The sequence below is a fragment of the Pyxicephalus adspersus genome, chromosome 4 (genome assembly GCF_032062135.1).
Source record: "Pyxicephalus adspersus chromosome 4, UCB_Pads_2.0, whole genome shotgun sequence".
NCBI lineage: Eukaryota > Metazoa > Chordata > Amphibia > Anura > Pyxicephalidae > Pyxicephalus > Pyxicephalus adspersus.
The window spans coordinates 13062871-13201597 of NC_092861.1; the positions used below are offsets into that span (position 1 = coordinate 13062871).

Here is a 138727-nt window from a genome sequence, read left to right on the forward strand (position 1 = left end):
GCTGATATCGGACGAGAATCATTTGACATGTGTATGTAGCCTTAGAAGAACCAATAATGGTAATTTTGGACAAGCCAGATCTTTCACTATAAAATTGGGACACAGAGCAGCAATGGCTGGAAAACTGCATAGTGTCATGTCGGAAGCTGCTTGTTTTATGGGTAATAAACCCCTTTGCTGCCCCTTTGTTGTTCCTGTTATTGGAGCCTTTTTAGCTTTATTTCATGTTGTGGCTGTACATCTATTTATGAAATGATCTCAGTTATATTTTTAATAGATTAGCCATCTGATTAAAAAAAACAGCTGTCCAGTCCATGGTTTTTTTATTGATTTGATGTATCCTTTTTTTAAGTTCATGTTGCTCATTTTCATTTGTTACTGACTATCTGCTCTTGGAGCTGCCTTTTGTTAACAGCTTTCTTCTTCTTCTGTAAAAGTAACACAAACTAACAGGCAAATTTATATCAGAGATTGGTAAACTGCATGTCACTGGAGGGTTCTCCCTTACTCAACTGCTTGTATTATTTATTTTACACATTAAGCTAGGTGGAAACACCTAAAACTCTCAGGTAGACAGGAACAGGATATACGTTGAATCCTACAAATAGCCAAAAAAGTTTCCTATCATTGCCACATCCCAAAAATATGATGACAAAGTCACCTGGAAAAAAGGGACCATTATTTCCTTGGTCGTGCTCCGGCAGTGAGCTTTTTTCTCCCTGATAACATCGAGTGGAAGGAAGAGTAAAAAAGTATTTTTTGGTTCAAAATACATTTGAAAGAGAATGTGTAAGTGAGCTGTTACTATTAGTATGTAAACCATTTTACAATTGCAAATGTTTATAATGTTACCAGTGGTATTCTGTTCATTAGATTTCAAACCTTCTCCTGAAGAAGCAACTTAATTGTTTGTGAAACGTGTCGATTCTTAAATGGTTTTTGAGAAAACTCTGCTGTTTTTTCAATTATTTTTCATTGTGGACAATAAATAATGTTGGCTGTATGGATGTTTTTATAATTGTTAATTTTTATTACCTGAAAAGTTCACTACAAATTGTTCTGGTTTTTCCAGGTGACTTCTTGAATTTTTACCTGTATAAGACAGGTTTACTGAATATTCTATGGTCCAAGGTGTATAGCAATCGAAAGGGATGGTGTATTATCAATTATATTATACTGTATATATAACATTTTATGCACCACTTTCAGAAGAAGGAGAAGACCCTGACCAAAAAAGCTTAAAATCTAAAAAGTGGGGGAGAGTAGTACACAACAGGGGATATGGAATGGTGGCTAAGTAGTGGAGGTTTAGGAGCCAGAAAAAGACGGGTAGGCAAGTTTGAAAAGATGGTTGTGGCTCTTTAAAATGTGGAGAATGTGGGAGCTAGCTCCGTGCTTACAACCCCCTCCCTTCAAAACATAGCTATTTTCTTTAGAAGTCTATGGGGCATGTAACATGACATACAAGGTCGTCTTTGGATCTTTGATGCACAGTGCTCCAAAGGTGATGACAAGCCCATACTAGAAAGTGTACTAGCACTGGATGGCAGAGAAGTTGAGTATTCATGGAGCAGAGGAATTGAATATTATAGCGATCATATTTTATTTTTACAATTGCTAGGCAATGTTTGTTTTTTAATATACAAGTGGATTTGGGGTTTAATATTAATCCCTCTGTCAATGTTCTATAAATAAGAAAAAACAAACTATCCAGATATTATTAGTTATAGTTCCACAAAATACAAATACTTACCCTGAGAAGTATTTGCTGAACTGGTGTACACATTCCAAGCAATGGGACATTCTAATAAACCAGCATCATTTGTAAACACGCCAAATGTGAATCAGATTATGGTTCTTCAGACTTTGGAGACAATATTCTCAGATTCACTATGAGAACATTCCACTTATAGAATATGATGATTTCTTGTCCCCAGGGGAATTGTTTTCAAAGTCCTGGGAAAAGCGCAGGCTTTGATTGCTCACATTAACCCCTTTTATCTTTTACTAGAAGAAAAATTGTGCGGCATGCTACAGTAAGCGGCCATTGAGCTGATCTCATGGGAGTTGGAACTGGTGTGAAGGACAGCGACACATCCTGTCTATGGAGCAAGATAGAAATTTCTAGGGACCTGAAGAATTAAAGGGTCACCTCATATTGAAATATTTCCAAGCAAAATAATTCTGAGACACAAAAGAAAGAACAGCCAGATAACAAGCATTAAGTGTTGAAGCAGGAATCTGAACAAACAGCTGCCAATATCCTTGAAATACATTTACTATATGGCCACTGTTTGTGCATACCCAGCTTTACCACCTTCAACGTGTTGGATATTTCCAAACCTAAAGGTGCTAAAGGAGTTGGGTAAAACAAGGCAAGGTGTTGTCCGTCTGTGGAAATGTATACCCATTCAGCAAAAAGACCATGGGGTCAGGTATTGATGTTGGACAAGAAGACTCAGTTTGCTTTTGTTATCCCGATTCCTTTCATGGTAGGGTTGAGGTCATGGCTCAGGCTACTCTAGTACCTCTACACCAAACTCATGAAAAACATTTATTTTTGTAGCTGGCTTTGTACACAGGACAGTCATGCTGGAACAGAAAAGGGACTTTCCAAACTTTTTTCATAAGATTAGAAAAGCAAAATTGTCTTAAATGTCATTGTATGCTGCAACATTACCAATATCCTTTACTGGAAACCACAACATTGAATTTGGAGTGGTATCCAGATACATTTGGCTTTTAACTGCAATATATTTACCTGCCAAAATAATTGTGATCCTGTTGAGCCACTTTAACAATCCCCACACCCCTAAATGTTTATACATAATTTGACAAAAGCACATCCGATGTATGCAGTTCATTTCCTAATTTTCCAGTAAATGTGGAAAAAAAATTTCTTGATTAGTGAACTTCAGCTTATCCCCAGGAGGATGTTATTAGTAGTTGTAAGTTATTATCCACAGACTTTATTTATGAATCTAAACTGCTATAAAACAGAAGTAAACCTAGAGGGACAAAAACATTTAAGGTTTATTATGACCAGTACAGTGTTAAGATGCCCTATTGGTCTACCGGGCTCTTCCTGGTAACAAGCAATACCAGGAAATATATTTACCAGCTTGGAACAAGTAGCCATGGCTATCATACCATGGTTCCCTGTTATAATCTGCATGTAAGGGGAGGAAATATTATAAAAAGGGTCGAGTGTTGGACGTATCTACCAAACTACTCAAAATAAACCTTGCAAGTGAACATCCTGGGATAACAAGACCCCTGCATGGATAATAATAAAAAGTCAGATGACATGCATTTTCAAAAGCAGCAATGCAATATCTACATATCTAGTTTGACAAATTAATTTTACAGCGTATGAATTCCTTTAAAAGAAACTCCCACCATGCAAACTTTCTTTTACATCTTGCAAATGTGCTTGTTTAGATCCAAATTAAAGTATAAATTAAGCTGTAATTTCAGGCTGCTCGGATGTAAGCACTGCAGATATCATAGACCCCATCATCCCGGTCATGTCTTCCCCCCCCTCTACTTCTTGCCATTCACAAAATGAAACCTGGAGCTGTGTGTTTTTAAAATGGTCAGGAAAACAGGAAGGCAGGGACCCAGCAGAGCTGCTGGCGTCTATATCAGTGTTTAGAAATAAATGTTATAAAATTGAAAAGATAATAAATACCTAAATATTATATTATATAAGTACATAAAATAATAATTTAAAGAAGAAAAAGCACCTGTGTGCATACACATACATACAAACTTAAAGGCATGTATATAACAAAGTTTATATAAATGTTAAATGTGCAAAATATAAGGGGTATCACTGCACTCAACCGAACTGAAAAAAAATATTTGAGGGTAACTAATGAGCTGTAGATGTTTTTATGGAGAATTGTTGTTTTTGTCGCACTGATCCATTCAATTTTAATTCTAGACCTATGTGCCACTGCCATACTTTTATGCTACCGGTTCCTCTTTTTGGTATATACTGTATGTGGGAGTATAAGGTATAAAATACATGTTATGAATAAAGAAATGTAAAAAATTCTATATATGAGGATAGGTTAAGAGTAATCCAAAATAATACATTTGTCAACAGAAAAAAATGTAAATCCCAAAATAGGAATGTGTTCAGGTGACAACTGCCGACTAGTTCCTCTAACAGAAGTTTCTGTTGCATATATAGCATACAAAGTGAAATGATGGAGTTTCAACTGTTTCAATTCCCAATTTTTGTCTTTCAATACACTTTAAGATAACCTCTATAACAGTAATAATATTATTTTACTAAAGTGCCTGAAGACCCCAAACCTCTGCCAGGGTTTTTCTGTATTGAATAACTTTGTTGGCACATCTAATGATCCCAATACATGAGCAGATATTTCAAAGAGTTTGATGAAGATTTGCTGACAATGTTATGGTACGCCAGCAAACAAATATATGATGATCTCTCTCTGTTTCTGTCTACAGATTTTTTTTTCAGTCTGCAGCTGCCCTTTAAGCATTTTCATCACATTGCTCGAAAGCCGCCGTCTGCGGAATATAATTTTTCTAACTTCTAAAGGTTAAAAAATTCTTTGAGGGCTCGTCATCCATTTTTTTTTTCTAGAATGATGCATTTGTCAAAAAAAAAGAACAGCCTGCAGTTTTTATTTATCATAGACAGATAAAAGAAAATATTAGTTTTTAAGGGCAACTCAAACAGCAATTGCTTTCTGTATATTATCCAGGTGACATCTTTGTTTCTACAAAAAGCTGAATGTCAGTGTATATTATCAGGATGTGTTCTATACATTAAACCTGTCTCCAATTTTAAACATTGCAGATTAAATCAACTATATAAATGCTTACTTTAACATATTTCCTTTTCATTACCAAAGTGTGTCTTTGCTATTGCAAATGCCATGCTATGGCATTTGACTACTGCCGGAAAATCTAATTCTCCTGCACAACCCCCTACTTCTTGCACTTACCTCCTCTAGTGACTAATTTTGCTGACTCCTCTTCCCTATCTTCTAGCTCTCTACATAACCTTTAATATAGCTGCAGAAAGAGGAGCAATATTAAATACTATTGAGTGTCACTCAACTGATTATTTTGAGTCTGATAGAGCCTAGATGGCGGATCCAAGTAATGGTCTCTGGGCTTTTGGATGTCTCCACTATCAAGGTTTTTACAGGCAAATACCATGCATGCAATATGTTAAGTCTGCATGTATTTATGTGAATATTACTCAAATAAATGGTCTGGTACCAGGGACTTTGTAGCAATCCATGCCATTGTGTGTTGCTTACAAATAATTGAATTTCCCTAGCATTACATTTTGTGTTATATTCCCAAAATAATAGGTAGTAGATATAGAAAGAACAGGAAGACAGCACAGCACTGGCGTCATCAGTGATCTTTCTTATCATTATCAGTCACTTCCGCTTGCTCGTCATTTTTATTGCTTTGTCATGCCATATACAAACAAGACTCTGTATTACAGTGGAGTTATTATCATAGTTTGTAAAAAATAATTATGGGAGTTTAACTGCATATATTAATCTCTAAGAATTGAATAATGCATGTTATACAGTTTCCTATCATGAACAAAATGTAACAGAGAAATCTAGAATGACGGATGGAATTAGGATGAGGGAAAGGAAGAATAAAAATTGTAGGCAATAGAAAAAAGGGAGAAGGTTTCAAACCTGAGCATTTGAAATCCAAAATGCATTTATGTGCATCCTACCTCTAAACTAAGCTCACCCGTTCTGCCCCTCCACAGACTTACAGTCATCAAGATCCAGTGGCTGTGGTCTTACTGTTCACATCTAGTGTTTTCCTGGGCATGCCTGTACATTAAAGCCCTATTGACTTCTATAGCACAGGAACATCACCAGCCTTATAGAAAGTTTGTAGGGCGGGCATTGCCAAGATGGCATTGCACATAAACAGAAGAACAACCATTTGTTGCAACTCATAAGAAAACATACCACAAAAAAAATACCTTTTGATCCAACTGGAAATCCCATGAGCTTTGTGATCTACATCATTTTTATTAAACTGTACATAGCGCCAACATATTACACAGTGCTGTACATTAAACAGGGGTTGCAAAACAGACAGTTGACAGACAGATACAAGCAATGACACAGGACCCTTCCCAGAAGATCTTACAATCTAAGGCTACATATACACGTCCAATGGTTCTCCGATATCGGACGAGAATCTGGCGTGTTTACAGCTCCCGTCGTCCATCGTCCGAACAACCATCCTGGCGGATCCACGGACGATGGACACCGAACGATTTTAATGGAAGCAAAGGGGGAGAGTGTGCAGCGGGGTCCCGCTCCGTCGTTCTCCTCCCCCTCTTCATTGAGCAGAACGGTGCTGTATGTACAGCACTTGTTCATGCATTGTGCAGTCGTTATTCACTGGAAAGGATCGTAAAAGATCCTTTAAATCGACAATTATTGCACATGTGTACATAGCCTAAGAGATGGAGAGGCAGCACACACTAGGAGGGGAGATATGGAATGATGGGAAGAGACAGAAGACAAGTAAGTTTAGTAAGTTTGAAAAGATGGGTTTTGAGTGCTCTTTAAAATCATCAGGAAGTAGGAGCAAGCTGAATAGGATGAGGAAGACCATTCCAGAGAGTCGGGGCAGCTCTAGAAAAGTCTTGAAATCGTTCATGTAATGAGGTTATGAGTGAGGAAGTCATTAGTAAGTCATTGGAGGAGCAAAGAGAGTGGCTAGGGGAGTATTTTTCCATCAGGTAAGAAAGGTAAGTGGGACAAAAACTGTGATTTGAAGGCAAAGCACAGGAGCTTGAATTTGAATGATTGCATCACACTTGCAGATTTCCTTTGATGTGTTGGTATTATGTCTTTTTTTGGGCTGCATAGCATGTAGAGATGAATGGGCAGAAGTTTGGGTTGTGAGAACCACCAGGATGACCTAAAGTCTGACCCTGATGACTCAGAGCTAATAATAAACCTAAACAGGAAGTGTCAATATGCACGCTACACATAACAAGCAAACAAAGACATTATCACCAGAAATGATTGAGCTCTCCTGTTAATAATTTCCTGCTGAACAAGGAGAAGGACAACCAGCCATCCGAGGCATACAGAATGTGGGATTTAAGCCTCCTGTTAGGAAGTGGAAATCATTCAGAGGTATAAAACAAATAGTGCACAGCCCTCTTCTTTATGATCTAGGTTCAGTTTCATTGACTTTATAGCTAAGACCTACAATCTATCATTTCACTGACCAATAAGAAGGTTTCATTTAGACATGTAGCTTACAAGTCCAACCCCCGCAGTTCCATGGGAATGGACAGGACCCAGCCCATAATGCCGCTTCCCTCGACACCACTACCCTATGTACACTGGGAACTGAAATAGTAACCCATCAATATTCCCCTGACAAAGATTTCCCAGATCTTTCACAGCCTTTGCAACACTCCAGGTAAAGGGTGATACTGATCCAGTGATTGTTGATATGGTTCCAGTTCGATAATTTCACTGCTCATTGAAATAGTAATATTGTGATTTAACCCCAGTAATAGAAGTGCTAAAAGCCATTTTTAGAGATACAAAATACAGTTTCAGAGCATTGACCAATACACGTGTGTTTTATGATAATGGTATGGATTTACTAAATCAATATAGGCTGTTCACTTAGCTTAGTAAATGAGATCTGCTGCCTTCAACCATCCTATAATTGTGCAGGATTTTTTTTTTGCATGTGATTGGTTAGTTTTTGCAAAGCAAACTATCATGCATTCAACAAACTAAGTGAATTATCCCTTACAAGGGGATTCCCATTATTTTTCTGCTTCCTATAATAAAGCAACCAAATGTTTATTGAGCAATGAAATCACACAGCAATAGATTGTGTAAGTTGGCAATTAAGCACTGAGGCATGCAAATAATTAAAACCTACCGTTTGAATAGTTATAGCATTTTTTTTCATGAAAAAGGTCTAAACCATATGAATGCAACTGCAACTGACCGCATGCACGTCCAGAAGTTTGTGCCAACCCCTGTAACTTTTACTGTACTGTTTGACTTGGTAAAGGGAGCAGAACAATAACCTATTGCTGCCAGGATCAGCAGGAAATAATGCTTAGAAAACAAAACATACTGTAATAATGTTATTGACAGGCTGCATCATATACAATATTTTATCTTTGGTTTTGCCAATTTAATTATGATGTTGACCAGATAAACTGTATTTTAATGGACAAATCTTTGAAATGACAACTGTCATGACAGGAACAATGGGCGATTATGCTAAATTTTTTTGTCTACTAGCACCATGTCACTTGTTGTATACAGAAAGTGTTAATGGCGGATACCTCCCAACTGATCGCGTCAAATATTCAGAGGAGCAAACGGATGGCGGGACAATGGCAGGAAATAGCTCCCAACTGTCCGGCAATCAATTAAAACAAAGACAAAATCCACAGGGATGACACGATTCTGTGATTTAAAAGGACCAAAAATATTCATAGAATGTAAAGGAATTTAGATTGTTCATACAGCTGGCTAGAAACAAACAGCAAAAAGTGGGAAGGCTACAGGAAAGATTTCACTTGCTAGCAAAAATTATAAAATAACTTTAAAGCTGAACCCCAGGCACAAAAGCTTTTTCATTTAAATATATTGCTGAAATCTGCAAAGGATAAAAAATCCACACTGAGCCTGATTTACAAAAGCTTTCCAAGACTGGAGAAGATAGACTATCATGAATGAGCCTGGGTGATCCAGCAAACCTGGAATGAATTACAGGTAGTCTCCGAGTTACATACAAGATAGGGACTGTAGGTTTATTCCTAAATTGAATTTGTATGTAAGTCGGAACAGGTACAGTTATTTTAATAAATGCAATTAGGACATAATATATTAGGCAGCATGGTGTCAGTTCCTGTATAAAATCCTCACTGTGAGCTATTTACAAACAAACCAAAAGAAATAGAAATTCATTATCTTCTGGCTCAAGCTGTGCTTTATTATGCAAAATGAAACAACTGCAGAGTTTTTCCTGGTCATTAAAGAGTTACAAGAGGTTTCAGATCAGCTCAGCTCTTAAGATCACCCACAATGTCAGCTGTGTTTAGCAAAAGATTTCTTCTGCAAATCATACAAACCGCCCCCCTCCGCTCATCAAGCCTCCATCCTGCACAGGAGCGAGCAGGAACCCACAGATAATGCCCCGCTGGTGCCTAGGAGTTGTCCATATTTCGGATTCCCTTAACTCAGGGACCACGTATACTCAAAATCATTTGCTATTAAATAATAAGGGTTATACTAATCATCAAAACAGTACACTATGATGTTGATAGTGAACCTTCTTTTGTTTTAGTTTACTTTTTTTTACTATACCTTTTCTGTATATGTTATGTTTGTATTTGTTTTTCTATTTGAATTACTTTCTTGTATTGTTAAAAAAAACATAATAAAAATTGGTATTTCGAAAAATCATTTGCTATTAGTTGGCAAAGATTTTCAATCGTGGACCTGATGAATTCCAGGTTTGTTAGATCTTCAACGTTCTTCCATGATAGTTTATCTTCACCAGGGCTTTAATAAATCAGACCAATTGTATATACCAAATGCTTTAACAAACACAATTATTACCTAATTATCCTGCTGTAAGTAGAAGGGACCGCTCTGCTTTACTATAGATACCAGTGCAGAGAGCAGAAATGCAGGAGGGACCCAGCAGGTCCACTAACTACAGGCAGCTTGCATAAAACTACAGGGGGTGGATACAAGACCCGTCACCCTGCACAAGCAGAAAGCAGCAGGGACTGGTCGTTATTTCAGGAAGCTCTTGGATACTTTCTTGGATACTTGGATAAATATTGCTTTATGTAAAAAATTACATAAAGCAATATTTACCAACAAATAGACTTCATATAGATCTTGTATTTGGACAAAATAAGGGATCACCAACTCTATAGTTTATATTGTCTGATTATGATCACAAACCTTACACGTCTCATTTATTTGTAAGATCTTCTGGGCAGAATCCTCTCCTCCTCCTGCGTCATTGTTTGTATCTGTTCTGTCATTTGCAACCTCTATTTAATGTACAGTGCTGTGCAATATGTTGGCGCTTTATAAATACAGTTTATTAGTTAATTAATAAAAATAAAAACAGAAAAAAAACTACCAGATTTCTACAGAACGTTTTCATTTTCCCAGCACCTTTTCCCACCGCTGGAGATGTCCTGTCATTGGAACTCCTTCCACTTCCGATTCTGAAGATGAAATTTCCTAAAATAAGAAGGCAATGTTTGTCAGTGAACAAATAGTTTAGGAAAAGCCACTTCAGATCAGTAAAAATAGTTTGAAGCTATTTACCAGTTTTTTTTTTTTTTTTTAGAATAGTGAATCAGTAAATATAGAGCTCAAGAGAGGTCTTGCCAACAGTGGTAATTACTCCATGAAAATGTACAAATCATACATCTATACATCATACAAAACAAATCCAATCAGAGATATAATGTAATCTATCCTTGTAAACTAATAAACTGTCCGATTTTCTTACATTTTACTATATATTCAAAAATATCTTCAAATGCATGTTATTTATTTATTTACTTTTTATTTTTAGTTGTAACTGTGTTGAACGCCCTCTCAGCCCACACCCCTGCGCATAGTCTTTTCAGCACGCTTAGCAATAGTGCACGCAGGCTGAAGAGGGGCCGTCACAGGACAAGGATAACCACTCTGGTAACCCATGCTGCACACACCATCACACATGCTTAGACGGAAGCATGCACCGTTACCCTTGACAACCGCAGTTATGCTTCTGCTTCCTTAGTGTCACCCGCTGCCACTCCAGACAGGGATGTCACAGAAATCACAATGTTATAGTAGCGTTTCGGGTTAGCAGCTTACACTATTTCTACTTCCAGCATTCAGAGATTCAGCTTACACTTTTTATAGTGTTTAATAAGTACAACATACAAAAACAGTGCATAAACAAAATATGAAAAATGAACACTAATCTAAGAACAATAATAGAACCATAGCAACAGCATAAAATAAAAGAGAAAACTGAGAAATAATACTTAGGTAGAGTTGGTTTTCCTGGTCCAGGTTGCGTTGTAAAGACCACGTTACTAGTCAGAGTCACTGGGCTCCCTGCAGTGCTCAATGTGTCAGTACCGTTGTCCTTAGCAACAACATGATGTCAGTGAGAGCTGTCTCTACTAGACTTACATAGCTTTTTCAATGCCAACCACAGAGGTGGGCCTAATACAACAATCCATTCACAGCAGGTTGGGCGCTGTATGAAGACCTGTCTCCACATGGGTTATAATGCTCTGTGGACACTCCCAATAAGCCCTTGTTCTAGCCATTATTATTAATTTCACAAGTACAGGTTTTATGAACTGCCAACCCCCAGAATAATAATCACCACAAAATAAGGAGTTCACAGAGACCAAACTAGCCATGTCTGGGACTTATGGCTCACCAGGACAGGCTAAACATGGTTTCCAGGCTTTCCTGAGGCCTAGGAGACTAGTTCTTGGTCTCAAAATGCTCACCTTATATAACGATCCAACTACAAATCAGTCAACTACTACTTTATACAGAATGGTATATTGGTTTCAGAATACATCTCTGAGTTCAGTCAGGGCCACTCTGCTAGCCTTATCTGAGTTTTATGACCCCTGGAGACACAAAACTCCAACTTTTACAAATGGGTGTGTAAAAACTACAGGGTCTGGAGGATGCTGGTTGTCAGATCAAAAACTATCTGATAGGGGGAAATTCATGACCCTGGTCTGTTAGAGAGACAATTTCCAACAAATGCATTTTATAGGAAGACCATTTGTTATATTTAAAGGGAAAATCAGGACTTAATATTTTCCACAATATCACAGTAACTTTTTGCAATAATAGTTTTTTCACAATATTTTTGTTTATTGATATATGTCCTGCCTGGTTTTGCACCACATGGCTTTACGCCATCCATCCTATTATATTGTACGTGCATTTCATTGGTTCTCCTAATAATAAATCTATCCTCTAAATCTAAACTATGGGGTTGTAAATTTCCATGTGATGAAAAACTTGCTTTTATGATTTGCAACTTCACAAAAGCCCGGATTTGGGTAGCTCACTATATACAGCATTGGAGTCTCAAGTTTGACATCCGAAATTACTAATGGTCTGCAAACATATTGTGCACACAATAGAATACTGTATTCCAGGAGACTGCAATGGCAGGACAGGACAGGATAGAAGAGATTGTGAGAACTGTAGACATTGGTATAGGAAATAGTCAGAGACTATGGACTGTGGATGGAGGTGGTCGGGGACTGTGAGAATGATCTTGGAATAGTTAGAGAATACAAACTGTGTTCAGGAAGCAATTGTGGTAGAGGGCTGTCAGCTTCTATCATCGACCTCAGGCACCAGAAGGGGCCATGTCAGCAAATTCAGGAAAGTATTTATGCCTACCAAATACATGCATGAAAAGGGTGGAAACTGCTTTTCTATTTCCCTTGGATAGAATTGCAGACATTAGAGTTTATTTTATTCAATACCCTGTTACTTTTTAAATTAACAGAAATGCAACAATACAGTTTCTTAAACAATAGTCAGTTGCTTGGCTGTCATATTGACTTTCTTGATTTATTACTTAAAGCAAAACCTTTCCAAAAAAATGCAAACTGGAATTTCTTGTTTGCAGAAGAGACGGTATGCAAAAACAAACTTACTTTCCTGTTTGTATTCTTCTTTAGAAACTTTTGGCAGTTTTCCATGCTGGATAAACGGTTATGTACTGGCAATACATATTTCAGGCCTAGTCAATCAAGATAATTAAAGATCCTCGACCCAAATTAAGACTGAGTGAAGATGTGGACACCCCTGCAGAAAAAGGATGAGTTTAGTTCCCCGGACTCAGAGTAAGTATACATAAAATATCATATTACTTCTGTACTACCCAGCATCATAATACCCAATGCCGAATACAGTTTTTTGTGCTTCTTTCTACTGGACCTCATGCTAACCTTAACCAGGGACAGTAAGAGTGAAGATGAAGGTGCAGAGACATCCACTTAGAAGAATTCAGTGAATGATAAGTTCCAGAGCAAATAATAATTTTTTGCTAAAATGCCATGTGTCACAAAACACCTTATATTGCATACAATACATGAGAAGTTTGAAGCCTCCAAAGATTTCTTGGGGTTCCTTGAGAAATGAGCAATTTGTGATTGGCTGTTTGCCAGGGTGACATTCTTCCTTTTGTCTAGCAATTAGGATTATTAGACAGTATTTATATAGCACCATCATATTACGCAGCACTGTACAAAGTCCATAGTCATGTCACTAACTGTCCTCAAGGGCGGTCACAACCTAATGTCCCTGCTATAGGCATATGTAGTCTAACATAAATTTAGGGGGAAGCCAATTAACCTAACTGCACGTTTTTGGAATGTGGGAGGAAACACACGCAGACATGGGAGAACCTTAATTATTGGAATTGGAATATATAAAAATAATGGCTTGGTTTGCATTATAAACAGCTGCAAGTTCTTTTTTAACTGTCAGCAGCAGCCACTACCCACTGTGTATATTAACTATAGGTAAGTTGTTGTTAGTTGCCAAGGTTAATAACAGTCCCTCTTCCTATTTTGTGTTTGGTACTGGAAAAAATCAAAATGAAGTTAACTTGACCATCAGGTTTGCTGAGTTGTAATAGAAGGATCAGGCTGACGTGCAAACAGCCTATATCTGAGCAGCAACATTAGTCATAACCCAGACATCATCGCTTGCCGAGTAATATTCTGCTTTGATATGATGATGTGACTCATTTCGTTGCATAAGCCAAAACTAAAACTGACCTATAGTATTAACTAAACTATTTTTATCTGTCCCACCTTTTGTGTTTCCAATATTTCCAGTGATAATGTTGAATTTATTTTTCTTCCTAGGTTTACTAAAAAAAAGTTGTGCCACATTATAAACTGACAAGGCTGAAAGTAGAATTGGGCAGAAGAATCAAAGAGCAGACTGAAGGATTGAATATACAGAACTGAGTGTAATTTACACAATGTGCTTACCTCCCCCTGATCCTCAGATATATAGAAAAATGATAGATTGTCAGGAAGTGGTTTTCTAACGAAAGGCCAAAGGATTAACTAGAAAATGGCTGTCTTCATGTCAAGAAGATGTCAAGTATGCTTTAAAATATAATGCGTTCTTCATTTGTCCCCACTGATCTTTACAAATTAGAATCGCAGCATTTATCATCTCCAAAGACATTTTGATTCTCTGAGTCTTTCTGAAGAACAATAATATTCATTGTCACAAAAGATGACAAATTAAAGGACAATTCTTTAAAAACCATGACAGTGAGCAGACCCAGCCCTCGTGGTGGGGACCAAAATAATGTGTACAGTGAATAACTGGTGTACTAGGAAAGGGTGGAGAGCCCTTCTGATAAGTCTGCATTTGGACAGATAATGTCACCATTGTTTTGAATGTTCAAGCAAATCGTTCTGGGTTCATATGTCAAAGAGCTCCCCAAAAAATTAATCTTTATATGGATTTTCATGGTCAGCTGAAAGATATAAAACAGGAAAATATGGCCAAATTATGACTTATGTGTTTCCAGTTATTAAGACATTTTAGACACTTATGTGCTTCCAAGTTTGGGAAAATACCTCTTTTTTTTCCAGTATGATTATGTGCAAAAAAAACAGCTCATCCAATATAAGGATATTACCCAGATCCACATATATTCTTTTACCTAATTGGACACACTGTACATTTTCAAAGATTTCAAAATCTTGTAGAGACCTTCCCAGAAAAGTGCTATACAGCCAGAGGGGGTTGGGGGGCATCTTCATAGTTATGCTAATGGTTTCGGAACTGAATGTCCAACAAGCATATATGTGTAATGGTTATGTGTCCACAAACCATTGCTCATGTAGTGTAAGGAATTGAATGAGATGGCACGAAATTTATTGGGACACAGGCAGCAAAAGTGAATCTAAATCTATCCAAAGCTTACCAGTAATACATCTGACAATGTGTATTATAACATTTCAGAGAAATAAACTGAACCTGTGGCCAAGATTTGGATATTTAAATATATGCATATTCCTAATTAGTGAATGGGTTAACAAAAAAGCTCCCACTTACCTCTGCAGCTGTAGCCACTTTGCAGTAATTCATCCTTAAACTCTTGCCAGCTTTCCCGTACTAGCAGTGCTAGCATTTTATGAAATTTATTACAAAATACATGTTGTTATGACCTAAGTAGTGTCAATACAACAGCCAAGTGCAAATGCCATCAGAACACCACTAAATGTTCCAGGAACATTAAGTTAATTTACAAAGGGGCAAATTTTCTTGTGCTGCTGTTAACTATGGACCACGTTATCTTCTGCAGAAAAAGGTAAACTATATATACACCTATTTAGAGTACTCTAAGCTTTGTGCAATCTATGGTATAAGAATTTCCTCTATTGTCTTGTTACTGAAAATACTTTACCTGATTTATGGCATTTCAATGTGCCAAATCTGAACACCCTTGGCAATGAAATTCTTGTAATTTGTAATGGAGAATCACATTATTAGCCAAAGATCCTGCAAGGGCATAGTAAGACCACCACATTGCTCAGAAACATTGTGTAAGGAAAACATAAAAAAAATCACCCAAATGTGGACTAAAATTTCCCATACACAATGAAAATCTGAATTGTTAATATATTGTTATTATTTTTATTATTGTTAATAAACTTTTTTATTAGAGCCAACATATTACGCAGCACTTTAAATAGGGGTTGTAAATTACAAACAGATAAGACAATGACACAGGAGGAGAGGACACTGTCCCAAAGAGCTTACAATCCAGGAAGTGGGGGAAGTATCAGACAATAGGAGGGGAGATATGGAATGGTGAGTGAGTAGTAAGAGTTTATGAGACAGAAAAAGATGGGTAGGCAAGTTTCAAAAGATGGGTTTTGAGTTCTCTTTTAAATGAGCAGAAAGTAGGAGCAAGCCAAATAGGACGAGGAAGACCATTCCAGGGAGTTGGGGCAGCTCTTGAAAAGTCTTGGAGCCATGCGTTTGATGAGGTTATGAGTGAGGAAGTCATTAGTAGGTCATTGGAGACGTGAAGAGAGCGGCTGGTGGAGTTTTTTTCTACCAGGTCAGAAAGGTAAATGGGACAAGAACTGTGGAGGGATTTGAAGGCAAAGCACAGGAGCTTGAATTTGTATCTAAGGTGAAATGGAAAGTGCATGATTCTTGCTTCCTGTGCCCATATCGTCTTCCTCTTTAGGTATTTTTCCCTTCCTGCCCTTGAACCTGACTTTAACTTTGAGGATGATTTGATTGATGGTTACATGTAATTTCAAGGGTTGGTAAGAAAAATTAAAATATTAATAAAATAAAAATAATAAATAGTATGTACTTTTTTAAATACTTGTATTCTCGCCATAGTTCTTCATATATATATATATATATATATATATATATATATATACATATAATTTCACATATGTACATATCTCTATATCTTACATAATACAGTTATAGTTGTGGAAGAAAGAGGAACAGTATTGTGTTGGCTTTAAAAGCATGGCATTTTGGGCCACAGTGATACTTATTTACTAATAATAGTGGATAATCTTACCATAATGCAATCTCTAGGTTACCGGTATTACTGTTTTTCCACCACAGTGCTGACAAATCAGAAAAAAAATCTGTTATACTCATGGAAGAACCATTATTGCCTTGTAAATAAATCATTTTGCATGAGAATCCTAAATTGGCTTTGACACATTGTATATAAACACTTATAATTGCTTCCTTCCAGCAGAATACCAGAACATTTTGCTTCTCATCTTTTCTGTCTTCTAGTCTGAATTTTTATTTAGTGAAGTGCCACCATCTGCTGGTCAGATTACTTCAACTGCAGATCTGTTTGTAAGAATTCAGTAACAATTACTCAGTATCACAAAAGAATTATCAATACAAGGCTTTAGTAATTCATTTTATCATTCAAAGATGTATCTGTATAGAGTGTGATTGAACATTATAAATATGTTAGTTGTTTCATGGTTTCGGAATGTAAAGGAATATATAGATATATATATATATATATGTATTATACATTTTACATGCCCAATCAATTTATAATATGCCAATAACAATAGGATTTTTTTCATGGGAATGGATTAATCATTTTCCTTTTATTTCTTATGGGAAAAAATTGTCATAACCCCTGTTTGGTATAAATCCAAGGATCTGGAACAGATTAAGGATTTATACCAAGGTACCACTGTATATATATATATATATATATATATATATATATATATATCAGAACAATATAATGACTGTATTCTTTATATTATTATGTTTTATTTATTGAGGTATAATTATTTATATTCCTCCTTGGATGTATTTATTGCCATAAAACATTTTCTTTTGTTTTTTTTGTTTTGTAACACAGATCAACAAAAAGAATCTTTCATGTCAAAGTAAATACAGATCTTTGAAGTGATTCAAAATAAACACAATGAAAAAACAAAATGCATGAGAATACCGCTGACACAAATATAAGTAGTTTTAAATATATCTATAGAAAGTTCTGGGGTGAAAGAGCACCAATTGATAATGGGACTTTAAAGGCCACTCACTGTACATATAATAAAACCCACTTTATTATAAACAGTTAAAATAGTACAAAAATCATAAAATCTAGTAAAACACAGGACATAACTGCGGATCTTCTATTGGGGTTTCCTACAAAAGGTTGCACCCCCTCAAATGTCTACGCATTTCGCAGATATATCTGCTTCTTCAGGAGGGTGGAGATCTAGTTTGATATGTAGAAACCTTGAACAAAAGCTAAAAAAAATTGAGGTAGTTATCTGATAAAAAGCTGGTATCCTTACATACTATATCACAAGGGTGTCACAAACTGGGTAAAGATGATCAAAGTTTAAGGATTTCAACAAAATTCCTATTAATGTAACTACTTGACCACACACGGATGACCATAGACCTCTCCAGTGACTCCATGTACCTTATGTGATTATGTGCATCTCCAGCAACATTATGTACCATCTAGGACCCCGGTGTCTCCAGTGTCCCTGTGACCTCCAGAGCTTCCCTGTTCCTTCCATGATTATCGTTCACTAAGCTTTGCCTTCCTGCTGCCTGTCCTGATCTCTTGCTCTGGTGTATCTGAGGGCTGCAACCTGGGAATCAGTTGTACTGAACCCCATCACACCCTGCAGGTGCTATGGCAAAAAAGGCAACTCCCTAAACTCTGTGCCTTAGCCACTTTATCAGTGCCCTTATAGCGACTAATCTACAGCCCAATGTTCTTGCATAGAGTCATTTTCTCAACAACTGAAGGTGCTGAGGTCACATCCAAGATGAAGGCACCTAGCAGCAGTTCCAGGACTTTGAGATTTCTACGCAAGGGATTGAAAACACATTAAGTACAAATATACCCTCATGGAAAGGCTTTATTTCTATAACTAGTTTGGGGACAGGATCTCTTTTTAAAAAATAAAAAAAGGGCCCAAATTATGGATTTATATAATTGACTGTATTGTCAGAATTGTCTTATGCTTTACAATCTAAATCTAAATATTCATCCATGCATCTATGACTTGTCTCAGCAGACTTTCAAAGCAGCATAGAAAATGGATAAATGCTGCCATGATGGCCTGCGTTATGGCTGCAGCCTCAAAATTCCATATTGCTTTTTTTATACCACAGTGGATTCCCAGTTAACCCAAAATATATGTTTATGCAAGCATTGTGTCCAATGCTACATACTTAGAACAGGTGGACTGATGATAAGGACATCTGCAGTATGAGCTTTGTAATAAGCATACAATACAGTTACTGGATATGATGGGAAGTATTTTTGGTGTCTCCCAATACCTGACACTAAGAAGAAAACCTTTCAATGTCTGGGAAATGATGTGGCTGAGCTGAATCACTCCTGAATCACAGACATTCCTTCATCAATTGTTTTGTACTGGAGATCGCTGTGCTAGAGACGATGGAGGGAGTCTGGGAAAAAGCTGAGGTGTCCTCGTATGAACCTGGCTGCTAAAGGAAGACAAGAAATGTTGCATATGCATATTTTAGATGGGCTGGGACCCAACCTAAGGACCAAGGAAAGATTGAGGGAGATCCTGGGTAGTATATTTTTGCTACCTGGCAGCATTCGGGCCCCTAGATCTTTTTACCCACTATTCTATGGATAAAAATTGTTTTTAATTGTAAAATAATAATACATGTATGGTGCTTGGTAAATGTACATGGTATGGTCTGATCCTACTCACGTACTGGCAACAGTGCCGCTCTTATCCTGCATTAGCTATATCAGTCTGTAACCTAAGGGTAAAGTGGGAGAGGCACCACTAAAAGATGGGGTAATAATGAACTCTGTAACTGGAAGTATTTTGTACAGGTACAGGTATTCTGCAAATAGGGGTTGAAAGAGGGATTAGATATTCTTTCAATATACAGTATATGGTTAAGTGCTTTATATTTTTCAGGGGTAAAAATGCCTCTAATGTTGGGGTATAGCATTTTTTTAACTGAGCACTAATGTACGGTTCATTAGTTCTCCACTGACCCAATGTAAGGGGCATTAGCCCTCCCACTCACCACCAATATAAGGGGAATTTAACCTCTAACTAACTACCAATGTAAACGGCATTAATCCTCCAAATTACCACCAATGTATAGGATTTCCGACTTCCATTGACCACCAATGTAAAAAGGCATTAATCCCGAGTCAGCCACCAATGCACACAACATTGTTCCTCCCACTGATCACCAACATAAGGGTCGTTATTCTGCCAACTAACTGCCATTTAAAAGGGCATTAATCAGCCAACTATCTACCAATGTAAAAGGGACTATTCCTCCAAATTAACACCAACGTATGGGCTTTCTTACTTCCATTAACCACCAATGTAAAAGGCATTAATCCCCAGTTGACCACCAATGCACACAACATTCTTCCTCCTACTGATCACCAACATAGAAGGCATTAATCTGCCAACTAACTGCCACTATAAGGGGCATTAATCAGCCAGTTATCTACCAATGTAAAAGGGATCATTCCTCCAAATTTACACCAGTATATGAACATTCTTACTCCAATTTACTACTAATGTTAGGGGCAATAATCCCCAGCTGACCACCAATGTATTCCTCCCACTGATCACAAACACAAGGGGCATTCTTCCCTCCAAAGACACCCATGAACATTTATAATAAGGAACACTTACAAAACAACTCGTCACCTCCCTCTCCGTGGACCAGCCATTACTCTTCTTGGCTGTTACCCACCAAACCCAAAACCTCCCTCTAAATGATGCATACCCATGTTTTAGGGGCTTGCATTTTTAAATTTTTTTGTAGCCAATATATGGAATGAATCTAAGCCCTTAAACGTTCTGCTGTTATCGGTAACACATGATTCAAATGCCTGCAACTCTCCAATAGGGTATTATTTTATTTTCCTGCAACATATTCACACATTTTATTCCTTTACCTTGAGCATATGTCTTGTGCGTGTAACAATATATAAGTGACCATTAGATGGTGCCAGGAGGATCTCCTATTTTACAAGAATTAAATCCTGAGATTGCATCACATGGAATGCAGCGTCTTTGTGTCTCTCCTACTATGATATCGTCATTCCACAAGGGTGACTGGGTACAATTTAATTATTCACAGCTTTTAAACCTGCTATTAAAGCAATAACCTATGACAGGACCTGCTGATGATGATTTTTGTCCCCAGAATAGTATTTATGCTGTGAAGAATGCAGGGATTACAGTTGGGCAATTGCAACATGGTGGTGGGGTGACTCATGAAAGTCATATAGCTGGCCAATGTGAAAAACAGTTTTACCGTACTGTCCCTGTGTCATTCCCGATACTGCTGTGATGAGAATTTATTTAGTAATTTGTTTTTTTCTCCTGTGTTGCATTGGTCATGATCTTTTCTAAAGAGGAAAATCATTTACATAGAATTGTTAAACAGTAAATTTTGCAACAGACCTTTACAGATATTAAAATAGAGTCAATGGGAAACATGGTAAGAATATTTTATGATTAATATATCTTGAATAAACAAATTATCTCTTGCTAACCACTAATAAAAAGAAAATTTGCTGTGAGTACCATCATTCAGCTTTGGCAGACGTAGCATGATAGCTGACTATGAGTAGCATTGTGGAAGTTTGACATTATTGGAGAATTCTAAAAAGAAGACTTTGTTTTTGGTGAGACAGATGTTTTCTGTGAGATAAGAGTATCAATAGGAAGCAGAGCCTCATTCTTCCTCATGAATACCATGTTCTAATATACACGTGAAAGAACCATTGGCTGGATGATGTTTTTTCTATGCTTTTTGCCTTTGTTATTTATGCTAAGTGAATAAATAAAGAAGGCATGGGTGCTTCTAGATATTTATCTTATAACAGTTTGTTCTACATCTGTAAATCTTAGGTACCAGTTTTTTTTCACTTTCTTACAGACCTTCAATGCTATAAGCAAATATAGCTGCTCCTATGTTATAACTTCCTATAAAAATAAGGCACAGGCTAATAAAAAATATTTTTTTAATATTAATTATTATTTTATTATATTATTTTTGTAATTAACTGCATTAAAAACAAAAATTGAGACATTATTTTAGGTTTTTTGTATGTAAAATGTGGTTAAGCAATTAAACCCAGGGTGCTTTCACACCCGTGATGGAGAACCATGATGGAGTTGGCTGGAGCAAATTACACCTCCGATAATTTATCTGCATGCAGTTCAAATCTTCCAACAGCAACCATGCATCTAAAAGTGACTTTTTTTTTTTTTTCAAACTGTTTTTATTAATTTTATGCACATTCAAATACAACTTTATAACCTTAACCAAAATGAAACAAACATAACGAAGAAAAAATATGGGAAAAAAAAAACAGGGGGAACAAAAAGGGAACACTCACAATTCCAATGCTATCAATATCATCACAAGAACAGTGCACGACCACACTGTCACCCTGATATATTGGTCACATACCAGGTAGAGTATTTAAACAATTCAAGTATCGAGGCACTGTCCGAATCCGTAAAGGCGTAGATCAAAAACTTGTACCAATGTGTCCAAAACCGGGTAATAGAGTCATCGCCCTGCAATTTAGCATCCAGCATTTCCGTGTGAAATAGATTTTTCAAGGAGGAGATGACTTGTTCCAAACCAGGGGGTTGTGTTTGTATCCAATTTTGCATGATTGTGCGCCTGGCTGCTAAAAGACATACATTTGTCCAAGTGCGCACTGAGCAAGGTATATCTTCTACCTCTGAGCCATCCCAGGAACCAAACACTAACAAAATTGGATTAGATGGTATAGTATGTCCTGTTACAGAGTGTATAAACCTGAGGATCTGAGACCAAAACAGGGTGATCTCAGGACAGAACCACAACCGGTGAGACAGAGAGGCATTCAAACAGTTACATTTGGGGCATTGAAAATGCCATGTCCTCGGCTGTGAGGCCGCAGCGGAGGGTCTGAAAACTTTATAAGCCCTGTGTAAAAGCATAAGCTGCGATTCCCTCCAAACCTCGTTGATTATGCTCTGTCTTACCGTTTGATAGCCCCGTACAACATGGTCCACTATATCAGCGTCTGGAAAATCCCTTTGCCACATTTTTACATTCGAGGATGACAGAGGCTTAGTAAAAATAGGTCTATGGCACACATATATATTAGATATATTGGGTGGAGACAACTGCAGAAGTTTGTCAAAACTATTGGGTCGAAATGTCTCTGCAAAGTTAAGAGCCAGAGTTTTGAGGAATGACATAATTTGGTTATAGTATAGTGGATGAAGGGCCCAATTAGAAATATCATACATTTCCTTTAGATTGAGCTCTCCGATTGGTAGAGTTCTCTAGAACGCCCCAGACCCTTTTGTTTCCAAACTTCAAATGCTGCGTGCTCCTGTGCCTGAGGGAACATTGGGTTACCACATATTGGCAACTACCTTGATATGCGAGCTGGTAGTTTGAACCGTTGTCTAAGTACCTTCCATGTAACCACTGTGTCCCTAATGAGAACATTATTACAAAGAGGCAGGAATGGAAGAGAATTTACAATGCAACAGTGCACAAAGATTCCAGGGATAGGACATTGCACTCTCCAAATGTAGATTAGAATAACAGGATGTATGTCTTAGCCAATCAATAACATGCCTAGCCAGCGTAGCCAAATTGTCTGAGTCTGAGATTTGGGAAACCCACTCCCCCCTCCTCTTTGGGCAAATATAACTTCACCAGAGAAATTCTCGGGCGTTTACTAGACCACAAAAAGTTTACAAAAGCTCTATTAAGAGTGTTAATATCAACATGGGTCAACAAAAGAGGCAAAGTTTGCATCGGATAGAGTAATTTTGAAAATGACATCATCTTTACTAGATGACAGTGGCCCAGAAACGATAGGGTTAAATGTTCCCACATCTTCAATTCTTTTTGTATTTTTGTGATTAGCGGTGGATAGTTTAGGGTATAAAGAGATGAAGGTAAGCGTCCTATACGGATTCCCAAATAGGTAATAGAACGTGTGGCCACTTTAAAAGGCACACTTCCTCCAACTATTCGCCACAACTGCGTTTCCTGCCAAAGATAAAATCTCACTTTTATCAAAATTTATTTTAAGTCCCGCAAAAGTCTCAAAAGTCCGGAACAATGATTGAATATTGTTACTGTCAAGGTGGGGTTTAGACGTAAAGAGTAAAATATCGTCCGCAAAAAAGGCAGTACGTAGCTCACCGGTATGAACCGGAATCCCATGGAACAAAGGGGAAGAATCCAAGAGTCTGACTAGTGGTTCTAATGCAAGATTAAACAGTAGAGGAGACAATGGACATCCCTGTCTAGTCCCTCTGTGAAGAGCAATGGGGTTGGACAAGAATCCCGGGGTATGTATACGTGCAACTGGAGCAGCATACATAGCCTCGAGTAATTTGAGGAATGGACCCGGGATGCCCACCTTTTACAGCACTGTGAACAGCCATGGTATATTTACCGTATCAAAGGCTTTGTGGGCATCTATAGCGACAATAGCCAAGTCCAGATCTGGCTGGCGCTTAGCTATTTCCAGTGCTATCAATACTTTCCTAATATTAGTCACTGCTGCCCTACCTTGAACAAAACCCACCTGGGAAGGAAATAATGGACGGCAATAATCTGGCCAGCCTATCTGCTAAAATTTTAGATAAGATCTTTGCATCAATATTTACCAATGATATGGGACGATATGAATCCGGGTCACAGGGGTCCTTATCTTTTTTCAAAAGGAGCCGTATATAAGCTTCCTGGCCAGAGCGGAAATATGTACCTTGCACCCAAAGCTTAGAGTAGAGTGCATAGAGATCTTCCACCACTTCCTCCTTGAGCATTTTAAAAAATTCCGAGGAAAACCCATCGGGGCCTTCCCATTTTTTAGGGAAGCAATGGTGGGCGATATTTGCTCCGTAGTGACAGGGGCATTAGGAGCCTCAATATCACTTAGTTGTAAAGCCGGCAAGGTCACTCGGGATAAGAATGCCTCTCCAGCCTGTAAGTCTGCTGGTGGGGAGGCGTACAACTTTTGATAAAACTGAGCTAAATGATGATTCACCTCCTTAGGGGAGGAAACCACTGTTCCTACCATTGTATTTAATTTGGGGATATATGTCAGTTTGTAGCCTGAACGGACCAGATTGGCCAACAGTTTACCAGATTTATTGCCATATTTATGATATGCTGGGGACTTATATTTAAACTTCAACTGCTCATATTGGGAGAGCCATGAATCAAATTCACTTTTAGAAGAGTACCATTGTTTTTTGGTAACTTGGGTAGGGTTGTCTGTCAAAGCCTGTTGTGCTAGCCTAAGTTCATGTTGCGCCTTCAGAAAGTGGGACAGCGTAGTCTTTTTCCGTTTCACCATAAAGGAAATGACCCTCCCTCTTAAATAAGCTTTACCTGTCTCCCAGAACAACAGAGGGTCGTCTCTATGGGCGGCATTATGTTGCACATATTCAAGCCATGCCGACCTCAACTCACCCTGAAATTCTGGGTCTTTGGCGAAGTAAGAGGGGAACCTCCAGGGAATATAATCCCCTTTGGGGTACTGGTCTCGTATTGTAAGAGAGATGGGAGAGTGATCCGAGATCACCATGGTATGAATCTCCGGAGATTCAACTCTATACATGATAGAATCAGTACAAAACAGGTAATCCAAGCGTGCTTGAGATACATGAGCTTGGGAAACAAAGGTATATTGTTTTTCTAAGGGATGAAACTGTCGCCACACGTCATTTAAAGACATAGCAGAAATAAAATCTGACAATGTGGAGCGAGATGAAACCCGCTCAGCACCGGCAGTGTGGCCAAAGCATCTATCTTCCGAGACTACCATGACTGAATTAAAATCTCCTCCGACAATCTTGCAAGGCGTGGGATCCTGGGTCAGCCAACAGGCCAACTCTTGAAAAAAAGTGGTGGGTGGAGAATTTGGGGCATATATATTGTATATTGAGAGATCCTGGTCATGTAACTGTAAAAGGACTTTAATAATACGGCCTGCAGAGTCGCTTTGCACTGTCTTTACCTTACCCTGAAAAGATCTATGAAGCAAAATCAGTGCACCGGCCTTCCGGTCATGTGAAGGTGTGCCATAAACCTCACCCACCCAAAGTTTTTTCATTCTATGGAAATCAGAACTACCCAAATGAGTTTCCTGTAACAGAACGATGTCCGGACTCAGTCTTTTTAAATGGCGCAGTACGGACATGCGTTTGTTAGGGGAACGCAAACCCTTGACATTCCAAGAAATTACGCGCATATAATATGAACACAGTGCTTAAGCATAGGTGAGTAACAGCAATCATATTGAGATAAGAATACAATCATAACAGGTGGTGCAGGTAGCAATGACACTGGTTCAGAGCTTTGCAGGTGACTATGAAGAAACCCAGATAACAAATACATCTCCTGATCATCAGAAGATTTCGGAATTGCAGCAAGATAGCAGCTGTGTGACCATAAATGGTGAGTGTTTCCAGTAACAGAAATCACACAGAAAAAAATACAAAACATAGGGAGAACAGAAGGGAGACATGGAACAATGGACAAACAACAAGAAAAAGTGACTTTCCTTTTTTCCTCGCAGAGCGACAAAATATTAATCAAATCAATAGCATGTGCAACCATATTACCATGCCGTCAGAGCAGGCTCACACCTCATATAACGGGCATTTTGAAAGTGACAATTCAAAAAGAAATGTAATAAGGCACTGTAACCGAAACTGAAAATTTTCCTTATCATCTCGCCTCAAACTGCAGTTAGGAGCGCAGTCTCTCACGGTTCTTCTTAGCCGAAGATGCACCCAATTTCCTGGGTTGTTTAGGAGAATACACCGGAATGGAAGATCTTGCAGCAGAGCGTGGAGGTGAGATAGGGGATCTGTTGGATCTATCTGAATGGTCAGACGCTGAATCCGACAGTAAGGTGTGCACCATCCGCTCTGCCTCATCAGCCGATGTAAAGGAGAACTTGCGCCCCTGGTCATCGGTGAAGTGGAGGATCGCCGGGTACGCTAGCGTAAATCGCACTTTATGTTGATATAAAGTAGAGCATACTTGTTGAAAGCTGCGTCTTTTACGGGAGACCTCCGCAGAGTAGTCCGCAAATATCATCAGGGACGCCCCTTCCACATGTAGATTACGTTGAGTACGATAGGTTTGGAGAATGCGGGTTCTATCTGTGTAATGAGAATAAGCCACTAGCACTGGACGCGGATTTGACATTTCTTTACGGATAGGGCCCAACCTGTGTGCTCGTTCCACTCTACATGCATGTGGAAGATTTAATAACTGTGGTATTACAGTGGAACATATGTCCATCAATCTCGACGGTTTAATACTTTCTGGTAGACCAACAATACGTAGGTTATTGCGTCTTGATCTATTTTCCAGGTCCTCTAATTTGTCCTGCAGGGCTTGTGTTTTAGTCTCCAACAAGGATATAATAGCCCTAGAGGATGTAACATCATCCTCTACCATTGTAATGCGATGCTCAGCAGCATCCAATCTCTGGGTATGTTCCTTTAAATCATTTCTCAAAGACAAAATGCCCTTTTGCACTGCAGTGTCAATTGCTTCTTGCAATGTAGGTTTAAGAATGGCTACTACAGCATCTGCAATCTGATTGGGGTGAGAATCCAATTCAGCTGTGGTTACCTGAGAGGACGCTGAGCTGGAGACACGTGCAGCAGCAGTTGGAGCGGCGGCCATCTTGGAGGGGGTAGGCTTCTGTTTGTCTTTCTTCCCCATTCGATTGCAATCATGTACAGCGGAGGAGCGTTCTAAGAAACGTTCCATCCAGGCACCCGGCACCGGAGGAACTGCAAGAGGCGGGTGAGTGGGCGTAGTGCCGGCTTATTAACAGAAAATCCCTGAGGCGAGCGGGAGCCGCTAGTTCATGCTGGTGACTCGCGGGGCGCCGGAAAAGTGACTTTTATAATAGTGCCTACATATTACGCGGCTCCTCATAGTCATGTCTCTAACTGTCCTTCAAAGGAGCTCACAATCTAATGTCCTTAATGTCCTAATGTCTAATGTCCTTACCATAGTCATATGTCATTACCACAGTCTAGGGGCAATTTGCGGGGAAGCCAGGAAAGTTATGATCTGCTGATTGCAGCCGCTTGCAACTGCTCCCTTTAACTAAATTGGGAAAGGTTGGGGGTCTGGTTGAGCCCATCGCAGAACCCTCTGGCTCACCATGGGTTTAAAATTGCCCTTACCCTCAACTTTATGGTTATGGAGTGAGCAGTGAGCACCACCCTCGTTGGGATTACATAGCCCAATGCCAACTAACGAAAATGTGTGTGTGCTGTTATTTTTTATTTCCCATATCTCCTTTGTCCCTTTGATTTAAAATTCCTAATAAAAACAAAAACCTGCATGCCAGCGTCTGACTACCAGTCATGTAAAGTGTTGGCATGCCATTAGTTTCTTCTGTAGAGCCAATTCAGTGTGGGCAGGCTCCATGGAACCATACAATGTGGTGAAGCCACACTGAAACTGTTAAAAAGGGTTTCACAGATTAATTGCAGACCAAACATAGTAAGTGCTGAGGTATGCTTTTTATGAGTGCTTAATAACAATTTAATCATTCCATATTTTCAAAAAATATGGCTGCATTGTAAACAGTATGTAATGCTTAGCAATTAACTATTTTATTAAGGTGTGACCCATCAGTGTAATGTCACAAGAACAGCAGTGGAGGTGTCATCTAATTTTACATCTTTCATGTTTATTTAATATTAATATAATCTCTGCATTCAGTTGTAATGGGCAGGTAGGTAATGTAAGTTTAGGCGAAATGGAAAAGACTTCTTCACCGATTTATGGAAGATATCTCCATAGTATGTTTGCACAATTCACAGATCACAGTGGGAACTTTGATCTTTTTAGTTACCCTTATCAATTATAGGGAGAGAAAATGCTCCTTTTGCTGTTTAGGAAACCTTTCTAAAACATTTGTGGGACAAGTTACTATATAAAAAGCTGAAAATTGATCAACTTTTTTCAAATAGATAAGAGGATTATTATTATACAGTATTTATATAGCGCCATCATAACTGTCCCTCAAAGGAGCTCACAATCTATTGTCCCTATCATAGTCATATGTCATTAAGTCTAAGGGAGTTAGTCAATTGTTAGGGAGAAGCCAATTAACCTCACTGCATGTTTTTGGGAGGAAACCCACGCAGACACGGGGAGAACCTGCAAACTCCATGCAGATAATGTCCTGACTGGGGATCGAACCTGGGACCTAGCGCTGCAAAGGCTGGAGTGCTAACCCCTGAGCACCGTGCTGCCCATAGCTAAAACCTTCCTGGGTTTTTGGGTAGTTTTTGTTGTGGAAGATTCCACTGTGCTTGAGAAACAACAGAAAAATGGTGAAATTCTCTCCAAAGTGAGGAGTTTTATTTAAATTAAGGTTTTCCCCTCATTTGCTGTTCTGGTGACAACTATAAAACTGAATTTCCAAAAATTCAGCTGTGACAATGGTCACCCAGACAAACATAAACAGGATATATAACCAGGGGAACACAGAAAGCAATAATAACCTTATACCCAGTGGAGGCAGGGACAGTAGAGTTTATACCCTATCCATACTTTAAAATTTGACCATGGATAAATATTAACATTGTGTTTAAAAAATACACACTATTAGGTGTTAACATTTAGCTGATATCTAGATTTATCTGATGTTCATCATATGCACAATACATCTAAAAATGTTAAAAAAAGATCATAAATCTTCTTGTACAGCTTTTTCAGCTTCTTCAGAATTCCCTCAGTATCTAGGAGCATGGCAAACACCACAATGAGCTTTGATTGATGCAGAGAGGTTTTTTAATATTGCCTGGTCAGGGTGGAGAAGGTGGGTGTTATGTCATTGTAGGGGTATGGTTTTATCTGTAAGTAGACAACTCCTTTAAATGTGACTGTAGCATAATTATCCAGAGATTCACTCAGCAGCTGAAGGCAGTAGGTAAATTATTAAAATCTGAACCATCATGCAAGGCAATGTGCCACCGTCCTTATTTTGCAATGTAAAGGAGACCATTCAGCTGATTGTAGAAATAAGGTAAATGAAATAATTATACTGAAAGCAATTTATATTAAAATTTCATAATTGGAAAATCATCTGTGCATCTCATAAATATATTTAGGATTACATTAGTTTTTCCTAATTATTATTTGTAAATTCAATAGAGTCCTAAAATCATCTCCTGAGTGTTGACTGTAGTCAGTATGAAAAGCTTTATTGCTGTAACAATAGTTGAAAAGAAGTGAAAGAAAGACTGGGGAATAATGGAAGAGATTGAGGGGTGAGAGATAACCAGGTGAGTTATAGGAGGAAAACTAGGGGTGGACGGGAGAAAAGTTTGGTGGATGACATGGAAGAATCTGGGTCATGAGAGACAGATGATAGGATAAAAGCTTGGGAGAAGATGGTAGAAAAGTCCAGCAGATGACAGCAGGAAATTAGGAAGAGCTTGTTAGGTGATGGGAGAAGAGTTTAGTCATTTTGAGAGACAACCCTCGGGGATGATAAGAAAAAATGGTGTTTAATGGGTGAATACAGTGGGAGATGACAGTAGAAGAGCAATGCAGATGGTAGGAGGAAATCCTGGGGCATAGGAAGAAAAGGCAGACAATGAAAGAATAGTCTGGGGATGATGAAAGAAAAGTCTGGAGGGTGACAGGAGAAAAGCCTGGGGGTTATGGTAGACTCAGAGGTATAACAGAACATTTAGGGGCAAAGGGGAAAAGGAAAATAAAACGAAAAGACATCAAAAGTCAGCACAAGTCAATCTCCTGTGTTCAAGACAGCATTTAGTGATGTCCCCTACTGCCGTTCACCTACTTACTGGGTATAGCTGGACACTGGGGGTGCTAAAGGTTTTGGTGCTTGCCAAGTAAATGCTGGTGAGTTGGGTCTATACCAGTGCTTTCAACGGTGAAGACCCAAAGGGGAACCTGTTTTTTTATCCCAATCCTCCCAATAATGAAGGGACGGGACACAGTAAAAGAAAAACCTCAATTATTATTATTATTGTTATTATTATTATTATTATTATTATTAATAAACAGGATTTATATAGCGCCAACATATTACGCAGCACTGTACATTAAATAGGGGTTGCAAATAACAGACTAATACAGACAGTGATACAGGAGGAGAGGACCCTGCCCCCAAGAGCTTATAATCTAGTAGGTTGGGGAATTTTCATACAATAGGATGGGAGATATGTAGTGGTGGGAAGTAATGATGGTTTCAAAAGACAGAAGAAGATGGGTAGGCAATTTTGAAAAATTGGGTTTTGAGTGCTCTTTTAAATGAGCAGAAAGTAGGAGCAAGCCGAATAGGACGAGGAAGACCATTCCAGAGAGTTGGGTCTGCTCTAGAGTCTTGTATCTGTGCATGAGATGAGGTTATGAGGGAGGAAGTCATTAGTAGGTCATTGGAGGAGCAGAGAGAGTGGCTGGGGGAGTACTTTTTTTACCATGTCAGAAATGTAAGTGGGACAAGATATGTGTAAGGATTTGAAGGCAAGGCACAGGAGCTTGAATTTGATTCTCAGGTGAAATGGAAGCCAGTGTAGAGATCTGCAAAGAGATGCAGTGGAGGAGGAGCGGTGGGAAGAATGGGTGAGTCCGGCTGCAGCATTCATAATAGATTGTAGAGAGTCGGATTAGTGGTATACCAGAGAGGAGGATGTTACAGTAGTCCAAACGAGAGATGATAAGAGCATGTACAAGGAGTTTGGTGGTCTCAGGGGACAGGTAGGGGCGGATTTTGGAGATGTTGTGTAGGTGAAAGTGACAGGACCTGGAAATGTTCTGAATATGGGGGGTAAATGAGAGGGCCGAGTCAAAAGTGACACCAAGACAACGTGCCTGAGGGGAGGGCCAAATAACAGTGTTGTTAACAGTTAGATATATGTCAGGGGGAGATTTGGAATTTGAGGGGGGGATGATGATGAGTTCTGTTTTATCCAGGTTGAGTTTCAGGAATCTGTCTGACATCAATGATGAGGTGGCCGACAGGCAGCATGAGACCTTATCCAGGATTGAGGGAGACAGGTCAGGGGGGGACAGATAGATTTGAGTGTCATCAGCATACAGATGGTACTGTAAGCCAAAGGAGGATATGAGACTACCGAGAGAGGAGGTGTACAGAGAAAAGAGGACCGTCCAAGGACTGACCCTTGGGAAACACCAACTGGTAGGAGAGTGGGCGAGGAGGAGTTACCATTGAAAGAAACTTGGAAGGAGCAGTCAGTCAGATAGGAAGCAAACCAAGAGAGAGCAGTGTAACTGATACCAATGGAGTGCATGATTTGTATTAGAAGGGGGTGATCATTAGTGTCAAAAGCAGAGGACAAAAGATCAAGGAGAAGGAGCAGGGAAAAGTTGCCTTGGGACTTAGCTCTGATAAGGTCATTGGTGCTAAAACTATGCTTACACAAGTTTTGTACATATATATACCTATTGCTCAAATCTCTAACTTAAAATATGATAATATACATAAACTGACTAACCTGAATTAGCAAAATTAATTACCCTGAGAATAGTTGGGTAAGTAGGAGCAAAATCTTGTCATATGTTATGACACTAGGGATGAGCGAGCGAAATTTTAAAATTCGATCTTGCGGCGAATCGGGCCGTTCACGCTCTCGTTCTCGGGCCTGTGTAAATTCGTCCATCAAGATGAAATTTTTTGGGACCTGTAAGAGCAATCAGGGGAGCCCCTGATTGCTCTTGCAGCCCTGTAGTATGTGTTCTTGGATAGAGATTCTCTATCCAAGAACTCAAAGTCCCGCAGCTGTGCTCTTCATGAATGAATGCAGCCGTGGGAATCATCCTGTGATCATCACACTAGCAGCAGGAGTAACGCGGCTGCATTGATGAATGCAGCCGTGAGAATCCTCCTGTGCGCGATCCCCGGGCACTAGAGGTTAAATAAAGGTTTGCCTCATTGAGGTTTATGAGGGCAAGCCCTCATTTAACTTCTAGTGTCTGGGGATTGCAGTGTCTAGTGTCTGCATTGCAGCCGCGGTACTCCTCCTGTAATTGTTTCCTTGATCTTCCGATAAGTCCACGAAAACGGTTCGTCAAAGCATTCTCGCTCATCCCTATATGACACCACCATGGGGTTTACAAGGGGACATCCCAGGAGGTGAGGGCCCATCTTGGGTGTGGAACATCAGAGCTCTGATAAAGCTACTCACATACTCAGTTTAAAGTGTTTCTAAACCCAGTAAAGCTTGACAATCGAAAATCCGACCATTGATAATCCAGATCTTTGAAATTCTTTCCAGTAATTTAGGATTGACAGCTGATTTTCTAAACTTCACCCAATGGACCTTGACACATGGGGTTTACAATGTCAGGAGCAATGGTGATCCTTCTATTAGCATTCCCCAACTACAAGATTACAGAAGTACTGCAAACAAGGACACAACTCTTAAGGGTTTATTTATAAAGCTGTGGACATTCACTAAAACGTTTGCTGAGAAACTTCCTCGTTCATGTGTTTCAAAACCAGTAATTGATTCTCCACTAGTGAATTTTTCAGTAAATGCCAGAGTCACTGCATTATAAATTAATGCCTTAAATGTAATAAAATACCTCTAGAAGCAGTTTTAATTTAAAAAAAGTTTAATCTAAAAAAAAAAGTTTAATTTAAAAAAAGTGTATCTAAGAGGAAATGTATCTTTGTTATAGAAGGTTTTATCCTACTCTAGGTAAAAAAAAAAAAAAAAAAAAAAAAAAAAAAGGAAATTTTGAAAAGATGGATGAGGGTAAAATAAAAAATATGTGTAAATCTGGAGAGTGCTGCAGATAAAGGTATATAAAAAAATTGGTGTAGTCATTATTTGACCAACACTATTGGAGTGATCATATTCTATCGCCCTCCTTTAACACAATTTCTTACGACTCGCTAATGTTACCATAATTAGAATAATTAATATTGCCTATAGAAGGTAACAAATTAATTTTAAAAGCGGGACAGTACACACTTACCTGTCTGTTCCCTACCCTTTTAATACCCTGATCCCCAAACCTGTTACCCAAAAAAACCTTTGCACCTTGTGTCTTTCTGGGAGAGGCAAAACATTCAGAGGGGTATGCGCACTCCCCCTGCCCCAACAGTTCTCACATACTGTCATTGACTACTTAGGTACCAAGCACCCAATTGTGGGAAACCAGGGAAGGAAAACATGTTCTCCTATACCCTACAGTACCAGGAATTTTGTCAGAGCTTCATTGTCAGATCCTGGTGGTGGAAAGTCAATGATAAGTACAGCATGCTTACCATGCCTGCTATAAAGGAATCCTTTTTAGGCCAAGTACAGAATTACTTTAACAAATATCATTTTAAAAGAATTAGCCTAAAACCAAGGAACTGTTAGAGAAGATAGTAAATGTAGTGACATAATATTAGCTGTGTTTGGAATATGCCCTAGGAGATTATCTCCCTGCTGTCAGCTTTACTTACAGATATTGGATATCTGCAAAGACATCAGGGAAATGCTGAAGCTGAACAAGTGATATGGGTAAGACAAAGAAGAGTTTATTCATGGGCCGCTCATATGGACATATCTACAGAACACACAGAATTATGAGAATCCTGCAACCTGTTCCATGGCTGGGGGGAAAATGTTTTCAAAAGTAAAAGGATATGTGGGATAATGTGCATGATAAAGATATCAACATTCACTAAGGAGCTAAAGTGGAAAGCTGAAGCTTTCTTTTGTATAATTTTGGATAAGGAATTGTAACAAATTAGGATTTTTTATGTTATTTTGTTCTATTTTTGTTCTGTTGTTCACATCTGCCTCTTTCATTATTTTGTGCGGCTCTCTGCGGCACCTTGCCAACCACTTGAAGACTTGCATGGTATCAATGGTTCAAAAGAGCTAGCGTCTATACATTTGAAAGCTAGTGGCAGTGAGCGGTACTAATACCACTCCCTTCATTTATTCCCTATGGGGGCAGACTTGGCAGCATTGTCTGGCATGTAGAAGCAGTAATTAGGTGCCTATTCCTTTTCTGGAAATCACACATACATTTTTCTATTTTATTTATTTTCTGTCTAGAACTCTAAACCTTACCTACTTTATTCAAAACCATGACAAGAAACTTTTGACTTTTGTATAGATACCTACAAACAGTCTAAAAAGGTTAAACTTACTTAAAGAAAATTCCAGATCAAACTCTCCAGTTATAACTTTTATTGATTGCTATTTTCTTAATTTTTAGATTATTCATCCTTAAGATTCTTCAATCACCGGTATTTTCTCTGTACAGCAAAGGTCAGCTGCGCAGACGACAGAAGATGAGTATTGGTTGTGTTCTCTTCAGTACACACTTTATTACACTTCTTTATTCTAATAGCAGAGTCATTTAAATGCAGAAGAAGCCTAGTCTAAATTGTAGGGAACAGACTCTATTGGAATAGTCAGATTTTAAAAGCATAATGAAAGTTCAAAAAAAAAAGGGAAAACTCTGTAAGTGGGCATTTGAAATACTTAATTTCACTGTACTTTTAGCTGTAATTTATTAGGTTGGTGACAAGATATTATTATTAATATTACACAGTATTTATATAGCACCCACATATTGCACAGTACTTTACAAAGTCCATAATCATGTCCCTAACTGTCCCTTAAAGGAGACTAAAATTTAATATCCCTACCTCAGTCATATTTCTTTATTATAGTCTAAGATCATTTTTAGGATAAAGCCAATAAACCGAACTGCTTGTTTTTGGAAGCTAACAACCAAAAAACAGGTATAAAGTGGAAGCTTGCTTGCCCACTTCTTCTTCCCACACATTCCTCGTCTATTAAATTTGGATTAGGAATATTTGAATATAAACCATGTGGTTAGCAAGCTAAACAGCATTTGTGAGTCTGAGGATATTGGGCAGCCAGCTAGCACACCACAGCTCTAAAACCTTGTAAACAATAGCTATTGTTCAAGGTATATGGTGCTGGGGAATATCATGGCTGGTGGTCCTCAGGTGCAGAACTCTTGCTGATACCATCGGCCATTGAAAACACTTACTGCCACTTGTATATACAGTGTCAGCATTCTTAGTCATTGTCAGTAGTGGTCCCATCCCCTGATGACCACCAGCCAATATCCACCACTGTATTTATCTTGACAATTGATTACATTTGGTTACTAAAGAAAGGCCCATAGCAGAATATGAGCAGGGACAGGAGTGTAAGGGGCTGCCCAGCGAGAAAAGAAAGGGGGGGGGAGTGGTGGTTAAGGAGTAGGTGGAGAAAGAGTTAAAGATTTAAAAGATGCACAGGGAGGAGCGAAAGTGGATTGGAAAGTGGGAAAGGTAGGGTGGAGTAAGGGGACAGATATAAGGGGGTCTGTGTCAGAAGTCGTCACAGTTTTACAAGAAGAAAATTCCCGCCCACCCTCCCTGAATTTTGGCGAATTAAGTTTGGCGGTTGGGGTCTGGGGGGAAGGTAAGTGCCTGGTGGTAAGTCGGGGGTGAAGGGGCATCCCGGGTGGTGGGGTGCCCTTTTAAATTGGTTGAGGTGGGGCCCCTGAGGCAGGGTGGGCCCAGGGGCCATAGCGTGGTTCATGGTGGGTTGCAACTATTGCAACTGGAGGCGGGCTTTACCTTCCAAGACCTGCAGCCTGGATATATATAATTTAATAAAAGTAGACTAAGAGGAGAGTCTAAAGTTGAAAGAGGGGGGTTAATTTAGTAAATGTTGGGGGTTATGAAAAATGTTAATAATTGGAGTTTTTTATGGTTATATATATAGTTATTTATAAATGTTTACAGGTGTTACGTTTCTATTATGTTTATATATGTTATTTATGGTATTTATGGTTATGTAATTAATGGTATTAAAGGTTAATTGTTTATGGTTATTTAATGTTATATAAAGTTATGTTATTTAATTTTGTATTAATAAACGGCTGCTTGCCAGCCAATTTTAAGTCCAAAAAAGGTGTTCTGTGTTGATATAAAGGAAGGGGGAGGTATGGTAGGTTGGCAAGCAAGGAGGAGATAAATAGGGGTGGGGGTGTAGTAGTTGAGAAATAAGGTTTTAGGAAGGGGGGAAAGGGGGGGAACAAAGAAAGGAGCAGGGGCAAGGCATCCGCCCTAGTCAAGTGGATAGACCAGTGTTTCTTAACCAGGGTTCTGTGGGGTTTCTCCAGAGGTTGCTTGGGCAATGAAAAAATTGAAATTCTCAGGTCAGTTTAATTGGCACCAAAAATTTATTTGGGTATCTGTAAGGCTGACATTCTTCCTACTGACCATCATCCTAATATTCTGTGAGCTGTGGATATAGTAATTATAGCAGAAGATTCCTGGAGGCCTGGAAGTTATTTCAAGGGTTCCTTTATGTTAACAAAATTCAAAAAACACTGATCTAGAAAACTGATTAAAGTTTGTTATTTGATTATTATTTTTTTTTTGGCTGATTGCTACAGTGGTTAGGAGCAGCAGTGAATATTCTCAATGGCTGGTGGTGTCGGGGGCAGTCACCCTTGATGACTACGATGATGATAAGATGGCTTGTCACCATGTACTTTGACATGGGTTTTAGGCCGAATGTTTATAAAGTATAGAAAACACATTGAATCTGTTGCTCATAGTACATAGAAGGCAGCAGCCCCTCTCTGTATACTAAGTTCAAGTTCAACAACATTTTTAGGATTCAACTGCAAAATCCAAACAGCAGCAATACCTATTCCGGTGACAGGGTCACTTTAAAACACTATACACTAATAATAAGATAATTTATATAAAGTTTACAGTAAAATTCAATCTACAAATAAGTCAATAGACTATTGCTTGTCTTCAATTTATAAGACACATGTCACATTAAAAAAACTTTCTATGTATAAAATGCTTTATCTAATTGTATCAGATTATGCAACTTGTTCTGCTAAACGCCCACGATCAGCCGTATGTATATTTGTAAGCTGTTTTGTGTCTCAGTAAATTATCTGTGCCTATAATTCCGCCTCTTTGATGTAGAACAACGTATCCCGCTGTGCTCGCAATCAGACTTAGAATATTTCTTTAAAGGGCCGTTTGTTTCTGGGAAGACCATTGTTGTGTGTTAATGAATGTGGGACTCTGTGCTGGTGAATGTGGCTCCCATCGCCACATACGTGACTCAGGGCAATGGCGTGAGCGTAGGTGACTCCATACATACATAATGTACAGAATGACAGCATGTGCAGAGCGTGTAGGGTGAGATATAAAATATTCTATAACATCATTGTACAGATCTGTAGTGGGTACATGGCATTTGAAGGTCAACTATAGCAAACAGCTAAATATATTTACAGATTTGGGAACTGTTTTATCTGCCAAGGAATTTGCAATTCAGTCCAGCAGCTGACTGATACATCTCAACCAGACTACACAGCCAGGAGGGTGACAACATTCTATGTAAAATCTAAAGAGTAACTTAATCCAAGAACCACAATTTTTGTGCCTGCGTTAGTTTTCCTTTGTTATTTTCACCTGGTAATTATTCCAGTAACATACTCCTTGCGGTAAGGCAGGGGTCGGCAAACTCTGGCCTTTAGGCCAGATACGGCCTAGCCGGTAGTTTGTTTCGGCCTAACGCCCTCTGGACACCGATCCGGCCTAATGCCAGGCGGCAACTTGCATACAGCTCTTAAGCCTCCATGTGGTGGCTCCCTTCCCTATTTACCATGGCCGGCCGGCGTTAACACTTTCGCCGCTGGGGAAAATTCCCTCTCCTCTGTATGCATTGCGGAGGAGAGGGATTTCCCTTCAGGGGGCGTTCCTGGTGGGGGGCAAAGCCATTAGGACGGGACTTGAGAGAGAGTCCAGCCTAGTGTGCTCCTGCCTACCCTGAAATGGCCTAGTGGCCAAAAAAGCACTGACCTCTGCTCTAAGGTGACAACACTCACCATACTGTATGTATGAAATGTGTTAGGAGTACAGAACACCCCCATCCTTTCCTCATCCTTATTGGAAAAGGGGTGATTACTGATGGAGTGGACAAGTGCAGAATAGGCATAGAACATTGGATTGCAAGACCAGAATATTTCTGTTTTGGTTTTGTATATGTAAGGTAGATATAAAAAAAAAACTTGGTTATTTATTTAACACATAAAAGGTACCAAATAGAAAAAGTTTGTTTATATCATGTTATTCTTAATTGAAAACTGCATTAAACTGTTTTTTCTGACCATTTCTCGCTTTCATTTAGAAGAAGGGTTTTAACAGAAACATTTATTTTGGGTCGAGGTATAAAATGCATATTTGTACACTCCTATTTTGATGGGGAAGGGGTATTGTCAACTTATTAGCATGCTGCCTCAGATGTAGGATTCAAGGTAGGAGATTCAACATGACGACCAAAGGATCTTACATAAGTGCAGGTTGATTTCAAAAGACCCTGTCATTAACCTAATGCAGGTAAAACAAAGAAAAGCAAGTTTTTAAAAGCTTCTTTGTAGTGTTTTTGTGGGCTCCTCAAAAATTGAACAATAGGGATGAGCAAACGAGAATATTAAGTTCGATCTTGCGGCGAATCGGGCTTTTCTCGCTTACAGCCTTGGAAATCCTCCTGTTCGGTGAGAGCTCGACCTCTTGGTGAATCTGAAGGCTGTTCTCGCATACATTTTCGGTAAGCGAGAAAGGCCCAATTTGCTGCAAGATCAAAGTTAAAATTCTCGCTCGCTTATCCCTATCGTTCACTAATACTTATTGTCCTTTCGTAATACCAAATTTTGAGGAGTCCCGAAAAACCCCGGGCACTAGAGGGTAATTAGCCTCTAGTGCCCTGGGGATTGCACACTCTTCCCAATAATTGCAGCCACAGCTGCACTCATTAGAAGATGCCCAGCACTGGAGAACCTCCTGACATTGTAATATAAGTATCTATTTCTGTATCATTTGTAAGAGATACTTATATTACAATGTCAGGAGGTTCTCCAGTGCTGAGCATCTTCTCAATGGTTGCAGCTGTGGCTGCATACATTGGGAAGAGTGTGCAATCCCCGGCTCGCCACCACGCGAACAGGAGAATTTCCAGGGTTGCATCATGCAGCCCTGAAAATCCTCTGCGATCCCCGGGCACTAGAGGTTAATTAACTTCTAGTGCCCTGGGCATTGCAAACAGGGGGATTTCCAGGGCTGAATGCAGCTCTGGGAATCCTCCTATTTTAATTTCCTCTTCCGATGATTTTGCAAAATCTGTTCGCCGAAATTTTGGGGAACCATTGGAAGTTCGAGGAAATTTTTGCGAGAATGCCATCCTTAGTGAACAACATTTCCGTTTGTTCCTCCTCACAACTTCACCTTCAAAGTATAAACCCTTTGAAAACTTTTTTTTTATTCCTATAATCATTACAGCTCAGTCATCACCTCTCTTAATATTGTCTAATAGCAGTAATGATTATACAAACTCTCAATGGCATTGTGTGTAGAATTATGGACCTAGGCAGGAAAAAATCTTTTTTCTATCTCAGCCAATTCCCAGGCACTTAAAAATCTTTATACCCATAATGCATTCTGTGATTGCTTAAAAGACCCAGGTGTGCTTTTATTTGCCATTAATTTTTAGATTTGTTTTCATTTCTCAAATTCTTTATATTTCATTTTAATACCAACTGCAGCCTTTTAACATTTTGCTGAAATTATTATTTTTCATAGCTCGTCAATAATTTAGCACTTTAATTTAGGATGAAATTAGTTTTTGGATAAGTTGTTACTCCAGTTGAGAAAATGATGATTATCTGAGTCTTTAAAGTCAAATTTGATTATTTCAAAATTTCTTTTGCTTCTTTAAAGTAGAAAAACGGACCATATATAATGCAGAGAAGTGTAACTCTGGGCAAATATTTGATTGATTGACACGTATGTTCTGCAGTAAAATTACACAGCAGCATTGTCACCATATGAATAAAGAGTCTTTTCTTAAAAAAGTGACACACACATCAGTGTTATATGGTTTGGTTCAAACTTTATACCAACTGATGTTCCGCAAGAAAATTTTGGTGGTTCATGGATCTGGCTGTGCGCCCCCCAGTGGGGTCAGGAGAAGGACTACTTTGGGGGGGAGTACCGGCCAGAGCCACGGACCATGTTCCCTGTACGGATTGTGGGCTCAGGGCAGTGAGCGGGTTGTGTCTCTGGACTGAGCCTGCAATGGGAGAGTGGGCAGGTTCTGGCATCATGACGTCACTCTGGGGAAAGTGACAAACGACTTCCCACGCATGTCCAGAGTTCGTGCATTTAGTGGTCCGTAGGTCCAAAACAGTTGGCGACCACTGCTATTTACTATATTAACCCCACAGAGTTGCCAAAATGAAAATATTTTTATTAAAAGACCCTTAAAATTATTTGTGTTGGAAAGTTGAAGCAACATGTTTACTTAGGGCACTTCAAGTGGTAGAAATTCCATGTATGGTACTAATCAAAGTCTAACTGAAGCAGAGTGGTCCTTCCAAACCCTAGGTAATGGTGTTGGTACCTAAACAGCAAATCATTAGGTACCAGGAATGCAAATTGTAACTTAGGTAATTACATGAGCTGAGCTTTCTGCACCATTGTATGTGAGTGCAGGGGTGTCCTGCTGACCTCACCTCAGGAGTGGGTCATGATGTCCTCAGGGGTGGGTCGTCCACGACGCCCTGCAAATACAGGATGTCCTCCAAGATAAATTATGCTGGGCATCATTTGACCCAGAAAACTAAAGACATCTTACCATGGAAAATGAACAATGCAAATCTGCACTTTTTGAGTTTTATCTGTTTTAGACATTTGTTGCATCTATTAATTTATTTTCTTCATGTTATGAGATGAAAAGCAGAAACCACAATGGAAACCTTCCTTTTGGGTTCCCATAGTGAAGACCTATAGGCAACAAGCAACTCATGTGGGTAATACTGATAAAATTACATTACAAAGACATTAGTACAATGAGTTAGTGTTCTGGTCTTTGTCAGACATGCTCAGGACAAGAATATTTTGTATCTCCTGCCAATAAAATAACTAGATTAGCTTTTATAGGAGCTTCTAATCATTACTCTTTGCCTGAAAACTTGCACTTTACATTATTACGGGTTGTAGATGTTCTTATCTACGTCCAAGATGGATATGAAGCTTTGCTTTTCCTCATCCAACCTCCTGGCTCTGATATTTACCATTATTCTTTCAATTTCATTACAGGTCATGCTTCATAATTATTGGGCACACAGAGAATTTTCAATCTGTGTGTCAGAATTAGGAATGAGAGGAAGTTTTTTTTTTTAAACTGTTGCAAACGCAGAAACAAAAAGATTTGGGAATTGAACTGCTCAGGCATTTGCCTAGACATAAAGGCAAATCTTTTCTTGAGAGGGCATTGTTTTTATGGAGTGTTTAATGGGTAATTTAGTTTATTTTACTTATTGTTTGTTGTATTTGTGTTTTCTTTTCTTTTTTTTTATAATTTTGATTTATTTAGAGAATGTGGGTTTTTGTAGATATAGTAGAAGAAGGAAAAATGGGATGGCAAATTCAGAGGGTATTTGGCATCATATACCTCAATTTCTCCTAATATTAGGAATTTAAGGGCATGGATAGGGCCATGTGTAATTGTGTCACTGCAGAGGGGTATTTCTGGCTTCAGTTCAATTTTGACAAAATATCAACTTAAGCAATCTTCAAAGGTTTTTCACGCACAGGGGATCAGAAAAGCACATATTTAGGCTCCTGGCTCTCTCTCTGACACCCTTCAGAGTTGTTGGTTCTAAAAGCCTAACTTTGGGAGACCTCCTGGGACCTTCCAGCATACAGGCTGCACCTAGCCTGTCCACCTGAGCCACCTGACCTCTGCAATTCTCCCCATTTCAAAGGCAGGTGTCTTTTTATCAATTGCCAGGGGCTCCAGAGCCATTCCCAAGTTTGGTCCTAAAAATGGGATGGAGTGCCTGGCCTACCCATTCCTTTCAGGACCATCCGGGCCTGGATCCCAAATATAGAGGCACAAATCTGCAGCAACACAATTACGCCTGGCCCTATCCAGCCCCTATGGCCAGGCAGTATGTAGAGTACTACATATTACCCTTAATGAGTTCAATAGCCCTGTCACTAGCACCTGATTCCTGCACAAAATGGCTGACACAGCAGGCAATGTAGATATATAAATCACAAGGAACAACGTGAGGGGATCGGTGGTCTCATGCAGGCAGAACGTTTCATTAGCTGCCTGTATATTCATGTTCAATGAGGGGGCAGCAAAGCTTCACATCTCTTGTCTGTCACAGCAAGCTTTCCGCAGTTCCTGGCTGCAGTTCAGAATTAGAATTACAGCACTGAAAGCCATTTGGAAAGTTTAGTTACTCAATTTAATAACGAAATATCAAATTTGAAACACGTTGCCAGATAATGGAAAGCGTGATATTCTGCTGACTGAAAATACTGGATGGTTTCCTGATTAGCAGGATTTCTATATTGTCTTTTAGACAACGGTTATTTAAAGTGGACCTGTCACCAACAGGCATATGTATGCAATAACCTCTATTCTTCGTATCTACTCTCTCTTTGCTGAGGAATATATATTGAGGCTAGGTAAAAACCCTTTTCTATATTGGCTTCAATTTAAGACAAACCAGACTATAAATTTGTTTTGGAAATGTTCTCAATCTATGGCAAGAACTAAGCACAAAGGGGGATAGAGAGCAATTAATATCCTTTACAAGAGTTACCCATGAGTGTTCTAGCCCACTGACTGCATTACACCCTTCTTCTAGGAAACCTTCCAAAAAGAACACTGAATGATTTCTTGGATGTTGGTTTGCATAAATCACATTATACTTTAAAGCTGGCCAACCAATATCAATGTGGCCAATCCTTACTCTAATGTGCAAAATGCCAAATACTTACCTGTCCATAGAATATTTTAATAGACACATGGTCAGTCTGCCGAGGGTTCATTCACAAATGGGTGTTACATCTCATCATACACGTATACATAAGAGAAACGACAGAAAAAGCTGGGGTTTGTTGTCAAAACATGTATTTAAATGCCATACAAAGTTGTAAATGATCCACCGTTGCAGATAAAAAGGCAATAATCACTTAAACACGTTACAAAATAATGTGGAGAGGCGACTCCCAGGTAAATTCTAATGCCTATACACTATACAGAGGCAGCTAGGTGTTTTTTTAAACAATTGCGCAAAACATCTCAACCCCAACACGTTTCGCCGTTAGGCTTCCTTAGGGGACATGGTGAGAAAGCTATATTGTTATTCAGGGTTTGGAAGGTTTCTATGAAAAGAATCTTTGACTTCCATAGGATTACCGTCCTGATAAGAATAACCCCTTAGCAGACAGAGGTCATGGGCTGCTGCCTAATATTCAGTACAAAGTGCCAAATAGTTAGCTGTCCATAGTATACTTTAATAGACACATGGTCAGTCTGCTGAGGGTTCATTCAAAATGTGGGGTGTTGCATTTCATATTACACCTATATATGTAAGCTAGGAAGGCAGGCATTCCTTCAGTCAATCAAATGTGCTAATTTTTTAATGTACAGGAAATATTCTAGCTGGTTTTCCAGGGCAGCTTGAGATCAGCATGTGCTTTGCTTTTATTGCAAATTTATATATGCCAGTATACACCATACAACTATACACCAGCTCTAAGTATAGTGATTTCAGTATTTTCTAGATCAGCCACATAAAATGAGCTGCCATGCCAAGGCTTCCATTGAATGGCTTCCCTGGTGTGACGCTGCCTTGACCTTGGAAATCCATTTGAAATCCAACGTGTTTCTAAGGCTGGGCTGCATTCTCATTAAAAGTGAAAACTTTTATGTGAAATAATTGTTTTGTATTTAACTGGTTTCCATTGCAGTTATGAAATACCAATGTAGAACAGTGTTTTTTTAACCAGGGTTCCATGAAACCCTGGGGTTTCTCCAAAGGTTGCATGGGGTTTCTTGAGCAATGAGCAATTTGTGACTCCCAGGTTCCCCATTTTATGGGTTGAGAAAGGCTGCTGTAGGTTGATTCAAAAAGTATCTCATTTAAATATTTGAATATCCTGAGTTCAAGAAGGAATTCTGTTTCTATTTTTTAATTGGCCACACATTTCACAGTCTGATAGTACAGGCTTGTCTGATCTTTAATACTACAGTATATATGGTCAGCTTCTGAGTATCCAACAACACAGACAGATATATAATGCGTTTCTCCAGAAGAACATGGGAATGCTATATATATATATATATATATATATATATATATATATTTATATATATATATATATATATATATATATATATTTATTTTTTTTTTATTCTTTGTGCACAGGAAACATGGTTAAGAACTATGGTACAATTGCATATATATATGATATTAAATACCAGAAGAATAAAAATTGTTAATATTCCATATACAATAAATAAAAAAATAGGTTGAACTCTGCTCAAAACATCCAAAAAAACTGATAGCTCATATTGCCCATGCAAACAGCCTGAAAGTCTTCTACCATGGTCCTATCAGTGCTGAAGTCGAAGCTTAAATGAATTATGGTTAATAAAACTTACCTGTATACTGTTATTGTTTCTTATCTCATTTCGAACCCTTGGTTGGACATTTGCCATTCTAGGCTACCACTTTCTCAGCATGAAGGCCTATACCCCCACCCTTACCCCAACCCTGCTGTTACTGTTTGACTATACGTTTTTGTAAATTTAAGAATGTATCAGTTTTGTTTATTGCTTTACTCCTTTTACTGTTTTTTTCTCAAATAAAATTGAAAGATAAAATGATCAGCAATGCCCTGTGACAATGAAAAGATCTCATTTTAAATGATGGTTGTTGGAAAGTCTGGACCAAATCCAATATTATTCCAACTGAATGTGGTAAGTGTAAATCACTGTAATCATTGTATACATTTCTTAATAATGCATTAATACAGCAGCACATAAACTATTCAGATACATCCAACAAATTCAACTAAGTGGAATGGGTAGACGTCTGGTTCATGGGGCTGACAACAATCTGAAGCGTTTAAATATGATGACCCAGCATTGATCACAATAAAACTATCAGTATGCAAATCCATATTGTTGACTTTTATTGCCTTAAAAACAGTTAAAATACAATTTCTCATAGCAGAATGATTAGATTGTGAATAACTCAGGCTTCACATATAGTTTGCAACAGGGCTGCCACTGGGGGTGGGGGGAAAGAGTACTTCTGTACCTGGCCCCAAATAAAGAGCATGACTTTTCTGATGCTGGATCTTTCAGACATTGGGAAGGGGGGAAGTTTAAAAGAAGTTTACTAGTATAGGGTCCAGAAATGTCTGATGACCTTGTGCAACATCAGGTATGGTATAATGTGAATGAGTCAAAAGGGGATGATTTACAAAGGCTGTTCACTTCCTAAGGTGCATTATCTCCTGGCAAGGGATAATTCATCTAGCTTAGCAAATGCGATGATATAGATCACTGTTCAAAGAATACCCAATCATGGACAAGGAAATCTAAAAACAAGTTTTTCCCTGCACAAGACTGGATGGTTGAAGTCAGCAGAGATTTATCCATTTACTAAGCTAAGTGATATATCCTCCACAAGGTGGTAATTCATTCTTTTGTGAAACTTTTGGTCTTCCTTTCCTGGGTTTGTCCTTGTGAAAGGACCTAATTTATTAAAGCTAAGTCTGGAGAAGTTAGGCTATCATGGGAGAACCTAGGTGATCAAGCAAACCTGGAATGTATCTGGTCTAGGACTGAAAACATTTGCCAATATCCATTTCAGGTTTGTTGGGTCACCTTCTCCCAACTCATTTAAACACATTTAAAGTTTGTGAATTTTTCTGGATTTACTGGCCTTTATGTCTTAAAATAATACTTTAAATATTTACTTTGATGAGTGGTACTTGCCAGACTATAAGAACAGTAGTGGGATAGGGCAATTCACTGTACAGAACCGTACCAACTCTGTCTCAGTATGTCACAATGGTTATTCTCATACACATTAGGAAGGCTTGAAATTCCAGGCATTAAATCTTGACAATACACAACTGTTAAGAGAAATCTGGGACAATGGGCCTAATTTTTAAAGCGCTCCAAGGCTGGAGAGGATACACTTTCATCAGTAAAGCTTGGTGATCCAGCAAACCTGGAATGGATTTTCAATAATGCTATTTGTTACAAAATGTTTTCAATTATGGACCAGATCCATTCCAAATTTGCTCAATCACCCAGCTCCACTGATATGAATATCCTCTTCTCCCTTGGTGAGCTTTAATAAATCAGGGCCAATGCCAGAGGTGTGCAAAGTGGTCATCTTTTCTTTTGCTTGAACATAATTCCATATGTGTTACATTATAGTTTGGATGTCCTATATTGTTCTACAAGGTATAAACCAATAAAATAATGAAAAACACAAAGTAAGAAGGTGTTTCCAAACTTTTGACTGGTTCCGTACACACACATATCAGTGCTCAGTAACTTTTAGCTGGGCGCACCACCTGGCACTTTTCAGTAACCACCCGGCTGTTTTTGGGTTGAAACGTTGGGGCACAATACTGGGGTAGCCACCCACCTACAGTTTCTTTCCAGCTAAAAATATTTCTGGGAAGAACATATATATAGTTTTGGAGTCTGCTTGGAGAAATGCATTACACAACACCAAGTTGCCTCCCGTAGCTCAAGTAATTTGCTGTGGGCAGGGTATAATGATCCATAAAGTTAGACACAACACATTAGTCATAGCACAAACACACAACTCCAATGTGACATCATACAAAGTGCCAGCCGCCTTCCATCAATGTAAAGAAAACACTTAATCCACTTCTGAAATATAAATAATATTTTAATCTTTTTCTTAAAAAAACAAGAGGAAAAAAAAGAACGCACTTGCTTAATGCTTGCAATATCTGATTGCTTACTAGTCAGGTTAAATAAGTACACAGAAACATTTTTCTTCTTATGAACTGAATGTACAGAAGCAATTTCAATAACAAACATCTAGGATTTAGTAATAAATTAGTACACTTGAAGGCAATTTCGTTCTTGTCAGTCTTTTTCATTTTTTGTTTTTTTGTTAACTTGAGCATGTGTAAAAGCACCAAAACATGGTAAATATTTTATTAAAGTAAGAATAAAAAAATTAAATAAATGGAGATCCCTTGTTGAGAACAAGTAACACACACTCCGCCATTTTCACATGCATAACCAGGACATTAAGAAAATCGACAGCCCCAATTTGTGAAGCTTAACAAAAGTCAGCATGGTTTCACTATATATATTCATATAATCAGACTTCAGTGGAGCTTACTCTGAGATTTTAAAGTGTACCTGTATTCACTTATAAAGCCCTGTAAAAAAATAGCTTTTACAGCTTTGCCAGGAGGCAGAGGCATCATCATTGCCTCCTGGAATCTTCAGAAGCCAGGGCAGAGGTATTTCTAACATTTTCTATTTTACAAAATGGGTATTTGGGGGTGGGGGCTCTCCATAAAGGAGGGCCTTTTATTTTCATACTAGGTCCGTTAAAAATATTATAGTGGCTGCCAAGGCTCTGCTGAAATGGATTGGGTGATCTTTCCTTTCAGCAGCCCTTATGTAACCAAAGCCTAGGTTTTTTAGTTATGTAAGCAGCACTCAAAGCAACTTGAAGCAGCATGTTATCCAAGAGGTATTTTGCTATGCTATTATTCTATTATTTTGTTCCAAGGCTATTAGTCAGTATTTGAGTATATACACATTTACTGTATCAGTTTATAATTGGTTGCAAACAATACTTTCTGTTGAGAAATTGACTCTGATACTAAAAGAAAAAGAATAGAAAATGTGACCCGTGCAAAAATGTTTAATAATCAAATCTCTTGTTGCTTGCATCAGAGACACTTGTGTGAGTGTTGGATTTCTGGTTCTATATGTGCTGTAGTTTCTCTTCTACATCGCTACAGCATACAGTGGTGACATTGGGGCTGGCAGGAGAAGCCAAAGCTCGCAGTGTGGTACAATAAATCTGGCACCCGTAAAAGTGTATATTTCTTTGGATTTTTCCAGTGGTGGCTTATCCATAATACAGGAATGATCATCTGCCTGGGCAACAGGGGAGGTAAATACCTTCTTTGCAGAGGTCATGTTTTTAAACTTTTTATTGTAGTCAGCATCACTTTAAAGGCTCAGATCTGGTAACTCAAACTTAACTTGTTACGGCAAATTTGCTTTTAGAAAGCAGAATTACTGTCTAACTTTTATACCTCCACTATTGGATAGGGGACTGGGCAGATAGGACATTCCAACGGCTTGTGTTAACAGGATTTTGCTTGCTTTAGGCAAGTTTTGCAATTCCAAATAATTCTGTGGGTAAGCCTTGGGCACAATAAATATGCAGAATAATTAAATATTCTGAAACAAAAATATCCCCCAAAAATCTGATGTTTTCAACAGTTATTTCAAAAACAAACACATACAATGTATGAATATAGTTTTAAGTGTAGGATGAACAGAATATTAGGTATGAGCAGTACATCCTAGTAGTATCCATGGTACTATTTCTAGAAGACTAACTGAAATCCTCTGCTGTCCACATCTCCTTGGCGCTTCTGCCAATGTCAAGGCGTCATAAGATTCTACATTATTGGTAATGAATAACGTACCCTAGAGAGAAGATTTGCAGAGGAACTTCATACAGACGGGTATGGAGAGCAGGCTCTATAATGAATACCCCCATCCAAACAAACATTAATATTCTGAATATTGAAGTTTTTTTTAATTGCATTTACTGCCTACACATGGGAACTACCAATCTGCTATTGTAAACATTTCAAAATATACACTGCCCGGCCACAAAAAGTCCTAAAGCCTATGGGGGCAGTGTGATGATCTGGGGTTGCTTCAGTTAGTCAGGTCTAGGTTAAGCAACCTTATGTGCCCAAATATTGGGGTCAGCTAACTACCTAAATTTACTGAATGACCAGGTTATTCCATCAATCGATTTTTTCTTCCTTGATGGCATAATTTTATTCCAAGATGACAATTCCAGGATTCATTGGAAAGAGTGATTCAGGAAGACTTAATGTTTACATATGGATTAGACACCACACTCCTAAGACTATTGAGAATCATTGGAATGAACTGGAGAAGACTTTACGCAGTGGTCCAACTCTTCATCATCAAAACAAGATCTTGGAGAAAAATTAATGCAACACTGGATGTAAATAAATGTTTTGATATTGCATAAGGTTATCGAAATGATACCATGGCAAATGCATGCCATAAATAAAGCTGAAACGAACATAACTAAATAATTGAGTGTATTGTTTTTTGGCCAAGCAGTGTATATTCACTATGTTTTTGTGCAACCATTTGGACATTGCTGGGTTAATTCAACAAGATAGCACAAAACGATAGGGGCCTCATTAACTAATGAATAGGAAAAATAATGATTTTATTTTTACAGCCCATAGTAATAAATATAATGTTGCCTTCCACTTCCCATAATGACAGAGGAGTACTAGGTGAAATGCCATAGGCAATTCACAATACATGAAAGAAATACATTAAGATTCCAGTTCACTGAAATTAGAATTGTGAAAGGTGATTACTTAGTAGTTTTCACTGCAGCTTGTACATTGCTTTAGTGGGTAAACATGTAGGTGTATGCTCATCAAAATCAAACTACCCCAAACAATGGTTGCCTGTGTCCTGATGCATTTTAAATTCCACTCTGAGTTAAAAAATGGCAGGTGCACTCATCCTGAGAAATGATGGCCCATATGACTAAATGCTTTTATTCTTCTTTAAGACTGAAAAGGCAAACTCCCTCCCCACCCCCAAAGATATTTTTATATCAGAAAAATTCAGAATGTATTGTAACAAAATCAAGCAAAAACTTAAAGAACAATTTAAATTACAAAAACCCAACATACCCTTCCTAGTCTCCTAATCCTAATCAGAACCTTTCACTTGGTTGCTTACCAGACAGCAGAAACCTTCTCCAGTGTTTATAGGTTTGAGCCCAGTATTGCATCTACGACTGGCTGCAGCTATACAAAAATTCCATATTGATGAGTATTTGAGACCATTCTACTTGCCTCTCTCCTGCAGAAGCCCATTGGGGTAATTACTGTAGGACACAGCCAGCAAAAGAGAAGAATTTTGGGTCTGAAGATGTAAATGTGCTGTCTGGACGAGCTACTAAGCATCCAAGTTCTAGGTAAACTAAGGTTAGAGAGATAGGAAGAGAGAACTGTACCAGTCATAAGAGAATCATGCCATTGCTGATCTTTACTAATGAAAATGCTAGTTGATCGACTGAGATGCTAATGTATTGGCTCCAACAAGTCACTGACCTGAAAAGTACCAAGATAAGGAATTCTGAAACGTATTTAGAGCATACTAGTTCCAGGTAGTGACCTAAAGTTTTAATGCCAGAAAACAGTCAAGCAACAATAATTGTTTTCAGAAGTAGGCCAGCAATGGCAGTCCTAGTGCTTTCTAATGACATGGTTACATTAAGGGCCTAGCATCCCTGAAATATTATTTCCATTTTTTTATGTCTTGGACTCCAATGGTGTAAGTTCTTTACCAATTGCATTGGTCCACATTCCACCATGGAGTTTTGCTCCTGTAGGTGCACTGGGCAAAAAAGGGAACACATTGAGAGACTTCACCAGCCTTATGCCCAAAATTAATACAAGAATATAGAGGGTCATTCAAACCAAGAGATCCCAGTTTTGGGAGGACCAACCCTTATTTGTATCTATATTCAAAAACAAAAAATGTAATAAATTGCAGCTTAGATATTGTACCTGCATTATTTTTATTTGTTAAGGTCAACAACATTTACTTGCTGATCTTGCCAGAAATACAAAGTGTTTATCACTTCCTATGAGATGACCTGAAAGCCCAAACATCCTTATCATTCTTGTGTAAAGACCTAGTGCCATCAATCCACCATGTAATGGATATGAACAGGCAGACATGTTTGAAATCCAACCTGGGAGACAACCATGAATGCCTTCATAGATGCAATGAAAAAATGAGTGCAGCAATAAAGAGAAGAATGATTAGGGAAGAACAAAGGGAAAAGCATATAATAGTAATAAAAAAAAACAGCCACCAGATCTAAGGACTGGAAAACTGTGCTGTATCAAAATTTTGAATTTAGATACGCTTTAAACATTAAAGAAAAGCTACTCTAGAAGCATGAAGAAGAGTGTGGTTATTAGGAGGAGTGCAGCATTTAAGAACGTAATCAGTCAATCCTGGAAACAGTCACCAGTGTTGTAAAAGAATCTTCATTTAGGGATCCTAAACCATCTTTAGCGTACCCGCTGCAGTATAAGTATGTACCATGCATTATATGTCTGTTTAGCAGCCCTGAAAGGCGGGTATCATCTCCAGCCCGTTCACTTTAATCCAAAAAACAGATCAGCAGCTCAAAGTTCAACAATAAGTACTGTCAATCAAGCAGCTGTTGGCGTTGGAAAAAAGGCCGTACTATGTAGAGTACGAGATCTCATTCGATCTGGCTGTAAAATGGATCCTGATTATTATACGCTGTCAAGTGTGCTCGGAATGCCTTCTGAATGCAACAAAATGTTTTTCCCATACTGGACAAGACGTCCCAAGCACATGTCCATCTCATGAAAAAAAATGTGCTCTGCCAATGAAAAGATGAGAGTTACCTTAAACTGAAATAAACATGATATGTACAAAGCTGCAAATTACGATATTTGCAGTTTTATTTTAAGCACACAAAATGCCAGTGTGTTGGCCTTAGGTGGTTTTATTAAGTGGTGATGATGGTCATGGAAGGTGGGAAGAAAGCAGTAAAATCACTTGTACAAGGCAAGCTGAACTCTCAATGGTCTTTTTTAAGGCTACAGCAGGTCAGGGAGGTGGCTGTAGACAGAATCCAGGAGTTTTTGGCTGGCCTCCTGGCTCTTCACACCAGCAATTTCGAAGAGACGGTCCAGTTTGTCTTCTGCCTGATGTATATCATCGATGACCCGGAGCTCCTCTGGACTCAAGATGGGAAGCATGTCATCAAAGATAGGCTGAAGATCACAGGGGTCCAAACGGACCTGGCGCAGAACGGTGTCTTTCTTTTCTGTGATAGGCAAAGAATAGAGATGTTAGTAATTCAATAGGCCAGGATGACATTTAAGTGTGTTCTAAATAAATATTTAATGTCAGCAAAAACAACTTCAGCCAACCTTGCAATGCATCAGTGAACCTTCGCAGACACTTAGAAATCACAAAGTGTTCCTTAGAACACATCTTACTGTGTCTACTGAAGTATTCATTTCAGGAGTTAGGATTACAGAGTGGCATCTTTTTAATTTCCTGGGGAACATAAGCATCACCCATCAGCTATATGAACCTGAAGCTAAAATTGTACACAAGCTGCCCCAAAGGTCAGTGGAAGTGTTTCTGTGTCCAGGGAGGGAGCACCTGGTGGATAGGGGGATTACAGGTAGGTGAAGCTTAAAGTGGATAGTAATAAAGGGCAAGAGATTCATCACAAAGCTACTGCATGAGCACAATAAACATTTTCAGATATTCTCTATAATACAGCAAATGTTATATTTGATCTACAGTAATTTAACTTCCAAAAAAATAGGACTTTGGGAAGAAGCTGGAAAAATCTGAACAATAACCAAACCCGTTCTTCTCCCGCAAAGGTAATATTAGTCCATTGCTGTGTTTTATTTTTAGAAGGACATTTTCATTTAAATTTAGGATCTTTTTACATTGGTTTTTATTTTGTAGTGAACTCACAGACTTGCTTAATTATAGGGAACATCTAGAATTGATGATTCTGCCCAAATCCGAAAAGCTGTACCTGAATGATAAAAAAAAGGATTTCCCTGTTTCTGCTTTATTGGTTCTGTGAATCTCTGGTTTTTGCTGCACTCCTGTTTTTGAATATTCACCCGCAAGTCAGAAGATAGGTAACACAGAGACAATGTGTATAATAAAGCATGGTAAGTCTGGGAGATATATTAGTTTCATGAAGACTACGGGGAATACTGCTGACTGGTCCTTTTACCCTCAGCTTGCTTTTTTCCTTTGCTTCTGCAGTTCCACTTATGCTTGATAATATTCAGAACAAACCTATTCTGAAATCTTCTGCTCTTTCAACCAAATTGTGTATATATAGTGACCTAGCATACTCCTAATCTCTCCAAGCTTCATTCTACAAATCAGTGGCTTATGAACCTATAGAGAGGAGCATGAAGTACACATTAGGATGTGGAGGTGTCCCACAACTCCAGTTACATCACCATTGAAAGCAAACAGCACAATATTTACCATTCCTCTCTTCCTCCATCACAGCATTATGGTAAATCATATTTGGAGAGCAGTAAACCTATATCATTACCTTTGGTTATAAATGAGCCTGTTCTGCTAAGGGCAGAAGAACCGCTTGAGGTGGAGTCACAGCGAAGAAGAGGTTCAGACTCGTCAGCGAAGAAGCCTTTGCTCTTGTCTAGAGGGGAGGGTTCTGTAGGTGGTGCAGCCGGGTCGGGAGCCTTGAGACACGAATCAGGAGCTTGCACTGTTTGGTTGGAGCTCACCTGGAGAGCAAGCTTCTCATCTTCTATCTAAGAGCAGAAAAAAAGGATATTTTGAGTCTGGAGTTTATTTTAATTTTTTTTGAAGTAACGCATTGCAATTTTACATACAAATAATTCACATGCAGTTCTTTATTTATGCCGTACTGATAATTTGTTGTAAGGAATATTAGAATGATATCTAACAATATGATAAAAATGTGACTTTAACTTCATACATAGCCTGTATAATACAAATGCACAAACAAGTAGCTTGGTCTGCGGTGTGCCTCTTGTGAGTGTGCAAGTTCCATCAGCTGGTGTGGCAACTTGTTAGAGAGGAACTAAAATCTTTAATAAAGTTTAGCTATTTCCTTTCTATTAACCAGTGAACAATATGGAGTAGGAAGTTCTTGTGAGCAAATGCTTGAACGCAAATCTTGATGTTTGACAGACCTATGATCAATGCCTTAACTTAGCTTTGGTAAAGGCTTGGGACCTGTTATATAGGAGTTACAAAGTCCTGTTAGCATGCTAAAATGAAGAATATTGTGTGCAATGGGAGTGTTAGTGCTAAGAAAACAGGTAAGGTTTGCATAGATTTTGAGTTGACTTTAAAGAAAGCATCTGTACTAAACCTTTAATGATCAACAACCACCAATATAGTATTTTGTACAATTTTATTGGTAGAGCTGTTTACATCTTTTAATATACGGTTCATGGCTTTTTCTGTAAACTTTCAAAGCATGACACCCAGAAATCTTGTTTCCTTTGCATACCTCCCTGTCTATCTGTAGGAGATTTGTTTTGTTTGTTCCCCTCCTTAATTTTGAATAGCCTTAGTTACAATAAAAAGTTGTAAGTTGTGTAATTATTGCATCTCTTCATATCAGACTGTTTGGATGCTGATATTTTTGGAGCCTATTGTAAATATTGAAGGTTCACTTTATGGGTTAGGTTAAGGTCAAGAGTAGAAATAGAAGTGTTGAGTATTTTTATGGGTTGCCTTTTAAAGGAATATTTTCATGGTGCTATGGTTGGGGGGGGGGGTAGGGTATGTATTCGTTTATAGAGGCAATAATTGCGTCCAGCTCCGAATTGTTTCAGCTTCTGTTGGCCTATGCTTTTTTAGATTTCCTGATGGGCCCAAGCCATTAAATTAAATAGCTTAGAGTGGCCTGAAAGTTGCATGCAATGTTCAATCAAGAAGCAATGCCCAATAAAAAAAATTGCAATTGTGTAACTACATACACCTTTTTAAATCATGTAGTCATGCCGTGTGGTACAACCTCTCCCTTCCAACCCCTTCTGGGAAAATGTCACACTTAAGGTTCTTCAAAGTTTCCTAAGTATACCATTATCTATCTCTGCTTAAGCTTAATATGCCCTTAAGATATGAGATGGGCAATTTCATTGCATTACAGAGCTCCTTGACTCAGAGGAGGGCAAAGCAATCAAAACCAAGAGGGCTGGAGGATAGTGGTGTGGTTTAAAAAAATATTTGGGTAATTTAGCTTATACATAAAATGGGCTGGCCAGACAGTGGAGAATGAACAACTTGGCACTGTGGGGAGGATCACACCTTGTTAGTATGGTCAAGGTGTTTCAGACAATTTATATGGCATATTTTATCATATTTGACCCCCACCCTAAGACCTGTGGACTTTCACCACTCCCTAGACTTTCACTGTGCAAAACGGTGTAAAGAGGAGAATTTATTTTTTTGGGTGATCAGTGAATGCTGTTGGCTAAAAAATTACAAAAAAAACTACCAAACAAGGAAAATATGTACTGGAAAAAACTAAACAAAATTTTTATATAACATGCACACACAACCAGCCTTTTTAATCTCGTAAGCCAAACACATGATGAAGCTGGAACCGAGCAAAGTTTTTTAATAAGTTCAGCATATGACTTTTAATGACAACAGACATCTGCAGAAGATTTAGATGCTGTTGGTTTGCAATTTCAATAGAATACCACTTTTATATTTCCTAATTGTGTGCATATTAGATCAACATATATTAATAATGCCAATTACAAGAAGTATGAGTTATGTGACCAGGGGCAGTTAGCTCATCTCCTGATAGCCATTTAAATAATATCATAACAGACTGTGCTATAATATGATAAAAGGCTTTATTGGGCTTCACCATCTCCCTTCAGCATTATATAGTTATATATTCCCTAGTCTCCCAGTCTCCCATCAGAGCACCTTAAACAGTGGCCTAAAAGACTCCCTAAGGCTATGTTCATATTGACTTGCCGAGCAGTTACTGCTTCCTCGTGCCAGAGAACTGCTGACTCTGAGTGGACACATAGCTTTGCCCCACAACAGCCCCAAAGGGAATGAATGGGCGAAGCTGTTGAATGTTCTATAGGAACCAGTGACCCAGTGGCTGGCATGGTGGCAGCCAACAAAAGCAGCAGGGGATGACTTGATCCCGAAGCAGATCTGAACCTGCCCCAATTCTTGGGCTGGGGGTTGCTCAGCACAAAATCACCTAAACACAAATGTACGCCAAACAGATATAGATAACTAATAATATATTGAAATCCAGACAAACAGGTAAATACACAGCTTAAATTCCACTGGTACTTCCACTGCTAACCTTTAAAAATACATTTATTAATATTTAAAAAGTTGCTTTATTTGTTTGTTTTATATGTATGTGTATTTTAGCTTAATAATCCTTGCAATATCAATTCTGCCTGAACAGGATTGTCTTTTTTTCCCATTTTTACAAACCTTAGATGCATTTATGAAGCTTTGTAATGATATACGGTATGAAAGGGAATTGGGCATTGACTGGAGGTCAAAACTGTTTTTTCTGCACAGGGGTCTATTATATGCCAGCCATAAAACTGCTGGGGTTCTCATTACTATTAAAAGCCTGTGTTACAAAAACAAAAACTAATTACACCAAAATGACTACAATTAAGTGTGCACTTATGTGTTTTTTTTTCTCCTGGCATGAATGAATAAAAAATGTAGAAATTTGCTAGGTAGATTTCCATCGAGTCCCAGCTACACAAAGTACTGCTTGTCTGCTTAAAAAAAAAATAAAAACACGGCTGCAACTTTTTTATATTTTGCAGGCTGCCAGAGGAAATGTCATTATTGACTCAATTATATACTGACTGAGAGAGCACCTGGTTTAATACAGGAGGCTTGAAGCCCATGTGCCAAGCAGACACAATTCATTATGAATGTGCCCAGCAAATTGCAGCCGTATGCCTGCTTGAGAAGTACAGAATGACTTATTGTTAGATTTTCCTATGCTTGTTTATCTCTACATCCAAAAGAAAGGGTCAAACCGTAGCACACAAGTCTGCTGAGACTACACGCTGCTAAACACATGCCAGCTGTGCCGGTGTAATGCCCCACACACCACACTGCTTTATTGCAGGGCAATGGCTACAATACATTACTGTTTCTTAGTTATTGTACAACAGGGGTGTGACCCAGAGCAATTGATTGGCATTAAATCTTTTCTGTAGATTGAGCTTTACCCATTAAATCAGAACTGTAGATAAAATAATAATATAATAAAATAATAATATAATTAATAATTAATAATATTAATAATAACTATTATTATTAAAAGATGAAAAAAAAACAGCTTTTGCTGCAATACTTGCCGTCAATTAAAAACTTTCCCTTGTAATATTTTGTTTTGCCACTAGATGTCCTAGGGGTTGTAGGTTGAAGGAAGATCAGTATTTAAAACCAACTTCCACTAAAGCTCAAGTTGTTCTGGCCTTGACCTATCTGTAACGCTATATTGAAGTAGAAGTAGCACAACAATGAGCTCATCTCTCTTTTCTCCTAATATCAGAATGTTCGTGGTCAGCAAATGAACATTTTGGATCTTTGTGCTGCTCCTCTTTAGCCAATGAGGTTTGCTGTGCAGGGACCAAAAGAAGTTGATGCCAGATATTTAAATCCATGGAACCAGTTTAGTTCCAGCTACTTGAATGCCGATTTTTAGTTGTACTTATTAATGTCTGCCATCGTGGAGGTAGGGGTGGGCATAAACATATACCTAAACCTGGTCCAACAGTGTTATTTTTGAGTTTGCAAATTCTATTCTATAAGGGAAATACTGCGCCAGGATATATGCAACAGATAATCTCTTAGGATAGTTCTCCTTATTCATTTGTAGTCATTACGCTATAGCGACGTTCCATTTCAGTCTTGAATATTAAGTCCATTTGAGTGTTTCCCATTTTAGGCAGCAGTCTTCTTATGTCTACACAGAAGTTCCAATAGAAAAATACTTCCCACTGAAAATTTAAGTCGTCAGACATAAGAAAACTGCTGCCTATGATGCTAAACTTTTACAACATTATCTATATGGAGTTATGTATTATATGTGAGGTATGATAAGGCTGGGAAGTATTGTCTTGAGAATGCTTAGAACAAATCTCTGCGATATGGCTGGTCAGAGACTTTTCTCCCACGTGCCCTGCTACTGGGGCATGCTAATCATTAACTCAGTTACAACCCAGTAGCAGGAAAACTATTTCTACAGAAGGCACCAGACGGTAACAAAACACGCCTTGATGATGAGGCTGGGTAATAACCGTAACATTTAGCAATACAGGCAACGGCTGAAAAATTCCTACAGGTGTGCTGTGCAAATACTCACCTAAGGTAAAGGTCAAGAGCAATTTAAAAAATAACAATGTCACCGGGGACAGAACTGTTTTTTAGTTTCTACTAATCACATGGAAATCATTATTGAATAATTGTTGTAGATTGATGAGTATTGACTACATTTTTGGTGAAGGCCAAAAAGAACCAAAAGGTCCTTCATTCGAGAAGTCTTCAAAGTGTATTAGTGAAAAAAACACATCAAAATGCCACACTCATGGTTGTTCTGGATTAAATCCAAGCATCTGATAACCCTGCAAACTGTGGTGTTCTGACACATCAACAACCACCAACTCCCATGGATGCCAGAACTGCAAGCACATTGGAGGCAATACCAGAGGCCCATTCCAGTAATAGTCAGGTTTAGGCTCAATTCACAATGGTGGTAAGGTTGCAGTTTATCGCTTCCTCACGTCAGGAACCACAGCCTCTCGTGAGACTCTACATAGCATCTCCCTGTGGCAGCCCCATAGTGAATGAATAGGGGTGGCAGTGAGTGGTACTAGTACAGCTCACTGACAGCAGCTGTCACATATGCAGACACTGGTTCTTTAAAAACCGGAGCTGCCACGCCAGTGTTCAAGTGGCTGGCACGGTGCCACGGGAAGCCATGTATGAACCTGCCTTTAATCTTCCAAAAGGGACACATGCTCCAGTGATAGTTGTTCCTTTTTTGTAGAGAACAACATAACAAAAACAGAAATAACATGAAAATTAATGCAACCGGTTTCCAAAACTATACAAAAAAAAGTTTCAGCTTTTCACTTTGACTCCTTGTTGAATGTTGATATCTTTATCATGCTCATGGTGCAAGTGTTCAAGCGGCTGGCAAGATGCCAACTGCAGGGAGCCACGAAAAAACACACAATGTAGATGCAGGTGTGAACCTTCCCTTAGTAACCAAAAATATATTTTTAAGTTAGGCAAGGCTGACAATCAAAAAGTTTCTCAGATTGCCCCCATTTTGTAAGTCTAACAGGACGTGCACTTATTGTGATGTAATCAACACGAGTTGGTTTGGTATGAAGAACTAAATGTATGTATATAATCATGCCCCCCCTCCCCAATATTTCCCAAAGACTCAGAAGACAAGATCCCTAACAGTATTCTCCCCAGAAATTGTTTTAAGCTGGGTGGGAAGAAGCTGCAGGCAGGTGGTGGCCCTGGAATTGTGACCCAACCTTTCAGGACCCACCCAAAAACAGCCAGGTGGTTACTGAAAAGTGCTGGGTGGGGCACCTGGCCTAAAGGGGTCGGGGAAAACACTGCCTAAATTCCTGGTTCTGCTGCTATCTTCCTTTGTATGCTAGCTGTTCCAGTCAACATAAATGTTCAAAGTTCTTTTTTCAAATTCTGTTAAATAAAATACAAAACAGGACACCTAGCCCCCACTGTAATGGTTATAGAAGAAGTGCAAACCTGGAAGCTGATGACCAGAGATATCCCCAAAAGGTATTGTATGAGAACCTTTCAGGTGGTTTAAGTCCCTACTGTTTTAAAAACACCAAATTTAAAGTTTTTGGTGGACTGTAATCAATTGTTGATTACGAATTCTTATGTGATTATTAAGCAGCCACCAAATACTTTGCCCGAGAGTATTGGGACAGCTCCAACATCAAATCAGTTGAATCTCCTGGTGAAGGAGCTGCCTAAACCACTAAAAGTACTGAATGTTCTTCTATGTCTCTCAGCAACACTTGTCCTTTAAAATCACACAAAGGCAGTTTGACCACATATAAATATAAATATATATATATATATATAACCCTCATAGCCATAATATATAATCCATAATATGCATCAAGCTAAGAGGTGATGGAGGACCATAGTGTCTGGTGTGGTTTATCAATTGTTCTGTCTTCCTTATCATGTTCCAGACAAGTGGAAAGATATGAATAAGTCATGATTGACAGTCTCCAATCTGCTGACAAGGCGTTTAGCTCTCTGCCGTACACAGCCAATGCATACCGAGAGTCTTTCACATTCTGCTCAGGTACATTTGTCTAGAGGGAACGTCTGTCTGTGTCTGCACAAACCTGAATATCAACACAGAGACAAGTAAAGATGTATGAAGCTTGATAAGACCAGAGGATAGTCCACTGGACCTTTATAATACATTTAAGCCCAACAAAAATTCAAAACTTTGGACCACTGCTGGAGAAGCAGAATATATTGCTAATTGTGCCTTGAAGATAATCCAAAACTTCCACTTTGCTGCTCGGCAGTACTGACAGGTCTCACGACATGCCTCTTTTTTTGTTAGTTTACCAGATGCCCCTTTTTCAGATAATATGGAATATGGTGTAATATATTCTGCATCACCTAGGGTTGGGGAGAGTTGTTCAACTTATTGTGCACTGTCTGGATTAAATAGTCACTTGGGTATAGGGAAAAGAAAGAATACAAATAAATAATAAAAACTACAAATACAAAACTGTTCTCTTTGCTGCCTGTACAACACAGGATTGATGTTCCTGCGCTGTATATGACAACATCAGGCAGCAATGACCGGTTTAAAAAGTGAAGCGAAGGACCTTCAGGAAGAGACCACATGGAGATGAGTAAAAGGGTATTTGTACTTATTCCTTTTGCCCCTAGCAAAATAAGCATTAAACCCACGCAGTGTGTATGTGTGGGGGGCACTGTATGGGTAAATTTACCAACAGCCAAGAGTGGGGCTTTAGGCATATTTATCCTTTAAAAGGGCTAAAAATTAGGGCCCATTCACAATGTTTCAGAGCATTGTGGTGTGTGACTTTGCATGTTCATGTGCCTTGCTTTAAGATGCAATGCACCACCATACAAATGCATGATTTTGATTTAACATTTTTAATGTAGCACACCACAACGAACAAAAAAGTGCACTGGGCCACCTTGCCTACGTGTGGGGGTTGGTTTTTAAAAGTAGTAGCCCTGTAATGAACTACAATGTGTTTAACATGTGCAGTAACATGATAAAATGCCCTTGAAATGTAGTGTAAATGGGCCAACAGATAATCAGTTACAACATGTATATGAGAACTGTTTTACCATGGCAAACTATCCATAATCCAAAATCTATACTACATGGATCCAGGGCTGTGTTGATCATATGTGGTCCAGTGTCTATGGGAGAAGAGTAATGGAGTAGGACCAAGTCCCAACATTTACAAACTGATAAAATCTAAAAATACCCTTTTCTAGCTAGCCCTGGATATTTGTGGCCAAATTCAGCTATAGGAGGTGCAGAGGATGATGACAAGAGACAGAAAAATCACTATGTTCAAGAATCTTGAGCCATCTCCCTGCCTTCTGGTTTGAAGAGACATTGGGGCTATACCCCTGCATGGGTATAGCCCCAATGTCTCTTTAAATGCCACAATTCTGCCCCCAGTATGTCCAGGGCGCCAGCAGCAACAACAAAACTAAAACATAGCAAACCCCATCCTGGGTTGCGTCCAGGGACCAGTCTAGTTTCCTCTGCAATGCAGCTGTCCGTGGCTGACAAGTACATTCAAATAAAAAAAAGAACCCTGTACTTATGAAATCTCCCCATTATTTTGTTATAGACAGAAAAACAAAACACTCGACAATACAAATCCATTAAGACCCAAAGCTCCAAATGTAATGGGCAATCTAGGTGGTAGCAGCTGGAAGGAATAAAATACAAGAATGCTTCGTGCATTCACAAATATTCAATGTGTGGGTCAGGTTCACCTCCCACTCTTTTCATATTTTATCACTGTTTCCCTGATGCTTAAATTTGAACTAAAGGTAGATATAAAATGAACAGAATAACAACATTCAGCTTTAATATATTCTGAAATGTTTTTTTCTTACAGAAGATACATGGAGACTATCATCAAAGTTTAGAATGGGAATGGAAGACGCCGAACAAGGAGCCAATCTGTTTGTGTTCTAACAAAAATCGTGCTGATAGGAGGAGAAACAAAGAGAGGAGCTAATCGCTGTGCTAATTTGTCTTCTCTGCTGCCCATTTACAGGCAGGGGGTGGGTACAGCCTGGGCTCATATAAGGTGAGATGCATCATGATGGTCGTCATTTAACCCACTGGATGGGAAATACTCTAACCTTTGGTTTACTAAAGCTTTGTGCTTCAAAAACAAATGTCATTTATTTTTCTTCTTTTTGGCATTGTTTTGCATGTGCCTGCATGTCACTGCTCAGAGGTGGCTTCCTGATGGTGAAGAATGGCAGAAGATGCCCACTCAGTGAATGTTGGTGTATACATGCAACAGGGTGACAATGCAGAATATTTTAGGAGACAGGGACAGGACGTGGGTGAACATTTATGGCAGGATTATGAGGAAATATTATATTGCACTGTGGGTTTCCACAAAATGACTTTTGAAATTCTATTTACATAGTAAGGGTATTATGAGATTTTATTGATTGGGTTTAAATCCAAGGTTAGGCTGTTCCCATCTGGCCACTTTGCCTGCAGAACACACAGCTGCATTGCACCAGTTCTAGACTTGCTGCTTCTATTTTGCATGCATGACAGGTTCCATTCCATGCACATCATTTGTCCACTGATAAAACCTTTTATGTCATAGCTACATGGAGAAAGAGCGGCTGCCTTTTGCATTAAAGTACATTTTATAGGCAAGTGCTGAGCTGTGGCTGTTTGAACTGCATACCTGTTTTTCCCTGAGGAAATCTTTTTATAGATCCATGAATTTCAGGAGGCAACACAGAAAGTTACAGAGATCCGAAAGTTGTACAGAGCAGCCAGGAATATATCTGTTAAAAAAACAGTTTACCTAGACCTACATTTACACCAAGAGAGAGATTAAGCTATAATGTGATCTGGATGGCACAAATGAAATGACCGATGGGTTAGGTCATCACATGACCATTTTATTTGAAGTTGCCAATACTACTTAAAGTGGACCTATCACCAAAATTTGAACTTTATAAAAAATAGGTGAAAAATTTTCTTGTTCTTTTAACCCCCCACCCATTGTTTTCTTTTTTTTAAAAAAGGGGGAAAACCCCTCCACTGCGAAATACACGTCACTTATCTCAGGAGGCTTTGGGCTGCTCCTTCATGCCACGCATGTGCAGTGAGATTGTTTTATTTTTTTGAGTTACAGCAGGCTACATTACCCAAATTCACGTTTGTGCAGTGCGAGATCAGCTGCCGTAGCCAAAAGAAGGAAGAAGAAGATGGCAGCAGCCAATGCTTCCTTTGCATTGAGACAAAGGAGAATTCCAGGCACAGGACCCAATCGAGTCCAATTATAGAAGACGTGGCAGCTCTGGGGAAGTAAAGGTAAGTTATTTTTTTTTATTTTTAGTACAGTTCCTATTTAAATGTTTAACCCTGGAACCCAGTGTTCTCCCCGGCCCCTTATAGCTGGGTGCACCACTCTGCACTTTTCAGCAACCTCCCAGCTGTTTTTGGGTGGTTACTGAAGAGTTGGGTCACAATACAGGTTAAGCCACCCACCTACAATTTCTTCCCGCCTGGCCTAAATAAAGTTCTGCTGAAATCCATATACATACTTTCTCCACTAGCCTGCACATTGTAATGAATTATAATTAAATGCATTTCCATCAAAGATAGTATAAGTACCTATTAGTGGGGGCTAGTAGTGAGGACTTGACTGAGTAAGTCTATAGTAAGTCTAACAGTGGGAGATTGCTGACATGAGGACAGGATGTGTATATATATGGCAGATCCTTTAGCAAGCTGTTTTGCTAAACTGCTAAACTTCTCATGAATCAACATCAACCTTGTATGTATTTGCTTGGATTTTCTTTTAAAAAGTTGGATAATTTTCATTTTGATTGTTTTGAAGTCATAACATTATTAACAGACCAAGCATACCCTGCAATAACCTCGTAGTTTACAGGTTAAATCAGGAGTAATAAGAGTCAGAGGTACCTGTCAGTGCTCCAAGACATTTTCTCAGCAGAAAATTGAAATAACCTTTAAGAGGACCTGGCTTGCTCTAGTTAAAGGTAATTACCTGCTCTGAACAGCTTTCTCATAACTTTACCCCTTCAAGTAATAAGTAAAAGTAATAATTACTGCACCCCTCCCTTTAGTTAGCTATTTTATGATTGCTCTCTTGGTAAATAGAATTTGGTGATAGAATAATGGGAAGGTAACTTTAGTCAAAGTGGGTAAAGGGCACTGCTTGTAATGTCCAATGTCTCTGGAATGTTGTGCACGCATGGATTTAAGTTATGTACACAAACCAGGTGATTGTTGCCAAAGATGAACAGCCGTGCTTGCCTCGAAGACTGGGCAAGACTGGAAAGTGATCAGAGAGCAGTGCTCTACCCATCCCTTTTTAGTTGGGTGCACCACCCAGCACTTTTCAGTAACCACCTGGCTGTTTTTGGGTGGTTACTGAAAAGTTGGATCACAATACGGAGCCAGCTTAAAACAATCCTGGAGAGCATAGGTCCACGTTATGGCAGGTTCAGATCTGCCTTGGGAACAAGAAACTTCACATTACTCTTGGCAGCTGACAACGCCTGGCCACTTGCACTGCAGCCCCGGTTCCTAAAGCTGGTTTCCAGCGTCTGCACATATGACAGAGAAACTACATGTAATGTTCCCCCCAAAGCAGTGATTCACTGGAATGAGAAAGCCATAACTACACTGCAACATCACTGCCAGTTTTTGGTGGCCATTCTGGTCTAGATCCTGGACTGAGCCAGGGATAAGATAGCAATGGGTCCTGGCAATGCACAATGCACAAAATGACAAGTGGATTGCTGTGATCTGCATGTCTATGAAATGATTTCAAATGTGCAATCATTTTTCTGACCTGAGGCTGCAAGCTTGCACATTTTCCCTGCAGTCTCCATGATTGACATTCTTTAAAATAAGAATTGTAAGAACATAAAAAAGCTTCCTTCTACCAGCAGACTCATGACACCAGTAGTATGATCAGTAACAATGTGTGCCTGGCATCCGAGGTGCTGCTGGGTCACAAGTCCGGCTGAGCATAGTCATTGTTAAATCAGCGTGAACCCTGAATACACACAATAAGTTCAACAATAACAATGTTCACCATCACTAGACCTAACAGGTTATGTTCAGCTTATATTGTATGTCTAAAGAGCTGGAAAATCAACCAAGGGACACAGTCTATACAAAGCTGGCATTGCGTGTTTGATTGTCCAATTTGATTGAGCCGTTTAATCGATCATTTCCCTAAATTGTCCAGAAAACAATTCTTTATTTTGAAATTCGATATCCCAAAAATAATCAAAGAACCTTGTCCACATACATTCTAAACTTTCCATTGATTGTACAAACTTCTAAAGGGATTTTAACACCTCTGACATTGATTTTTGTTTGATCTAATATGCTTATTATTATAAATAATAATAAAGTATATTTATATAGCCGAGTCACTCAAATCTCTCCAATTATATTGCATTATGCAGACAGAAGTTCTTTGTTCTATTAAGGGGAGAAAGGGAGGACCAGTCGGAGTTAGTCCACTATGTCCTTCCCACCACAAAACAATATGAATCGTTAAATGATCCGCCATAGAAAAACGAAGTCAGGGGACAGTTGCACTAATGTTATATTTTCATCCAAGATGATCACGAATGATCCTCATCCACAAGGCAGCAGGTACTTACTTCTCTGCACTTGGAAATACTTACTAGCAATACCAAGCTGCAGGGGAGCAAAGCAAAGCAAGGAAATGCATGTGATGTAAGTATATTGAGGTTGGGGATGCCTTTTTCTTGAGATAAAAAAATAATTATAATACTTTTTCTAATTACATGTCATGTTCCTATATATTACAGGTTTGCTTGCTAGAATGAATTGTACTAGAAATTGTTCTAAGAACAAATTGTTGTTCTTCAGGCACTTAGAATGTCTTGTTCTTGACCATGAGGATAGTTTGGTCTTGTTGGTGAGGCATTGTGGGGCTCTGAAGGACAGTCAAATGATAAGTTGTTCCAAGATAACTGTAACTTGTGTCTCTTATGTTGTGATGTCTAATGTGCAGTGACTGTAACTTTTTAAGTGAATCACTCAACATGTCTGATGTTTGTATTTGCGAGTTTCTAGATGGCACCAGAATTTTAGCTTAAACAAGCTTTCAATATGGCTGTCCAAGTTAAATCCTCTAGACCTTGCAACGAGAGTCTACACGCATTTTAATCGTTTGCTTTTCTATTTCTACTCTTTTACTTTGTAACTTTCTCCTCCAAGTAAACTTTCAAAACTTTCACCATGAGCAGAGGATTTTGTTTTCCTTATCAGTTGGTGGAGAATGGTAGATCGTCAAGAACCAGGCACTGTAAGCAATTGGACCTGGAGGATCGAGATTGACAAGTAGTCACTAGTCTCTCCTTTCCTCCTGGGCTATAGAACTTTTCGTAGGAAGGTATGCTGACAGCGACATTATGGTCCCCCTCATGGTGAAATGTTTCCTCTTATCTTTCCTTTTTCTTTCTAGTGTGATCCCTTCTTTCCTTACATTTACAGACGGTGGATCTGGGTCACAATCTCAGTCCATTTCTCTTGCTATGCTTCTCTTGGCACAGTTAGATAAAGTGTGGACGTTACGGGGTTTCAGTTCAAAGTATCACCAGGCATGTAAACACTACTTTCTGTGAAAATATTCTTATATAAACTTGAAATACGCATGGCGAGGAGAGGTGTTGGTGGCGGGCTGTGCTGACTTTGGTAACAGAGGCAATATGCCCTTTATAGGCAGAGCTGAACTTGCCGGTTGTAATAATGTCTGTGCTCTGGAGAACTGAAGTGATTTCTCTACAGCAGTAATGTATTTTCAGGGCAGTTGTATGTGATTGGTGGCATTACTAGTTTCAGTTTTCAAGGTTAATGGTTACATTAGGCTCAGTGTAAATACACAGGGTATTATTAACAAGGTGGGTCGCGACTTATGTGTCGCTCTCCCACCCACGTCCCCTGCCTGGTAATATAATGCTGATGAGATGTTCCTATGACCCTGACACATCAATAAATCTGTATCCCTATGCTTCTACAGTGACATGGAATCTCAATTTACGGGAAAGCATAGGGTGGATTCTATATCAGAATTTTGTGACCTTTTAACATGGGGGAACCCTTGAAATAACCATCTGGTATTTAGAGAACCCCTCTTATAATTATTATATCCACATCTCACATTATATTAGTGTGGAGGTTGGAGGGAAGAATGCCTTGGCAAAAAGATTATTGGCCCTAGTTGAGAAACACTGTTCTATACCATGGTGAATAATGATGCTGTGCACTATTCTGCAGGCCAGGGTAGGGACTGAAGGCATTTGTATATAGAGAAAGAATAGACACATTGCATTTGAAAATGTGCACCCTTGTTAAATTGACCATAAAAGAAACTTTGTCGCCTTGTCCATTTAGGGAAAAGTGACAGGGTCTCTTTAGAGCCTATGCCTGTTGCAGCCAACAGATGGAGACCACTGAAGGACAACTATCATAGGAGGGTAGAACTGGGCCCATAAGTTGGCTTTAATGAGATTCTGTTACTTTTCTCTGCACTAAGACTGTGATTTTTAAAGCTCTCCGAGACTGATAAAGATAAACCAGGCATTGGCAAGGCAAACTATGGCCCTTTGGGCTTTTTAATCCAGCCCATCAAATATTGGTATAAAATTGTCCATTGGCTAAAAAGGGTGACCAAGAACATTGTTGTCACATTGTTTGTTTTCTTTTACTTTTAGTTAACAGCTTTTACACGTAGTATATATAAGTTCATACAAACACTCTCCATTCATCTGGTACTGGCCTGGCCCATCTGTCAAATTTGTGGCCCCTGAGCCAACACGTTTGCCCACCCCTGAGATAGACTATTATGGATTATTGGTGATCCAACAAACTTGCAACAGATCTGGTCCAGGATTAAAAATATCCGCCAACTAATAGCAAATGATTTTTTAAAAATCCATTCCAAATTTGCTGGATTCCAAAGCTCTCCAAATACTGGAGAGGATAGACCATCGTGGAGGAACCTGGGTGATCCAGCAAACCTGCAATGGATTTATTAAAAGCATTTTGCTGTTAAATGGCAAATGTTTTAAATCATGGATCCATGATAGTTTATTCTCTCCAGTCTTGTAGAGCTTTGATAAATCATGTCATGTCTCCATGACAATTGTCCCCAATACAAATACAGGGGTGAATTTTCCCAGTGGATGACACAGGCAGCAACAAAAACTTTAATGAGATTCTGGCCCTTCAATGCTCATCCAAAAATAATTAAAAAAAAAACCTGTAGGGTAAGCACCCGTGTAACACCGGCCTATAAAACACATTATCCTCTATCATACCATATCAGCCCTTACGGCCTGCTCACAAACGTTGTGTTTCCTATGATGTGTAATGGAAGTAGATATTTATAGATCTCAGGTCAGTCAATGGCCCTGCTTTGTAAACATCACACCCCGTGCACAGACCTCTCCGCTCAACTTCTTAAGACAGCGGAAAATATTCTATTTCTGTGTCCCAAACACGCAGGCTACCATAAGAGCGAAATTAAATATTATTCTAACCGTAATAGCTCCATCCTAGTCCACACAGTATATATATATAGTATGAATAGTTCCTGAATAATCCAGTCTATAAAGTAGGAAATTGCTTCAATATTTAGAACAATAAGGTGTGTGCAGCAGTTCCGGGGCTTTTTTTCCCAGGCTGCCTCTGTGTTGCGGAAGTTAATACCTTTAAACAGTAAATCTTTATAATGGCACCAACAGCAGCAAAAATATTTAAGAAAGGTTGTGGAGGTTATTTCCAATCCATAAGGGTATCAGTGACATTCAATCTGCACCAAAAGCTGTGAGCCCTCAAAAAAAAGCATTTGAATTTTTGACAGCCACCACTTTGCGTAGCAGTCTGGCGATTAGCCATAATTCCCTACTGTGTTGATTACAAGTGAGAAGTGGAGGAGCCCACAATGGCTGTGGCAATCTGCAGGAGGTAGCAGGTAATGATGGGGCCTGTCGAATCTTGTATATTGCGTAGGAAGCATTGGTAAGATGCAGTTTCTCAATTTAAGTTCAATTTAAAGCAATGCTATGCTTTGCCTTCACTACAAAAAATGTGTTGCTTTACCCTGCATAGGCAAAAGGATAGGAATAATTTGGTTAAACACATTAAGGTTGACCTGTTCGCATCTGATAAAGGCTCATAGTTTGCCCCACGGGATTACAAACTTTAAAAAGGAGACGGTATAAATGTCAAGACAAATAGGTCTGGGCATTTGTGGGTCCAATGGCTTGGGGGGTGGTCTCACTGGAACATGATGCCACCACTCCTTGGAAGAGAAGATGCTGTAGAGCCACAGAGTGCACATGGCATCCCTCAATCACAACATTTATTGCAAAAAAGTAATCAGCAAATGGGTGGAGAGCCCTCTGAAGTAAGGGGCCCAGTGGTGATTGCAACCTCTGCGACCCGTGTACCTTTGGACTTGTAATTATTACATTACTACTGCAGAGAAGAAGTTTGTTTGTGGGGCCCAAAATTTATCTAAAGTTCACTAGAACATGTTTGATTTAAATGCTTTATTTTCATTGTTTTATACAAAATAAAACATTTTAACTACTATAGGTTTTATTGAGCCTTCTTAACCTTTTTTCACCTGAGGAACCCTTGAAATAATTTTTAGGTTTGGAGGAACCCCTGCTAAAACCCAAGGAGGTTGGTGGAAAAAATACAACTTACATGGTGGTTGGTGTATAAAGTGTCTACTGTACAGAAATGGTCAGAATGCACCTCTAACAGATAGCTAAAAGGAGCTTTGGTGCAATCTTACTGACTCTGCCAAGTGTAGAACTTAAGGATTCCTTCAGAGATTGCAATGGGTTCCTAGAGTTTTGGCTGATTGACCTCCCAGGTAATGGTGAGTTTTGTGGTTCTTTCAGGTCACCATTACATGGGAGGTCAATCTGTCAAAATTCTAGGAACCCCTAACAACCTCTGGAGGAACTCTTGGGTTCTATGAAACCCGGGTTGAGAATGACTGGTTTATAGCTTGTACAATGGTATTAATTTATGAGGCCAAATCACAACAAAATTATCATGAATGTTTTTACTAGATTGCTATCTAGTAGCTGACATTATTTGTGAGTTTTTTTGGAAAAAGGAGCCATTCATAAGAGATTGGTCAATAACTGTTTTCTCTGAAAAAATATACTAACTGCACATCTATACTATATATTGGTAAATTGGAGTAGTTTTGGTCACAATAAAAAATAGCAAAAGCAGTGAAAATACCCTTCAAAATAATTCCATGATATTGAAAATGAAATGTTAAGTTTAACTTTTTTAAACCAAGACTTTGTTTACGGTGAAGACAATTCTTGTGGCTGTTGGGAATTTCATAGGTAAAAGTGCCTCCCTGGAGGTAAGGGGCAGAAGGTAAAGCAAACGGGTTTTACCTTACAGTAAAATACCAAATGTCTGTGTCTTAGAACAAAGAGATAATTAATGATTCTTTGTGCCTTTTCTGGCATCTTGATCATTAGCTGTTTGAAGGACCGGGGGCAAAGCCGTCAGATATTGTAGTGCTAAGGCGGCGAGGTTTGATTACAGTGTGCTGGGAACACGGAGTGTACTACAGCCCCCATCCATTATTCAGAACACAGAGAGGAACACAGCACGGCTCGAATACTCCCAAGTAATGTATTAAGCAAAACAAGTGCTGGGGACTGCGCGGGGCGGGACACATTGAGAACAAATTAAAGGACATTGTCAGTCCAACAGATAAACACACATACATATATATATATATATATATATATATATATATATATATATAGTATATAGAAAGTTTTCTGCTAGAAAAATGTGCAATTTGTGAAAAATGCAGCTCTGAACTATAAGGTTACATAGGGGGAGACGCTACTTCACAAATCTGGTATTTTTAAAAAACACCATAGCACTGTCTTGCTTTCTGCTGGTCATTTGCAAAAGTTGTTAGATATTTGGCAAGAATTGTCCATCGTTGGGCTGATTTAGTAAAGTGCATTTGCCAATATTTGTATTTCACTGATATGACCTTGGTAGTATGATCTATATTGGGTTGCACTGGGTTTTTCAGATCTTCAGTGACATTGGAATTGCCCTACAGAATAATCCTTTGTTTTTGCACTTGTCTGAAGTCTTTCCATTAATGTAACCTGTTAATTATTTTACATTTTCAGAGACAAAAAGTCTACCTAAGGTGCCACAAAACTCCTGCTCTCTATCAATTACTCTTCTTTGGGCCCTACTTTTCTACTGTAGGTGCTTCTTTCCATAGCTCATGTCTTGGTATGCCTCATAGAGATCATGAGGTTTTCTCAAAAATATCCAACAAAGTTTGTTAGCTCTTCTTGGTATGCTCCCCCTACCCACCATCCTCCTGCCCAATGAGACTACTCTTTCTAGTTAACAGTAGTCAATCTAAAGTTAGCCAGCAAACCCGTAACCTATACTGATATCACTAAGTACCAAAACCATCTTAGGCTGCAATACACACAGGTAATCTAGGGATGATTCACATGGTTCTTGTTAGCACATGAACCATTTTGCACCTTTGTACTGCATCTCCTCTACACACTCCAGCTATAAAATAAAGAGACTGCAAGAGGTTGATATTAGTTAAACATTACTTTTAAAACATACATTTGATGATAAATTATTCTTTTTTGTCTTTTAACTCAGTTGCCACTAGATACAGCAAGCTCCTTGAGCCTTCTAGGGGAGACAGCTGCCTCTTGTTATATGATCCTCTGCTCTGCACCCTTTTTTTATTGTGGGCAGCAAAATTCTATGAAGGGGAAAATTTATTTCTAGAATCATAATTCCACATACATTCAGTAATCTGTATGAGAGTTGGAATCTGGTAGCAAAGGGCTGTACATTTCTATTTGAAGGTCTCTGATGCATTGCGTGATAGTTCTCTCAACTGCAGACTGGAAAATCATCTTGAGTTCCTCAACACAGACATGCCGGCTAAGATCTTGTGTAGGCTGCAGTTTCATGACTCACGTCGTCCTTAGCATTTACTCCAAGGAATAAGCCTGCGGCCCCTGTCATAGCCGATCAGTGAAACGCTGCATGAAGAGGTCATTTGAGGGCAACTTTCTGCCTTCCATAAGAACCAACTGTTTAGGCTCCTGGCAGATGTGCCCAAGCCATGGAAAGTAGATTGTAAGCTTTGGTGATTAGTTACACCTGCAGAACTGAAGAGATTTACCAGGGATCAAAGAGGTGAAATAGTAACTGTCAATCAAAGGATGTGACAAATCCCTATATTATTATGTTATTTCAGAGGCACAGAGGACGCCTTACCTCTAGTTCTGTCCGTGGGTTTTCTACTCCTAGGCTAGTGGATAAAACTGCGTTGTTTGAATGCCTAGGTGCCAAGTGGATGCCAACAGGCACCCAGGAGTGGCTACAGGCAGTAACCACAGGGTTTTATTGAAGAGTTTGCTGTTGGAAACACTGTATTTCTTTAACTTTCTTGGATTTGTATTTTGGAATTTCATCATCCATGGAATCGTTTAGCATGGTTAAGTGCTCTAGGATGCATCTAGTGTCTGCAAAACTGCAAACAAGCAAATGAAGAAGAAGAAAACGTATTCATTCTGATAACAATTTTTAGGGGACAGCTTAATCTGGTTAACCTCAGCGGTACAGTTTGGAAATAAATGCTAGTTTGAAAGTAGCCTTAAAAGGGAACTAAACCCTTTTGTATATTTACATGTCCCTGTCCCATTGCAGGCGCCGCCATCTCCTTCCTTTTTCTTTTCCATGAATTGATCTTTAGACACCCTGATACGGCGGGCCATGATGATGTAAGTTCCACTGTCCATCCCCTTTTAGCTAGGCGCACCACATGGATCTTTTCAGTAACCACCCGGCTGTTTTTTTGGGCAGTTATTGACAAGTTGGGTCACATTACAGGTACCACCACCCAACTTCTGGGTTCTTCCCACCCAGCTTAAAAAATTCTGGGGGGAATACTGAACTGAAGAAGAAAAAATGCACCCTGAATTTATAATGTTTTTTTCCAGCTTCTTCCCACCCATCCTAAAAAGTTCTGGGAGCAATACTAATAATACTACGTTTTTTCCAGGAGCGTTTGGCAGGGTTTAAACTAAGCATGTGTGCCCTAAAAAATAGAAGGTAGAGGGTCTAGGACTAGTAACCAGTATTGCCTGTGGTCTCCCTGCACCTCACCTCCCTCAATTACTGACTTAGCATGCCTTATTCTGCACTGTGTCGGTGTGGAGGGGTCATCTTGGTAGAGGCAGGGCTTTGATTCCTCATTCCAGAAACGCCAGCAAGGAGAAGAGTGAGCAGCACAGTAGCAACCACCAAATCTCACCCCAGATTTAGGACAGATTTAGACCTGCAGCATCAGCAAAGCGTTCCCGAGTGGCTCCCGATGGCTGGCACTTTGTTGGGTGCTAGCACTGCAGTGCTGGTTCTTAAAGAAACAGCATTTAAAGATTTGACTGTGGGAGGCAGTGAACGGTACTGAACTTCTTACTGCCACCCCTATTCGTTTTCTACATCTTCCTTACAGTCAGAGAACACAATACATTAGATCTTTCAATGCTGATAGGCTGCATCATCATGTACCAGGACATATACTTCTTTTATTTAGAAACAACTCAAGACTAGATGTCAATACTTGGGGCACTGCTTAGGCACAAATAACATTTCTGGATGTTCTGTAAAATAGCAAATTTTTGGCATCTAATGCCAAGTTTTTCTCTTTATTATCAAATTCTAAATAGCTTTTGTTGACACAGCAGCATGCTACATCTCAGAGCGGCTGCATATCTAGTGCAGTGACATTTCCAAGCAATTAAGGTTTAATGAAGAACACCACACCCACACGCTAATACCATCCACTAATACAGTGACTAGCTGCCATACACATCTCCAACTCCTCAATCCTGCAGGATTAATCTTCCGTCTTGTTCTAAAATCAATCTCAGACAGCCTGATAAAACAGGTGGAAAAATAGGATTTTTACAGCACACTGAGAGAAGCATTCACAAAATCCCTAGTGTTATTGCCTGTGCCTGAAAGCACAGCCATTGCCTTTATGATTGGAAAGAAAAACTAGAAAGTAAAAACAGAGAGCTATAAAAAAAAAGATATAGAAAAATGAAAGAGCAAATACATTTCATGTAGATGTAAACCCAATCAATAATATCTTATATAAACTAACATGTTAATGACATTGCAAAATAATTTCCAAATTGTTTTATCTGTGAATTAAATTAAAATAATGTGAAATAAAAAATATAAATATAAAATAAATGCTTATTCACCTGTCCCTATTCACTACATCAGAGGCTCCGCTGCTTCCTGGCAGCATGATGTGAGCTGCGCTGCCCATTGGATGGGATAGGAACATGTGGAACCGGGAGCATTTTTGTGGCAAATACTAAAATTTGTCCATTGTATGTTTAATAAAATATATGCCCCAGACCATTCCCTCTCTCCTCTAATTAACCTGTGGCAACCAGGTGTGACTCTATAACCCCACCATAGGCCATGCCCCTCCAGTTCCATGACTGGCCAATGACCAAATAAAGCTGTGTTTTCCCAGTCCACCTTGCTGTCATAGTGTTAGTCTCTTGCTAAAGAGGCACTCTTATATTGTTTCCACTTCACCAACTTTGTCATGTCTGACCCTTTTAATTTGATGCCTAGACCAGCTTCTTTCTGACCCCGACCACAACTCTTCACAACCCCTCTGGATATCTTGCCTGGCTATTGCCACTTGTGTTTGACTTCCAGCTCTGACCTTGACTTGAAACTCCTTCCAGCCTTGGATACATCTCCTGGCTATTGCCACTTGTGTATGACTTCCAGCTATGGCATTGACCTGAAACTATCTCCACCTTTGGTTACATCGCCTTCCTTTGTCACTGTTCTGTCTGACCCCTTTCACCTGATGCCCAGACCAGCTTCTTCCTGACCCCAACTACAAATCTGCACCTCCAGCTCTGACCTTCATCTGAAATTCTCTCCATCTTGGGTACCTTGCCTTCCTTTGTCACCCATGTATGAGCTTAGGCTCTGACTTTACCCTTAAAGGTGAGGTAGGCATAAAGAAGAACGTTTCCTACCCCTTCTGCTCCTAGCCATTCTTCAATTGGTTTAGGGGCCCGTTCACACCAGTGTTTTCTGAAATATTGTTTAAGCCCAACTGAAGCTTTGTGTAATAATACATAACAAAATAAAAAGTGTGTTTGACTTAGCAATATGTCAACGGCTTTAGCAGGTAGTAAGATAACATATCACATGATATTGAACTCAATGTCAGCATGCCAGGATGAGCTATGCTGGAATAATTCCTTGCAATACTGATATAGATATCTCATTGGTTACATAGAGATATGATACAGTCCCTGAGAGCTGCAGCTGCAGATGTCAAATTCAACCAAATCTATCTTTTTGAGCTAATTATACAACCTATTATTTTTTTTACATAACGTCTATGGTTGCTATACATATAACTCTTTATGTACAGAAGCAACTGCATTGCAGGCACAGTGACACAATCCTGCATCATCTCTGGGCCCAGAACAGAGAAGGACATTTGGATACTCAGAGGAAAACAAAGGCAAACATCATCTTTGAATGTATGAAATATCAGATAAACATTGTATTCCAAAACTTTAATTGATGAATGTCAAAACTTTGGCACATTGGATTCGTCTTTACCAACTACCACCATAGAAATTGGGTGGGTCTATGGCACAGATCAGACAATGTGCAATGGGCAGATGCCCAGCTATTGTGAATCTTTATCTTTTCTTTCTTTAAAAAAATGTGCTCAAGACAAACATGTTCCCAGCTTTCGAAATTATTTTTCAGTTTCTGTTTCCTTTTTTTTTTTTACAATACTTTATTTTTAATTATTTGCAAAAGTCAGCCAGGTGTATCCCCCCTCTGCTGGTTGTTACTAAGCGCTGCAGCTCAGGTATCTCTGCTCTTCACACCTGGTCCTCATCAGTTACCTATAATAGAAGCTCAGAACTTCCACCTGATGCCTGATCAACAGCATTGGCTTGTTTATTCCCTAGATCTCTGATATCTTCTTTGATCTCTTTACCATATTTTTCGTTCTGAATTCCAAAAATTTGTTTTTAGCTCTGCCTACTTTTTAGGCCATTCTTCCTTTCCTTTCTCTGTGTGCACAGGAAGTTATCAGCTCACAAGATTTCTATCAAAACCAACGGATATTTTCATTTTCAGAGTTTGAATACACTTTAAAATGATAGAAGTAGCATTCTACCTGTACAGTATCCTCCATGAGGCCACGGATCTTCTCTACCACGTCATTGCGCCGGTGTTGGCGTAAAGCACTGATGAGTTTCGCCAGGCTAGCTTCAGGGCCTCTGATGGTCCAGTGCTGTAAAGCCGCGTAGGCCCGCTCATGATCTGCAGTGTAACCATTGGAAAAGGCTGCCACTTCATGCTCATTGGCATTACACAAAAACTGGTAGATATCTTGCCACTGACTGCCAACCTGAGCTGCCACCAGCTTCAGAATGTCGATTCCTGTGGAGGGAAAATAAATTGATTAATGCCATGCTTGTAAAGTCTGAAGGCATTGAACAGGTAAAACAGGAAAACCATTTTTAATTAGATTTGGAAGAGTTTTTTGCTTGTTGCATGTTTGCACTTTTGCATCTTTTTTTATGGCCACTCAAAATGTAATTGTACACAGTGCTCCATCACATGGGTCATGTCATACCAGTATTGATGGAATGTGATATAAACAATGAAGATGTAATGAGCAAGCAGCAGATCATTAGCCTAAATCTCTTTTGGAAATGTAAGTGATATAGTGACTGCACAATAGGTTGGGAGGAGACAGACAATCAGGGCTTATTTTCAGGTAGAGTTTGCTCTTTGTATTGGGAACATAGCCACTATGGTTAAGTCCAATCCCTAAGATAGTTTTTCTTTGCCAATAGTCTACCTGTTTATAGACACTCAACCATTATCAACATGGCTCCATGGAACCTTAAGGTTGCTAGTGGTTCATTGAACTGTTGTTGATTGATCTCTCTTTTGATGATGCTCATCTAGTTCTGGGGCCAACATCACTTTATAGAGCCACCTGCATGAGACTAATGATATTTTTAGTAACCTGTAAGGGTGGTATTCTAGCCAAAACTTTACTGGATGAATAGTCTTCCCATTGGATACCAATGTAAAAAGTTTTTGTCCCCAATAACCTCCAAATAATGGAATTTAGTAAGGGTTCCCTGAGACCCCCAATAAATTAGTTTTAGTAGAAGGTTCCCTGAGACCTGAAAATTATATTAGGGGTTTTCTCAGGTAGGGAAAGGCTGTTCTAAATAAACAGCATATTATTCTTACTGTTTTACAGTAGTCTTGTAGTGAGCTTTTGCTCCATTGGAACAAAAGATTTGCATGATATTTACATGGATGGAGTGTTTTTTTCAAATTCACTTTTTGTCCTTTTGTAATTATGTAGGAATCAGGGTGTGGTTGTCAGGTTGTTTGCATGTACCCGGTATTGTTACCTAGCAGGGAGTGATTTCTCAGCATTCACTTGCTGTATGACCTTGAACAGTGTTAGATATACATTCCTCTATGTAATAGATGTCTGATATCGGCAAGCTGGAGTGCCAGACGGTGAGAGGCACATGGTCTACCTTATCATGCTTTTGCCTGGTGAGGCTTCAAGTGTAGGAACCATCCTTGTCCTAGAAGGGTGACTTAAATTGCTGCAGGACACTCCTTCTGGAAGGCTGCCAGCTGGATGCTCAATTATACTCAGAAGGAACAACTGCAGTTCCTCTTAAATCTATAGTATTGACTATCTCTGCACAAAACTGGAGCTCTTCATTTCATCCAAGGAGACAGAAATGTGTCTTTCTGATGTTCTGAACTCCTGCAGAAAGTACAGGCTGTACCCTGTTGCAAAATAAATGCTGAGCATTTAGAATCTGACCCAAAATCTTCCATCTATTCACTTTATGAATTTGCCATCTTTACAGTGAGTAAGAAGCCTGGCACAAGCTTCACTAAACAATCTTGTTGGCAAAGTTACATCCTTTGATCGCTGCTGGGTCCAGAGCAACAAAGGCCTAGTTGTAGAAGAGATGAGGGTTTTCCGACTGGGTCTTAGAACAGGTGGTTATGGGGAATGAGGGAACTCAGTAAATGGGTTCCAAAAGCAATCTGCTGATAACTAAATTTGAGCTTAGTTTGCATATCAGTCAAGGAAAAAAGATCCCCTGATCTGTATTTTACCTTGGTAGCGATTTCATGGTGGGAAGTGATACTTAGCTATATACAAATTTATGGCTTGCCTAGACAGGCAATTAGCTGCATCTGGCAGAAGTAGCTCCAATGTGTTATATAACCCTTATGATGGACACAAATGATATCTAAACACAGTAAGTGTAACCAATACTATATTACTAAAAGTATGCAGCCACCCACCTTGAAGCTACAGATATACATAGCCAGCTAATGATGACATGGTTTAATGCATTTAGTATTGTGGCCTGACCTCAACCCTAGTGACCAACTTTTGGGTAAACTGTAACACAGTTTGCACGTTTATCCCATTAGCAATTGTTATGGGGGCAATTAATGGGAGTCTGTCTAAAACTTAGCACAATACTGTCTTTTAAATACAAAGCTCCTTCGACTGCATTCCTGGACAAGCCCAGCACATGTTAAAGCATCCGTTAAGGTCTATGTGTTCAGCAACCTACAATGATTATCCCAGGAAAAAATACAGAATTGCTCTATTCCCTTTAACTGGCACGCCTACTTAGCTTACTAATGGGGATATTACTACAAAAAGATGGAGACGTAAGAAAAAGTTAATAATATGATAGCATAAGGCTAGCAGAGTACACATAAATGAATCCTCCACCTATTTACATAGATGGTTAGGTTAGCGGGAAGTACAAGTGTTGCTTTTGGACTTGTGTAGCTTGGAAGGCTTGTTAGATCTCTTGGAGGAAAAACAAATAACTACTAAATTACTTTGACATTTATAAAACAGGAAAATCTTTTTTAAATTCATCCCTAACAGACTTTACTTGTGACCAGTAAAATGTGGTCAGATTTATTGCAGTAACTTTGGTATTGCAGAAAAGAATACAAGGATTTGAATGATGAAACTACTGGAAAATCCCTTTTCATAAAATACATAAGGGGTATTCAATGTTTGCTCCCCCTTTACATATGAATCTGAGGTGCCCTCCTTCTTGGTATGTGAGAATATGAAACTTCTTTTTCTTTGTGGTGTTTGTGGCATTCTCCTTTACATATCTGACATCTTTTAGGCATATGAGAATCTGAGACACCCCTTTGCTTGGCATATGAGAATCTGAGGGACCCCTATGCTTGGTATATAAGAATTTGAAGCAAACTTGTGCTTGGCATATAAGAATCTTAGGCATCCTCTAGCTTGGAATACAAGGACTGGGACACCCTGAAGATTTCCATATGAGACTCTGAGACACTCTCCTGTTTGGCATATGGGAATCTGAGGCACCTTATTGCTTGGCATAGTAGAATCTGAAAAATCACCCCCCTTTAAATGCCCTACTGGCTGGCTCCTTTTTTTCATACAAATACAGGGCATCTTGCTGCTTCGCATAAGAGAATGTAAGGTACCTTCTGGCTTGGCATACAAGTATCTAAGCCACCCTGTAGCTTGGCATATGAGACTCTGAGGGACCCCTATGCTTGGCATATAAGAATTTGAAGCAAACTTGTGCTTGGCATATAAGAATCTGAGGCACCCTCTAGCTTGGAATACAAGGCCTGGGACACCCTGCGGATTCCCATATGAGACTCTGAGACACTCTCCTGTTTGGCATATGGGAATCTGAGGCACCTTATTGCTTAGCATAGTAGAATCTAAAAATCCCCTCTCGCAATATAAAAAGTTTAAATGCCCTACTGGCTGGCTCCTTTTTTTCATACAAATACAGGGCACCCTGCTGCTTCGCATAATAGAATGTAAGGTACCCTCTGGCTTGGCATACAAGTATCTGAGCCACCCTGTAGCTTGGCATATGAGACTCTGAGGCACCATCTCTCTTGCAATACAAGTATCCGAAATGCCCTTCTGGCTGGCTCCTTTTTTTACATACAAATATAAGGCAGCCTGGTGCTTGGCATATGAGAATCTGCAGCATTCCAAAGCTTGGTATATGAGAATGTGAGGTACCCTACTGCTCACCATACGAGAACCTAAGGTACCCTCTCTCTTTGGCACCTGGAAATCTGAGGCACCCTCCTGCTTGCCATATGGGAATTGAAGCAAACTTGTGCTTGGCATATAAAAATTTAAGGCAATCTTGTGCTTGGAATATGAGAATCCAAGGCACCCTCTGGCTTGGCATACGAGGATCTGAGACACCCTGCTACTTGGCATATGAGACTCTGAGACATTCGTCTGTTTGGCATATGAGAATCAGAGAAACCATCCCATTTGCAGCCCATGAATCTGAAATGCCCTCCTGGTTGGCGTATTGGATTCTGGGGCACTTTGGATATATATTTGAGATGCCTTCCTGCCTAGCATATTAGACACTTTTAAATCTGCTCAGTAGCAATATTCTGCAGGTCCCCCTCCCATCAGTAAAGGATGAATAAGATGCAAAGTGTTATACAAATTACTGAGCTCAGAAGAGGTAAAGCATGGGCTTTATATCTTAATACATCTCCAGACCTCATTTGCAGCAAAGCTCCTGGAAACAAAGGTGTTCTCTGACTCCAGACTGAAGGGAACCTATGAAATCAGATTCCTGAATCAGAGATGAAACCTGATTGTTGCCACAGATAACGGTTCCAAATGTCATTGCTCTGCATTCTGCAAATCCTCCAGTGTGACAGGGATGCGGCTGAGCTGGTAATATTCTGGATATTCTGCCAATCTGAGCATTTCTGTATATCAATTTTAGGTCTGTTAGGTCTGTCTGGGGGCATAATACACCTCGGAAAAGGTGTTACTATTTTCGAAGAAGGTGGAACCTGTGACTGAAGTGGGCAATTTCAAAAGTATTATCCTGTCTATAGTCTGCAGTTACTATGGGAACTGTAGCCGGCAGCCAATAATGCAGCACAGAGGCTTCATATACAATTCGAAAAAAGCAATGCTACTTTTGTGTGTGTGCTCAAAAAATAATTCAGTTCTAACCCATCACAATCTAAAATGGTCTGTTCTTGTGCTTCCAAAATGTCAGTGTTTTTATGCTCTGATTGCTGTTTCATTTGAGATCCTTTATCAGCAAATGACTAACAATCCATACCAGAATCAACAGATATCGATAAATCAATATAAAACAGAAAAAAGAAGCCCTATTTGCACAGCTCGCCCGTTACAACAAATAACCTTCCACAAAGTAGATAGAAAAGTGTAAAGCTTACAGAACACCTCCTCATGTCCCTAGCATAAGATGGATGGATTCTGTAGTCCCTGTGATGGATGGAGATGTTGCTTACTAAGATCTCTAAATTTCCTGCTGGATCAACAGATAGAATTTGGTATTTATCCAACAGATATATTAAAAAAAAACCAAAAAGCAGCAAATAGAAGTGTTAATTAGCGTTAATTAATGTTAGGGTTGGAAACTGTGGCTTTAGAGCTAAACTATACTTTAAAAATTAAAAAATTGATAGCAGACAGGCCAGTTATTGCAAAAAGGAAAGGTGAAGTTCCTCTGCGATGAAACAAACTTCACATGCACTTGCAGTTGGAGGTGCACAGTGTATGATCCATGGAGATGGAATTGGAACTGCTCAGTGTATGATCCCTGGAGCTGGAGCTTGGAGCTGCACAGGTTACGATCCCTGGAGATGGAGTTGGAGCTGCAGTGTATGATCAATGGAGATGGAGATGAAGCTGCTCAGTGTATGATCCCTGGAGATAGAGTTGGAGCTACACAGTTTACGATCCCTGGAAATTGAGTTGGAGCTGCAGTGTATGATCCCTGGAGCTGGAGCTTGGAGCTGCACAGTTTACGATCCCTGGAGATGGAGCTGCAAAGTTTGTGATCCCTGGAGATGGAGCTGCAAAGTTTGTGATCCCTGGAGATGGAGTTGGAACTGCAGTGTATGAACCCTGGAGATGGAGTTGGAGCTGCAAAGTTTACGATCCCTGGAGATAGTGCAGAACAGTGTATGATCCCTGGAGCTGGAGGTGCACAATGTATGATTCCTGGAGCTGGAGGTGCACAATGTATGATTCCTGGAGCTGCACAGTGTATTATCCCGACATAGATGGCTGCCAAGAATAAATTAACTCCCATGCACATATCTGGAAGTTACTTTATTCCTGCTTGGATAATCAGGATGGCCAACTCGGAAAAGGACCAGCTAAAGATGCCAGAGACGGTGCAAGGAGAGGTGAATTCAGATAAAAAATTGCAAACAGGCAAATAGGTTTATTTTATTGCTGTCCCTTCTGCAACAAAGAACAAACCTGTTTTTTTTTATTTTATTTTTAAAGATTAGCTCTGATTTGGGTTGTGGCTGTCTCTTTGAGGGGATGCAAGGGCTGATTGCTATTGCTTAATGGCATGAAGGTCTCTGGGTGGAATTGGGAACTCTGACATAGTATCATACTTGGTGTTTCTAGCACATATACATTACCAGTGGTTGATTCCACTTGTCATTGTCTACCTGGTTTTGCTTGTCCATTTTTTACCCTTGCTGTTTTTCACTGCCTCTACATTCACCCTTCTGTATAAGTCACAAAATTAAATATTAAGCTAAAAGAGAATTTTAATGTTCTCCCTGTCCACTCATTAGCACTGAGGTATGCTGCCTGTCATGTTGCTCCCACAATTTATGATGTCTAATAGCTTTAGTGTAATATTCATTTTAGCCTTATATCCCCTGCGGAAAGGGCTTTATTAGGGTCATTGTGAATGTTTTGTGTTACGGCTGAATGGTTAGGTATAAGCAGTTCTGGGGCAAGGCAGGATTGAACCGGCTGTGCAGGCCTTTAGATGTGGGTGTCATGTTTTCTTTGGAAAGGTTATGAACACATGGTTGTTTAAAGGAGCTGTGTTTTTCCTTCTTCTACTGAGGCTCTTTTTACTTTATTTGCTACGCTTCTTTATTTGTTCATGCTACATGTGCAGGACTTTAGATGTGGCCATTATAGATTCCATGGAAAGGCTATGAGGGCATGGCTCTTTAAAAGAGTAGTATTTTCTATTCTTCCTTCAAGACTTTTTACTTTATTTGCCATGTTGTGTGTTTTCATGAATATAACCTTTTACTGCTACCTATCCTCTACATTTCAAATGCACCTGTTATCATATCAAACCTGCCTCAAACCTAACTAATTCATTTTAAGTATGGGGTGAAATAAAAACCAAGTTAGCAGAAGTAAATAATGTGTGTCTAGAAAATTGACGATACAGAAGAAGTTTATTCAAATGTTATTTTCTTATAATGTCGAGCCCTGCTCATACCCACCCACCTATCAGCTATATTTGTTCTTAAATGTGATGGGTGGTCTTACTGACCAATCAGAAGGCACGGATAGAAAAAAGAATCATCAAAAAGTCAAAACTTGCAAATAATTTCCAGTGTTCTTCCCAGCCCCTTTAAACTGGGTGCACCACCCAGCACTTTTCAATATCCACCCTGTTTTTGGGTACTTACTGAAGAGTTGGGTCACAATACAGGGGCAGCCACCCACCTACACTTTCTTCACACCCGGCTTTTGAACAATGAATTTCTGTTGCATAAATGTGAATTATTATCTGAATAATTTGCAAATATCTGAGTTATTAAAGATCATTTTATTATGAGCTTTTCACTAATGGGAACTTTTAATTCATTTTTTACATTTCTTTGCACATGATTGGGTAGTCTCTTCAAAGTGAAAGTTTCACCACATTTAATAGGATACGTGAATTATCTCTTGCAAGTGAACAACTTAAATTCCTTGAGCAAATCATCCCCAAAGGCTCATTGTAACTATCATTATTATTAGGAACAGAATAGGCTGAGATATCCCGGTCGTTTGGCACAATATTTCCTACTTTTGGGTATGACACCCTACATATCTTAATGCTATTCAGGTAAAATAATAATAATTGACCCACCAATACATAACATACATAACGTATAAAACTAGAAAGGAGTTAAATATTTTCTTGGGGCTCCAAAGATACATAGGAGCAAGAAAATGACTACCCAAATTTACCAAAATATGTTCATCAATATAATGATGGTGATTGTCCAGCCCATGTGATATACTTTATTACTGGATTATTTAATATTTCTTAACCAGGGTTTCTAGGAACATCAGGACAGTTTAACTGACACCAATGATCTTTTTGGCTATCTGTAAGAGTGACATTCTTCTCAGTGGCCAGCAACGTAAGAGACATTCTTCCTACTGGCCACCATGCTAATATACTGTGAGCTGTAGATATAGGAATTATAGTAGGGGTTCCTTGAAGACCTAAAAGTTATTTTAATAGGTTCCCCTATGATATAAAATGTAAGAAAAACCTGATTTATTATATTCAACATGAAATGAGATCAAGAACATTGGAGCTACAGTTCAGAGGTAGCTGACATAATTGCACAAGTCAGCGTGTGTGGGAAGCTCCTACAATTATCACAGTGTTACACACGGCATATAATTCTCCTGATAAGATGATAATATTTGGTGATGCCATAATGTCCAGGATTCCTGGAATTCCATTAGGAAATATTAATTATAAAACAGTGAGATGTCTGCTGTGATCACACCATGCTAATTAATATAACACTGCAAATTGTATTCAAAGGGTGAAAACTTATGAAGAGAGAATGGAGAACGCAGAGAGAACGAAGATTTGATTTGCACTAGAAACTACATGAACTACATCAAACAATTACAAATAAATCAGGGTTGCATGAACAGATGTAGATTTTAGAGGACAGTTACAGCATATCTCCACTACAGGGCGATTAACATTTTCATAGTGACAATTGATGCTTTGGTTGCGGTAATAAAATTACCCAAAAGTAGCAATAAAAATTGAAGCCCATTTTTTTTAAATCGCCAAAGGTGGCAGCCTGGATGTTTGAAACAGTGAAAAAGTAAAGGGGTAAATTATACGGGCCTTATTTATTAAAGCTCTTTATTAAAGAAGATAGACTGTCATGGGAGAACCTGGGTGATCTAACAAGGTTCGAATGGATCTGGCCCAGGATTGAAAACATATAGCAAATTATTTAAAAAAAATCCATTGCAGGTTTGTTGGATCACCCAGGTTCATCCACGATAGTCTATCTTTGTAGATAGACCAGTATTGGAGAGCTTTCATGAATCAGACCCAATGTGAACAAACTTGTAATCTAATAATCAAAAGGCAAGGTTGGGTTAGGCTGATCACCACTTTATATGTGTGACAGTAGCATTATAAACTGGTGGTAATAAAATAGTGATTGCCTGGAATTCCCAGAATGGGTTATCTATAAAGAATATCACCACAACCTTCATGGTGAAGTTCTGATCCCCCTCCTCTTGCTTGTATTTATTCTTATTGGATTCTTATTGCATTTGGCTGCTATCATGGACTATAGGAAACTATGGGGAGATGTCAGATTACAGTGCAACTATAAAAGCCGTGTTTGATATCTGAATAAAGGAAGTTTTATGGTTCTGAAATCCTGTAGGTTCTTGGTTTAAGAACCTACTTTAGCAGATAAAGAAATCCAAGTAGTTTATCCAATACATCTTCAAAGAGATTGTGAATCATTGGCCCAGTTATTTTATAGTATACATCTATTTGTCTGCTTAGAATGATAAAACAGGTCTTTTGCAAAGTTTTGAACTCCCAGCTATGCACACAATCTACAAATCTGCATATGAAATACAATCGTGAAAATAAAGAATATCAAGCAGGTACAAGCAAAAACACCTGATCAAAATCTTTTGGATAAATTGAAGAGCTAAAGGTAAAAATAGTAACTCTCTTTAAATGTACTATTCTTTGGAATTCTCTGGAAGACCACAGACTAGAAAAGCTAGAATTGGATTGGTTACCCTCGCTCCCCACTATTTAAGCATACACATGTTTTACTCTTATTGTTTCCACTTACCATGCCCATTACAGTAGTAAATCCATTTCTCTCTGTTGTTTGTCAAGGCTGTGGTTTTCTTAAAGCCCGCTTTCTCCACAATAGAACTCGGATCCTGCTTTGGTCCTTTTTTGAGGGTGCGTGAGCTTTTCCTGACACTACACACCACAATGATCACAAGTACGAGCAGCAAAAAAAGTACAATCATCCAAGGTAAGTGCTCATTGATGTCAAAATGGTGTGGGACTTGTCGAAGTGGAGGCCCCCTCTTGGTGGTCTTGTAGCCTGTGTTTTTGGGTCCTTCCCCTCCAGTCCCCACTGACCCTGGCGGTTGGGCTCCTTCCGTCATCTGTGCAGGCTGCCCATGAGGTCTTTGATGTTGTCCTGCTCCCTGGTCTACTGTCATGTTCAAGTATCTAGTTTCATTCTTTTCAGTTTCGTTGTAAACATCTGTGGGCTCTGAAACACGAGCAGAGATGATGGGTTAGTTAGAAGTCAGAGGAGAACCTGAGAGCAGTAACAAAGTTGTAGACTGTTGGGATAATGAACAACCAAACTCTAAACTCAGACTTCCTAGCAGGAACTTGAGAATGAGCCAAACGCTCTTAATTTTAGCACAAGTAGGCTTTTTATATAGGCTGAGCTTGAGCAGCTTGATGATCTCACTTATTTACCTTGGCAAGAAACAAAGCCTTAGACCGTCCGGGAAAGCCACATACCTGTTGGTATTTTCTTTCTTAACCCCCCTAGCGCTCTAATTCTGTCAGTTTTTTGATGCAAAAAGTGATCCTATTTTTTTCCATAGAAATTTTTGTTTATATTGTGGGCCTGTAATTCTTAGGATTAACTCCCGGGTATAATAATTATATTTATTCATTATATTATAATCATAAATTATAATATAATACATATTTATAAATAATAGTTTTAAAAAATAATGAAATATTAGACAACAATGTAATCTTAAAATAAAATATAAAATTAAAAATGTACTTTTATTTTTATTTCATGTTTTGTGTTGTTTTTCTACTGTAAAAACCATTTAAAAGCAGATTACATTCAGACTGTAATCTGCTTTTAAATTTGCTGCCCGGACACCCCCCCCAACACATCACCACTCGCATCACCTGGAATATGACTCATCCTCCCGGGTGTCCCACCCGCCTCACGCCGACGCTGGAGCTGCTGCTCTGCATCTCCAGAGAGATGCAAAGCACAATGCAGGACTTTTGCATTGTGCTTTGCATCTCACTGCTAATGCGAGCAGCGGCATGGCCGGGACCCGGGTAGTATTTAAAAGCAGATTACTCAGTAATCTGCTTTTATATTTCCCACCCGGCCACGCCCCTCGACGGACTGGCGCCCCGGCATCACAGCAGGACCATCCGATCACCGCTGGAGCGGGGGGCAAAGGTAAGAGGGGCTTCTAAAGTTACCCCAAGTGTGACTCGGGATTACCGCTTTTTGCATGTAAAAACCAGCCCGAGTCACACTCGAGATTACCGCTAGGAGGGTTAAGGAAAAACCCCCTGAAAAAAAAATCTTTTTCAACACTCACAATTGGCATATCAGTGGATCAAACCACATGAAATAACCAACAGTATTTGTGGAACTATCACTCTCTGACCTACCACTTTCTGTCCTCATAATTTGTACACCCCCAACTCCTCCACAAATTCAACTGAATTGATACAGCAATGCAGTCATTGTTAATTTTTAAGACAATATCTATATATAACTGAAAATGACACTAATGTTAAATTGCAGCAAAGAAAGGGTCACGCTGTGTCAGCTACTGAGATTACAGTTGTTACTTGCTTTCAAAGCATATCTTTGGCTAATGGCTATTCATTAGGTTTCAATACAAAATGTTGCAACATAAAGTATTAACCCTTATCAGATAGAGTTTCCTGTTTGCAGGTCTTTGAGTTTCAAAAACAGCTACCAGTGAACATTACCACCCAGTTATTAGTGTAGCTGCACTATTGTACAACAGATTGTTACAGTAATTAGATTGTGCAAACATTGACCAGCGGCATGCAATCAGCCATGTGCTCCACTAGAACATTCCCAAGATATTTACACAATGAATTGTAAAAGGCAGAAAAAGAAGAGTTAGCATAGGAAATCACCCTGGATCAAAGGGAGGAAATATGGTTCTGGGATTCCAAGGCCAACTATATATATAACAAAAAAAGAAGAAAGATCTCTAACCATCTAGCTGTGACTACAGAGATGAAAAACTAGGTAAGTCATTCTGTGTACATGTGCAGCATATCAATGTAAAATGCTCACTGTTTTCCACATAACAGTTCTGTAGCTTCAGATCTTGCACACTATTACAGAACTCAAAATCGAATTTTATAATTAATTAGGATATTAAATATGTTTCTTCTGTTATAAATAGATCCTATTTCCTGTGTTTTTTTTTTTTTTTTTTTTTGCGATCTGCAACTCAGTTTACAGCAACCTATGGAACCGTGAGAAGGTTACTTTTCACATGCAGAGGACTTTCCTCATTCTGGCCTGGTCAATCAAAAGCCTAAACACACCAAATGAAAGCGAAGATGTGACAGAGGTCAGAGCAAGGACTGAAGCACTGAATTAGATTGCTGTACAAGGTAAATGTTAATATGTGCAAATCTGATGTACTTACATGATGTGCAAATTATGGGTCACCAACATGCACAAAATTCAGCTTCGGTTTATTGGATAAAACAAAAGTAGTTTTATAAAATCTTTATGGTCAGAAGTGGACACTTGACTAGCACATTTATCCAATGCATGGGAACTAAAATGTTTTCAGTGAATGCCACAACACACAGACAGTTTAGACAATTGCATGCTTCCAACTTGTGGCAACAGTTTGAAAACGGCCTGGTTCTGTTCCATCATGACTGTGCCCTTGTGTACAAAGCCAACACCATAAAGATATGGTTTGATGAGTTTGGTGTGGAGCAGCTTGAGTACCCTACACAAAGCCCTAACTGTAACACTATTAAAGCAGAACTATAGTTCCACTGTTAGGAATCTATGATGAGGCAGGTCATTATTGAACAGGTCAGGCAATGTCCCTTCTGCAATAATTCCTCTTGCCTGATAGCTCCTGGATGCCAGACAATCCTGGTTTCACAGGAATTAATTAACATCATCCCAGCCAATTAAGATCATCTACTGGAGGAGAAGAAAGCAGGTTCCGTTCTGCTTTAAGTACTTTGAAATCAATTAGAATAAAGAATGTGATCAATATCTACTTTTTTAACATCAGCACCTCACCTTACAAAAGATCTTTTAGCTGTGCACAAATTCCCACTGTTCATGGTTTTGGAATATATTGTCCATAAAGCTGATAAAGATGTAATGGTTAGGTGTTTATTAGTTTCTTTTAGACTCAGGTTCCTTTCCTATAGGCTGCTGCTATTATTTATAAAGTGCTTTTCCCATGCACTGCTAATAAATAGTAATTAAAATTAGTGAACAATGAATGATTTGACCAAAGCTGTCACATGGTTCTGCATATACCTGGAATTGTTTCCTTTGACTTCAGGTACTAAAGGAAGCATTTGCATGCACAAGCCTGTTAGTATTTGAGGAATAAATTACGCTTGTGCCTTGGCCTTAATATGAGAGTCTTATTAAAAGTTCTGCACAGAGGAGGGCAGTTCAAACTTTGTCAATCATATAGCAAATGAGTTATGTGTTTGTTTTCCTTACTGATGACACATTTGTTCGGAATAATATTTTTTTCCCTTAAAACAGAAAAATACTCCCTAGGCATAACAAATTCAAACTGTGATTCCAAATATGTATTTGACCAAAAGGAAGAATAAAAACTGGCTACATATACAGTAGGATTTCTCACCATATTCAGTGGGTGGAGAGTAGAGGTCCGTAGATTGAGAAGAAGAAAGAGGTCCACATATATTGTCTTGTTCTTTCGTACCAGGCTTGGTGACCACCAGGCCAAGCTCAAAGCAGTTGGTATGGGGCTTACATTTCATCGTACTGGAAGGCACATCAGAATAGGTACCATTGTTACAAACCCTACATTTGACGTTTTCAGTTTCACTTCCTTTCTTTTTCACGCCCCATCCTAGTGGGCACACCGTGTGGTTGGCACAGGAGCCATTGACAAGATATGTTGCAGGTGGGCATGAGCACTCACGGTCATACAAGGCAGAGCAAACTGTTTTTGTGACCATAGGATGCTCACATGGTGGACTGCATGGATGACACCTTTCATTCCCATTTTCGTGTTTGGTGAAGGTGCCATTGGGGCACGGGCTACACTCCCGGAGGTCAGACTCAGTACAGTGCTTGGACATATAGGTGCCTGCTGGGCATTTGTCACAGGGTATGATTTTTGTAGGCCCAAGATCAGTGTTGTTATATTTTCCAATGAGCTGAAAGATTGTCTTCTTGTCAGATAACGGTTTGGACTCAGCTCCCACCAATTCTAGATGACACAGCAGAATCTGAAAGAAGAAGAAACACAAGTTTTAAACTTGCACCAAAACAGAGCAGTCACAATAATGAAAGATGATAGTTTGTGGGATGAAATTTAGGTGGGTGAAAGACCAAGTATCATGACCCAACTCATCAGTAACCACCATAAAAGAATCGGGAGGAAGCTGAACAGTGCTGGGTAGTGCGCCCAGCTAAAAGGGGCTGGAGAGAACACTGAAGACACCCCTGCCAGGTACTTCCTTGCAATAATTCTCTTTTATTATATACCTGAAGTTCAGATGTAGTCACTTGGTCATGCGTTAAACTACAATGGAAGATAGTATTTTATGTTGCCGTAGCAATTAATGAACAAACCATTTTGTTTGCCCAGCAAAGTTATAAATAAATAATTTATTATTTATTGGCTTACAATTGGCAAATAGCTAAAATTTCTATTGAGATTACTGTCATTCAACCCAATCCATTCCCCCAGTCTTGGTTTTGATCCCAGCAGACAACCCATATACATTTGCCCCAGGGGGTGATCCCTTCCTCCTTAGGGTTACTCAAGCACAAATGTTTGCCCACTGATTTAAAAATGTTATTCAAATTTATTATTGAATCATTCCTCCTTCTCTAACTATAATCCAAGATCTATAGCTACATCTACAATGAATGTTTCACACTACACTATTAGGATTTCAGAAGCAATCACTGAATCAGTGATCACTACTAAACTATACGTTTCTTAAAACTAAATTGTAGTTCATTGTTCCTGAAATATACAATGAACATACTGTGTTTGGTAATATGGATTACCACAGGAATACATGCTGAAAGTTACCAATGATACCAGTACTATATCAGCAGCACCACAATACACTGTACGGCCAATGTGCGAGGCCGCTGGACAATCAAACCTGAAAAATACCTGTTGGACATCCCCTTCCAAAACCATTCATATGGGCTTGATCTGTTTGGCTACAACAGCCTTCACTCTTTTGGGAAGACTTTTTACAAGACTTTGTATTGTGACTGTGGGTAGGCAAAAGCATCTGTGCAAATAGATACTAACGCTAGGTGTAAAAACCAGAATGGTAAACACTGTTCCAATTAATTCTCCTAGATTGTAGGCTCCTAAGGGCAGGGTCATCTACTCCTCCTGTTTCGCTGTCTGTATCTGTTTGTCATTTGTAAACCCTATTTAATGTACAGCGCTGCGTAATATGTTGGCTCTATAATAATAATAATAATTCTGAAGGTATTCGGTAAGGTTGAGGTCAGGCTACTGTGTAGGTTACACAAGTTCCTCCACCCTAGATCGTGTCTTAAGGACTTGGCTTTGTGCACTGGGCCACAACTATGATGTAACAGATAAAGGTCTTTCCCAAAATTGATGCCAAGGGGTTGGATGATTAATCATCCAGAATATCTTTGCATGCTGTAGTATTAACAGCACCCCTTACTGTAAACCCTTGCCCCTAAAATTTGAAGGGGTGCATATTTTTGGCAGAATTCTAGGTGCAGATGGTCAGAAGTTAACAAACTTTTAGAAGTTCTCTGCAAGCTCCAATATCTCCTGTATAACTGCACTGATAGGTCACATTACAAATAACATGAAACAGCTCACATGGACCACACAGAAGGCTTTGCAGGATCATAAATGACTTTCAGCCATCACTTGATCATCACTCCTAATAGACACTGTACTTTAGCTTATTAAACAAATGTCGTGGTGCTCCATTACAATGCAATCTGATACACTAAATAAATGCACACGTCATCCTATTCTATTTGGCTGGGCTTTTGTTATTTGCAGAAACCAGTAATGACAGCATGGTCTGAGTCACAGAGAGTAGCGTAGATGAGTAACTAGCTGAATTCCTGGAGAATGACTGTACACTATGGAGAAATCCCTTTCTACTTTCACCTGACACGTTCCAAAGCTGTTACAGATTACAGCTCCTTTCCTGGAATGTGAGAATCTAATGACATTGTACTATTACGGGAAGTGTACACACAGAGACTGAAACCCTCTACTAGCTGCTCGGTGACCAATGACACTGTGATTGTAAATGATTGCTCACATAGTATTGTAAAATGGATAGAGGACTAAGGTTTCTTGTAATTTAGGTTTGGAATATTAGGTTTAGTGACATCTATATACAAAGTTTAAATAGAAAAAAATTTTATAGAATAGATCCATGATACCAAAGATGCAATGCATGTTGGCCGTCACCTGCGAATACTTATCACTGCCTTCGTAAAAAAGAAACACCTAACAGTCCATTGTTTAAGAGAATTAATTCACAATGCTTGTAGTTCTCATTCCCTTTAGGGTAAGTAGAGTTCAGCTAAACCAACCAGTACCTGGAAAGCTGCTGGCATGGAACAAATGTGCATTTCAATGAAGTCTCCTCTCCTTACGTTTGCTCCAGGCCATCAACTCACTAAGCTGAAGCCAATATGACGGTAATAGATTAGAGTCTGCAGCTTTGAGAACAAGATCTGCAATGCAAACTCCAGTGCCTGAAAGGTTCAAACTGTGCAAACTGTTTTTTTCTGTTAAAAACTATTTGATGAGTTGACCCTCCCTGCATAATTGCTGACTTAAGGGGTTCTTCTCACGCAGAACCTGCTGATTAACCGTCTTGAACGCCTTGTTTTTTAACCCTGCTAAGAGACTTCTAAGCTGTCCTTTATCACTGTGCAGCCTAACCCTGGAAATCTAATGCCAACCAACAAGTTGTCTGAGGCCATGCTGGCACTTTCCACATAAGACACAATGGATTTCTTAAACTAGGTGTTCCTCATGCCAAGAAACAAACACAACTGCCCGAGCCATGGCTGCTTGGAAGCAGCTTGGCAGTGCTGTTAAAACAGCAAACAGTTCTCTAAATCAGTGGTGTAGAACAAGTTCTGGGAGTCTGATAAACAGATAAAGATACCTGAAAGCAATCAACACTTATTTTTTAGGTTACTGTTTAGGCAACAGGAAGTTTGAGCCTCTGGAACATATGTGCTATTTACATGCTAATGTGTATGCAGGTATTCCTCTATATTATTGTCGGGAAAGACACTGTTCATTCATAAAAACACATTTTACAAATTTGCCTGCTTCCAAATTTATAGAAACAAGTTGGGGAGGTCTCCAGCACAAGTCATACCCCAGCGCATAAAGTCAGCTTCCTTAAGACATGATTTGATGAGTTTAATTCAGAGAAATTCATTCGGCTATCACAGAGCCTTGACAGCAAACTTTTGCACACCTTTGGGATGGAAAACTGATCATAAGCCAAGTCTATTCATCCAACGTCAGTCCCTGTCCCTAAGTGAATTTTGGTATACATGTGGATGAGAGGAAATGACTCCATGTTAAAGCACTAAAGTGCCCTTTGTAAAATGCTCAATCAGGCAGGTCATTATTGCAAACAGGGACATGAGATGTCCTTTATGCAATAATCCCACCTACCTGCGGGATCAATCCGGGAAACTGTCAAAAAAGCTAAGCTGCACTTGTGCTTCCTACTAGATTGTAAGCTCTTCGGGGCAGGGTTCTCTCCTCCTGTATCACTGTCTGTATTAGTCTGTCATTTGCAATTACTATTTAATGTACAGCGCTGCGTAATATGTTGGAGCTATATAAATCCTGTTTAATAATAATAATAAAATATTAATAATTGCAGATAATGAAGGAACTCCCACGTACAGGTAACGTATAGGAAGAGAAGAAGATGCAGGTTCCCTGTGACAGAACTGAGACGTGCATGTTTAGTTCCGCTTTAACTTTGCAAACCCAACAGTACTTACATCATAAAGTCTTACTCCAAATCTGCAGAAATTACCAGTCCAATACAGCAAGTGCCTTTTATTTTACACTGCAACATAAAGCTATACAAAAGAATATTATTATTATTAATATTATTATTATTATTACTAAACAGGAATTATATAGCTCCAACATATTACGCAGCACTGTACATTAAATAAGTTATAGGCACATAAGTACCCAAGTACAATTCATACAAAGAACTAATCTCTGTTACTTTCTTTTTGGCATAAATTAAATACATAAAACGTATTTTTAGGGTACTGCTTAGGAATAATTATCATTTCCAGACTTTCTATATTACATATTAGGTCTTCACATTCTGAGTTCACGTTGGCAATATTGCCCATGGTTTTGGAATAGGATGTTTAACAAGCTCATGTACAGTAGGTGTGATGGTCCAGTGATCACAAACTTTTATTCATAGTGTATAAAGCTAAAGGTTTAGACTGAAGTGGGAGGGTTTTATTTCCCGGTGGGAATAGGTGTATGATGGCCTATAATTTGGCTTTATTGCCAACCCTAATTCATAGTATAGAAGCAAAACAAAGGTAGAAAAGTTTTTTTGGGCAAATATTGGGTTGTAATAATGATAAATTCCCATATCACATAACAATAAAAAGGAAAGATAATACAGTTTATCAAATGGCCAGAAACTATATCCTGGCCTTAACCGCCAGAATAGGGCACTAGACAGAAGACCTCTAATTAGATCATACAATAATGCCTAATTCATATCGCATACGTATTGTTGATAACCCAGCGTGTTTCGCCCAGGCTTGGGCTTCCTCAGGGGTGACGCTATGCTTAGCAGGTTGGGGCAATTACCTGGCAGATATCTAGGTTCATAGTAAATATATAGCTAATGGTTTAGTCATATTACACTTGTACCTCCTAAAACTTCTTTTAGAAAGTCTCTTTCCAAAATGTGCCCTTATATAATTTTAAATAATTTAGTGGCATCAGTTGTTTCAGAAAGAACAAATGGGTCACATCAGCTGCACAGAACTGGGGTAATTGGAGGGAAACAAATGAACATGACCACAAATCGTCATGTTTTAAACCACATCCTGGCTTGTGCTCACTGTGACAAATTTGCTTACATGAAACTGCAGCGTGATCTGTGAGAAATTGGGAGTTTAGAAGAAGGAAATGAGAGCAGACGTACAAAACTTATCTGAAAAACAAAAATTCAGCAGTGGGTGAGGACTGCTATGGTAACCCTAAAACAAACACAGAGTTCAAAGCCGCAGATTTCACTGCAAAATCCAGAGTGTAAAAACACAAATGTCTCTAAACAGGTTCAACCGCTTTATCTCTACACAAAAGCTTTACAAATTACAAAAAAACTTTATTTATTTAAATATTACTTCCTTTGGCGGGAACTATATAATACATAGCCACATGGTTTATAACAGAGTTTTTCAACCAGGGTTCCTCCAGGGGTTCCTCTGGGTTCCTTGAGCAATGGGAAGTTTGTGACTCTCAGGTCAATTTAACTGACACCAATCATCTTTTTGGCTATCTGTAAGGGTGATACCGGCCACACCAGCCAGCAATTTAAGAGGCATTCTTTCTCCTGACCCCCATTCTAATATACTGTGAGTGGTGGATATAGTATTTATAGAAGAGGATCTGAAAGTTACCTCAAAGAGTTTCCCTATGTTAAAAAAAGTGCTAGATAAATTCTCACAACCTTACATATGCAATCTCCATTTTCTGTTTAGTAGTGCTGCACAACGACCATCTACCACATCACATCTACCAGCCCAACCAGGCTTATTACAAAAAAAAACTAAAACAATAAAAAGTTGTAAGAGGTAGTTTACAAATATATATATACACCTAAAACAACAATTGACATTTGATATAGCAAGTGTGTAAAAGTGTAAAAGCTACATGAAAAAGTTCCTTAAAAATATGTCTAAAGACTAAACTTTTTATAATAATGCTAAAAAGTGTCCGAATAATGAGGGAAATTCCATTTTTAAGTTGTCACAACAAGAAGGACAACCAGTTGAAGGTGATGCATATATTATTTTGTATCCATCACAAAAATGTGATTGGTTGCTATTTTTCTCCATCCATGTATACTTAGACTTGGATGAGTAAAAAAAAGAGAATTCTTATTTTCATGAATTATGACATTGTACATATTGCTCTGCCTAATAAGTGATCAGGCTCTTCAAGGTGGAGATCTGACCAAGGAAAAACCAACATCACATCGCTTCACAAGAACATCTGAAGAGGAACTAAAAGTTGGTCCAGAGCAGTGGTGTCAAACTCTGGCCCGGTTTTTTATGCCTCTTTCTCCATTATAAGCCTGTTCCAGATTGAATGAGAAGCAAAACCTCTTTGTTTCCATATGAAAAGGGTTTTTTTAACTAATGAGAAGGAAAATTTTCAATAAATTTTAAGGTTGGCCCGCGACTTTGTCTAATTTTTTAAATGTGTCCCTCTGTGTATTTGAGTTTGACACCCCTGCGCTAGAGCTTGGAAAGTTTCTTACAGGAAGATGAAAGATCATCAGATTTCAACACTCAAAAAGAGGGTACAGATTTCAACACAGAAAGAGGGTACGTATCATAGCGCAGATTTCTCTTTTCAGTCTGACCACAGACATCTGTAGGAAGCTTTCGAAAAAACAACTATTTTTACAGCAGATAGGGAATTAGTGCAGACACGCTGATGGCTATTGCAACACGTCCAAAACAAGATATTTTCACCTAGAGAGGTTCTGCTGTTTGATAAACTGTCCCATTCAGTGTTCTCACCAGAAATGTTTTTAGGTTGGGTGGGAAGAAGCTGTAGGCAGGTGCCAGACCCTGTATTGGTCCAATTTCTCGGGTGGTTACTGAAACCTGCTGGGTGGTGCGCCCAGCTAAAACGGGCTGGGGAGAACACTGCCATTACTACAAAAACAAATTAGCATTCGTAAGGAATAAGTATTTTAATACTTCCCTACACTTTAAAGTCTCCCTATTCCTCCTGGTCCCACGCCTGTTAAACTAAAAATGTAGCCTTTTGGTCCACCAGCGGCATAGAAAAGTGCAAATAGTACCATTGTAAAGGGGCCCCAGACACTCCTCAGCCAACAGAGACCCCTAAATCCGTTGGGGGGGGGTGCCCAAAGTCAGTTTGATGTTGGCTACGTCCTCCAGTGTATTCATCGAAAATGAAGCATTAGTTCTGAGTAGACAACAGTAATAACGTTAAGGTGTAGCTTTCACAACTTTTTTCTTCCATTTTGGATACAGTAGGGAAGAGTTTAATCCCTTGTTGAAATGTTTTACTGCTGTATGTGTCCCTCTGTGAAGATCTACTTCTCTGCTCTATAGATATAACAAGCAATACATTTGAAGAATTCCCATGTAAAGATATCTTATCCATTCCTATTCCGAATCCGACAACTAAATTTAGGATTTTCCATCACTGGGAGGCCCTGTGACAACATTTCTCAGAATAAGAGACAAATATATATTTTGACACTGTGACACTCTTTCTAGACAGAGAAGTAGCCGTTGCTGGGATTAGAACCAGAATTATGTTCCTTTAGTAATAAAGTAATACTAGCTTTACAAGAGGAGAGCATGTTTGTTGTCAAAGCATAAAAGTAGGGTTTCTGCAGTTTCTACTGTTTAACTAGAGGTATATTTATTTAACTATTGCTGCATATGGGCACATTCATGCACACTTGGCATTTACCAATCAGTGAATCTGCAGTGAATGGAGATTGCTTGCAGAAAGATTTTCCATTATACTCTATGTCCTAAAAAAAGTTGCATTGGTTGTAACAAAATGCCTGACAAGTGATAAACGACTCTACCCCAAGATCTCAGGGTTTAGAGCAAAATGATCACCTATTTTTAGGTCTATGGGCCAAATTTGTTAAACCTCTCCAAAACTAGAGAATATATACTATCATGGGAGAACTTCAGTGATCGCTGTTAGTTAGCAAATGCTTTCAGTCCTGGTCCAGATCCGTTCCAGAAATGTTGGATCATCCAGGTAGTTGGATCATCCCATGATAGTCTATCTACTACAAATTTGTAGAGCTTTAATTATTCAAACCCAATGTGTGAAAAATAAACTGCTGGTAAAAAGGGGGGTGTTGGCCCTAAGGTAAACTAAACTAAAAACAGAAAACCAAATAATATCCCCAGCAATTGAAGTGGTGCGTTTTCATGTATGCCAGCACAAGATAGGATTCAGAATTAGATTTGTTGCTCAGGTTTGGTGTTCTCCCAGTCAATTGGACCTTTAATGGGTCCCAAGCTCCTCAACTACTCAGAATTTTCTGCACAAGTTTTCTCTTTAACATACACAAACTTTATTTCCATTCTCATTCTTTTTCAAGATGACCCATTTAGATGACATAATATAGTTCCATAAGAAGTTTGAAGAAAATAAAAAAGCTATTCCTTGACATCTGTCCCCATATTGTTGTCAATGCACAATTTGGATGCTGTGTACATTACAGATCAGAAGCTTGTCTTCAAGGTTACATTTTTCTGCAGAAACTCACAATCACAAAAACAATCCCCGGAGCATCTAACTTCCCATAATCCACACTGGCTGGTGTTTTCTCTTGACCAGTGTCCATTCTAAAACATTTTAATGATTAGCCAGACAACAGTCATGTAATTTCACAACAGACCCGGTTTGTTCCATGTGACTTGCAGTTATCAGACAAAAACAAGAGATGTATTGTTGTCCGCCATCACTCAGAACAAACACAAGACAAACAAGTGGTTCCAGAAACATTCACTGTATACGGTACTGGTTCTTAAATGTCAAATAGATAGAAGGTAAAATGATAGATTCTGGGCTGGGGTCCTTCTGATACTGCCAAATCAAGAGGTTTAAGTTTATGTACACCACTTTTACTCCCCAACCTCCACTTGCATGTAATAAATCCAAAGCATATCCTTTTAATCCAGATATCCCCTGCCCAGCAACATGACTGGCCAGAACATACCAGGGGGCTTTCTTCTTACACAAAATGTTATAAGATCATTTTTTGTAGATAATAACTCATTTTTCTACTATAGTGAAGCTCCAGCTTTACGTAAACCACACTCATTACCCATGGAAATGTATTATTACTTTCTAGATTCATAAATAATGGTGAAGAAGAAGCTCTGGATACTGAAGGAAATGTCAGAATGAATACAGTTAATACATGTTATCTAGTAAACAGTTTTCAAAGTTACATTTTATTCTGTTCCCATCCAGAAAGACGCTGCAGACGACGTGTCACCTCCCCTGAAGGCAATAGACGGGGATGAGAAGACCATGTACAGACAGCTGGATGACAAGGAGATTCAGAATGCTGACTTTGGGTCAGGCAAGGTCAGTAAATAAACTCCCTGATACAAGGTAGAAGAATATAACATATGCTTCAAATCAGCTTAAAGGGATACAATCAATTTTTTATGAGTTTTAAAACTTTCTTGCACTTCCTTATAAGTTTTGCTTAACCAAATCTTTTTGTTTGAGGGTTAAACCTCTGGCCAGGTATTTTTTGCTGACTTTTCTTTCCCTTCTTATCACAACAGGAAATTAGTGGAAATCGTAAAAAGGGATGCAAATTCCCCTCTTAGACTATTGTTTCCAGAAGAGGCATCTCCATTACAGGAGTTCCCTTTGTTCTGAGAAAAAACATACATTTTGGATTTCCCCTTACTTTCTGATAATGGTAACCAGGTCAAAAAGAGAGGTAAATCTATCCAATAGGCTATAATAAAAAATATCAGAAAGCCCCACTCAAAGATACACTTCAAGCTGTTCCAAAGGTAAAACAAGTCTAGCTTTGATATAGTGATTTGCAAATACTTGTAATAAGGTAATAACAACTATGTAGGTAAGGTAATGCAGTAATAAGGCCTCGGGGTTAATAGCCACCATCTTCAACCTGCATATAAATGGGGTTTTCCCCACTACCCAAACCATACTGGAAGGTTTATAATAAAACTATTTCTAGTGCATGGTTACCTGTATAACCATATCAGAGGTAATAGCTCTTCTCTAGACTTATGTGTATTCTGTAAATTGCTGTCTAATAAACCAGCAACATATATACAATACATGAAAAATAAAAACAAAAATAGATGAGTGAGGTGTAATGATTTCTGTGCTGTAGCTGGAAAAATAATGGTACCAGCAGACAGATATTTTTTTTCTTGTTTCATATTCAGAAATATAAAAATAAAGCCAATTTAGGACACCGGTAAGCAGTTAACACTTTAAGAAAGAAAAAAGACAAGTGTAATAAAAAAGAGATTTTTTTTTTGTACAGTCCCTGCAAACCACAAACCAATGTGAATTCAAATAAGTCCCCCAAGACCTGTCACTGGAATAAAGGAGATCAGTCACATTTTTCATCAGATAGGTGTTAATGGAAGTCCAGTAGTCTCCAAGGCCTAGTTTGTGAATCCGCAATATGAGGGAATTGCATCAACACGTTCTTTAAAATCTAATTTGCAGCTATAATCATTTGGGTGCAGAGGCCAGGACAACTTAAGGGGCTCTATTTATAAAACAAGGAATCTGAAATTCCCTCAAACGTTCTCTGGTGGAAATCAATTACTGCCAATATACACGGACCTGGATAATTCCAATAAGGGGGCCCAAGGTGTCCTCCATGTAGGCTATAGAAGACAGATTAACAACTCCATCTTTAAAAGAACAAAATGGTCCAGCATGCTGGTGGTGCTCGACAAACCCAGCTCCACAAAGTCTTTAGGGTGATCACCTCTTAACAAACTGAAGTTTACAAATAGTAAATCTTTACCCTTCAGGTGAAAATAAATTGACCAGTTTGGGTTATATTCATAAGACGATTAGGTGTGAGCACACAACCATTGCTGGAACCACTGCTCATCACCTCTTCGTCGAAATGCCAAATGCTTTCTCTTCCTCAGAGTCAAGTAAGGTCAAAGCCCCCTAACTAATACAAAGAAAATACGACACACTGTGTCAGCTTCAGTCTCCGCTTTCTCACCGGTTGTGACATATCAAACCTTCAGGTTATGGTAAGTATGCATAAAAGCACTCATAAGCAGCAAGCCTCCTACTAAAATACTGCAACGTATCTCCTACACCAAGGCAAAGGTTTATTAAGACCTAAATCATTAGAGGCACATTTATATTTGTACAGTGCACCCCAGCATGTCCAGATACAACAATGTGATACCATTTGTTGCCATGCATTGTGGAGTGCAACCATGCAGGTTCACTAGGGTGCGAGTCACATAAATGGCACGGTATTGCACCAGCACATGTTATGGTAACATACATATTACCACAATGTAAAAGGGTAATTTGGTCCACATGGAAACCTGTTAAATAAGAATCATGCACCTGTTTGTTGCCCATGTCCTAAAAATTCTACTTGACCGGTTTTCTGTCCCTATCGCACTTGTTGACCTAGAAGAACTAGAAGAAAGTAAAATTGGACAGTAGGAATCCCTCATCCAAAATTTGGAATCCCTTTTTTCTGGGTCTCTGATGATTCTCAGGCAAGTAGCTTTTTTTCTTAAGAAATGCCAACTTGCATATTCATCATGACACTGGCCTCTTTAGTTATCCATGCTTGCTTGTCTTATAGCACATATGCAGCTCAAAGTCTTATACGTCACTTGTACACAGCTGTGGCAAGCTTGTCAGTATTCATCAGTGCAAGATATGAAACTCCTGTTTACTACAGAGTTAGGTTGGGAAAGCCTTGAGGATAAAACCTAGAGCAGTGTTTCTAGACATTGGGGAACAACTTGAAAAAACTTTCAGGTCTTAAGGGAACTCCTGCTTTAATTACTATAGTGGGAAGAATTCCCCCTACATTGCTGGCTATTTAGAAGAATGTCACCTATACATATAGACAAAAAGATCATTGGTGTCAATTAAACTGACTTGAGAATCACAAACTGTTCATTGCTCAAGGAACCCCTAGCAACCTCTGGAAGAACCCTGCTTGTGAAGAAGCCATGACAGATTTTGGTGAATTGGCCACAAGGTACCTGAAAGACTTTTTCTGAAATAAAAAGACAAAGATAGACAAGTGGAAATGGCTCTAGCTGTTGCAGGTCTATATGCATGTATGAGGCAATTATGGGCTTATGCATTGAGATCCATGATCTATCTTGTAAGTCCAAATTGTATTAAGCTATGGCAATAAATAAGAATTCAGACTTCAGTAGACTGGTCCATTTCTTTCCATTTTTGCACTGCATTACTTACGTGATCCAGTCTAGCCTACCTTTGCACCCAGGAGAAGCTGTATAGCAGGGGTTTCAAACTCAAATACACAGTGGGAAAAAATTAAAAACTTAGACAAAGTCGCGGGCCAAACTTGAAACTGAAATATCGCTAATACAATTCCCTGCGTCTATAAAACAGTCCAATGCGGGACCACGCATAGGCAGAGAGGCCGCTGGTCTATGGACGCAAATGATGCCTCTACTACAATATCCTGCGTCTATAAAACAGTTCAATGCTGGGCCACACATAGGCAGAGAGGCGGCTGCTCTATAGAAGTGAGTGATGCCGGGAATTGTAGTAGCAGCACTATTTCAATGCAGCGGCGGGCCAGCTGCAATTCATATTTAGGATTCCTTTGAGGGCCAAAAAAATGACATTGTGGGCCAAATTTGGCCCGCGGGCCAGAGTTTGACTCCCCTGCTGTATAGGCAGCAGGACTGTACTGAGTGGTAAAGGAACACAACCTATAAAAAAAGGCATTAAACAACCTTAAATCAAAAGCAAAGTCATAACAAAGGTACTCCAATACCCTCATTCCTCAATCACTGCCATAACATTTGTGATAACAATCCATACACATCACTAAAAAAGCTGACATATACCCACTATGATTCATGAATCACTAGGCTGTGGGAATTCTTGCTTTTCTCAAGGAAACCAACAATCAATTTGCTATGGTACACTAACGAGTGATCACTTCTAGACTTGGACGCATGAAACACTGCAGTCGATATCCCCTGGAGGCCTGACTCGCAAACCCCGGAGATGCATCATTTGACCTCCATCAGCTCCCATGTTGTATCTCATTTACTTATGCAAAATTAAAATGGCACATCAATGCAAATGTATGCACTGTATACGGAGGTACACTGCACAGTGATGAAAAAATTGGATGTTTTATTCCTCATTTAGTATATCAACCTCATAAATATAAAGTGTAATAATCAGCACAGCTGATTTTGCTTGTTTTTTGTTCTGAATATGAGGACAGTATTTTTAATATTCCTAAAACATTACAGAATGGATTGGTAACCACTGACCATGTGTTCACCTAGGCTAGGAAATTTCAATTATTTTGCTCTTTGGCAAGAAACATTTATATATATATTCATGTGATTTGGTCATGCTGGCATGTGCCCAATTGATTCATGTGAAATGTAAATGTTAACGACATGTCCACTTAGGAACATGATGCGTTGCATTGACATGCAGAGGATGTGTCATACATACTAAAATATTGTCGCTGTCCTCTGCCCCAGCACTAGGTTATTAAAATCACGGCTTGTCCTTTAGTGACCATCACACGTTGCCAGCCCAGCAAGAGTAAGGAAAATTGTAGCTTCCAGTAAAGCACGTTTAAGTGATTGAACACAGTGCTATCTGCATGGGATAAAAAACACGAGGAGGACAGTTCCGGACACAAATAACCACATTATTGTCCTATTAGTCACACTGCCGAGGACACCAGAGAGTTCTTATATTCAGCTATAAATATAATGAAGAAATGTTCTAGATATGCTGAAGAACACAAATGTATGGACAGTTATTTGAGTAATGCAAACAATTCACACATTGACCAGTGCTATGACTGGTATTACCACACTGGATTTTCCATTACAAACCAACCCAAGCATATTTTCAGAAACTAGTGTGGAGAGTTTTAGACCAACAACTATGTAGTGTAAAGGCTTGTATGATTGGATAAAGTGCATGGAACATCTACAGTGTTCTCCCCTAGCTCCTTTTAGCCGGGTGCACAACCTGGCACTTTTCAGTAACCATCCAGCTGTTTTTGGGTGGTTACTGAAAATTTGGGTCACAGTACTGGGGGCATCACCTGCCTACAGATTCTTCTTAGTTATGCCTTCACATACCCTAGTTTTGGTGAATCCAAGGAGGATTGACTATAGGCCAACTCGACTGGAATGTCCTTTCCAGTCTGGTTCCAACCAACTTTCCTCACTTCAGCATGAAAATTTAGCTTCTTCCTCCCTCCTTGCAAGTTGCTTCTAAGGAAGTGTACACATGTCAAATTTTCATCGCTATAAGATATTTCCTGATTGTTTCCAGTGACAGAGCGACAGAGGATGGATTCGGAACAGCACCCATTCTGTTCTAAGTAGAGGGGAGGCAAGCGAGCAGCACCCCACTGTGTTTTCCTACCTTGACCTGTATAGCTGTTCTTCTGAATGCATTAGGACAGATCCAAGAATGGCGTCAGGCCATCGCTGTACACGGGTGATAATCCTCTGATGTATGTACATAGCCGTTGTGCAGTTCTGCCCAGCCTGCCTTATTTGCTAATAGATTGGTAAGAGAGCAGAAGGAACAGCCAGAGGTTTCATCACTTATCACCAGGAGAACAATGGTACCTGTGGCGATAATACAGATATCAGAATACCACCCAGTCTTGCAGTTTTCAGGCAGATTAGGTACTGCTGCCTTGCTTTCCATTGGCCTTTACAGATGTCAAGTGCGTGTTAGAGAACAAAATTATTGTGTTAGAGAACACATTGCACCTTCCTGTTCTATGGAGAGGGGTAGGATGAGAGGGCTTGCTCTCTTCCATTGAAATGCACAGCAGTCATTCCTGATCGGACGTACATCAATGCGCTGTGGCACACTGATAAACAACATCAGGGGATCACTGTACACGTCACTTTTTACCCAAGACTAGCATGACTTTTCATTACGGGTGATGATAATCTGATGTGTGTACAGAACTTAAGCGTCTTTAGATCTCACAGTATGAATTATAGCAGCAGGGTAACAATTTCCCCACTCTCCTTATCAGAAGAGACCAAAATCTGTAGGTTGCTGCCAAACACACTATCTTTTAATGACACTTATAGAGATCCTGATATTTTAAAATGCATATGGTAGGTTTAATTGATAGAGCATCCTATACCCACTGCATCTGGCACAGGAAGAGAGAGCCACATGCACCCCCTTACCCAGAAATATGATGTTTCTGCAGATTAACAAAGTGGTGGGGAAGGTTCCATGGTAGGTTCCCTTAATAGAGAACAGAAAAATATCTCATGGCTCCCCAAGTCTAAAAATATTAGATATGCCATAACATTCCAACACATACACAAAAGAGAGTCCAATATATGTGTGATGGAAATGATGTTCCCAATCAAAAGGACATGTCACTTTGCCCCAGAGAAATTAAGTGGCGCCATTATCAATCACTTGCTTGGTCATAGACTCGTAGATGTCTACGAGACAACCATGCAGCTAGCATTTCCAGAGGGTGGACTGCAACAATTAATGAATGCATGAAAGACTAGACATTAAAAATGTTTGGCCACCCAACAGTGCCCAGCTTTTGTAATAGTATGTAATGGCAGAATACCTCGCTATTTATGACTCCCTATTTAGAAATAAGATTGAAATGTGGCATTGTGCCTGAATTATGTGACGGTTTAGGGGCCTTAAGAAGAAGATATATAGGGCATTGTAATAGATCGGCATCACTGAACAAGAACACACAGCACGTATCGCCGCAGGAAAGACTAGATATAATTCAGGAGAGAACAAGCACAAAACAAGCCAGGATGAATGTGATTCATTTATATGATAAGACACAGATCATAGATGCTGGCAGACACATCCTGAATTTGGCAGATATGGCATCTGGCTCTTATGGGCATCAAGAGACACAGGCATACTGCAAGCAATAATAAAGTGAAACCCTGTTCAGGCTATGGACATTAAATAATTTCCATATTCTTAAAAAGCAATAAATATTCCTTGAAACAAACTGTCACAAATCTCCATAGCTGTAGATGAATTCATCAATAAAGGTAGCTTCCTCAACCACAAGTAACTCTGCAGCTCATCTCACCTTGCTTCCCCATAGCAGTCACTCAATAGCTTGGGAGATTGGTCACTTTATCACTAAAACTTTAAAAAGGGTAAATTTTGGCTCAGAAAAAGTGGTAAATTAGGGTAAATTTACAGTGTCTATATCTTTCCATCTTTAAGCACCTCTCAAGGTGTCCCCCATTACACGTCTTCCTACCCATTATGATGTCCCTATGTTCAATATCTTCTGCAAATATAACAATTAACAGAAGACGAGCTGCATTTCGCTCAATGTATCCAATAAAGAAATTGCCCCCTGCCACTCCTTCTTTGTCTTTCCCTCATTCCTTCTTTCTGCCCCACCACTGCAAATGACAGCAGCTTTTCTCCCCTTGGTTCTAGTACTGTCCTTCTAGGCCAGTGTCTCACAACCAGGGTTCCTCCAAAGATTCCTGGGGATTCCTTGACCAACAAGAAGTTTGTTATTCTCAGGTCAGTTTAGGTGACACCAATGATGTTTTTGACTATCTGTAAGGGCGACATTCTTCCCAATGACCAGCAATGTAAGAGAACCACACTAATATACTGTGAGCTGTGGATTTAGTAATTATAGTAGGGGTTTCCTGAAGACCTTAATGTTATTTTGAGGGTTCCCCTGTGTTAAAATGTCAATAAACACTGATATATGATGGCTAAACAAATCCCTACACAGTTATTGTCCCACTTACATCTCTGACATGGTTAAAAAATACTCCCCCTCCGCTCCCTCCGCTCCTCCAATGATCTACTAATGACTTCCTCACTCATAACCTCATCACACGCACGGTTACAAGACTTCTCTAGAGCTGCTCCAACTCTCTGGAATGGTCTTCCTCGCCCTATTCGGCTTGCTCCTACTTTCTGCTCATTTAAAAGAGCGCTCAAAACTCATTTTTTCAAACTTGCCTACCCATCTTCTTCTGTCTGCTAAACCCTCATTACTTCCCACCACTACATATCTCCCATCCTATTGTGTGTGAAATTCCCCCACCTACTAGATTGTAAGCTCTTCGGGGCAGGGTCCTCTCCTCCTGTATCACTGTCTGTATTAGTCTGTCATTTGCAATCCCTATTTAATGTACAGCGCTGCGTAATATGTTGGCGCTATAAAAATCCTGTTTAATAATAATAATAATAATAATAATAAACAGGCAGCTGTTGGTTAACTGCTGGTAACAGCTGGGCAGCTGGAAAGATATGGCGTGTGGTGCACCCGCTGAATTATCCTGGGAGGAAAATGAACAAAAACAGAAATTTGGCAGGTAAAATAGTGCCGATGTATACATTTTATCTGTGTATGTATCAGCATTCCTTAGTCTTAAGGTTTCACCTAATATACAATATACAATAATATACAATATTAGAATATTAACAGTCAGACAGAACTCTTCCAGTGGTGGCAGCTGGAGATCTCTTTATGGCGCTGCACAAAAGAGCCTCAACTTCTATTTTTGATGCACAAAAGGATCACAAGGATTAACTAACAATGAAAACAAAGTTGTAGTTGCACAGGATACCTGGCTTTCTTAGTTTTATCCATGTTAACCCTGAAATTTTTCATGGCAAGGCACAAAGTGCTAAATACAATTTCCCCTTTCCATCAAGCGCCCAAGAAAACTTTGAATGAAAACCATCTGGCTGCGAAATTGTTTATTTTTGTACACGCCAACAGCACAATAGAGAACAGAAAAATACTGTTAGTCTATAAAATATAATAGACATAGAAAGGAGCCGCACAGTTATCTATTGCCAGATCCTGATGTATTGTTTGTGCCGGAATAATTACAAACACTCTGTTGTAACTCTTCTTCTAGTTAAATAAATAAAGGAGACCTTGGGGCCATCTTCGTGTCAGACATCGGACCTCCAGCACAATTCTCTGCTGGTACTCACAATGGCAGATGTGCAAAAGTTTGATCTCACATTTTTACAGAGGAGTGGCCATCAGTCACCCGTCAGAACCGTTACCGATAACATGGAAGTATAATCTATAAAAACAAATGCATCCCTGGATGGGGAAATATTTGAACCATACCATAAACAACACTGGCTGGTTTAACTGCACAATGCCAAATGACAATCGCAAATTATATTTCCAAAGGCAGTGATAGTTTGACCAATTCCTAATCAATTTTTTAAATTGTAGTTACAACTTGAGGTCACTTGTAATACTTATAAACATACAGATCTGTGGAAATATAGATTTTACAAAGAAACTGCAGCACTGGTCTCACACGGCTTAGTGATTAGGTATGGCATGAAACTAATTTCTCAGCGCATGCTAATTTGATTTTAAACATTAATGCACAGTTTGGCCAAGCTTTAAGGTTTATAATGTTGGAGGAAGGTGCAGGTAGACGGAGGTCATGACGGCCTGTTTTGGGGAAAGGAAAAGTAGACATCAGCTACAGTGTTCTCCTCAGCCCCTTTTACCTGGGCGGTGCACCACCAGACCTTTTCAGTCCCCACCTGGCTGTTTTTGGATGGTTACTGAAGAGTTTGGTCATATTACAGGCTCTGCCACCCGCCTACGGCTTCTTCCCACCCAGCTTAAAAGAAAGTTTGCGGGTTCAACATTGAACTATGAAACCTTCTCATCAGCAATTTCCTGCAAATGCTCCGGATTTAATGCATGCCTTTAGATGTCCCAGAAATCATTGTTGGATGCTGTGGTTTTGCAGCAAGATACAACAGTGTTGATCTGTGAGAGGCCGTGGATTTGGGGTAGTAGCAGATGGAAAATCCCAGCAGGCCCTGGGAAACTTTTAAATTTTAAATTGCTTTTTGGGGTAGAAGGAGCTGGGCTGAGCTGTGAGGGAACATGATAGATTTTTAGTTTGGTAGGTAAGAAGCAGCATAGAAGGTAGTATTATGGTGGAGGCCTTTGTAGTCGAATTTTCAAGGAGTACCATAACACTTGCTACATAAAAACTGCCTCTAGAAATGTGCTCCATCATTTGTGGGCCTTATTTTACGCCAAGTCACATAACACACAGCTGGTGGGGTAACTTTGCTCACGGCATGAGCACCCTTTATATATCATCCGTTTAGAGCCGTATGTTGTAGGGTGTTTAATAGTAGGGGTAAATAACCCCGGTGGAAACAATAAAAACAAAAGAGAACAGTCATTGAAAGAAAATGATTTGCATTTGTCTATCCACATGCATGATTGAGAAATGAATGATTGAGAATTCATTGATGAATATATTTGAAAGGCAGCTCTCTTTATTAGTATGCATGCAGCTGAGAATGGTATTTACAGTGCAGACTTTCCATATGCAAAGGGACCATAGATATGAATGCACTTAGCAAATTGAAATGCAAATGCCGTCTCAGATGATTTAACTACGCACAATGTATATGACACAAACATATTTGAAATCCCTGTGTTCTGGCCAAGCAGAGGAATAATAAAAAGCTATCAGTTGTTGAATGTACTCACAGCAAAATGGGAAAATATGATTTGGCTAAAAGGAGGTTAAATTAGATTCCCTGGCAAAAAAAAAATCAATGTGGGAAAGTCGGTCTTCTCCAGGTAGGAGAGGCCAGGCATCGCTTATTATAAAAACCTAAGCTATAGCTTAGATGTTCTCTTATACTCCTTAAATTATAACCAGTCTGGGTGCGTCTGCTGTTCCTGGATGGAGACAGAATAATCATAACAGATCTGCAGATTACACTACAGGGATTATTTACAGGGGTTATAGGATTATTTTAATCCATAAACAATTTTTACACTCTGAAGATCTCATGGGGATCATGTGTAGAGGAGTCTGCGGCTTTTCTATTGTCACCAAGCAAGACCAAAATCCACAGCAGCCTTGTGTTCATTATATCTTGTACAGTTTGACTTCAGATATTAAACTGCAATGCTCAAGAAGCAAAATCTTCCCACTACAATGCTACAGCCAAAATATCTATGTATGAATATGGAAGTTCTACCTACATTGATTAAAACCTACATACACTTTGCTTTTGCCTCTTGACAAAACTGACATTTTGGACCAATCATGTTACAAAAATACTCCCAATTTTGTCAATTTTTTAGCTTGGTGTTGCCCTTTCTAACCCTGCTGTCCAAAGCACTGGTACAAGAGTGTCATCATGGTAAATACAGTCCTGGATGTAAAGGAACATTTACTAAAACTCATCAGGACAAAGACACGGAAGTTGCAGCTACTGGATAAGTGATTAAGGTGTTGGCTTTATAGCTATCATCCTTACTTCTTTGTTATTGCTTAGTCAGTGAATAATCCGATGTTGCATGTTCATATTACTTGTAAGGAGTTTTCCATGTCAGCACAGCACTAGAAAAGATGGATCTGAAAAACTTCTGTAGTGACGATTCATTTTATCATCTATTATCTAAGTTCCTCTAAATCAGAGGTGTCAAACTCAACGTCCTTTTTTTTGGCCCCCAAAGAAATCCTAAATATGAATTTCCGCTGGCCCGCTGCTGCATTGAATTGGCGCAGCTACTACAATTCCCAGCAACACTCGCATCTATAGACCAGCAGCCTCTCTGCCTATGCGTGGCTCCGCATGGAACTGTTTGATAGATGCAAGTAATGCCATCATTATAAATTTGGCTTACCAACTGGCCTGCGGTGATGAGAAGATAATTGAGAATGCCACTGAACTTTCTGCATGCAAAATAAAAACAGAAAATGGTTCCAAAGGAGCCCTCTACCAATTTGGATAAATCCAACAGAAAACCAAACACGTGGTGCAAAAAAAACAGTTTTGCTTTTTAGGTTCACTTCAACTACCTGGCTCTCAACTAGCAAAAGGACCTCTTTTCACTCAATGGCTATAAACATATCTCTATTGTACAGCTCTAAAGATCAAAGAAATCCAATCAATTCAAAAACGGGAATGTGCCAGTATAAAAGTATAGAATATATATATATATATATATAAATATATATAAATATATAGAATATAGAATAGTACAGCAGGATCAAAGCACCTAAAGATATGCCCCCCTCCCATTAAGCCTATGTATAAACTGAGATGTCGAGTTGATGGTAGATATCGGTGGTGCTTAGTCTGGTTCGTTTTTTCGATTTGCCATCTTGAAAAACCGCAGTAGTGGTTATGGCTATTTTTGCTTTTTATAAATTATTCTAAGTACAATATCAATCTCATCAGTCCTGAGGAAGATTATGTTGCGAAACGCGTGGAACACTCTGCAAGATTGGATGTACAATTGGATGTTCTTGCTACGGTAAACATATTTCTGAATTTTTAAAAACATAAATTATGGTTTTAATATGCAAAATGTGTTCCTATGCCTTAATTAGTGCCTTGAAAGTACCTAAATTAGTTTGCTGTTATTTTTGTCAAAATTGACGGATGAAGCACTAAAAAAACATATTGAGGGTCCTGGTCTGCTAATAAAAAGAGCAACATTGAGTTCATAGAGAACTGTGAGTTGGAGAGTGATTAGATGTAGTCGTCTATTTTTAAGCATGCCATTTCTAAATGGATCCCTATTTAATGTACAGCGCTGTGTAATATGTTGGTGCTATATAAATACTGTTTATTAATAATAAATAATGAAATCAGATAGAGAAGGGAAGTAGAAAGGAGCTGTGGCTCCTACTTGTTAACCAGTTTGCAAATTTCAGCTTCAGCTACTAACCTCTGTACACAACAAGAATCATATGTAGAGTGGAAAAGGAATAAAATAATCAAGTAAAAAAGAAGACTTTTTCTTGACTCACAATGAAAATATGATATATTAAAATAATATACATATATATATATATATTAGACAAGTAAATACATATAAATACACATATATATGTAATACAAGTAAATAAAGGACAAATCCGGACATGCCGGTTCAAGGTCTATATCTAAAAGGGTCCTAATACAACACACCTTTACCCTGCACTTTAATAACAAAAGACACCAATCACAGCTCTTTTATTATTCTATTTCACTACTAAAAGCCAGACTGTAACACCCCAAGCAAATTAGACCCTGCTCACAGTTTCCAACACAAATAAAGCTCAATTAACCTAACAAACACGCCCTGTCCTCACACCCTATACTCACAACTTGTCACCCTGGCTGTGGTGATGAATGCTGCTCTTAGAACATGACAGGACAGAATGCTCTCCATTACACTATGCGACAAACATGGGTGGGGAAATACCTGACGTATAAATGTTTTCCGAGCACTTTTACTGCAAACCTTACCTAATTGCTGAAAAACCCTGAACCTAATTTAAACCAAAGACACTTTAAATAAGACATAAAAATTGGGGTGTTCTAGGGCTTGAACCTAGATAAATTAAAACTACCCTTTGGGGAGTGGGGCTGCCTTTTCACTGAAATGGTTAAATGCTTGCCCATGTTGGTTCTTTCCTCAGTACCCCACAGCCACTTTCCTAAAAGGCTTAGGTTTTGGCATCATCACCTACAATGCAGGACCAGCAGTCCCGCTCTATAAGTAAAGACGTAAAGGTTCACTTAAAATTTAGAGTAACAGAGAGAAAAGATGAATATCAGTTGCCAGGGGGAGTGAGGGATAAGGTAAGTGAAAGTGCCCATTACAGCTCCCCAAGCTAAGTATACATTTTGTTGTAATACAAACTTGGATAAGTATATGCCGAGATAGAAATCCAGACGGCTCGGCATGGGTTTTAGGCACATCATTCTAATGCAAAACCAGGGCGAAAATCCATTCTTGATGTTCACAGGTGTGTAGAATTTACTGGAGGAGGTCACTCTTCCTTAACATATGTGTGAGAAAGATTCACCAACCAACCAACCTTGGCTTTGCTGGTTGGATTATCCACCTTAACAAAGCAAATATTTGTTATTTTCCAAATTAGGGGAAAGAATTAATGTAATAAACCTGTCGTATTAGGCACGGAGAGAACTCTATCACCTATTTCTTTTATGGGTTCCACTGGAAAATTAATTGAAAAACAAGCCTCCCTAAAAAATTGGGTAGAGTTAGGCATTTCGTTTAGAATTTATCAGAGCATTAGGTATTGTATTTCTGGAGTAGGAACCTATACCAACCCATATGTTCAATCTACTACAGCTCAGAAATGCAACAAAAAGTGAAGGGAAAATACTTTGAAATGAAAAGAATTCTACTCTTTTGACTGTTTTACTTGGCACGAGGATTTCCCATACGTTCTTTATCTAATGACAATTTAAAGTTTGGATTTTGATTTACTTTTAGTGGCAATGGTTAGTAGAGCACATAAAGCGAGTGAATTTACCCAAAGACACGGGCAACAATTCTACATTAAGTAAGGGTCCCTTTGCCCAAACAAATACCATTCTGCAAATATACAAATTTATTGTAACCAAAAACACTGCAAATAAGAATTACAAACACTTGACTTCTCTGTGCTTTTCTTTGCAAGTTTTTATGTTCATACAGGGTCTATTTACCTTTACCCTTACCTAAACCCCCTTATACCATAAAAAATGAAATTCTGAGTCAAACATTCTTTTACCTGAAAGTAATAATTTAGGCCAAAGAGCTTTCGAGGACACATGTACCCGGAACAATTGATTGAGAATACATTTAGATGTGTTGATGAATTTTATAATTAGGACAAACAAGAGTTTAGAGTTGTATTTGCAGCATTTATGTGAGTTTAGGAAAATAAGCAGAAAATGTTCATTTTTTTAATATTTTTACAGCATTTCCCTAAAAATTAAATTCAAATTGAAATGTTGTTCTATTAGGTATTCATAGAAAACCCAATCTGTCATCTAATAAAAGTCTATGTGTGGTGATAACTGGTCCACCTTGCACCAAGGCGCTCCATGACACCAGTCATTCCTGGAATATTGCAATGAAATATTTACTTGTAATATCAAAAGTCTTTGTAAAAAATACATTTAGAGAGATATGGTAAAAACTTTACACAACCAATTTATTCCCCTATACCAATTCTCATCACAAACTGTGTTTTCAAACAAGTTATGCTACAAAATAAAGATTATATAGAAGAATGATATATAGAGAAGAATTGCATATAGAGATTATATAGAGTATAAAATAAAGATGATATAAAAGAATATTTGAAACTGCAGATCAGAAGCACACCCATTGTCAGTGATAAACAGATAAAACTATTGCCCGGTGAAGCAGTGAAGAGTGCGTCATTGAGATGTTACATGTGCCAATGTAACTGAACACATTGTGTAACACCTGGGTCAACAACACATACTGTCTATATTATTTACTGAGCAGGGTGCCAACAGTATGTCAGGCTGGTCACAGCTTGCATATACAGGATGGTGTGAAGAATAGTTGGACGTCTAGTTTTATCTGTGTAACTAACACAAATACCCAACAAAACCATAGAGCTTACATACGCATGGGCTGACTGTTGGCACAGTGCAGTGTATATGTCCTAGTGACCTGTGCCCAACAAGGCCAACAAGTGCCTCCTCATCCAGGCCACCACATCATCCATACAGTATAATGTAGGATTTCTTTTTTCTAAAAACAAATTTTTGGTGGACACCCAAGAGTAAAACAAGCTAAGATTGGCCTTACAAACTGAAAAATGGGCAATTGACAGCCAGTCAGCTTCTATAAAGCACCCATTGGGCTGGGCATGACGGTAATAATTGAATCCAAAGGTTCGGTAACCAACTCTGCATTCACTGAGCATTTTACACTGTCTAGTTTTATCTGTGTAACCAACACAAATACCCAACAAAACCATAAAGCTTACATACACATGGGCTGATTGTGTTGGCAGCAGTCCAGGAACATTGCAGTGTATAAGTCCTAGTGACCTGTGCCCAACAAGGACAACAAGTGCCTCCTCATCCAGGCCACAACATCCATATAGCGTAATGTAGGATCTCTTTTTTCTTAAATTTAATTTTTAGTGGACACCAAAGAGTAAAAACAGCTAAGATTAGCCTTACAAACTGAAATTTCGGCAATTGCCAGCCAATTGGCTTCTATAAAGCACCTAAGGTTCGGTAGCCAATTCTGCATTCACTGAGCACTTTACACTGGCCCACGTCATAGCCAATGCACAGATACTCATCTACATCCAAAACCAAAGGTACCATTCATCCTTCTACATCCAAACACCCTAGTGTAGAGGTCCAACATCAATCTTCAAGGGTTGCATCTGCACACTTCCTTTACTAAACAGGAAAAAATGAAGTAAGGTGTAGTTTACAAAGTCAAAGTCTGTGTGTGGCCCTCAAGGACTGAAGTTGGACATCTCTGCTCTAGTGACAAAATCTCTGAACTTCTATCAACACAAAGGTTTCACTCCCTCAAAAAGTTTTATTTTTAAAAGGTAATATTAAACAATCACATGGTAAAACACCAAAAGATGGGGGCAAACTCTCAAAACTCCAAAAAGGACACCAATGGTGCCAGGAAAAGTGGACGCTTCTCCACTGGACCATCCAGATAACACAAGCCAGAAAGTGTCTTCAGAAGACTACACCTAAATATATGAATATGATTTCTGGGTGGAATAACCTTTTTTATATTGGTCCACATTCTTTTATTAAGGAACATACACAATTATAATAATTTATAACTAAAACATTCCCAAGTGGCATTATGAGCAAAATTTGAACAGTAGATTTAAGTTTGAGTTTAACTCTAAGCCATGATATGGTATACAGTACACCCTGGTTCTGTAGTCCAGTCTTTGTCAACCTTTTACCCCAGAGGAACCCTGAAAATAATCTTGAGGTCTCAGGGAACCCCTGATTAAATAAATTTAGCAGTAGATAACGTGTAGAATGCCCCCATTGGTGTTTAAAATATCCTTTATTACAGACAGCTAAAATGATGATTGGTGTCATACTGCTGGCTCTGCCAATCGGCATTAGACCCAGATCTATGCAGGCAACAACAAACAGAAATCAATCAGCCACAGATCAAAAAAACCCTAGGAACCTTTGGAGGAACCATGTATGAGAATAGGTGTCCCAGACAATACCTTGCCTAATACACAACACAATATACCTATGTGTCACTATTACCATGATGGGGTCTTGGTACTACCTAGAATGATGCTGAAACTCTTAAACTCTAAGTACAGCTAAAACTTTTACTTTTTGATAAAGTGGAGAGGGGTCAAAATTAGGACGGGTTCACAGCTATGCTTTGTGGCATCAAAGTATACAAAGATCACATTTAATGGCACTAAAGCATACCAAAACATGTGTTGGGGCACTGGGTTGCCATTCATTCTAATCAGCATCCCAACAAAACTTATTAGGCAGTGCACAGTACAACACACATCCATGTGCAAAGGTATAAACCCAGCCTTAATGTATTTTTGCTCTCTGTATCCTGTTGGGATTTTTTACTTCCTGCTTCACCAATGCCACAGGAAGTAAGCATAAATCTTTACAAACAAGGGGAACTCCCCTCCAAGACAGGTGTCACCAGAACAGGTTTTCTTTGTCAATACAATACAATTGCCCTCTCCTCCTGTTTGTGTGGCAACTCAAAAATGTTGAAATGCCCAGTATTTGTCCACCAAGGACAATGGTCACCAATAGTAGAGATGAACCTCCTCAACTTACAGGGGACCCAGACAGCAATAAAAACCCAACAGACCAAAAAACCCAAAATTATCACGACATCCAAACACATCCACATTTACTAACTCCAACATATATCTGATTCCAGTTCTCGTTTTCGATTAAATAGACTCAATGGTCACCCCCAACATAGCTTCCAACATGCTAAAAGAGTTTCCATAAAGACCATATTGCTGCACAGATATAAGTTATCCCATCATAATTTATTTAGAGCATTCCTCCACAATTTTACCATGGAGGACCCCAATACTATAGACTTCTGATATCAGGTAACCCCTGCAAAATTGATTATATCAACAACCCATGGTATACTAATGTCATCAAGACTTTGCAAAAAACAAACCTAGAATTTTTGACACAATGGGTGGGTCATTTTATTTACAAAAAAATATTTCAGTATAGGCCATAATATAAAATGAAAAATGTGTCAGATTGGTCATGGTACTGTCATATTGGTGATAAGTGTGGACAAGAGATCATCCACACATGGTGGTCAAAAGGGACATCTGAAGGTAAGCTAGAGCTCTATAGAACCATGACCAAAAAGGATGGTCTAGGTCATGGCTGTCCACCTCCAGTCCTAGAGTTCTATGAAACCCTGACCAAGGAACAATAGTCCAAGTCATGGTTTTTTATCTCCAGTCCTGGAGCTCCATGGAACCCAGACAAGAAAGGATGGTCCAGGTCACAGCTGTATACCTCCAGTCCTAGAGTTCCATGGAACCTAGACTGGGAAAGGATAGTCTAGGGCATGGCTGTCCACATCCAGTCCTAGAGTTTCATGAAACCCTGACCAAGAAAAAATGGTCCAGGTCATGGCTGTCCACTACCAGTCCTAGAGTTTCATGGAACCCCAAGCAAGGAAGAATGGTTCAGGTCACAGTTGTCCAACTCCAGTCCTAGAGTTTCATGGAACCATGGACCAAGGAAGGATGATCTCGGTCATGGCTGTCCACCTCCAGTCCTAGAGCTCTATGTGACCCTGACCAAGGAAGGATGGTCCAGGTTATGGCTCTCCACCTTCAGTCCTGGTGTCCTATTAAACCCTGACCAAGGATAGATGGTCTAGCTCATGGCTATCCATCTCCAGTCCTAGAGCTCTATGTGACCCTGACCAAGGAAAGGATGGTCCAGGTTATGGCTGTCCACCTTCAGTCCTGGTGTCCTATTAAACCCTGACCAAGGATAGATGGTCTAGGTCATGGCTGTCCATCTCCAGTCCTAGAGCTCTATGTGACCCTGACCAAGGAAGGATGATCTTGGTCATGGCTGTCCACCTCCAGTCCTAGAACTCTATGTGACCCTGACCAAGGAAGGATGATCTCAGTCATGGCTGTAGACCTCCAGTCTTAGAGCTCTATGTGACCCTGACCAAGGAAGGATGGTCCATGTCATGGCTGTCCATCTCCAGTCCTCCCAGACCTGTATGTGGTCCCTAAAACCCCCAATGTAGAAGGTATTTTACATTCTGAACACCCTATGATGGCACATTCATTAATATATGGAACTTGAAATCACCCATCTGGGATCAGAGGAGACCAAACTTGTATTCAGCTTGGAAACATCTCTTGTGATGATAATCTGATGACTAGGGGGTATCTACTAGGGTCCAAACCCTGGATACTGGAAACTAAGGTACTATAGGATGGGGCAACTATCCCCCCAGGCTGGCTGGTAAGAGCTTCTGCAGCATTCCACCAGCATGGCACCAGCATGGTCAGGGTGTGTTAGTACAATGAGGGTGGCACCATTAGAAATGACATGACACCATGATTTATTAGTAGAGACAGGACAAAGCAAGAAAACAGGATCCAGAGAGAAGCAGAGAAGGGGGTGCTAAGAATCATTGCTGGAAAACATGGAGGGAGCCTTGGCACTGCAAGAGGAGGGGCAGCTGGTGGTACTTACAGCCAGTAGGCAGACAGCCCGGGTCCTGCAGCCATTCCTCTGCCGGGTAGCACCCATGGCTAGCTGTCAGGCAGTCCAGGGGCTAGCTCATGCCCTGTGCAGGTCTCAGCAGAAGCCCAGCTGGCAGAGAAGGTGCCAGAGCTGCAGCGGTGCAGGCTGGGTGCGGGGAGGTACGCCGGGCTGTGTCAGGATGGCACACGGACTGGTGGCCATCGCTGAGCCGAAGCACGGTGCCACCGGCTCTGTCTCCAGATGAAGAATGAGCTGACAGCGAGCCGGGAGAGAGGGGAGGAGGAAGAGGACCCGCCCACTCTATCTTCACAATGGAGAACAGGCAGCAGGACCCGCCCACTCTGCTGTCACAATGGGGACAGACAGCAGGATCCGCCCACTCTGCCGTCACAATGAGAACAGACAGGAGGACACGCCCACTCCTTTAAAATTAAACCCGATTGAACGCCTCTCTGTGACGTCAGAGATCTATAAAGACCGAACATTCCCGGACAGTTCGTTGTGTCATCTGATGAGATCATCACTGGCAGGTGCCTGAGCCGAGACCCCGAGCACCGTCTATGTGTATGGAAGGGATGGAGGATGAGGCTCTATCTGTATGAAGACACATTATAATGGGAGGGCAGATAGGGAGAGCCCGAAACACCGGGACCAAATCTCATATACAGATTGTTCAGTACATACAGACATAGCGATCACACACATGTGTAATACAGAGTGCTACAATGAGAGAGAGAAATAAATATGGATTCATGTATAGAAAATACTGTGCACAGACAGAAATCAAATCTGATATACCGTACATATTGTACAGTACATAAAGACATAGCGATCACATACATGTGTATTACAGAGAGCTAGAATGAGAGACAGAAACAAATATGGATTCATGTATAGAAAATAGTGTGCACAGACAGAAATCAAATCTGATATACAGATTGTGCAGTACATAGAGACATAGCGATCACATACATGTGTATAGAACAGGGGGGAAACAAATATGGATTCATGTATAGAATATACTGTACCCAGGAAAATAATTATTACTTACACATATAGGAGAGGGTAATCTACAGGCAGGAATATGGACAGAGATGGATTGATAGAATGAGGAGAAATCAAACCTGATACACAATCTGAGACAGATTATACTTTACATAGAGAGAGTGATCACATACATGTGTAATACAGAGAGATTGCTAGAATGGGAGAGAAAAACAAATATGGATTCATATATAGAGCATACTGTACACAGACAGAGAAATCTAATCTGATATACAGATTGTACAGTACATAGGGACATAGCAATCACATACATGTGTAATACAGAGAGCTAGAATGAGAGAAAAACAGTTATGGATTCACTTATAGAATATAGTGTACACAGGAATATAATGATTACATACACATATAGGAGGGGGTAATCTACAGGCAGAAATATAGATGACTAATAGAATTAGAAAGAGAAAGTGATTCTAATACTCAGACAGATTGACATAGAGAGAGTGATCACATACATGTGTTATACAGAGACATAGATTGCTAGAATGAGAGAGAAATAAATTTGGATTAATGTATAGAGTATACTCTACACAGAGATATAATGATTATACATATAGAAGAGAGAAACCTATAGACAAAAGTAAAGAAAATACACTGATAGAATGAGAGAGAGAAATGAATGTGGAATAATGTATAGAATATACTGTACACAGAGATGTAATGACTACATACACATATACAAAAGGAAAAGCTATAGACAGAAATATAGAGAATACATTGGTAGAATGGGAGAAAGAAACAAAGAGGTGATGGAGAGAGATGAAATGATAGAATGAAAGAAAAATAAATTTGTATTAATGTATTGAGTATACTCTACATGGAGATATAATGATTACATACATATATAGGAGAGGGAAACCTATAGACAAATATAGAGAATACATTGTTAGAATGGGAGAAAGAAACAAAGAGGTGATGGAGAGAGATGAATTGATAGAATGAAAGAGAAATAAATTTGGATTAATGTATTGAGTATACTCTACATGGAGATATAATGATTACATACATATATAGGAGAGGGAAACCTATCGACAAATATAGAGATAACATTGGTAGAATGGAAGAAAGAAACAAAGAGGTGATGGAGAGAGATGAATTGATAGAATGAGAGAGAAATAAATGTGGATTAATGTAAAGAATATATTGTACATGGATAGAATGGATTGATAGAATGGGAGAAAGAAACAAATATGGATTTACTTATAGAGTATACTGTACACAGAGATACAATGATTACATACAAATATAGGAGAGGGAAACTTATAGATGGAGAGAGATAGATTGATAGAATGAGAAAGAGAAACAAGCACAGATATACTCTACACAGAAATATATAGATTAGATACAGACATAAACGTCAGAGATAGATGAATGGGTGATATATGGGTTCCACTGTACAGAGAAATTTAAATTAGATATACGTATAGTAGAGATAAAAAGAAATAAATGGAATATTCTTGAGAGAGATATTGTATAGCTATAGACATGGGAGAGGGAAACAAAGAGATACACGGATTGATACATATAGCGTAAAATATATATTATACAATATATAGTAGAGATCAAAGAAATAGAAAGATTGAGAAAGAGATCCAGACAGACTGAGGAAGACATAGAACGAGGCAGATAGATGGATGGATATATGCAGAGTAAAATGGAATAACTATATAGCAAAGATAAAAAAAATACAAAGAATAGATATATATATATATATATATATATATATATATTATCATTATTAATATTAATAATAATAGCTGGTATTTATTTATTTAGAGCCAAATATTACGCAGCACTGTACAAAGTCCATAGTCATGTCACTAGCTACCATACCATAGTCATATGTCATCGACACAGTCATAGGTCAATTTGAGGGGAAGCCAATTAACCTAACTGCATGTTTTTTTGGAACGTGGGAGGAAGTTGGAGTATTCAGGGTGAACCCACGCAAACACGGGGAGAAAATGCCCTGGCTGGGATTCAAACCAGGGACCTAGGGCTGCAAAAGCCATTGTGCCTCCCTAGAGAGAGATAGATAGATAGACAGACAGACAGACAGACAGATAGATAGATAGATAGATAGATTGAGTGATTGATTGATTGCAAAATAAAGAGATCAAGAAAGACAAATGGATATATGATAAACAGAGCAAAACGAAATAAACATATAGTAGAGATAAAGAGAAAAAGAATAAAATAGATTGAGAGATAAATAAATCATAAGACAGATTATTAGATAGAAAGCTAGCTCCATGGAAGAGATAGAGATAGATAGAAAAAACGTAAGATTTATAGACTATACTATACAGAGCTGGAGACTAATTAGATAGATAGATAGATAGATAGATAGATAGATAGATAGATAGATAGATAGATCTATAAATGGGGGCAAAATGTGTTTCTACACGATAGTCCCTGGACAATCCTCAAAAAACAGAGTTTGGTAAGGGCCCAATTAAATTCTCCACAGGGACTCAGAGTTGGCTATGTCTGCCATTGGGATACAGATATAGTAGAGACAGGCACCGTGATATAGATATATAGACTATGCTTTACAGGGCAAGAGATAGGTCATATATAGTGCAGATGAAGAGAGAAATAATAATCGATAACGCTATACAAGGAGAGACTGACCAGATACAAGGTGGAGATACGATGAGAGATTATACTGTACAGGGACAATGCTTTACTATTTTACAAATTTTACATTGAAATTCATTAGATACAGATAAATCAGTGTGAGAGAGAGAAAGATGGAGACAGAAATCTACAGATACTCCAATCATTCCATGACCAAAGTCCTCTAGGGTTTCCTTAGGACTTTCAGTAACTGCAGCATTGGACGCTCATCCATGCACCCAACCTTCTAAATACCCATTTACCCAGTTGGGAGCCCCATTGTGGTGGGGTTGTGGCACAGTGATATATTACTTCTCACATTTTGGTTGCTTTTTCTGGTCTGGAGGAAGAACCTATGGTGTAGTTTGCTGTTTCTGCAAATCTAGCAGCAGTTTGTTCTGCACCTGGGATCAACCAACCATACAGTTTTTGCCCACAAGTTTTAAACGGTTCTTAATCTTCTGCCATTTTATATTCTTTGAAACAACAAAACATCTTTTTGACCTTCTGTGTGCTGTCCTATATACCAGTAAGTGTTTGGTTATTTATAATGATGGATGGTCATACATGATGATGTCACAGGAAATCCATTAAAACCATCATCAGGTATTTCCCTTATTTTATTCTAGAGATGTGGAATTTCAGCACTATGGATAGCTCCATACAGTGCATACACTGGCAGAATTCAAAGTATTTCCCAACCCCAAAACTAAAAAATCTAATGCAAAGCAATTTTTTTCTATTTCTTTATTTTTACGTGGGAATCTTACTAATAACACACCTCTTATCCTTTGGTGGCTATGCTCACTACTCCACCAGAGGGAGCTATGGATGTCACCCCAGGTTGTGTGCCAGGAAGTGCCAAGCACATTGCATTTCTAACAAGATCAGCAGGTATTTTCTGTACTTGCTCTAAATGTTCTTTGTTTTGCCTGAAGAAGAAAACTAATGCAGCCTCTAAGAACTCTGAAGATGTATTATATTATTATAGTTTTAAATATTACTATTATATATTTTAGTCCTGGGGTGTAGGTAAGCTTCAAAGGTGTTCTGGAGTTCAGATATTCTTTGCTGCTGGTACTATGCATCGATACATATAACTTTAGCTGCATGTCATAGATAAATCAATATTTTACCATTTGCTTTTTACTACTTTTTTAAATTCAAATGTTATTGCTGTCACCTACCCTACTGCAAATCCCAGTGTTCATCCAGTTCATCCAGTGTGCCCTCTTGTGCTTTAGGGTTTCCAGTGTACTTTGCACTCCCTGGTCCCTACATGCTGGCCTTTGGGCTCCATTGGTTGCAATGACCATGGTGTTCCCAATGAACCTATGAGCTTCAGTGATCACAGGAATCTCTTGTGATTCAGTGTTCTTCTTTGACTCTATGTGATCTGCTGGATCTCAAGTTTCTGATTTCCACCTGTTCTTGACTTTGCCTGCCCTTACCTCCTGCCTGATGCAAGATTGCCTTTCATCCTGCAGCTATCCCTACTGGTCAGCTCCTTATATTCTGCACCTCAGCCCTCTTTTGGTCTCACACCCTTCTGGGAACTATATTAATGAACTTCTATTGCCTGGGCTGGCTGTCTCCTGTAGGAACCTGGCCCAAGTGTCATATCAAAAGCATGAACATGGCAAGTGCAGAAGGGCAGAATAACAGCCCCACTTAGAAATTTGTCCACAAGGTATCTAAGTCACCAATATTAACACATTCCAACTTGTTAAGACACTTTTATTTTAACTCAGAATCGGATCAGCTCCTATCATAGATTAGGTACCCTATAAGCCAACAATATAAAATTGTTACATTTTGAAACAAGTCCTATATCCAAATGTTAAAAATTTAGCAGGACACTTCCGTAAATGTTTTTCCTTTTTGCAGGTTCACTTTAATAGCTCAGCATAGTTGTCCTTTCATTATACCCTGTTCCTTTTTTGTTATTGCCAATGCTAAAAATAGGCAGCTTTTGATTCTGTGGAATACACAAGTCAGCTCTTAATTCAGGCAAAATGGTTGTCGATCCGATACTCCCAACGGGAAACAGAACTTACATATGATTCAGTGCTGCAGCCACATTCTGTCCATAATGAGGAAACCTTAGATCTTGTGGAGTAAAACAGTGGGGGAGACTTGAATGGGGCTGTGTAAACTTGCCATGTCCTAATTTATCCACATTTACAAAAATGTATTATATGTAGGTGAAATAGAGATAAAATCTATACTAAAATACTTTCATAATCTTAGTGGTATCACTCCTTGGCCCTGATTTATTAAAGCTCCCCAAGGCTGGAGAGGATACACTTTCATCAGAGAAGCTGGGGGATCCATTAAACCTGGAATGGATCTGGTCCAGGATATAAAACATTTGCTAACAAAGAGCAAATTTGAAGAAACCATTCCAGGTTTGCTGGATCACTTAACTTCTCTGATGAAAGTGTATCCTCTCCAGTCTTGGAGAGCCTTAATAAATCAGGCTCATTGTGTCACACGTTAGTGTGACTTGCAGTTAAGCATTAACATAACACGTACTACAAAGCATAGTAACATGTGCTGCTATGCATTGTGGTGTGCTGCTACACACATTTGTCAGAGCTGTGTTGGGTTAATAAATTGTAACATGAGTTAATGTATTCTATGTCAAGTAATTATCATTATCTGTGTTGTAAGGTCCAATGGACAACAGGAATTGACGCAAAATTTCCCTAGTGGGGTCATGGATAGGAATGAAGAGATACACACTCCTGTCCAAAAATAATTCAAAAAGTAAAAGGTGTTGTTTGTGAAAGGAAAGGACATTATCTTTACCTCTGTATATTGCAAATAAAAGATAGTCCTTTATATTTTCTTTTAGGCAATGAAATATAATTATGAAAGAGATTTTTAAAGGAAAAAATGCATACGCCCCAATACCTGCGTCCAATGTACACAGTACATATATAGCATACAGACATTGAGTGTAAAAGATTATAGTTTAAAATAATACCATTAATAAATTAAATAATAATGAATCAGGAAATATTGTGTACTTGATATACTTGAGCATAAATTCAATCAAAATGCCATTAGAAAATGGTTTATACTCAGGTGACACCTAATGGTATGCTCTGGAACTGCATTTGTCTCTGGTTTGACAGATCAGAGCTGTCACAGTTTTTACTTAGAAAACAAAGCACCATGTACTGGTGGCTAATGATAATACGCAAAAGGTCATTTAAGAACAAGTTACCCATCATAACCAAGAAACTACTACTTTAAACTTAAAAAAAGAGAAAAATATATAGAAAACAAAGTTAAGTGCTATAAAATCATCCCATGCCACATCCCCTTCTAATGACTACAAAAGTGTATTGAAAGCTGGTTCTCTTTAGAAGCTACATTGTTGCCCTTGCTGATGCTTGATGAGTTTGTCTACCATACCACTCTGTGTAACAACTGTTCCGCCTCCTAATATACGCAGATTAAAGATTTATGTATATGTGAGTACAACTAATAAATTGAGATGTCATATATTATTGAAATTTTGTAATAAAGAGTTGGATGATGTATATTGTAAATATGTAAATATTAATCTGTTACTATAGGTCTCTGCATTCCTGAAGAAGCAGGCTTTAATCCGCGAAACGCATAGAATCATAACAATAATGTCAGCAAGAGACTATTTGGATGATAAGATGTGTGATTGAAATACAAATTTAATGTTGTTTTATAGATTTTATCTCTAATTAATAAATTGTTCTTAGAATTATGTTTTACAATGCATATTGAATGAATTGCTTTGAATCATGACGAAAAAGATATACAAGCTGAGCACATGTGTTTTTTCCCATTTATTCAGCAAAAAAGGACTATGTGTGTCATTTGTCACTAAGCTCTCTGCTTTAAGCACAATACACATTTTTTTCGCCAATCCCTACAACATATCAATTCATCACTTTATGAGTTCAGGTCCATTTCATATATTTTTAGTTTGCTTATCTAAGTTGTAAAAAACAGATATCTATTAAACATAAACCTGCCCATGGTAACATCAGCACTGTGCCAATTTTAAATGACTCAGAATTGCTAATAGGCAGAAATGCAGAACAAATGTACGGAAATCAAGCCAAGTAATTACTTCTGTCAGTGGCATTGTGAGATGTAAAGCTGTTTTACCTGATGCAGATGTACTACAGTCTTTTAGTCCCTGTTCAATGCCAGGAAAGTGAAGAGCATGCTATAATAAAACGTATTGTGTTCTGGTAACTGTACGTTGGAAAACAAGTAATTATGGTATAAAGTTTTGTTTTTTTTTCACATTTTTTAACTAATTTTTTTTCTCCGCAATTTTTTATGCCAAAAAAATTCCCAGTTACCCATATAATGCAGCATTTTTTTCAGCTGGGTGGGCAGAAGCTGTAGGTGGGTGGCAGCCTCTGTATTTTGACCCAACTATTCAGTAACCACCCACAGCAGCCAACTGGTTACTAAAGTGCCGGGTGCTGCACCCAGATAAAAGGGGCTGGGGAGAACACTGTAATGCTGTTGGGGTCATACCCCAACTTGTATTGACTTGTGTCAAAATTAAAAAACGATTCTATTTGTTCTTGCCATGGAACTCCTGGCACATTTGGTTATTTGATTAGTCGGTGGCCGTCATGACAAACTTACTATGTTTGCAGACGATGTCTTAACGGTACTGTTCAATCCCCAAAGGTCAATATTGGAAATATTGTATGGGATACAAGAGTTTGGTTCGGTATTAGGTCTATGTGTTAATGAGGCAAAGTCCAAGGCCCTCAACATTTTTGTATCAGCTCCAGAGCTCCAGAGCTGTCCCAGTTACATGGGTCCCGTGTTTCTTTGCTTTTCCTGGGTATTAACCTTAAGGCCAATTATCACACCTTATTTAGAGAAAACTACCCTACTCTTTTTAGGAAATTATATGGGCTATTGTGACAGTGGAAGGATTAACCTATATCATGGTTGGGAATTACAGTGGTCAAAATGTCAAATCTCAATACCACACCATACTTGAACGAATTGCAATCTCATATTCTGAAGGTTGTATGGAGAAAACAAAAACCGAGGGTTGCTAAGAATGTACTACACAGACCAAAAACCTGTAGTGGTTTAGGTCTCCCGCACTCTACCAAAAACTATCAAGGGGCCCAACTGGCGCAACTTATTTTTTTATAATGTGGGGCCAGAGGCCCACCCCTGGGTTTCCTGAGTTTCATGCATGTCACCCAACTGGAGTCATTAATTTGCTATGGCATTTACTAAGGCAAATTACAGATTCTATCTACAATCACTCCCTAAAAAAATGGGACCAAGTTAAAGGCCAAGGACGTTTGCTCTCTTCCACCCCACCTCTTGTTTCTTTTTCGAATAATCTTTTTTTAGGATATTTGGATCCTCAATCCTTTTCCTGGTGGCCTGAACATAAATTCCCCACCCAGGCGAGCTTGTATGCAATGGGTACTCTTTATTCTTTTCAAGACCTCAGTCTGATGTCCCATTGGGGGAAATCTTCAGTTATCTTCAAATTAAACATTTTTTTACTTCCACATTGTCTACTTCTACCAACCAATTAAGTTTTACCCAATTCGAACAAATTTGTTTTATAGCTCCCTTCTCCCCCGTTGTGATATCATTGCTGTATACCTGTCTTTTACAACCTTTGACTAACTCAGTTTCTCAGTTTCTGGGTATGCCTACAAATGGGCTACAGATTTAGAGCAAGATTTTGAGGAGGAAGACTGGTTAGAGATTTGGCACAAATCTTTAAGTATTACTACTTTGGCGGGGAACTATAAACTTTTGTTATGCTGGTATTTAGCCCACAACAGCCAGCTTGTTACTGAAAAGTGCCGGGTGGTGCACCCAGCTTAAAGGGGCTGGGGAGAACACTGTAATGCTGTTAGGGAGCATACCCCAACTTGTATTCATTGGGTCCGAAAGTAAAAAAAAAGAAATGTTGATGAAACTGATAGAAAAGTGTTAGATGGAATTTAATTTTAATCCACTTCCAGTGCTCAATGACCCCCTCCCACCCATGGGAGCACCCTAAATTTGCATTCAAAAAGAAAACTTTATACTTAATTTTTTCAAGATGCCTTTGTTCTAGTCCAGTAATGGTTCCCTGTTTGAAGGTTCCCTGCAGAACCAGGGTCAGGATCAGCAGGTAAGTTGGGGATCTTTTAGAATAATATTGCATCTGGACCTGTTAAACTGAAATGTTTTGGGCAATGCAATATTTAAACACACAGTGACAAAGCTGTGCATATGCATTAATGTCATGAAAATACATAATAAATGGTTCCATAAAAAAACTTAATAAACATGTAAATGATTTCATATCAATTTCACTTATAACTACATGTTTAAAGCTTTTCTGTTCCATATAATAGGGATTTGTGTGCGAAAAAAAGACCTGAGGAAGACACTTTTCTTGCCATGGCGGTGTGCCCACATACAGATCACAGAGGCAGGAAGGAGGGAAGGTATTTTGCAATTTTATAGGTTGTAAATTTACACTTTTACTGCCAATGCCATATACATACAAATAATCCCATGGGGGTGCAATTAGCGAGGGTTAGGTTAGGTGCCTAGACAACAAATTGTTTTATTTATATTGTCTTCATGAGAAGACCTGGGAGAAGTATAGAAGGTCAGTTAAACATTCACTCTGTTGCTCATATTTGTGGTGGATTGTATAAAACATCATTGTTTGATATAATATCCTCCCAGTTATTAAGCTACATATGCTGTATATTTATGTAGTCTTCTATTTGATCTTGGAACAGGTTGATTTTTTTGGGGCTACATGATACAGCAACAGTTGGGGTGCGGTGAACTACAGGTATGTTGGGGTACCATTTAGATCAGTGCTTCTCAACCAGGGTTCCTCCAGTGGTTACTGAGGTTTCCTTGAGCAATGACCAATTTGTGACTCTCAGGTCTAAGTGACACCAATGATCTTTTTGTCCGTAAAGCAAAGCAAAGGGCCAGCAAAACATTCTTCCTACTGACCACCACACTAATGTACTGTAAGCTGTAAGATATAATAAATATAGAAGGAATTTCCTGAAGACCTGAAAGTTATTTTTTGAAAGTAAACAATGGGGGGAGATGGATGAGAGCCGAGAGGTCAGTAATGGCCCAGCTTCACCTCGATGAGTAGAGAGGGGTGAAGAAGACATTTATGAGACTTAGGCTTGTCACCTGGCTGCAGGTAAAAACAGAATTTGTTGCTAATTTAAATAAAAGGAAAATACCATCAGGCCTTCCCGGAAAAGATGGCAACCCTGGAGGAGACCCAGAGCTGGCCCAATGTGAGATGTACTCACCTTAGGGGACTTCTATGCTAGAGACAACTCTTTACCAGGGGCTATATACGTACATATAACTTTAGTAAACTTTTGTCCATTTTTAAACTCACAAAATTTATGAAAAAATAGTACCGTACATAGATTTCCAGGAAGAAATGTTTGCATGGTTAGTGTGGCACTCTGATAAACATAATTCTCTGTCCCTAGAACAATGCTGATGAATGATCAGGTGAGAATAAAAGGGAAAAATAAAGAACCGATGCAACCCCTGAATATAAGGACTGGCCAGCTGCAATGATTTGTTCTTGGGTTCAGAAACATTTTAACTTTGACTTGTTCTAATTTTGCTTGTGTAGCCAGGGCCAAAGTGGCTTTCCAACCGACATGGTCTCTGCAAGTTTTAAGTGAACAGAAGAAGTGCTGAATGTTGTCTACATTATAAAACATACAGCACTTCTGTTCACTTAAAACTTGCAGAGACCATGGCCCTGATTTATTAAAGTTCTCCAAGGCTCAAGAGGATACACTTTCAACAGTGAAGCAGGGTGATCCAGCAAATCTGGAATGGATCTGGTCCAGGATTGAAAACATTTGCTAACAAAAACTTGACTTTCAGGAAATCCATCCATTTGCTGGATTACCCAGCTTCACTGATGAAAGTGGAGAACTTTAATAAATCAGGGCTCAAGTCTTATTGGTTGGAAAGCCCTGCTTCTTGCTGTAGTTTGACAAAGATTTTGGGAACCCTAGGGTGTCTTCCTTCTCAATTCCCTACCCTTTGCTCATTTTTCAGCTTTCTGTCTCCATTCTTATTCTGTCCCCCATTTCATTTCTGTGAGAGGGTGGACTATTCCTATTCCTCTATAGGAGTAGAATAGAACTAATTTGTAACAGGACAGTGGAATTGTTCACATGCCACACATGGTTTTCCTTTAGTGAGTAAAGAACCTTATTTCTTTGTTCTGAGATGCTGTTCTACACTTCTGTAAGGATAATTCATTGTACTGCTGTGGCTTACTCTAGGTTTTGCACTATTGTTTGTACTGATTGTCTCTCCTTTCCTTTGAATAAATAAAGAATGTTTAAAACTTGCAGAGACCAGTTCACACACTTTTTAATGCATCAGTTTGATATCTGATCCTTCATGTTGAAAATAAGAAGTTGCAATAGTTTGCAGGTCTTCCTGCTCCCTTCTGTATTGTATTGTACTGCCATCTTCTGGCCGAAATTATAAATTGGCCCTTAGCCACAAAATTAGTTAATTGGAATTGGCTGCTATTCTAGATTTTTTTGGCAAATCAATTGGCAAATGGCATTATTCATTTTTTTTGTTGAATATAAATATGCAGTTTTGTCCACTCCGCAGATTATATGATTCATGAAGTCTCATTGATGAATTTGTAAATTACAAAACGTGCCACTAAACAATAAAATCTGCATGCATATACCCAGAAAAGTTAAACTAATCAGCAATTTTCTGGTTAGTCATCACTGTCCTCAACATTTGCTTTCTTCCATTATTATAAGTAGGCAAATCAAAAATCCAATGTTGTTGAATTACACATGAAAAGAAAGTTTATGAAGGATGTGGAAATCTTGTTAAAAAAGGCCGATACTGAGTCCATTCCACTACTGGCAATCATTATAATAATAACAATTATTAGATATTTTGCATGGTGCTACCTTCAGTTTTTTTTCAGATTTGGATAGAGTGGGGAGGATTATGTAGCTCACAGTAGCAAGCCTGGGAGGCCTCCATTTTTTTAATGGTACAAAACATGGAGCTGAGGTGCCATACAACCACATTTATGTATACATCTGATCCTGCCCTGGCAGCATGGTAGTGGCAAAGATTCACGCTATAATTCACCTCTAGACCCTGGTCTGGAGCAGTCCACCATCCTTGATTGGCCAGAGGCCAGAAACATTCTCCTTGAACACCTTACCCACAATATAGTGTTGGGTTACTGCTAAGGAAGTACATTGCTGACTGCAAATCAATGCAGACTTTGCTTCCATTGCCTGCGTAAGCTCACTTTACCCCTTGGATCCCTTGCTTGGCTATCTGATAAAATTGTTTAATACTCATATTGTACATACATATAACTCTAAATTGGCATTATTATCACATCAATATCTAAAAAATATTTGCTTTAAAAAAACAAAGTATTCTTAAAACAGATGTCCATGTACAATGCAATAAAATTTGTTGCCAACAAAACACATCAATCAGGGGTGAACATAGTATTTACTTTTTAGTCAAATATTACATGTCCAGATTCATTTTCATAAAAAGAAAGTTTATTTTAAGACCCTTCCATATTTACTTTGTTAAAATGATTATATTCTCAATGTGTTTCGCAACAAAAGCTGCTTCTTCAGCAGACAAATTTTTTGCATGTCAATATCAATCTTCATGTTTTCATTTGTGTGCCCAAATTCCAATCATAAGATCTGTACACTAAAGGATTTCCAGAGGATACTACAGCATTTTGCTGGGTTTTTTATATAATTTAACTTGGTATCTTATGCATCAGTTTTATATGGGTAGAGTAACCAGCAAGATGGTAAATCCTGTTTGTGCAGTATTCCACCTGATATAAAACATCTCCTCTGGTGTCCAAACAAAGGATGTATTTGATGTGGCTGTAAACATATACAACAAAACTTAAATTCAACCCATAAATGGGCTAACGTCATAGGTTGCCTGATAATCATGTATGACCTTTTACTTGGTTCTTGCTCTGTCATTTGGCCTTCAATCTATTTGACTTCTCCTAGGGTTTCTTGCTCTGGTCCTCAGTTTAGCCCAAGCTTAATGGATTCCTGGCCATTCAGAAGTCCTTGTAGCCTCAGACACAGTTCCTTGTACATTTAGGAGATAACTGCATGCTAGGACAGCACAGCTAGCTGAAGCATGCAGTATTAGATTGGGGATTAATGACTGCACTAGGGATGAGCGAGTGACTTTTTAAAACTCGATTTCGCGACAAATTCGGGCGTTCTCGCTTACTGAAATTTTAGGTGAGAACAGCCAGCGTGAACTCGCTAATCGAGGTCGAATTTTAAATAAAAAAAAAACAGTGTGCGATCCCCAGCACTAGAGGTTAATTAACCTCTAGTGCCGGGGATCTTCCCAATGAATGCGACTGCATTTATTGAGAACAGTGTGCAAATTAAACTCTAATGCCCCAGGGATCGCAAACAGGATTCCCAGGGAATCCTGTGAATCCCCTGTGAATCTTCCTCTAATAATCGGTTCACCGAAATTTCGCGCAACCATCAGAAGTTTGAGAAAATTTTCACAAGAATGCCAGAGGCTTTCTCGCTCATCCCTAGTCTGCACAAGTATTGATGTTTGGCCAGGGTCTTTAATCCTTATGGTATTTTTGCTGTTGGAGATTTTGCTTTTCTTTATGTCTACTTACAGAAATGGATCTGCCAGGACAGATAGGGGAGATCACCCTAGTGGTTTCCCTGATAAAAGTAAAAAAATGATTGGAATTTTGTTGGAAACACACTTTAGTCCATACCAGCATAACATATCAATATATACTATTCTTTTGGTCAGAAAGTTGTTCTCTATAGACGTCATATAAATTCTCTGCATTAACAGTGATAACTAATAAACCTGAGATGTGTGCATTACATTACCCTATAATATTAGGCTTTATCTGTACCTAACCTAACACTAAATCATTTCTGTAACAGACATCAGTATGTTTAGTAAGCGGTGGTTTACAAAGAGTCAGAAAATGACTGTTTCTATGAAAGTCCTGGCTTGCATGTGGCCTTTGAGGGCTGGAGTAGAAGAGCCCTGGTACAGAAGAATTCAAAATCTCCAACTGGGTTAATCAGCTGCAGAGGGACCACATGCAATACTAGTGACTATTATTATTATTATTAATAATAATAATAATAATAATAATAATAAACATGATTTATATAGCGCCAACATGTTATGCAGCGCTGTACATTAAATAGAGGTTTTAAATGATAGATAGATACAGACAGTGACACAGGAGGAGGAGAGGACCCTGCCCAGAAGAGCTTACAATCCAGTAGGTGGGGGAAGTATCACACAATAGGAGGGGAGATATGTTATGGTGAGAAGTAGTGACTGTTTCAAAAGACAGAAGAAGATGGGTAGGTTTTAAAAATGGGTTTTGAGCGCTCTTTTAAATGAGCAGAAAGTAGGAGCCAGCCGAATAGGACGAGGAAGACCATTCCAGAGAGTTGGGGCGGCTCTATAAAAGTCTTGGAGCCATGCGTGTGGAGCCGTGCGTGTGGAGCCGTGCTGGGGAGTATTTTTTTATCAGGTCAGAAATGTAAGTGGGACAATAACTGTGGAGGGATTTGAAGGCAAAGCACAGGAGCTTGAATTTGGTTCTCAGGTGAAATGGAAGCCAATGGAGAGAACTACAAAGAGATGTAGCGGAAGAGGAGCGGTGGGAAGGATGGATGAGTCTGGCTGCAGCATTCATGATAGATTGTAGAGGAGAGAGTCGGGTTAGTGGAATACCAGCGAGAAGGATGTTACAGTAGTCCAGACGAGAGATGATAAGAGCATGTACAAGGAGTTTGGTGGTCTCAGGGGACAGGTAGGGGCGGATTTTGGAGATGTTGCGTAGGTGAAAGTGACAGGACCTGAAAATGTTCTGAATATGCGGGTAAATGAATGACCAAGACAACGTGCCTGAGGGGAGGGCCCAATAACAGTGTTGTTAACAGTTAGATATATGTCAGGGGGAGATTTGGAATATGAGGGGGGGATGATGATGAGTTCTGTTTTATCCAGGTTGAGTTTCAGGAATCGGTCAGACATCCATGATGAGATGGCTGACAGGCAGCATGAGACCTTATCCAGGACTGAGGGAGACAGGTCAGGGGTGGACAGATAGATTTGAGTGTCATCAGCATACAGATTGTACTGTAAGCCAAAGGAGGATATGAGACTACCGAGAGAGGAGGTGTACAGAGGAAAGAGAAAATCAGCTGTTATAAAGAAAATCCAAAACAATCTAATACAATAGTTATATATAGTGTATATATATATAAATATATATATATATATATATATATTCAAAGAACTTAGGCGAGCCCAATAGGCAGATAAGCAAGATAATTAATTATATGTGAGATAATAATTAATTAATATATGAGATAATAATTAATTAATATGTGAGATAATGAATAAATATTGGGTAAGAGCAACCGTTGAGATTACCAGGATCCATGTATTGTAATGTGATGTGATGTTCTACCTTTTCTGGCCACTAGGGGGCATAAATATCCCAATAAATCTTCAACTGTTTTACAGCCAAGAGTGCTTGTAGATAATTGTGGTTATAAAATCATTGGTAATCATTCACTAGGAATACAACTGACCATTATTCAGACTGAACAACTGAAAAAGATTATAGAAGTAGCATGTGATTAAAGCATTGTGAAATCAGGTAAGATTACCTCTACAAATTTTATTTTATGTTGCAGGGGCTGGGAAGTAAATGTAAGGTAAGTATACACATGTACATGCTTATGAGAAGCAGGAAAGTTATGTTGCTGTTGCTTTCCATGCAAAACACCAGGATACTTAAAGTGGGACTAAACATAAGATACTCACCTGTGCCTGTTTATTGCAGGGAGCTGCCATCTTCATCATTCTTCTCTTTCTGAAATTCTTTGACCAATTTGTCTGACATAACTCCAGCACAGGTGTGATGTTCATTCATTCATTCCTGGCATACACAAGGGAAGCCAGGATCAAAAATTTGACAGCTGGGTGGCAATCAGGCAGGTAAGTTATTGCAGAGGACATCGCCAGCAACAATATTAGCTGGAGCTAATAGACAATTCAGAACCAAATCTAAACCCAGGAACTAAAACATTTTATATTACATAACTAGAGATGTGCTGGCTGCGTTAGTTCTCTTTTTTTTGTCTTTTTCCTTTTTTTTCTCATGGAGATCCTTCCAGGAACACATATCTTGTCTTAACGAGAGACAACAATCACTTACTATAATGTATCTATCAAGGAGGAATGTTGCCACTCCAGGACAATGAGAACTACAGCACATCTCTCCTTCTTATTTATTTATACCACAGGGAAGTGTTTTGTAGGTCACATAGCGGAACTGGGCAAACCGTGCATAGGAGACATTACAGTGCTGATAGATTGAACAGGTTTGTTTTACCCCAGGCAACAGGCGTGAAAATGCATTGAGGCGGCTCATTAAAATGGCACGCATACCCATTAAAGTGACCTTGTCATAAAAGAAGTACAGGGGCCCCCATTTTTACCTCCTCCAGGCATGACCAACACTAATGTGTTGTGGTTGTTGGTTTTGGTAGGTCCGTGCTGGATTTGGGATCTATGAGGATATCATGGATAGAATCTTCCAATGCCACCAATAAAAAATCCTCAGTGACACCATTATGTCCCCCTATTGTCACTTTTATTTGTCCTTTTTTTCTTTTCCTCTTTTCCTCATAAGCAGCGTGGTGCAGAGCAGAAGATGAGACATAGAAATACGTACTGCTTAGTGGGTCTTCAACAATTCACCTCTCACATCCATATGTTACATACAAAAGCCTGAAGTAGACGGCCATGCCATGGGTATCCAGTAACGCTTTAATTGTTTTAGCATTTTACTCCCCCACTCCAACTTTTTGATGCCCGCACTTTAGAATGCCCCATTTTTCAATCGTTTTTGTATTTTGCCCCTACTCTCCAGTGCCCTGTGTGAGTTTAGTCACTTGCAGTAGTGTAGTAATTTAATCAATGTACTGTATTCACATTAGTAGTAAAAAACAAGAAGGTAATGTACAGGAGTGGTACCAAAAGGGGATCAGGATATTGAAGGAAATATCTTATTGCCAAGCCTCAATAATTAACAGAAAATGGAACAAACAACAACAATTTGGCAATTACTTACCTATAAAACATTTAGAAATTAAATTCAAATAGATTAAACACATACAGCTAGGTACAAAACATATGATCATTACCATATCATAAGAGCAGATTTTTACATGTCAATTTCAGAGTCATGCGAGTTTGTCTCGTTTTCCGACGTGTTTCGCACATTGGCTTCTTCAGGAGATACAGAGTGAGTCTCTGTATCTCCTGAAGAAGCCAATGTGTGAAACGCGTTGATGGTAGTAGTTGATCAAGGAGTGACATGAACGATAAGGGGGTTAGAGCCCCTGGTGTCTTGGTATGGGATTGAGGAGTGTCATCCGAAGTGTGGTACGCTTGCGTTATCTTCGGACTCACAATTAAATTATTGAATAACGAACAGGAAGCTCACAATTTTGTATTGATGATGGAAATGACATAGCTGGATATTATAAATCTGCTATAGTAAGTGCTCCAAAGGGTTCCTAATGGGGATTTAGTTTCCAAAATTGTAAAACCTTGATTTTGGTTTGCTGCCTAATGAGAGGTTATCAAGTTGGAAAAAAAGTTTTAATCTTATTAACTATTTAGCCAGAGAAGGGAAGAAAACTTTTTTTCCCTAAAGGAATATTGAACAGACAAAATGGAGGGACTTCTTACTGCAATTATTGACGTAACATTAGGTACAGTTCTAGCAAGTTTTAAAAGTTGCTGAAACTGCTCAAAGCTGGAGGAAAACTTAACCTAACAATTACTTCCTATTCAATGTTCAATTCTTATCACTTGATTGATGCACACTGGGCCTCTTGGAAACAATTGATTCTGGCTTACCCCAGCATGTAATATGAATAAAAAAGGAATACATTTACATATTTGTGTCTCGGGTGCATCTACTGGTCATATAAAACCTCTGTTACATTTGCATCCAGAGCCATCCTACCTAGAGAAAGAATACCAAGCTTGGTTGACTTCATCATACTTCCTAACTAATCATCCTGCATCTGTGGAGAAGCTCATTTTT

At 39.0% G+C, this 138727-nt stretch overlaps 1 protein-coding gene across 1 annotated transcript; it reads right to left on the reverse strand.

Annotated features, from left to right (window-relative positions):
- Positions 1–47474: 47474 nt before the first annotated feature.
- On the reverse strand, positions 47475–120058 carry TNFRSF21 (TNF receptor superfamily member 21). The gene is made up of 6 exons (XM_072407435.1): positions 119800–120058; positions 90799–91411; positions 86958–87395; positions 77134–77399; positions 54027–54249; positions 47475–52751 (listed from the first exon to the last, which is right to left on the reverse strand). Exons 1-6 carry the CDS (start codon positions 119854–119856, stop codon positions 52522–52524), a joined length of 1827 nt encoding a protein of 608 aa, XP_072263536.1. The 5' UTR covers positions 119857–120058; the 3' UTR covers positions 47475–52521.
- Between the last annotated feature and the right edge of the window lie 18669 nt (positions 120059–138727).

What these genes read in the sequence shown, in the direction of transcription:
- TNFRSF21 (XM_072407435.1), bottom strand. Translation starts at nt 119,856, where the DNA reads ATGGGTGCTACCCGGCAGAGGAATGGCTGCAGGACCCGGGCTGTCTGC. An exon ending in TCATGGAGGATACTGTACAG is followed by an intron (nt 54,250 to 77,133) that starts GTAGAATGCTAC and finishes TTCTGCTCTTAG; the next exon opens with ATAGAAGATGAGAAGCTTGC. An exon ending in AGGCTCATTTATAACCAAAG is followed by an intron (nt 52,752 to 54,026) that starts GTAATGATATAG and finishes TGCCTATCACAG; the next exon opens with AAAAGAAAGACACCGTTCTG.